Genomic DNA, 144,179 nt, shown 5'->3' on the forward strand with positions numbered 1-144,179 from the left:
CCTCGATTGGTTTGAAGAAGTACTGTCTTCTCTATGCCATAATACGTCATTTAGCGCTTCTCAGGACATATCTAGCCCGGTGCACTCGAGGTGCTGCTAGCCTGAGTGGTCGTATGGGAAAGCAAGGGATTTTCTCATGTTACACAACTAAAGGCATGGTCACACTGGCCGAGCGTTGTTTTAGCGGTCGTGGAGCGGTAGGGAAAGAGGGTCGAATTTCGCTCACAAAATTGGGGAAAAAATCGAAAACAAAAATCGAAAAAAAAAACAATCGAAATGAAAAATGGCGAACGGTAGCGAGCGGTGATGATTTTTTTCTCTCCGCTCCACGACCGCTCCAACAACGCTCGGCCGGTGTGACCAGGCTTTAGGTTGCAGGATTCGCGAAATAGGTATTGATTTGTAATTCATTGAAAGTTTCTGTTGACGCTCCATTAGACTACTGTCAAGAAAATAACAAAATGAGACAAAATATTTACGAATCGATCTTTATTGCAATGTACCATCGGAATTATGATATGTTCAAATTGTGACACATAAGATGAAAAAATATTAATGTAGACCCCTTTTCAATTTGAGACGATTAAGGAATTTCTTTGTGGCCCACATCTTTATGGGGGGGGGGGGGGGGGGGGTATCAATACTCGCGAATAAAAAAGTTTCAAAGTAATTGAGGTCGTTTGCAGTATGGACAAAATTAATATTTTTTTGGATCGAGTGCTTCCGTCTCTCATAAGATCCAATTTCAAGTTTATTCAGAGAGTGATCACTCTTTTTCAATAACATTAACATCGATAAGATGCATCATTTATTAATGCATTAAAGAGTCTGGTTAGCCCCATATTTTTTTACACAAAATATTCCTTGTATTCATTCTTAAGCGTAAAGTGAATGTTTTCCTTTCATACTTGTATGTACCTACATAAGATCATGACTTGACTTTGGACAGCAGGTTAAATGCCAAAATATAGCCATGACAGACTTATTCCGCTGGATAGCAATAAATAAATATTTAGATATCCAAAAAGGTATAATTATTTTCTAATTTGACAATGTTTTTTTTTTAATACCAAAAATCCTTGTTTTCCTCGATTACTTCGCTTGTTTATATAATAATATCAGACCTGATATACAAAATCCAAATGATTCTAAGATCCATTGAGAGTTTTGGTGACAGATTATTATTTCGACCCTCAAGAGTTAATTTTCTCCTTTGCTATATAGGTGCGCTCATTATATGGAGGGTAAAAAAAAAAATGATGGTAAAACAAGTTGGTGTCGGAAAGCAAACAAAATTTGATGACCGGTTGTATATACATGAAACATGTATTTTTCAATATCAACCACAAAACTGAGTAGTTATTTTATATTTACGTTTCACTCTACTAAGAATGAGAAATGCATTTTCATTAATGACAAGATTTTACTTTTTTAGAGTGCAGCTGAATGAAAGATGCATTTCATACACACACAAATACTTTATGCCATTTTTTCAGAAACAAATACATTACGATTAAAGGTGAAATTATTAAAATTGAGCATGACCGATGTACGGTCTAAATCGAAGTCGGAACATAATATAAAGCAGAAAAGGTGATCCGGTGACCGGGGGGGGGGGTCATGTCCTTTGGATTTTGAAGATTAATTAGCAAATATTTTCATGTAGGTGTGAGGTTATTTTCTTGTTCGGCCGCTACCCTATCTTGCATCCAAGTCACCCTTATTTTTGGGGATAACGTCATACATGTATATCCTCCTCCGGTCAGGGTGACCAGACGTCCCGTATTTCCCGGGATCGTCCCGTATTTTGTTCCTTTGTCCCGGCAAACCTTCCCGGGACGCCTATTTGTCCCGTATTTCAGAATATTGAACAAAATTAAGATAATACATTTAAAAGTGACGAATTTTTATCAAAAAACCAACAGATGACGAAGCAAAGACTTTTGCAAGTTCTTCGGTGATTTTCTTGCTAACCTAATACATTGCAAACGAACTGGCCTCTTGCCTGTGTGTGGCAGGCTACTAGCTAGGCATGTATAGGATCGGAGCAGATTCCCAATCGTGCAAACAAGTCATGCATCATTAACAGTTTTCTACCAAAATAATAACAAAATCGGTGGGAAATTTGTATAATTATGTTATGGATTCTCAGGTTTCTAATTTGGAGATGCAATCGGAGGAACAAGTTATTGAGTTTCCATAACTAGATCTAATTGTTTCAGCTTTGATGTGATTTTATTTATTTCTGCATTCACATCAATATGAGAATTACAGCTTTCGTTTTGAGACTTCTTGTATATGACGTCGAGATGTTACATTTATTTTTTACTTTCTAAAACATTTTGGTTTTAAAATTTTTAAGGAATATAATTTGAAAATACCAAATATCATTATGATTATTGTTAGATGATTGGATTGTTTAATTGTTTGCTTGAAGTTTGAACTTTTTCCCTATTTCTTTCTTTTCTATCCTTCTTTCTTCATCCTTTTATCCTTTCTGCTTGCCCTTTTTTTGTTCCATCTATCTTTATTTCCTATTATATCCTGATCCTTTCTTTTCTTTCTCTTACCTGCCTTCTTTATTAAATTTCCTTTTTTATCCTTCATTCTTTCTTTCCTTAAACTTTTCTTTGCTTCCATCTCCCTTCCTCTACTTTTTCTTTTCGTTCTTTCTCTCCTTCCATTATTTTCTCTTTTTTTTAAAAATCTCTTATCCCTTCATTCTTTCCTCCCTCTCTTTACTCCATTCTTTATTTTATTTTTCCTTCTAATTCTTTTCCTCCCTTCCTTCGTTCCTTCCCCCTTCCTGTTTTTCTTCTTTCTTTGTTTGTTTCTGTCTTTCAAAGAATAAAGGAAACATTTTTCTTTCCTTCATTCTTTCTTTCCTCCTCCTTTTTTTTTTTTTTTTTTCTTTCTCTCCCAGTTTATTTTGTCTTTCACACTTTTATTCAATTTCCCTTCATTTCTCTTTATTTCTTTCTATATTCAATTCAAAGAATGACGGAATCATTTTTCTCTCTTTTATTCTTTCTTTTATCCTTCTTTTATTCTTAACTTTCTTTATTCCTTTTTTATTGTTTTCCTTCATTTTCCCCTTCACTTTTTCTTTCTTTCTCCTCAATTCATCTTTTTCTTTTTTCTTTCCTTTCGTCTTTTCCTTTTCTCCTTCATTCTTTCGTTCACCCTCCTTTCTGCCAATTCTTTAGATTTTTTTTTCTCCACAAGTAGCCTTCGTTGTTGATATTTTTATCGATTGTCCCGTATTTCATTTTGTGATATCTGGTCACCCTGCCTCCGGTCGTAGTGAGAAATCAGCCCCCACCGTAAAGCCATGATTTGATATATCAAACGCCATCAAACAGTCAAATACAAAATATCAGACATTGATTTGTAAACTTTTGACGAAGATCGATGAATAATAACTTTCAATATACCGTTTTAAACGTTTGTTAAATAGCATCAGTGTGATTAAAATGTATCTACATTATTGCATCGAAATGGAATGGATTATCTGGACGGAAATATACATCAAAATTATAGAATATAGAAATACATTTCAACTGCAACACTTCACGAAAGGCAATGCGGGGTGAAATAAAATTTGGCAAGGTTTAAAGTCCGATTGTCCAAAACTGGATCTACCATTAATAAGCGAAATCATGTCTACGATCCATATTTCAGGTTTGTCGTGTTACTACGACCTGCAGATTGCATTCGTTTCCTTGCTGATCGTTTAACGCTCACTCTCGTGGCCTTCAAAGCCGGATCAAAGAATTCTTTCCCTTCTCTTAACCTGACCAGTTCCTCCCATTCCTTGTTGAGTCTCCACTTGGTGAAGGCACTCTCTGCGGCGATCTGTTTTTCGGTCATTCTTTTCTGTTTTTCTTTCTTTTCCTTCACTTCGCTAAGCTTTTTCTTCCTCTCCATTTCACTCTTGCGGGCGATCCAAGCCTTTATGAGAAGTTCATTCTCAGCATCAGTGGATGCTTGGAGTCTGCGCGCCTCTTCCTTTTGTCGTTGCTTCTCCAATGCCGCCTTCCGCTTGTTCCGTACCTCTTCATCTTTCTGTTTCTTCCAGTCCTCATACGATTGGCCCGTTATCTTGGGTCGCTTCTCTTCCTGTCTTTTAATCTCCTCGTCAGCTCTACCAAATGCTTCATCCAACATCTTCTGGACATTGTTCAACAGCTTCCTATCCTTGGCACCTTGTACTTTCCCTTCCAACCAATCAACGAAGGCTTCGTCATTCTCTTCTGGCGTAGCTTTTCTGCGACCGTTTGACAAAAATGGTTGATCGGTAGTCTCACGGAGACCGACGCTTACCTCCAAGGATGCCTGGATGTCTTTAACCTTTCTAATGTCCAATATTTCGTCCCGACCGTAACGGTCATCAGGGTATCGGGGGTTGTAACGTGGGCTTCGGAGTCTAGCAGATGATGCTCGTTGTTTGTTGCGAGGAGGGACGATAGGTTTATTGCACTGAATTCCATTGCTAAGGTTAGATAGATGCTGATGGTCTCCGCTGCTGTTGACGCGTGATGGGGAATCCGGTCCAGTGTCAGGGCTGCCAAAAATATGAGAATTTTGGAACCTAACATCAAATAGAAGAAATGCTAATGACTTACTTAAGCTATACAACATTGAAAAGTAAGACGTTACATTTCAAAGATCTAAACATTTTCTTATTTAAAATAATGTTTATCTGATGAAAAAAAGTATGTGAACTTCGAATGACACATGTTGATAACATATTGTGAAAACAACAAAAGTCATGGCTAATCTAATAAAAAACATTACAAAATCTATAAGCACATCGTTTCTCATTCACTTATATAGCAGTAGTTTATTTTTAGTTTATCTTGTTGTAATGCGTCTAGGTAGAATGATTAATTTATACTTTAATATGAATGCAACTATATCATGGCCTACATATTTACATGATCACTTTGAATTGTTTTATCAGCATGACCCTTTCATTTAGTTTGATATTACCTTTGATGTGTTGTATCTGATCCCAATACCACAGACGACATATTGACTGATCTCCTGGCTGGAGCAGAACGTGCCCTTGGCCGTTCATTTTGGATAACACTGGCGTCTTTTGTTGAGTCATTGAAGCGGACTTTCCGCGTTTCCTGTTGCCAGGCTGTAGTCCTCGATGGAAGAAGATGTGGTGGTCGTATGGCGGGCGGCATCGCTGGTGGTCGTGGCGAAGGCGACTGCAAGGTGACTGTAGAAGATGTGTCATCCGGACTGGATATTGGTATGGTATCTATTGTCTTTAAATAAACCACAGTTGAAAAACAATTCAAAGTATATTTGCCCTGTCGTAACTTGGAACTACAGGTAAGATATCAAAAGGAACTTTTAAAAATTCTTCACGCTTTATCGAGATTGTTCAAGTGAAAATGCATTGGCCACAAAATATTTGCACATGTAACATCGATCTAAAACATTTGTTTTATATATATATATCTTGAGAAAAAATAAATCCCATCGGTGAAGGCTCATACTATTAGGGGAGTTGTTAGAACAGATTGGTAACTAACAGTTCTACCTTGTTTTCATGAAACTAAAAATGAAGTAAATGTATGAAATATATGTCAATGACGTGACGAATTCCTGTCATTACCAAGAACACACAAGCATGGGGTAGCGTCGCAATATTGTATTCTTCTAGATGTGGATACCTTCCGACATTACAAAAGAAAGATAATAGACATACAGATCGATTTCTAAATGCAATATCGAATTGGGGAGAGTTTCAGTAACATTTATCATCCGACATGTCAGATCTTACAAATTTTCCTAGGTTATAACTGGCTGCGAGGCACAAGTGTCTGGTTGTTACTGTGGTAACTGTCGGATGAAACAGATTTTGTGAGATGAACTATCGTAAGACTCTCCCCTGATCTTATTGCAGATGGTCAAGATTGGTCTATTTTTTGGGGAAGCTTACCACATTAACCTCGTTCTCTTCCCCATCATTTCCAGACTCTTGATCATCGAAGGTGGGAAGATCTTCTTCTTTGGCAGGTTCCGAATCGACGCTACCCTCACTGCTCTGGCTCATCCCGTCAAGGTCGGCTTGAGTTAGCCTCCGAACAGAAAACCTGTTCAGTGCTTTCTTCGTCTTCACCGCTCCACTCAAGGACTTGACCATCAGCTCCGGACCTGTGTGTAGCATAAAATATGTCGATGAGGACCTCAGTAGAGGATTAAGATTCTGAAGTAGGTTTAGCTCCTTTTCCATTTTCTCTTTATCTGTATCCCCCTCCCCCCCCTCTCTCTCTCCACCAGTCTCCTTAGCTCTCTCTCTCCGTTTATGCTATCGATTGCCCCTGACAAGTCCGATTTGAACATGAGGACGGCAAAAGGTGGTTCTAAGATGATCATTGTAATGATGCATCTTTGAAGTATGTTAATTCAATTTTTATCAAAATGAGAAAGCTTTATTCACATATCAATTATTTTCATAAATGATATCGTGATTGCTTGTTTTTCTGTTTATCTTGTATTTGTAGGTGCGTCAATTTCATTACACCAAAACACAATGCATGCCTCACGAATTTCTGGGGACAAAAACCCAAAACAAAATAAAGGCCAGTGACAATAATAATAGACGCTTTTACCAGGTGCCGGGGAAAGAGATAACTCCTGCAAAGCCAGTGTTGGAGTGACGCTTCTCGCGAGACGTGAGACTGGAAACCTTGGTGACCGAGACCACGATGATGAAGAGGAGGTCGAAGCGGTTGATGGCGGCGGACTGCTCTTTGGTAAGGTAAGCAGCCAATCATCGTGTTTACTGAGCCGTCTGGTTTGACGGGATCGAGCCCTCTCATACAAGACCATCCGACGTTCGGCCTCCTGCTGCCCGCAACTGAAGGCAAGCTGAGCTGGAGTCTTGTTGTTCGCATCCTGAAAAGTTTTATGCAATGAGAAATAATAAACGAGGTGGTCGTAAACGCTCTTTAGTCACCATGAATGGTATTTGTTGTTTTCTAACCTTGAATTATGACCTTCACGCTTTGAAAACATCATCATAACAAAATGATATCCAAACATTTTGGGGGGGCATTTGGCATTTCTTGTTCGGGTCCCAGTTCGGGTGTGCCACTTGTCATTTTTAATACAAATTGCTCGAAAGACAGGGGAAGTAGGGAAGAAGAATAATAGAAAGGGGGAGAATTAAATAAGAGTATTGAAAAATTTGTAATGGGTCGTGTAACCACGTGCAACCCCTTTTATTAGTATGAAAACAAAGTCACCATATCAGGTCGTCTCAGTACCCCCTTAAAATTCCGAGCGTCGCACCTGCCAACAATATGACATACCTTCAGTGTAGTGTTAGCTCCGTGTTGCAGGAGGGTATCTATACATCCACCGTTCCCCATGGCACAGGCGATGTGAAGAGGTGTTCGACCAGCAGGTGTTATTGAGTCCGGATGAGCTCCATCATCTAACATCCTGTAAATCAAAATCGTAATGAAATTACAAAGACAATGTGACACAGCAATACAATTGTGTCACTGTACGTGGTATTATATCTTGTTATATTTTCGACCTAATTCATGTTTATCATAATTATGTATAACTGTGAAAGAAAATCAATAAATCAAAGAAATCAATTCAATGTATCTGTCAATAGGAAAATATTATAGCTGTCTTTGATAAGCAAATGTTATTGTCCTATTTGTCGATGATTACTGCGTCTCTCTTCATTGTGTAGACTTTTAGTTCATTTTGCATACACTGAAAAACTCCTGTTACTTTCTTAAAATTAACTAGCAAAGTTTGGATGAAACCTAAAAAAATATAAAACGAAATATTTGTTTATTCCCCCTCCCTCAATTACTTAGGTACATATTCCTAAGGCTCTCGCAATTGTGATCTTCAAACTTTTCGGAAACCTTAGGTTGAGCATATCCTATATCACATTACTTGAGAATTTTTCGGCAAATTTTTGCCTTTCTTTGAAATTTGTTTTTGCAAATTTGACAGCTCCATAGTCAAAATGTCTATTTCATCGAAATTATCATTCTGGTGGAGTCAGGTGAAAACTACACGAGCGTGTTTATCAGCGTAATTGCATACAAAGGAGTTACTGGAGTACATACTTATCAATAAGATAATGAAATCCGCGATGTGCTGCGATGAACATGACGACCATGCGCCTTCTGTCGACATCGTCCTCGTTCCAGTGCCTCTTGATATCGTTGATGATTAACTGAGTGTTGCCAGAAACAGCCCCAGACACAAGCTCTTCGAATCCATATTCGAGAATGACATTGACGCGATCCCCTGTAAATAATCAGTAACATAACATGAACAGTAAAATTTGGAATAAGGGTTACACAGACTCAAGTGTTTTCCTCGGGTGACGAAAATGGTTATAATAGTGATTAGGTTTTTGTTATAACGATACTCCTACTATCCTTACCACATTTCCGTCAACTTCACATCACTACTAATACAACATAAACGACACCATCAACTACTAGTGCTGCTGCTACTAATGCTGATACTAAATCTACACCTACTTGTGGCACCAATCTTCAAACAATATGCCACCAATACCAACTACAAAACAACAAGAAAACAACAAAATGCAAAGCAAATCGCATTAACCATTTTGAGATTTAACGTGATATCTAATTCTTAAACGCACAAAAAAAGAACCACATACTGCACTCTCGTATACCTGGTATCAATCTCATCTCCCGAAGAGTTAGATTGTCGACAAGGGAGGCGTGGCGCTTGTAGCCCAGTGTCAGTAGATCAGACGGAAGCCCGACCAAAAACTCGATGGCGGATTTCAGCTGGTGGATGGTCATGTCGTGGTGGACGACGACGGTGGTGAGAGCTCCCCATGGCAATTGCAGCATCAGGTCGAACGTGTCAACGAACCTACCGCTGCCATCCCGAACGCCAACCTTGTGCGTTGTGGGTACCATGTGAGGCATGTTGTGGACACTCTGCAAGATCCAAAGAATAAAATAAGTCAATTGGCCTGGTGGTACATGTATATATCTCGAACTGCAAACCAATATAACATTTTTTGAGTAGGTCTATATATATAAATCTGTAATGTTCTCAGTCCTCGATAGACTTAGTTAACAGACGAATAGCCTGTGCATAAAGCGAGACAATCATTATTCTAAAGAGTTTCACAGTTGTTGCTGAATCGTACTTTCACCGTCAAGACTCTTAACGTCTTCATTAGTGTAGGCCTTTATGATTGCTGGTAAAATACAGAACAGGTCACAGTGTATTCAGAGTGATAATCAAGTAAAATTATGGATGAAAGATGCTGCTTAGAAATAGCTCTTTCTATTCCAAAAACAAAATTAATTTTGGACAGTATCTGTATATTTATCTTTGAATCAAATAGAGAATGATACTTTGAATGAACAGGATTATAACTCCCGGTATAATTCCACGACCATGACAACAGACTCGCGAGCACAAGACTTCACAGCATCAAATAGACCTACAGGATCGGAGACGTGGCCAGCTGATCTCTTCTCCCAACACATGCGGTTGCTGGAGATGACAGTGACCTATTTCACAAGATGATATAGGCGCTGGCAGAAGAAACCACATTTCATGTACATCTTTTGATTGTCACTTGAGTCCAATTATAGATACCATTGATGAAGGCAAGGTCAGCAATATAGACACCAAACCCAGTAAACCTCAAACATTGAAACAAGGCCGATTGATATTGATTGGATCTTGTCAGGTGGTATTCACTTTTTAAATCGTGCTTTTATTCAAAGAAGAAATGGAATGGGGATATTGATTTATTTCCCCCCATCTGAATGATGTCAATATGAAACTAACGAATTCGTGATTATGTTGATCATCCTAATTAAAAAAAGATAAAAACATGTCAATCATTTACAGAATTCGTGCAAATAGAGACATATCAAATACGTTGTATAGTTGTAGTTTATGTTGGCAACTTTCATTTAAAATAAACGAGAGCGCTACTGATTTAAAAAAATATTTTATAGACAATCAAGTTTGGTTTCTTCTCAGTAGAATTTTGATATTTAATCAAAATATCAAATCACAATCACGATAACAGAAAAACCAATTGGAAGGTAACCAATTATATTATGTTTTTATATTGATCATTATCTCATTAAATTTGAATGATGTTTCTAAGCTCTTTTGGCCTACACCGGTCATTGGATTGGCATGCATTATACACAAATCAACTTTGAATGTGCTCCTAGGTCGACAAACTACGGTATTACTAAGATCTTGTCTCATGACAATTTCAAACGCATTCCCATTCACATTCCATCAATCGTGTTTAAACCGACCTGTATCAAATCATGGACCTATCATCCATGGTCCAATATAGGCAAAATTTCCAGGATGGGGTTTTATCAGTGAAATCCTTGGTTTTGAATGGCTGAAAAGCTCTGACCTCTCGTTGTTACTATAATTACTGTCGGAGAAACTCATCTTGTCAGCGCTGACAAATTGAAACGGTCCTCGGATCATTAAACTTGGATGAGAAACTAACACGGGTTGATTTTTGTGTTACAGTTTTACATATTTAGATATAAATAAATCTGATAATAGTATATATTTCACAATACATATATACAAATATTTCTAAATAAGTCACAGTGTCATGGATGCTGCCATTGGGTATTATTTCGTGATACAAGCGAGCGCATACATTCGTAATTCCGAAGCTTCGTTATTACGAAGGTTCGCATATTCCGAAGGTTCGTTATTCCGAAGGTTCTTATTTCCGAAGGTTCGTAATTCCGAAGGTTCGTTAGTCCGAAAACGAAATAAGGTTCGTTAATCATTACGTTTTCGGACTAACGAACCTTCGGAACAACGAACCTTTTTTCGTATTCGGATTAACGAATCTTCGGAACAACGAACCTTATTTCGTTTCCGGACTAACGAACCTTCGGAATAACGCCACAAATTTTCGGATTAACGAACCCTATTACGTTTTCAAATTAACGAACATCGAGGTATACGCAATTTACGTGTTTCGGAATTAAAAACATTCGGAACGAAGAACCTTCGGAATGAAGAACCTTCGGAATTACGAAGTGTAATCCAAGCGAGTGTGCTAGTCCCCATTTGTAAATTCTGGGAGAAGATTTCATTTGATTGATGTAAGTTTACTCTGGTACGTTAGGTAAAAAAAAACAATGACTCCTTGAACTATTATATCATTAGCAATCAACAAACCATATAATTACCACACAAAGTACATCAAACTGACCGTGTTTTATGGAACGGTACAAGATACCAAATGATTAATTTTGTTTATTTATTGCGATAGCGAGTTGAAGAATTCTTCTAAGATTATAGATTTTAAACGATGTCAGCGGTACAAAAAAGCTTGCCAATAGTTGGGACAATTTGTAGTATGTTAGTTAATTGAGGTAAAGTTAATAAGGCAAATGACGAACAAATGGAAGAAAAAAGGTACATCAGAAAAAAAAATCAATCTAGATCCCATGTAGTCAGCTTGTACAAGATTCTAAAACTGTTATGATTTAATTCCTGGGAAAGCCAAATCATCCATGTTTCGGATGGAAAGAGGAACGGGGGGGGGGGGGGGGGGGGGGGGGGTGACAAAGGTACACACATTATGGAGAGAGAACTTTGAGTGCGAAGCATGCCGAAAAATTGACAATTTTGTTATGGTTAATAGTATTTTATGCCAATAAGTTTAATATTTTTGAAAGTGCCTTCCAATGTTTTTAATGCATTTTGACTGCATTTTATTCCAGGTTGTCAAAATTTCTGAGGGTGGCAAAGCAATATATCCCCCCCATATATTCATTGTAGGGGGAGGGGCGATTGCACAAGCCTATCTGATTTTATCATAGTATATTTCACTCTCCACCAGGGTAAGTAGTCTTCGTAGAGTGGTCGGTTGATTTTTTCTTAGTTGGTATAGTGTGCGGAGTGTGCTTTGAATCGAAACTCGTCATTTGATATTCTCCCCGGAATATTATCTCATCGGTATTTGTCATATTATTTAAACCATGCATACGAAGAGAATTGTCATACTTTATTGACATCATCAACAGTGGATAAAACAATGGCTGTTCAATTATCATGTTTCTTTCCCTCTCCTTTGTCATCATTTCTACGATCTTCGGGGAAGGGGGGAAGGGGGAGGGGAGGGTGATCCCTACACAGCAAAAACTGTGGTGTTAACCGGTGTACATAGAGGACCACACCAGTTAGTTTACACCGGTGTTAAATTGGTGGTGTTAGTTTTACATCTATAGGTGTTATTACAACACCTTTTGTTGTTACATTTACACTCTTTAGTGTTATGTTAATCTCTAGGGTGTAATTTTAACACCTCAGGGTGTGGTCCTCTATTAACGCCAATTGGTGTCAGTTTTAACACCGCAGTTTTTACAGTGTAGGCCTGCATGCCTCACCCTGGTGACGACTTGTTCACAATTATAGTTCAAGCATCACATACGCGTTGTTAGGATTTGATGTTGATTTAGATATTGATTGTCTAAATTAATCCATGGGTTCAATAAATTGAAATCAAAGTTCAATGAGCTGGGAAGATATTATCATGAAATGGAAGAGTAGAAATAATAAGACGATGGGTGGCGTGATCGATAAACTAGCCGGAGTTTTACTGTTCTTATCAAGTTGGATCACAGATCGTGAAAGAATAGTGCATGATAACAAATTGAGTATGTAGAATGCACTGGAGCCTTTATACATTGATTTGTTGTTGTTAATTAAATGTTTGTAAAGTAATAATTCGAACCTAGTTTTATTCTACAAACACTGTATTTGAAACGGTTAATACAAAAGTAAACATTTGTATCAAATATTCACGTGTAACGTGCAGATTCGTGAAAATAATACTGAGCAACAAAAATTCATTGACCAAAACGAAGAGTAGGTAAAAAGGGGTTAGAGATATTATTCCAGGCAGAGCTGCATATGCAGAGGTCAATATCAACAAACACCATAGTACATAATATCATCATGACAAATTAACATACAAAAATAATGATGAAAATAATGAATAAACAGAGAACATTATAATTAGGTAAAAAGAGTCGACCAATGAAAAAGCACAACACTAAAATGATACAAGAATGATTATATAGACGGAGGGCATGTATAGAAAGAGAAAGGGAAGCACACGTATTGACACAGATACTAAATTTAAGAGAGTGTGAAGAGAGAATAACAAAGAAAGAAATATTGAAGAAAAAGTAAAAAGAGAAAATAAGACAAAGAGGAGGAGAAGCCAGGAGGAGAAAGAAGAAGAAAAAGAAAGAAGCAAAATAAAAGAATGACGACCAAGTAGAAGCTTGGGGAGAAGAAGGGCGAGAGTAGATCGGTAGGGAGAGGGGGAAAAGGGTGAGGAGAAAAAAAGAGAGACGTAAAATATGAAAGGACATCTGAAATAGTTTTAATAATTTACATGCATGCTTTTTAGTTTAATTTAGCTCTGTTATTAAAAAAACAAAAATTTTAATCTTGTTTCTTTGTAATGTCTATATATCGGACAACTAATGTTATTAATTGTTTTCCAGTTTAAAGTCTTAACAAAATATATTAATATTCCCTAACACAGTAAACTGCTAAGGGCTAGATATATGAATACTGGCAACGTTTAGTTGAATTTAGGCCTATAGGATTAGTATAACTGAGTTATAATCCGATACTGACCTGTTGGGCGATCCGGTAGACAGGTAGTGCTTGGCAACGTGAAGCGATATGCTGTCACGAACTGTCGGAGACACAAATCTCACATTATTTCATTTCCTTATTGTTACCTTGTATTAAGAATCATGGTACTCAACAAGCCTATAGCTATTCACCTCGTTACGAACATTAAAACAAGTTCAACGCGTTAGGTTCCCATAACGATGGTCTACTGCAAATAGGAAATATTTATTGTACAGCTCGGTGAATGGGCCCACACACTTCAGACAACCAAAATACAGGCGCGTATTATAAGAGTTCAACAATGGGTGAGCTGACATTACACAGACTGCGAGCGAGCAAATATAAAATCGGTTCTTCAAACTATAACCCCGACAATTCCCCCGCGGAGCTCGAGTAGAAGGAAAATACAATAGCACGTTGCTAAACAGTTAGACAGTGAATCAATAGAACACGGGGAGGATCTAAGTGGGTGTAGTATTATGTTTGGAGTAGATCGTGCAGTATCGATTTGTAAAAAGAAGAATAAAAGATATATTTTCGTTCTGTTAAGTGATATGATGACGTACGACTTCTTCTGTTTATTTGGCACTGAGGGCTTTCTACTGGGACATCCAGGAACGGGATCTTGAGCCATCCGTTATCTTTAATTAGAAAGCTGCCTGTGCCTTATTGTTTATATGAAAAAGAAAAAAAAACATTATACAGGAAGGAAAACAGTGAAACTTTCGGGTATGACCGAAAGAAAAAAAAAACATCAGGGGGCTATATAATATTATTTTTTTTTTAGCTGGTGATGATAATTGTAACAAATGGACTGAAATTGGGATGGTTTTATGTTTCATTTTAAAACTTTTTATTGATTTTCAGGTGTATTTTCATCAGGGTTTCATTTATTCCGCAGACACAGGTATAACAGTTGGAGATGAAACCATCGAATTCCTCTAATTGAAGACAAAGTTCGCCCAAAAGAGACTATAAGTGACCATACAGAAACATGCTCAAAGTAATAGGATTCTATATACTAGAACCATTAGTCTTTCGACTTAATTTTTTCAGGATCTCTTTAAAACGACTAGAATTTATACTGTATTTTTTTTTACATAAATAATGGTTCAAATGGAAAGTGGACCCTTTGATAACTGCAAAACAGTAAAAATAAAATCAAATATTCAAGACGATGTACAATATTGCTATTGTTATTAAAATAAATTAATCATTGTTTTTGCGCGGATGATATGTTAAACATCTCAGCCAATAGCTTTTGAGGATTTCTAGATCCTAACCGAGAATCTAATGTACTAGTTAGGGTCAGAGTTTCTCTTATCCCTATGTAGTTGGAATGGTAGTACATTCGTAAATTTCACTGATGAAACATCTTCCCCTGATATTAAGTTTGTACATTTAGTATATGTAATTTATTTCAAAATGCAGGAAATATCGATTAATTGAACTTGTTCTACACTTTTAATTCTTTATAGGTATAAGCCCAAATTTTTCTGAATTACTGTTTTTTTAAATAAATGAACATCCTGCTTCGACTATCAGACTTGACTGGGTTCTCGGGAGCTGTGCACGATTTAGAAAAAAGGGGGGGGGGGAGGGTGGCGAAGGTGAGGGCTGACCATGCAAACAAAAAAATATCACAATCAGACGGTGATTTTAAAGTTTTTGTACAGGCTTTGGAAAAAATGTGTGCATACCGTGTGTGTCCCGAGGCCCCTGCTTTAAATCTTATAATTGTACATATTTATGATTTAAATTTAACCTGTCACTTCAAACTTGACTCTTTTTTTTGGGGGGGGGGGTTCTTCTAAACCTTAAAAATAATTCGATAAAGTAATCATGAAATACTTTCTTCATCAAGTTGTTTACATGCAAAAGGTTTTTCAGTTTACATGCAGCGTTCCACAAGGAAGCATATTGGGTCCCGTAATTTTCATAATTATGTTGGATCAATGATATATGTATTAATTTTGTATACTGGAGATAGAGTTAACGATTGTAGAATAAACCCTTTAAAAACACCTGTACTTGGGAAGATGAACCATACGGACAGCTGACTTGGGACAAATCGTTACCGTAACCCCCTCGCACCATCGTCGTCACCACCACCACCACCACCATTACTACCGCGTCATCATCATGATCATATCGTCGTCATCATCATCATCACCACCACCACCATCACTACCGCGTCATCATCATCATGATCATATCGTCGTCATCATCATCATCACCACCACCACCATTACTACCGCGTCATCATCATGATCATATCGTCGTCATCATCATCATCACCACCACCACCATCACTACCGCGTCATCATCATGATCATATGGTCGTCATCATCATCATCACCATCATCATCATCACCACCACCACCGCCATCATAATCATCATTCCGTTATCATCGCCATCATCATCATCATCACCATCATCATCATCGTCGTCGTCATAATAATTACAATCACAATTATAATCACTGCGTTGTAATTATCTCCATCATCATTATGATGATGATGATCATCATCATTATTGTCAAGTATATAATATAAATATGAAACAAAGTACTAAAAATGAGATAGGGACAATTCTATTTGACTTTTACATGAAATGGTACGGTTTTATTACTTGATGTGCTTGGTATAATGTTTACGATTATTAGAAAGGCAAATATGTACGGCCAACTCAACTGTACATGTTATTTTTCTTACATTCTCTGTTTTTCTTCGTCGCCATCATCACAGCTCGAGAACTCCTTGGTTTGGAAATGACCCTATAGCAAAAAAAAAGAAATTCTAATGACAATCCTAACCTTGATTTTATTTTGGGACACCTTAAAATGTCGCCCTCTCTACTCGATTTAAAGATTCACGAACCATCTGAAAATTTATTTATTCATTTCGTAATAAGAATTAGCAGAGTCAAACGATACAATAAAATAATAATGTATGCTCATTGCATTGCTACACGCAAGAGACAACCCGGCCTCTTCCGAATTTTGCAAAACTTTTTTTCATTATTCAATTGATTTACATTTCCATTTTCATTTAAAACAAACTTATATCAGATGCCTCGTTTTCTAATTGAAAAATGCAAAGCGCCATCATGATTAGGCTGGTTGCTCCGCTCCCTTCACTGTTAATAAACCCCCTGATTTTACAGAAAACAAAAATATTTGCAGAAAGCAACAACATAATCATTATGTAAATTTATAAAACAGGAATTTTTCTGCAATTTAACAGAACAGGTCTGTTTAAAAAAAGGAAAAAAGGGTGGTTTTTTTATATATTTTTTTTTTTTTATTTACCCAGGGTAGCCACTTCAGTTAGGAAACTGCTCTACCAGCGGGCCCTGCATAACATAACATGTCATTATTACCCTTCTCCTATCTAAATGCTGAGCGCCTAGCAAGAAGGCAGAAGGTCCCATTTTTATAAGTCTTTGGTATGACTTGGCCGAGGATCGAACCCACGACCTCCCGTTCATGAGGCGGACGCTCTACCGCTGAGCCACCATGCCCGGTGTTCTCTTTAGGGAAATTTGTATGGTTCCATACTCCAATTTCCTGTAAGATTATGCAATCTGGTAAGATTACAGGTGTTCTCAAGACTCTGCCGCAAAAACTTCTTTTATTTCAAGGATAAATTTTCCAACAGTGTTGCTTACAGAGATTTTTGGTCCACCCCCATTGTCTCTCCTATATAGAAACATTTAAGACCAGTGTGCATCCTGATTGCATGATCTTTCTGATGTACGAAGCTAAGCTTTCCGTTATTGATGGACTCATTTATTCATATACTTATTACCTTTATATAATTTTATTCACATATTAACAACTGGGTTTCTTAATCAAGTCTCGTCTTCTATAAAAACAAATTTCTGATTTGCTTTGCAATTGTTTGTGGCAAGAGTCTGAAACCAGTTCGGCAGTTTGAAGGTGGGCTTTTGTCAGACGACTCCACGACAAGCCCCTTGCGACACCCTGAACAGCTGCACATCATCTCAGGAAGACAAGGCGGGTGAAAAGTCATGGATGACTTGTGCAATTTCAGCCGCGTGATCAGACAATGGTCCAAAGCTGGTCCAAATTCAAGACCCTGACGTCGTGTGGCCATTCGACGTGCCAGCCTGTGTCTCGAGCTGACAATCAGCTTGAACGGTCAGATATGGGACAGTTTGGGCCGTGTCGGGAACCAATTTGATTTGACAGCAGGATTTATAAATCTGAGGAGAAAAATCATCACACCACCTGCACCATTATCCCTGTCGTCTTCTTCACCACCGCCGCTGCCTTTAACGCCATCACGGTCACCATCGACAAAATACCTTTACTTAATGCATCTACATTATTCCCCTCTTCCAATATACCATTATTTTGTCATCAGATTCTTGAATAAATCTATGACATTTAAAGGACCACTGTATTACAAGCACTACACACCTACCGCACCTTTTCAAATTCATACTCTTGAAAAAAAAATGTAACTTTATTTTTTATATTTTTGCTCCCCTTTTACATCTTTGGGAGAATGTTGCGAGCAGTATACGACATGAGAATAGATGACAATGTTGAATGCACTAATGATCATTTGGTAATACATCCATCCGAGAGAAAGTTAGTGTCTTGAGGCCGATATTTCAGAATAGAGTGTTTATTTGTTTATTCAAGCTTACACGATTCTTGAAATATTTTTTTCATTTACAATACGTTTAAAAACACTGTTGAAATCAGACAAAGAAAATTTATAGATCTATTCTTAGTACATGGGTAGGAATTCGGTAGCGGTAGGAGTAGTAGAAGTATATAGTAGTAGTAGTATTAGTAGTAGTAGTAGTGGTGGTCATGGTGGTGGTGGTCGTAGTAGTAGCATACCTGAATGCCTTTCCAAAGTGTATTTAAACATAAATCTTTTGGAGATTGAACATTTTCAGGGAAGTGCAAGGACTGGGGAAAAATGACATAAATATAGAGTCAAAATGTGCAATTTATTCAGGCAAACATAACTTTATTTGATTGCAGCTCCATAGCTATCGCAGCATTAAATGACGTTCAAACATATCATATATACTGCAATTTATTAGTTTTATGATATACATAAAACATTTCCTGCTCTGGCCTTTACTTAGAAAATTGCACATGTAAGATAAGTTGGATCATCAGGGATATTATCCATGATTATGAACAAGGTACGGAACCCGGGAAGGGACATGTGAAAAAATATTTGTCATTTAAATGAGGTAATTATGTCATTAAAACGAGATATGATACCATTTTGTCGAGATATGTCTTTGAAATTAGTTATTTTGTTATTCTAATGAAGTCATAAACACGAGCTATTCTAGGAGAAAACATGTCATTGAAATATTATGTTAATCTAATGAGATATTTAATTAGGCGTATGCCATTAAAACGAGGTATTGAGTCTTGTCAAAATATAGTATGTCATTAAAATGAGATATTCGATCGTTTTATTGAAACAATTAAGTCTTTAAAATTTTGATATCATTAAGTCATTTTGATGAGACAAAAAATATTTTTCACATGTCTATTGCCGGGCTCCGTAACAAGGGGATTTACTTTTGTATATATTGACCCCAAACAGAAACATTTGAAGGAATATTTTTAAAAGGAATTCATGAAGAGCATAATAAATCTCACCACAGTCATTTACTGCGAGCGCCAAGCGCTGATTTGGTTAGAATTAGAACACCTAAACACATGAAACACTTTATTTGTAGTCATTGTAGTCCTGAATACGATGCATATCTCACTAATCAAATACTGCAAGCGCGAAGCGCGAGCTGATTTTTTTTAATCAGACCTGAAGGCATTTAAGGTTTGTTTGTAAGAATACAATAAGCCCATGTGTTACTCACTTACCAAATGATGAGAGAGCCTATAACGCGAGCTGATTTTTAAAAATATATTCAGATCAGAAATAAGGGACGTTTAAAGAAATTGTAAGGAATTCATGAAGTGCAGACATATCTCATCAATCCATTAATGCGAACGTAGCACGGAATGGAATCTTTCATATTCAGACCGTAAAAGGGGGCAATCACTTTAAGTGTCATGGAAAAAAGCATATGTCACTACAATGATAACTCGAAGTGCGAGGAAATATATTTTGTATATATTTACTTGAAAACGGGATGTTTTAGTACATGATTATATATCTCATGAAACAGACAATGCGGACACCAGGAATGATAAATACATAGACCCTAAGCAAATTATGTTTCATAAAGTAATGAAAAAAAAATCATATCTAAAATAATGTAATATACATAATATAACATAACATAATATAATATAGATAGACAATAATTTCGTGTTTCCCAGCACGTTTCTTTTTTCTATCTCCCTCTTTTCCCCTGTTTTTTTTTTTGGGGGGGGCCAGTCGATAGGGGTAGGGGGGGGGGGCACGTTCCCCCGTAGGTACGCCACTGCTTCTATGAATTTAAAGGGGTGTATCGTTGTTTTATGTTCATGTAGATGATGATGACAAAGCCTGTAAAAACGTGAAAGCTGCCCATTAGAAGAAATCCAACATCGAAAGTGCCATATATCATGTACAGTCTTCCTGTGTTTAAATTATAGATATGAAAAAAAATCATAAATATATTGCTACATCACGTTGTTATCACTAGTAATCATCATGCACTAATATTTGTATAATGTTCTCTGTATAGGAATATCATTATATCCAAAATGTATTGTCTACATAATATCAATTGTTCTACTTGATTGATTGGTCGCATTTTTGTTCTTTTTCATTCTAAAATTAAAAAAAGGTTGCAATGTAAGGCAAATATATATATATATTATACAGAAATGAAAAAAAAGGAACCAACTGTAAAGCTAGCCTTGTAAATGCGGGTTCCATGCAATAAATAGTTGACTAAAGTATAACTTTCTTCAATGAAATTCAAATCGTGATAAAGAAAACTTAAGGGGTCAAGCTTTGTATGCCTATCTATATATGTGACAATAATAATAAAAATCATATCATACCCCTGGTGTATAAACATAGGCGGCGGAAGCGGGGGGGGGGGACGTGTCCCCCCTAAATTTGTTGTTGATGACCTTTTTTTTTTTTTTTTTGCTTGTCAATTTATTTTCCTACGTCCCCCCTAAAATTTTTGGGTTGAGAACCTTTTTTTTTTTTTTGCCTGTCAAAAAATTTTTGGTTGTCCCCTCCTAAAATTTTTGGCTTCCGCCGCAAATGTGTATAAAACAAACCTGAGTTATCTAGTCTGTAAGGATTTCAATGAATAAACTTTGAATATAATTAAGTACATACTACAAGTGTGTGAAGCATCTTATAACCATGTTTTTACTAATGACGTTTATTCACTTCTAATTATACGTGAGGGCTACAAAAAACCCGTCTCTGCTTTTTAATTGTAAAAGTATTTGTGATCAAATCCAAAAATTATGCGTACCTACCTATTGTATAACCGCCAAGCAAACGGGCAAGACTATGATGCCATACGACAGACTAAGAAGAGGAGCGAAAGACATCTCTGTCTGTAGATTGCTTCAAGAGAACCGTGCCAAGAGGCAGGACGATCCCATTCCCCACACCGAACAGAGCCGCGGCCGCCATATTTTGAGCGTGCAAGTCAAGGATTGGGCACAACATCAAGGAGAGGGCCAAAGCCCATGTCGCCATCAGATAGAGTTTCTCAGAAGTCAGAATCCCGAAATCGATGATCAAACCATGAGTTGCCCGAGCTATTGTCGAGAAGATACCAGATACAGATGCAATGGAAGCTGCAACAAGAGGTGTCATCCCTTTACTTTGAAGATAAGGGATGAAGAACAATAACCATCCCACTATTGTGAAACGGGCAAAGAATTGTAAAATAAGGACCAGGTAAAGCAGTGGATTTCTGAATAACTTAAATGGAAAATGATGTCCGCAAGTGTTCCAACATCTAGATCTGATTGGTTCATCGTCATCTTCTGCTGGAGTTCGTTGCAATGGAGACAATGATATCGCTGATCCATTGGGGTTTAAGTCGTGTGTATTTAAAAGTGGAATTCTATCCTCGTGCAAATTACATGTCTTATTTTTCTTTAGGGTTTTCAAATGTGTGATGCTTCTATCCTTTTGTTCAGAAAGAGAAACTTTCTCCGTTTTCTTCGGCTTGGCTTCATCCTCATTACAATGGCTGTTCGGAATAGGTCTTAAAACGGTTCCGTGTACCACCACATGGAGACATAGAGCACCAAGAACCATGAAGGTGCCCCGCCATCCGTAAGTGTCTAGGAGAACTTGACCAAGAGGTGCAAAGACCACAACGCCTATACCAGTCCCTGAATATATCAGTCCATTGGCTATCGCAAATCGTTTGGTGAAAGACAACCTTATCAGCTCGAGTGACGGTACTAATGGAAAACCAAAGCCGAAACCTAGGAGAAATGAAATTATAAGAAAGGCTTTCGCCTTAACCCAGCGCATTTATAATTTTGTTTCAGCAAGCTGACAACACAATTTTCATTCTGACTCTAGTACTCATGTACAGTGCATATCATTTTGCTTCCTTCGAATGCAAGATTTTGACGGTTTTAGAATCTGAATACCATCTTAGCGGTAAAGGATGTATAGTCACACAACTTAAACAACGGTATTGATAATTTGATGACAAAGTATCGTTTATTTTATTAAAAGTTGTTTTATTGGGGGATGTTTTTACAGGCCATCCCACCTCTTCAAATATCAAGAAATTATATCCCATGCAATGCTCGGCTTTACAAGCAACGCTTGGGAACTTGTCCAACTAATTTACCTGCTACTGCTAAACAGACAGCCAGCTGAGATGATGATGTAACGAATGATGCTAGTATTATTCCACTACTACAGAGGATACCACCGACGACTGCAACGGATCTTGCGCCAAACACCTTGCAAAGGGGAGCACTGGTAAAACCTTTGGTAAAAAGAAAAGTAAAAGTTTAAATAAAAGAAATATCTTCAATCGATGGTTAAAGAAAAGGGCAACGTACGACTCTGAGAGATGACGCTTTAGTTGTTAAACTGCATACTTTGCCAGTCGAGATGAAATTGAGTTCAAAGTACGATCTTGAAGTACTAACTGAAAAAAAATATCCGCCGTTGATTTGAGCAAATCTGATCCACCAAAATGGCTGAAATATGATTGTAAAACAAAACAAAAAACAACATTTTTTGTCATTTGAAGTCAAAGCATGAGCTTAGGGTTGGGGGAGGGGCCTTCTGGCACTGAGAGCGGGGGTGCTATGTGTGTTAATCACCATGGATAGCACTCCCTGGAAATCTGGTATGTACTGCTGATTAGCAGTAATTTAACCAAAATCACCTTCATTTGGGAGTGATTTTTTTTGCTTGCATGTCAATTTTCTATGTTAAAGGACAAGTCCACCTCAACAAAAAGTTGTTGCGAATAACAAGAGAAAATCCAGCATATAGCACTGAAAATTTCCATCAAAATCGGACATGGAATAAGAAAGTTATGACATTTTAAAGTCAATTTCACAAAACAGTAACGCACACCCTGCCCTGATCGGTATGCAAATAAGGGGACCAATGACGTCACCCACTCACTATTTCTTTTACATTTTATTATCATTATCATCATCATCACCACTATCAATTCTTTTAAAAATGAATTTTTGAAATATATATGTGCTAAATGAAATTAAATCACTGATTTGTACCGGGGGAGGGGGGGGGGTAGGTGTAGCTTATATGGTTTTTCTTTGTTTTTAATGATTTCTCTTCTATGTCTGATGGTCAACTTCCTTTACTTTATGGCAATCATAGCCCTTTTGCATGTAAACTGGTTCCATGGAAGACCAGCAGCATTGCATTAGTGCAGCTGAATATGGACTACCAGTCGTATAATTTACTTTATTACCTACCTTCTATCATTATATCTTAACATATACCGCATCATCTCATGTTATATGTATTTTTTTATGTACTTTGTATCTGTTTTTTGTATATACGGAAATAAAACAAACAATCATCATCATCATCATCTCACATCACCATCATCATCATCATCATTATCATTATTATTGTTAGTCCTCTGACCAAGATTGTTTGCGTACTTTTTCCTTCACTATTGGATTAGAGCTTTACCTTGTCTCGTATTTGAAACCTGTTTAGGTTTATCAGAGAAGTAGAAAATGTTCTAAACATTCTTTTAGAACAATTATCTTTTTCTATTTTGTTTTACAAGCAATTAACCTTTGAAGGTTACAGTCATGTATACACAACCTATCGGGTTCTTGATTATTTTAAATTTCTAGGTTGTGTATAGAGAACCAAAATAAAAATTGGTGATAATTATAACCCCATAGACTGTATTCAAAAGGTTCCTTGTACAACCAAAAACTGGGCGTTGGTTTGGGGTAGACACTTCACATATTGTGAATGTATATTGAAGCAGTTATGGGATTATATCTGTCATATTTTCCTGACCAGACCTGTCTCCATAGAACCCTGTAATACATAAGCCTACCTGTGAAATCAGAAAATGTTCCGAAAAGAGCCAAAATGAGACCAAGTTCAGAGATGGAGGTTCCTCCAAAATGACTCACGAGATTCGGCATTAGAACTCCAAAGGCTTTTACAGTTCCACTGAAGAGTAGTTTTGTGAAGAACGCCCAAAAGACGATGACCCAACCCCAGCCTCCTTCACGAATCTCCTTGTCGGTTAGGATGGTTTCTTCCTTCAGTCTCTTTTCATCTGTCCCAGCAGGATCGTCCTCCTTGAGATCATGATCGAGCTTTTCGTCTTCAATGTTTAATGATGCCATTTTCAAAAAGATCAATGGAAATCAAGATTGGCTGCTCATTAATTGAAACTCAATTGCATTTGGATTATAAAGTCGTCCACTTATAAAGGGTATCCACACGTCGGTGACAAGACAAATCTAATGGTGGGACAATATCTTATTGTGGTGTTCAACAGGAGACTGCTGCTGGCATAGAGTGGCAATAAAGTGGTAATTTATCTTGCTATAAATACGCTCTCTCTCTCTCGTCTCGTGTAATGGTGACATCTAACTTCCCCTTTCATTGTACGCTGTTACATGGCCGTACGCAGAGGCGGGGGGGGGGGATGCAGGAGGGGCGGTTGCCCCCCCCAAAAAAATTTTTTTTATCGAAACTGTTCACAGAATGTACACAATACTGTATACAAGAAATATTTTAATTTCACTTTCGAAAATGAAGAAGTGCCCCCATGACAATCTCGGCTGCTTTGCTCCCTCGCTTTTGAGTTTCCTCAGAATTTCACGCTTAATTCTTGCCCTCCCACAGTAAACATTTCTGCCAACGGCCATGTGTTCCAATTAACTGTATTTTGGTTTAAAATGCAGTTTCACAGTTGAAACTTGAAAGTGGTAGCTAAGTTCCATAATCGGTCCCTATGCAGCGGCGGCGGCGCTGGGTTGAAGAGCCCGTGCAAATATACACCGAAATTTAACGCTCTTCATCAAACTATTATCAAAATGATATACGAAGCGCATCAATAATCATCTTTACTTGGTGATCAATAAGGAAGATAAAAAACATCCCCATAAATATAGGTCTATGCCTATATGTATAGAAACCATTTTTTCTCTTCAAATTTCTCGGAACCATTTGTATAGGAAAACCTGATTTTTTCTATTCTCAAATTTACATCATCACCCAGGGGCTGCGGAACGGTTTTCAAAGTGGGGGGGGGGGGGGGGTTAAGCCCCCAGCCCCCGCCCCTGTCACCCCTCTTAAAAATCGTTTCCAGGGCCCTGAAAATAGGATATGCGTGCATAATAAGGAGCGTTCTCACGCACGAATTACGTGTCAGGGAATTTCGCTGAATCAATGTCAAGTTGTCCGGGCATATATCAGATGCAAAGATGTCATTAGCTGATGTTGTCATTGGATATTGTCAGTGGAAATTGTTATTTCTTTCATGAATGGTGATGTTTTGTGGTTGTTTAGTTTTTTACATAGTACACGTTTACCGAAAAATGAGATCGATGTAGCTCAAGAGCCCCCGATTCCGCAGCCCCTAGACTGCATTCCTAATTATAGAAAAAAATCAAAATTAACTCCCGCTTTACTCTATCATATTATCATCTTCAGTAAAATATGTTTCCTCGTGCATTTCTGTAATAGGCCTTCTAAAAATATGTCCTTTTCCTGTTCAGCATAGTCATTGCAAAATTTCAGTTTGCGCTTTGCACCCGCATTACATGCATAATTTGATATTCATAAATTTTTACAAAATTAATATACACCAACCCTTGAAATAACACTTTTTAGGTTCAGTATATACAGTTAAGGACAGAAGTTTACATACATCCAGTTACACTTGCCAAACGTCATTTACTGTATCTTATGTGCTATCATGACGAATTTGATATCAAACAAACTTATGTCATGCCCCTTCATCACATCGCTTTGTCATCTAGGAGCTGAAAAATATTTAGGTGTCCTTTTCGCCCAAAAGTCTTCATATTTTAGACAAATTGAATAAAAAAAAAACTTGACTATAACATTTCATATTTGTTCGAGTTACTTCTCAACATAAACATTTCAGATTACACTTTTTGTTCAGTGGTGGCATATCATGATAGAAAATGTAATATAAAGAAAGATTTGACATTTATTTCTTTCTGGAACGATGTTCGAAAGTATAATTACAAACAATAGAATACATTTGGCATGAATATTAATTTTTTCTTTAAGGAAAATCCAACCTGAAATATTTAATCCCAATGGCATACCAATCATGTGAAAGAGTTTAATACTCCCGGTTAATACTCTCATTTGATCCCATATCAAATTCGATCCTGATACAGTAATTTTTTTTTCATGCACGCACGGCGCCCTCAACAATTTATATGTGCCATACGGAACATTACGGCGTTGCTAAGAACGCCAGTTGGCCCTAACTATATTTACGAACTGAATTAGTGAACGATTTGTCAATGTTCTTGTCGAGGACACATTGATAATTTTGCAAGATAATGGCTCTTATTCCTAAGGGGAAAGGTGATGCAGATTGGAGTAAGAGAGATAGGCAAAAGACCCGTCATAATGGTACGTTTTTCCACAGTATGGATGTAGAATAATGTTCACCGGTCCCATGTGTTGAAAAGCGTGTAGGCCTAGGCCTAATATCCGTGGTGCGTGTCATCATTTTAATAATCATTCTTTTTTTTTCCACCAAAATTTCAGTTGATAATGTTCCCTATAGGTAGGTAGGTCACATCCTCTGATGACAAAAGAGATGGCATGGCGAGGTGATCATTGGCAAGGGTTCCCCATCTTCTCTAGATTTTTTCTTGCATTTTTATTAATGAAATTTTTGTTTGAAATTCAATTGACTTGGAATCGATATCGTGTGTCAGAAAGGAAGTTGTATCCCAATTCCCGTCTAGGCCTACATGATTTAGATTTAGGGCTAAATTTTTTAGAAGGAAAGCTGCAATCTCGGGGCGAATATTTCATTTTTTTTCGCGGTCTGGGCTGTCTTGCACATGAATGGGACACAATCCCTGGCTCCACTCATTCAATGAACAAGGTTATAATGATGGAGAGTAGCCATGCATTTATAGTGAATGATTTTATTCTTTACTTACTATGGTAGGGGGTCCTAAAGCTATGCACCACTCATCGCGCATGAAGTTTTTAATGGCAAATGCACACTCTGATTGAGGAACTGTGACTGCAGTGTGACGAACGATTCCTATTCAATTTTTCTACATAGGATGCAGTAAATCTCTAGATGCAGAGAAAACCCACAACTCTTTGGAATTTGGAGTTATATTCAATTTAATTTCATATCATCCTATAATAATATGAGCATATTTTAAATATTGAAGCACAGGATATACTATTTTTTAGCATGATAAATCGAGTGCGTAGTTTTGGGACCCCTTCTAAATCGGGCGGCGAGATCAAGAGGTGTTCGGAAAGCACAGCAGGATTTTTGTATTAGTGAGTTTTGTGATATTTTTTTTTGTTTAAGAATCTTTAGAATATTTACCACAAATAAGTAAAAGCTGATTTGTTCAAATATTAAAATTGTCATATTTTTTTATCTTTTGTAAACTAAGTGCGTAGCTTTAGGTCCCCCCATCATACATGTACCAGAAGCTTGTGCGCCGCGATCAATTTCGGCGATTTAAATCGCACTCTAGACCCCAAAATAATTTCTTAATTGTTGATAAAATAACTTACTTTAGCTGCGCAAATGCCTATTTTAATCACTATCAATAATTTTGATACAGAAATTGGTAAATAATGAATATTTACTTACAAAACAGACCTCTTTTGGCTATAAACAGACCTCTAATATTAAATAAAAACTTTTTACCAGGTACCAAACCTTTATAGCCTATCAATTGTCTCTTTTCCCCTCTCAAAACAGTTCCTGAAGAAATAGGAGAACAGCCTGCCATAAACTATGACAAACTCAAGTGGTTATGTAAACTTGATGGTCTTCATTCGAGGTAAGATTAGTTCTACATCATGGTAAATCCTTGTAGCTACATGTTACTGTGAGCTTGTAAAAATGGGCTCACAGTCTTTTGCTACTAAGAACTTTTTGTCTTGGTAATTTTCTTGAAACTTTATAAACAAATCAGAGCTTCCATGACAATACATGTAGTTATATTTGTATTTTCTTTGTAATATGTTTTATTTTGGTGCACAGGTCATTTACAATTTCGAATGTGTAACCCCAAAAAAATTGCATCCTGATTTGGTTGTGAAGAAACATTTGATGCTGTTTTTAATTTCTACGGTAGTTGAAAGACATGGCAGGCAAAACTAAGCTAAGTGATTTTCTTATTTTCTTCCCCTTAAGATTAATAATATTAAAGCAAATGGCCTGCAGTCTAATAATACTTGATGTACTTGCATAACAAAAGAAATACATTTATTGCCTAGCACAAAATGAGAATACCAATCACTGTAGGAAAAGTCGTAACTTTAATATCAGTTCAAAGTAAAGGTGACAGGGGTTGAAATGGCAGAAATAAAATGACGGAGGTTAGAATGACCGAACTAAAAATGGCAGAGGTAAAAATGGCATCAGGTACAGTGTATATGGTCTGTCTGAATCACAACCTATTCCTTATTTTGTTGTGGGTTTCTTTTCAATTTCCTGAACAGCATTGAAGGGGAACCAAGCTCAGATGAAGCACACAGAATCTTTATGGAGAACTACAGAAGCATGTTTGTGAATGGCAAACCCAAAGGTGGGACATTACCGATACTCGGAAAAGACGCATCTGTCTCAAAAAGCCTTGAAGCAACAAACAATTCATCGGGTGAGTTTGACAGAAAAACAACAAAACACAGTACGAGTGATATCATAACGTAACCCAAGGCTTAGTCCAGACTGCTAGAATTTACATGGTCATCTCCATCATTCTTATTTTATGACAAAAACAACACTGGACATAAAACTCAATATAAAACACTAACCCCAAACAAACATACTACAAACCTATTATAAAAACATTTGAAAAACAAAATAATCAAATGATTCATTTCATACTGATATTTGTTATCACTGCAGGATTACACTTGGCTTGAGAAAGAATCCAGTAATGAGGGCTTTTACTTTCAATTGAATACAGAATGAATGAATCTGCTGATATAAATTAATGAGCCCATTCTTTTTTTATGAATTTACCAAAGCAGTGAACTCTTTATTCCTGTAACCTTACTAAGAAGTGTGAATTTACCATCCTGTTAAATGATTAACATGATAATCATTATGCAAAAAAGTCTGAATTAATACAATTTATGTATGAAGTCTGCATAAACCATGTTTTCTGACCCCCCCAAAACAAAACCACTTTAGTAAATTTGGGACTAGATATATGTGTCTTTGTTCTCTTTCTTCCACACAGGGAGTCAGACGGTAGCAAAGAGCAAGAAGAAGATTACCAAGGAAGAGAAGCAGGAACTCCATGAGGACCATATCAGTCATGACATCAGGGAGCACATGGCCAAGCTCCACAAGGAGCGCAAGATTGTGGATCCCATCATTATCCAGAGGAACAGAATCAAGGATCTTAGGAACATCCTCAAGAAAATGTGAGTATCCGAGGGTTATTCTTAGTAATTATTGATGTGAATGTGGGGATGCAGAAGAGATTTAGAGTTTGCTATGCACTTCTTCCTGGAAAAAAGACCCAAAACTGTTGGATGGTAGTATATTTTGCATAGCGAAGATGATCCGGGAATGGAAATTGACACCCTTTTCTCACTTTGTATTCTTGGAATAATATTTTATTAGAAAAGGTGAAGTCCCTAGCAAGACTGTAAATCCAATGAAATGTGATAATTGGAGCAGGAGCAGCATAGATGCAATGAGGAGTCGTGGCAATGAAGAGTACATGTGGATGAGATGAGAGACTTGGCGTTCTAAGCAGCTTGACTGCTTGTTATCAGGAGTGATGATGACTGATGAAGGGCAGTCATGCTGCTTAGATCATTGAGACTCCACACCTCATCCACTCTTCTCCTGCCCTCATCCCCACTTGAGAGTGTAAAGCAAACTACATGTCCTACGTGTAGCTACCACATCAGCTGTTAATATGGAGTTATGATACAATAGGTTTATGTATGGCTCAACATCAATTGTCAGTTTTATCAACATGGTTCTGTAATGCCTGCAATGATATTGCAATTACATGTATGACCATACACTTTTGCATTTTAAGGTGTGTAATGCTCGTCAGCTAAAAACAGCAATACGCAGCAAACACTAGCTACCCAGCGCAATATTCAGTTGCAATCAACCATTTGCTACGAGTTCTGACTACAGAGTTGCATGCATTACAGCAAGTGTAATGTGAAGGTAAATCAAGTACTAACACTTTGTCAATGCCTGCCTGAGTACCTCGCTGTTCCTCATTCTCAAGCGTCCTTGCTCACACTTGCTCGTTGCCTCTCATCTTTGCTTGTGTGGAGTTGGTTGAGTTCAGTTGTGGATGTTTGATAAAATATCAAACTTCATGCCCTTAAATGCAATGCCTCTGCATTGATCAGTGTATTAACCTCATATTAATTTGTTTCATTGAGTTATGTTGCCTTTGGATGTGATTGTCTGCATTTGGGCAATACACAGGTGAACGCAAGCCCCAAATACTAAGGTGTGAAACAGATTTGAAGCACAATTCTTATTGGTTCCAGATTAGTTTATCAAACACAAATGTGTATGCAACAATGGTCTTGATTGGCTGATGCCAATTTACATGTGATTGCAAACCATTGTGCAAGAGAAAACAGATTCATTCATGCCTGGTGCTGTGGAATTGTAAAATTCCAACACAGGTTGTCCACACTTTACTTAACACCATCATTTTGCTCCAAGCTGCCTTCATAGGTTACCATGCATCTACTCCTTGGTGTAGAGTTGCAGTGTAGATTACATCTGAAGAAAAGATTGAACCCTTCCCCCATTATTCTTACAGTTTTCAATGCTATTTTAATCATTTTAGGCCATATGAACGAAATGCAGAGGAAAATGACCTTGTGTACTCACACCTCAAAGCCTTTACTGACCTATCCAAGCAACTTACCAACAAAGAACTAAAGGAACTAAGTACCCTGGTAACATTAGATGTCTGGAGGGATGAAGGATATACAGGTTAGCTAGTTCATCTTATTTTATTTTGTTTTACCTGGGGAGCGTTTCATGAAAGGACTTGACAGACGTTTTATCCGACAAGTCCTGTTTTATCTGACAGTTACTATAGTAACAGTGCTTCTCAACCAATCAGAATCCAGGAAAAATATTGATGAAAGGCCCCCCTGGTCTAATTCCCATATTGTTGTTGGCATTGATGTTTGTTTGAAATAGTTGAAAAGTTAAATAGGCTGATCCATTGATAGTCCATTTGGTTTAGAATTTTTGTGCATTCTAATTCTTATTTTTCTTAATATAATGTCATTTAATTTTATATTCCTGGAAAGCTTTGTTTGTGAACAAGAAATATAAATGCGAAGGAAATAAATATTAAAAAGTAATAAATTACTCCCTTTGACACACATGATAGTATATCAAAAACACATTTTGTGCACGTCATCTGTACATTATTATATTCATCAAAAGTTAAGTTTCTTATAGATTTTGATCATTGATGTTATAAAGGCATGTTTATTAATGTGTAAAGCTGTGACAAGACAAGTTTCAGTAATAAATACAAGTAAGTCTGCATTAGTTGAACTTCTTGGCCAAAAAATAATCCAAAGTAAAGGATTTTTACAGACCAGAATATGCAAAGCATGTATCATTTACATCTTCCAAGTCAAATGGAGTCTTAATCAAGCAGAGAGAGATGTCACCTCAATTTACTGGTAATCAATATTCTTTGTTTTGTTTTGGCAGTTTTTGCAAACAGTGGATTCTTCATAGTATTGAAAGGGAGTGTTATCCCTCAGAGCAGACCATGGATTCAGTACAGGGGTGCAGCTGGCAAAGTACCTTTGGTGGTCACAGAATCCTCACATAGTGAGGAGAGATACCCTGAGGTAAAATACCCACCCCTCCTCTTTATTTCCTTTCATCTACATGTATCTCTCTCTCTTTTTTGAATGCTGTCCATCAAACACATTTTCACTCGATTATATATTATCTTGTCCCTTTCCTTGATCATCCTTTTCTATTCCTTTCTCCATCTCATCTTGTTCCATCTCTTTTCTTCCCTCTTCCATCCATTTTTATTTACCAACACTTTTCCACTATCACTTCTGAAAAGTTCTGTTTGTCTCTCATTCTATTTCTACCAGCTTAATTTCTACATATTTATATCCAATCACTGATCCTTCCCCATCTTCTGTCTATTGTTTTTAGTTTTTCCCTAGAATCATTTCTGTGCTTTACTGATATACATACACATGAGCTATTTGTATGAATGTAATGTAAAGAGAATATGACATTTGTTCTCATTTTGAAAGGTTGGGAAGTGTGTGTGTGGGGGGGGGGGGGGGGTGGGGGATAGGTTCGCTTGTGATACTGTCAGATGGCATATTCATATAGTTGCCCCAGTGTGTTTTATGATTTAAAATTTTCAAATTTTTCCTTCTGCTCTGTATTTTTCATTCTCATGCTCTGTATTTTTATCATTTAAATTTTTTTTTTCATGTTTGCATTCTCACAAATATTTGATAGCTTAAGGTGTGTGACTGCTTTGGAACATTGGAGAAAGTGGAAGGCCCAGAGGCAAATAGCAAGTAAGTACTTGGCAAAAAAAGATGTATTTCTTAGGATTTACAAAAGGAAATATATGAATATTTTAAAAAACCTGTACTTAAGTAGTGCTAGCATTTGGACTTTAAATTCCATTGCTCTGATTCATTGCTTTGCTACTTATTTCTGTTGTATCTTTTACATGGCAGAGATTATTTTTTTGAAATACATTATTTACTGATAGGAAAACCAGGGCAAAACTAAGCCAACAGTATCGCTAGATAGTATTATTGAAGCACTTGAGACTAGTACTCTCTTCTTAATCTTATTTTGTTTTTAATTAGACTTCTAACTGTTACTGTCAACTCGGTACCGGCAGAGTTCCTGAAGATATCCAGCAATGACTTCAAACGCATCACTGAGGTAGGAAATAAATGTCAGAAAATAGCAGGCACCTATAATTCAGGGGAGTGTTTCATCAACATTTTTGTCCAACAAGTTGTCAGATCTGACAATTTTCCTTGATTCTGATTGGTGGGGAGGCACTGTTACTATGGTAACTGGGAAAACAGGACTTGTCGGAAAATTCTTTCATGAAACCTGATCTAAAACGGAAATTCTGTTTTGACATAGAAATGTACACGGCAAAAACACAATTTGTTTTGCAAAGGTAAAGTAAAAAAAATCCTCTTGAAAAATAAAGAACCCTAACATATTTTCCATTTTGATTTACTAGTAAACAGAAAATCACTGTCCATTCTTTAGGAATGACTGGAACATGCTAAAGCAGATTCTTTTTTCAATCTAATTCCTACTATCTAGACTTGAAGTACATGTATGACCATTGTTGATTAAAGTTATTTGTCAATTAGCATTTCAATGTGTAGTTTGAAAAGTTTTCAATAGGAAATTCAGCATGAATTGAAACAAAGTTTGTAGTTCTTATTTAGCATAAGAACATATTCCAGTTAAAAAAGGTGATGCCTCACTATGAAAAATGAAACAGCTCCAGATTGACTGCCCTAGTTAAGCACTTCAGTATTGTCTCTTCACTACTCTTGATGTCTCTCATTTGCTCTTTTATCCTGCTGTTTCTCTCAATTTTGCTCTGATTGCTCTCTCTGTTTCTCCCTATTTCCCTTGTTTTTCTCAACCTCATTCCAACATTCTTAATCAGTTATAACCACATGGGGGATCATAAAGCCCTTCTTCGTACATACCAGCATTCCCCATACAAAGCATTTAGGTAGTCTTATTTTATAGTGATCTTTTATTTTTCAATTCTCATAGCAAATACAATCTCAAGAAAACACAGAGAAGATAAATCTGATCAATTCTTGCAAGGCGTATCTGATGTGGCCAAGACAGTCATTGCTAAAGCTTGCCGAACTCCTGGAATGGACAACCTTTCAAGAGAATACAGGTAGGATAGAGGAACACAGCTTTCAAAGGTTCTTCATTTGCTCATCTTGACAACAATCACTAACTATAGTAGAGCAGATAAGCTCCAAAAATCACAACGGTTGTGCAAATTTTGACCAAAGCATGGAACTTTCACAAGTATTAGTATATGCCGTAAGGCAACGGCCGAAAATGGCATTTTTAGATTTACCTCCCATCTTTAAAATAAATCTTACGGCATATACTAATACTTGTAAAAGTTTCATGCTTTAGTCATAATTTGCACAATTGTTTGGCTAATCCGCTCTACTACTACCAACAACTCCCAGGGGAGCATTTCATGAAAGAACTTGTCAGATGTTTAATCTGACAAAATACCCTCTAGTAGACAGTCAATGAGAATAATGGTAATGTCTTATTGAACAGTTCCTTTGGATGTACATAAAGACAGCAGAGTAATGATGCTCCTCTGCCTATCAAAATCAGTGAAAGTTTTTCAGATTGTTGGATGAAAAATGATAGATGAAATTCCCCACAGGTGTCTGATTATCACTATGGTAACTGTCGGATAAAACAGACTTTGTTGGATGAAAAGAAATGCTTGCTAGGGTGAATAGAGGTAGCTTTGTGATATGGAATGTAGCCATTATGATGTACATGGAAATCTTCAAGTAATGTGTTTGCAAAAATGTTGCTAATGACTGTTGTTATGTTTACCATGATCTATTATGATAATAATTATAATAAAACTTTATTTCATTTTCAGTACTAGTGAGTGAAGGTTTCATGTGTCCTTTCATCGGTTTCGTCAAATCTGGAGAATGTCACGTATTGAGACAAGTGGAAGTCAAAGAAGTTTTACCCAATGGGAAAGAGGTACAGAAATCATGAAATATCTCTCTTTTTCTCATTTTTTGATGGAGTAAGAAAAGAATTAAAATGCCCATGTTCTGAACTCAGGTTTAATGTAAACTCCGGTCCAAGTACGCCACAAATTTGATATTTTCACCTTCCCATATTTTAGCAGAGTTAGGCCTTCATGGTCTAAACCAGATTTTAGTTAAACTAGAATGCAGAATACGGGCCTTTGACAAGGAGGTTGATTTCTTGGGAGCCCCACATCATGCTAATATAAATTTTGTGTCATGTTTTTTTTTTCTAATTATTTTTTTTGCGAGGTATGCAATGAAACCTGAGATGGGAGAATTTAGTTTTCAGAAGTTCTCTCAGAAAGTGGTCATTGAGAAATCTTGTCTCTGGTTGTTTGCTGAATTTTAACCGTGAAGATAGATGGGGTTATTCTCTCAGACAAATGGTTGGAATATATTGTCTTAAAATAGTCTACTAATTTCTCTTCTCATTGTGTCCCTCCACACTCCGCTCCAGCCTTCTTGTCCTTTCATTGACATGTATGATATCATATTTTTATACACAATAATGCGTTATAATACTTTATATATATATATATATATATATATATATGTATAATGTTCACTTACGTGTATATACACTCATCAGTATTAGTCCTGAATTAAGCATTTGTAACATGAAATGATCGTTTTTTTTTGTCTTTGTAAATCATGGGTGAGCTCTTCCCAAGCTCTGCTTCTCATTGGCCCATAATCCATAATTTCATTTTTCGATGTATACTGATTATTTTGTCTCTATGTTATCAGTGCTTACATACCATTGTGATTATACTGTTAACATGGTAAGTACATGTAAATACTGAAAATGAGAATGAAATGAATAAATCTTGAAATCCCTTAATCTCTTTGACGCAGGAGAGAAGATGCAAGCAGGTAGTCATGGGTCAGCTGTTACATTCCGAGTCTTTTGGTGAGATCAGTGTTCTGAGAGGAGAAGAAAGCAATTCCTCCATCGTGACATCGTCCAGTGTGGAGCTAGGGGTCATCTCGGTGGACAGAATAAACGGTAAGATCAAGGCCTCATCTGTGTTATGAGTTACTGGAATGATGCAGTTCAATTGGTTGAGAGGATGTTTAGTGTAAACATGGCCTGAATTCCACCCATATTTGTTAATTTCTTTTTACGAATTGCAGCTCATTACACTGATTTTAAGGCCTTGTGATGCATATCTTTATTTTTACTGTGTGATGTATAATCAATATATTAATATTCAAAATCTCAGATCTTTTTCTACACACTTGCTCCTCTCTCCTTTACCTTGTACTTTTACTTGCTATGGTCTACCTACTACGCGCTTTCGCAGTCAGTGCTTTCACTCTCTGGAATAATATTTCCTTTCATATTTGTAAGTTCACCTCTCTTGAATCCTTATCTCTCCTGAAAACACATCTATTCCTATCCTAATTTATCAAGTATTAATTGTAATTGTTCCGGATGTGTCTTATTACTTTTTCTTGATCTATTTTTTTATATGAAATGTACATGTTTGCTAATTGGTGTTATGATTTTGTGTTAATTTCATTGTAAAGCGTTTTGAAACCATTGGTAAGAGCACTACATAAATACAATTTATTATTATTATTCAGGATGTATAACCCCCATTTTCCATCACTCTTCACTTCGCAATCTGCTTATTAAAGCCATAATAATTTGAGAGCATACAACCTTTCATATGAACTAGAAAAAAGCCACAAATTACTTCAGGGAGGTCCCACAAATACAGGGTTGGATGTACATATATCATGGAATTGCCCTACAATGTTTTGATAATGTACTATGCAAGAATGGGACTAAAGTTTTCTTATTTCTGTTAAGTCGTGTACACTTTGATAATCATTTATAATTTTAATTCATAATAATTTTCACAGAGCTAGATGAGACAACTAGATCACTTCTTCTGCAGTCAAATGAAACACTTTATGAATCTCTGTCAGAGGTGAGTATTATATGTTTTAATATATATTTATTGCTCTTGGATTGATCTACAGTCCTCTAGTTTGCCAGAAAAAAAATGAAATTCCCCAGAGATCAAAACAGATCATGATGCGTGGGATAACTTTGCTTACCAAATGTGATTAGCATTTTTGGTCATAAGAGAAAAGCTCTCAATAATGTTTTGTACAATCCTATGTAAATATATGCAACAGATAGACTTTCTGTGTAGCATTCTTTGAATCAAATTGCGATGCGATACAAAAAAAATTATTCCTGCGACACCAAGAGTAAGATAGTATTTAAAACTATTTTACCTCTAATTACTAGATCCCCCAACATATGTAATCACTTGGATGTGACTATTAGCGAGTTATCTCTACTGGGGCAAATCTAGTGATGTGACAGTGTTGACAGTTTCTAAATCCTCAGAGCTAAGTGCTGAGTTTAAGGATGTTCCACAATTATGTGTGTGCACATATTTTACGCTATGTGCATTGACGTCACTATGGGCAAAGAGGTGATAAATCAGCTGATTTTTCCCCATGATCTGAATTTTACCTACAGATGTTATATTGTAAAGCTACTTAATTGAAATTAACCCATCCTTAAAAACCTATAGTTTTAGAGTACTTCACTCTGCTTGAGATGGAATAGAATCTGAAACACTGTCATGAAATCTCGACTTGTATCTTGTAGCTCATTAGGTTTCCATTTACATGTAGTCAATTTTACTTTTTGCTTTTGATTAGATTTTCAAAGACATCGAGTAGCCACTCAATCAATGAACAAGCCCCTCTTGTCATTCGTGTGATTTTATTCTGAGTGTATGTTGAAAAACTTCAGTATGTCCAATTGCAATGGCATTTTCAAGTTTGCAGTACCAATCATTTATTTAATATCCCCTCTTTCCTTTCTTCTCTTCCCCCCTTTTTTCCAAGACCGAGATCCACAGTGAGTATATCGACCAGGAACAGAAGCGTGAATGGAACCAATTTAAACACAATGTTCTTGTTGATGTCATCAATGCAAGGGGCATTAGACCAGGCTATGGAAAATGGGCTAAATGAGGACACCAGACTACAAGTCTTTAGATTAGATTTGACGCATAATTAATCATATATACATATGTATATCACTTTTATTTATTTATTCATGACCTTCACGCTATGAATGTCATTGATACATGAGGAAAATCTAATTAGGTATAGGGATATATCTCTATACATTGTATCCTTAAAGAACTATTTTGTTAAGGATACAGGGGAAAAAGACAGAAAGTCCTCACCTTTTGATAAATGAACAAATCTTTCTCTGCATATTTTACATTAGGATTGGATGAGCATTACATGAAATATCACATCCTCTAATGTTTAGGTTACTACCATCGCAGGGCGGAGTTTCATAAAGGTGCTTGTAAATTACAAAGGAACAAAAGGAAATCCAATAGTTTTTTTTAACCATTGTTTTCCGATGAAGGATCAAATGGCTATTATAATTGGTACCAATGTTCACTATAGACTTATCAATAATTTTGTATCAAGACCAATGCAATTAAGTGCAAGGGTATTTTAGTACATTTAGACTCTGCATCAGTCGACCTTCCATTATTTGAATAATCGCCTAATTGAAGCAATATTGAATAATTGAAGAATAGGCAAATCATGTTTTAATAATTCGAACAAATTTATTTGGTCCCAAGAGATTTGACTTAGGCAGAGTCACCTGTTCAGCCAATCAGAACAAAGTAGGACAATATGCTATATGTGATACACATGACAACCTGTAATCTCAATTTCGAATTTCACTTTCAAATAGACCAAATGCCTATGCAGTGATTTATGATGTATGGGTGGTGTATGTAAAAGCAGGAAAAAATTAGAGTAACATTTCAATAAGAGTTTGATGAAACTCGATTGAAAGGTACATTGAAGAGAGTTATAACACTTCTTAGATCTACATTTCTTTATTGTCACATGTGAGCTGTTATTCCAAATGTGTTCTATGATTTCTGTGAATTATCATTCATTCAAATTGTCTTTGGGTCCTTTTCCTTTAAGTATGTATATGGATACTGTACCAAGTATATTTTAAATGTAAGTGCAAGTCCACCCCCGCAAAAGTTCATTTGAATAAAAAGAGATAATCAAACAAGCTCAACAGCGAAAATTTCATCAAAAATCTCTTTATTTAAAAAAACAGTCGCATGCATTTTCTGTTCGTATGCAAGAGGAATTTTTACCTAAATAAGATAGTAAGGCACTGAAAAAAAAGAAGTGTTGAGATGTTATACATTCATTGTAATTTATGACAACGTGCATAGAATTATTTCCCCACAATAATGCAATACTTGATTTCAGAACTTTAGAAAAGTTTATATAAAGTTTCTTGTATTGAGCTTTTATTTTGCCATTCCAATTTTAGTAAGTTTAGTAAGTGGCCATTATTCTTGATTGATTCTGTATGAAAATTTGAATTTTGGGGGTAATCAGAGAAAGTATCTTGACCCATCAATGTAATTCAACTTCACACTGGCCCCTTGAACTCTAACCAAGTCTCAGCTTTATGAATTTAGCAATTGCAAATGAGAAAACTACAAAAATCTATTCTGTAACTTTCATCACATTAACAGATACTTGAGAAGTAGTAATACATAAGGTCTAATCAGATATTTGGACTTCTGATATTTAAATTTAATCCTGAATATAACAAGGTATTGTTTCATTTTAGCTGACAATAAATTCATCCTTTGACAATTAGCAGTTTTGATATTTTTCAAAACTTGATCGAATCGAGACTGACAGTTTACAGGCACATTTTCATTTGTAGTGAACAAAGTATAAAAAAGTGACAGCAATGAAAATGAAATATCTTTCAGTTTGACTTTATATTAATACAGGACTAGATATGAATAACAAAATGCGTGATAATGTAATTCATATGATGATATTTATTCTCATTTAATGAGCAATAAAGAGCACAAAATTATTTTCATCACAATTTCTGTCTTTAGATTGGGTATTCCAAATCATATTCAAAGACAGTTTGTAAATACCTGTACATTCTGAACATATATGATGCATTGTATAGATATATTGTGCAATTATGTACATTGTGTTAATTTCATTATGTGAACCACTTTTTATTTTGTAAAATATGCAAGTTATATTTCTGATTTCAAATAAATATCAGTTTATAAGAATTTTCATTTGAGGGTTGTATATTTACTTCAGTACTCTTTAAATAGTTTGCATTTGGCGGTGTACATATGATTAAATCACTAATTTGTGGAATGGAAACAAAAAAGGCTATATTCTGACGACCTCACCATGATAAAGTCTGAGAAAGTAGACGATGCATTATAGGTGGAAGCATTTTTTTTCAGACCAGTATGTAAAATTGTTCTTCACATTGCATCAAACAGGGGAGCGTTTCATGAAAGGACTTGCCGGATGTTTTTCCGACAAGTCCTGTTTTATCCGACATTTACTATAGTAACAGTGCTTCTCAACCAATCAGAACCCAGGAAAGTTGTTGGATCTGACAACTTGTCGGACGAAAATATTGATGAAACGCCCCCCAGATTTTGCTTGGGCTGATTCACCTGTAATTAAGTTTTGTTTAAAAAATCTTTGAAGGGCCAACTGCAGTTAGACCAAAGATTTAAAAATCTCCTTTGCAAGACTGCAATGTGTATTCACCAGAAAAGAATTACATTTCATAGGTACGTGAGGCTAAATTCATGCTGGTTCATGTATGGCACAACGAGCATATTTCTTGGACACACCATTGCTATGAGCTAAGTTGAGGAGAATGGGATGTCATCTTTTAAAAGTAAAATGCTGCATCATCTTGCAACCATGTCAATTAAAAAAACGATTGTCACATCCCTCCCTTCAATGTTCAAGTTAAATTAAAGAACTTCATCTAACAGAATTGAAGTCGTCTGTTTCCTCCTCTTGCAAGCTCTGCTTCAGCTCACGAAGAGCCCATTTCTTGTTGTCGATGGCAGCTGTTAACTCCTGGTATTCATTCACTATCTCTTCAAACCCCATCCCAATGGCTTCATAGTTTTTGAGTGCTTGGCTGTGCCGCATCAGATCGGTCTTGCGCTCCTGGACAGCACCTTCCAGATGTTGCCTGTGGAGGAGATTGAATTTAAGGAAAAAGTTCATTAGTCCGGCCATACCATAATCACAGTGGTACTATCAATTAACATCCATAGTAAGAATAGTATAGCTAGATTTATATACATATAGCACCTTTTCTACAGGATACAAAGCGTAACATGCAGTGCTCAGTGCATCCTAGGTAACCATTCTCCTAATAGCTGGGTCAAATGCAGTGCAATGTGGGTAAATTATGTGCTGAAGGTAGTTAGTGCCATGGCACGCATTCAACCCCATGACCCTCTAAGTGAAAGGCTAGAGTCAGAACCACCAGACAACAGCAAGTCCCACTTTTTCTCAAAAGGTACAAATTTGATTATGCAATAAAGTGATAGTAAGTCAATGAAAAAGTTTTTGAGAAATTTGGGGTCTGACATCAGGCATGATATTCCCCTCTGAAAAAAATAATCTGAAAATAGCCAAGGGTTGCTAAGTCACCGCCGAAGTCCAAGGCCCCCCGGTCAGGATTACAACCTCTTGCATAGTAAAGAAATTGAAAGTGATTTTTCGCGGTGAGTCTGCACGATAGTTTTATCACTTGACTTTAAAAGCAGTAAAAAAAAAAAACAGCATGAGAATGTTCTTGGGCAAAGGATTTCATGTAGAACCCCCCCAAAAAAAATCCGAAAAAAAATTGGAATTCCGATTTTAGTCAGGAGAATATCATGCCTGTGACATGCACTTACAAAACGTAGTTTAACTTCTAAATTGTGTATCCGGACACAAAAATAATGCAGGATGTGAAAGGAAGTGTCATTCAGTCATAAAACGTTTGGGGCAAGCTTTTTATAAATCTATTGCATGAAGCGTCAATGAAGGAGGGGGGGGGGGCATAATGGCCCTCCCCTGAGACAATTGAGGTTAAAACCATAAGTCTTTCCTTAAAAGGTAATATGTTGCCTTCCCATTACCGTGTATTCATTGAATTGTAAAATATTTTAATATTGTCTTGGTTTCATGCAGCTGAGTTAGTACTTATCTCTAAATCTATGTTTCAATTCTTGCTGCAAAATAACAGTTCGTGGAAAGGGTGACATTTTGGATATGTTACCTTGTAGCTTTCATAGCTTGAAGCACTTCAAGTGTGTACGTACTGCACAACAGCTTAGCCTCAAAGACTCTGAAAAGAAATAAAATGTGCCAAACAGTATTATAACTTCTAGTTCCAATACTTTACTGTTCATCACACCAAGCTAATTTCCACTATACCCCGAGTCAAAATGGCTCTAAACCCTATGGCCCACGTCCACAAAGGCAGTTTAGAATCAGTGGTCTGAACTCTTGATTTAATGTGTATATTCAGGATGGTTCCAATAATGAATGTGCTCTACTAAACAAGACAAAAATTCCTCCTTGTAGACATGGTTCAGGCATTAATAAATATTTGAGCACTGTTCATGATCAATGGATAAGTGGCAATGCCCAGTCAAGTCCACTGCTGCATGCACTATTTGTTTGAAACACTGACAAAGGTTCACCAAACAGAACATAATGTTTGGTGGCCAACACAGCCTTAATTTAATACTCCTTTACAATTTTTAGAATGAGGTAAAAAAATGTGTAATCATTGCATATAAACTTATATGTGAACCGGGATTTATCAACTAACCAACAGCTTCATGATAATAAACATTCATTTCATTTTTTTTTAAAGATAACAAGAATAATAGTATGATAAATTCTACCAAATTAGGTGCTTAAGGCACACCTATATTACCTGGCTACGCTAGTCTACCCATTCCGTTGATCACAGCTTTTGAGGAAATACTTCATGCTGGTACGCATTTACATTACCTGGGTTAAGTGCAGCACATTGTTAATTGGTTTCTTGCTAAAGAAAATTACAACATAAATCACTTATCTCCACTGAGCCAGAACCCTCCCCAAACCACTGATAGCTAACCCCATCTGACTGAAAGAAGATGGATTTGATAATTATTCTATATTCTAAAATATTTTTGATTGCAGTTTCTTAATGTTTTAAAAATACAAATGCTAACCTGATTTTGAGACTCATAGCATGACATCGAGCACTGAGCCAGTCTGTTGTGATGCTGTCACTGTCAGCTTGCAACCGTAACATGTGATTGGTTATCAGTTTCTCCAAGGTTTGCAGTGCCTCTCTCAAGCTCTGCAAAGATACAGTCATATACCAGTATTCTTTGACCATGACAGTATGAATTTCTACAGACATTATTGCCCACATCACATATTCATCGTGAACCCTACTATAGATGAACTAAGAATGAAACTAAGTATTTCTTTGAGGATGCTGTGCGTACAGCCACCTTATTACATGCATGTTGATGAGAACATTCATTTACCATTTCATTGTCCATTTTGCAATCACAAATCTAAAGGCTGCAGGACTAAAGCCATGGTAAGACAGTTGTAAAAATGATAATTCTGGCTGCTTTCGAACAAAAGTACATCTGCCCTCGCAGCCTAGAGAAGTCTTAAATGCAAAATCTTCTTTCTGTAAAGCAAACGAAAGAGGACTGAGAAATTGGTCTACTGTCACTAATTTACAAGACATCATCATCCAGAGATACCAGGAACTTCATTGGGCTGTTGGAATTAATAACTCTTCTTTGTGCAGGTCACTGACAAACCTCAGAGTAGATCCTTTACCTGGTTGTACTGCCAGAATTGTTTGTTCCTGAGAAGTTTGGCTAATTTCAGCTGCTTCTTCTCTTCCTCCAATTTCATTTTCTCCCGTCTCAAGACGTCTGGTAGCTGAGTGGCCTTGGCAAAGGTCATCTCATCTAGAAGATATGTGATGGGAAAAGGAGAAAGGTGTTATTGGAGCAGGAGGAAAGTGGAGAGACACAGGCAAAAACAAGATGCATTTTATAGAATTCTTCTACATTCTGATTCACAAAAAGCAAGTGTCTACAATTCAGTCTGTTAACACCACCCCAAATGTCTATTCATCTGTTGACTTATTCCTAAAGGTCCACATTTTAATTAGAAAACGGTGATGATTCTGATCAAAGTGAGAAATGAAATACATAATTTCTCTTATATGAGTGTGTAGAAAGGTTGTCAAGAAAAAAAAGAAGGAAATATTGAATTAAAGAATTCGGAATCAAATGGTCAAAATTCAGTTCATTCATTCCAAAAAACAGAATGTTAGTATTAATATAATTAGGGAAATGAAAGGTACAAAACAAATGGACCAGAAAAAGGGCCAATTATGGTTATTATTACAAGTAACTGCCCAAGTCGAATATTTTGGGACCTATTGGGACCCTAGAAATCTGTTAACTTTTTTTACTTTGAAGAGGTAAATAAAATAACACAAGATTTTAATTATCCGGTCTAAGACATTGCTCAAGTATTTGAATGATGGAAGGTCAACTCAGGTAGAGTTGCCTGTATTTGCATTGACAGAAACCATACAATATAAGAATTAGGAGGTCTGCTTAGGGGTCCTTTATTTTGTGGGGGAAGGGGGAGCAAGGTCATAAATCAAAATGCTGACAAAGATGTAATTGTCATCAAAATAAGATAAGTTTGAGTAGTTAAAGCATTTTCTGTATAATTCATTGCTGGCTCAAGGTAGTCCGTGTACAAGGTGATAGAATTGAGTAGGACAATTCCATGACAAGTATATCCATCCATTATAACCTTCCTGAAATTATTTGCCTAGAGCTGGTTTCTGGTTAATTATCAAGGCTTTGGCAATTCATGAAGTGAAGCAGGAATGGAGAAAAAGGAAAACTTGAGACAAAGAATCATAATGCAACTGCCAATTAGTAGATGGGGTAAGGCTTGCTCACCTGCAGTCGAGCTGGAATCAGTTTCATGGAAAGTTTGAAGCTCTTCACATTTCTTCCTCAGTCTTTCTTCTATCAAGGGGATTAATTGGGGTTGGATCATGGATGCTACCTTGAAAGTGAGAGAAAATTGAAGGGATGAGGTAGTAGCATTAGCATCATTTGGTCAAATTGGCACCTTAACAAATGTCTGAGCAGCATTCTTTAGACCAAATCTTGCTCCATGGCCTTAACTGGCAAATCCTATTCTAGCATAGACAAAACACAGAAGAATGCTGAAATGTCGATATGAAAAATCCACCAAGTGGGATTCCTGCTAAAAGACGGAGCATAGAAGTTTGTTTAATAGCCGTATGGAATGCTGGATATTTCTAGAAATGCAGAGAGAGCAGATTAAATAGTGCATTATAAAGGCAAAGCAGTATCAAATGTTCATGCAAGACCCCTGCCATAATAAGGCAAAACAACCTACATCTTTAATGATACCTCCGAGATATTCTTGATTTGAGATTTTACAGCTAGAGTTGCTCATATTTCTTTTTTTAAACATTGAGTTGTACCTTTTTCTGATGATTTCCCTCAAGGAGTTTGCCTTTCTCTAATCCAAGCAGGGTAGCACCGTCACCATGTTCACCACCGATATTCCTTTCTGATAGATAGTCACATGCTTCAGCAGTAGCTAAACACTGATCCAGGGCTTCAAAGAACTGTCATAATAAAAGATATTTGGCACTTGGCATTCCATAGATCTTAGAGGTAAACTAAATGGCTTGATCTTACAAAGACTTCTTATCTAATTCCCATGTTGATTTCACAATTTGGCTAATATTACACAAATGTCAATGGTCTAGTCATATTCCTATGGGCACAGGGTCGAAGGTCAAATGTCATAAATGCCAAGCAATTATTACACAAACATCTCATTTAAAGTGATGGTAGTACCCACCTCCTACACTATGAATATACAATGGTTTGTTTTCTCAACATCTTGACCCATTGACATTGTACAAGGACTACCTGGTTACAGTGGGCAATGGATTCAAAGATCAAATAACCAAATCATATTAAACTTGATCCATATGCAGATGGAAGTGATGGTCTGATTGAATAATGAAATTTCAATTTGTAATACATTACATAATATAACAGATCTGGTAACCACGTAGGCATAAATTTTGACACTTAAACTGCAGTCAAGAATCTATCTAGTCTTGGGAGGCCTCTCCACTGGAAGTGCTTTTTCATCCTTAGTGGAGGAAAGTTTGGCCAATCAAGCTATTGTGCATCAACAATGATTTGACAATCCAAAGCTTTATCTGCTCAGAATGTTCCCATGCCACTGCATGCTGTCTTTAGTTCTTGAACAAACCCCCAATTTCTCTTTATGATTAAAGGTTTTGGCACACTTTGTGCACAGACATGGAGGCTTTCCCTTCATACATACTGGTAAATACCTGTGCAGTCTTGGAGTCTGGAGCCATTTCTTGAGATGCTATGCGGTGTTCCATTATGAGTTCATGCAGTTCATGATGTAGGATGTGCTGTTTAAGGTACCCTATCCTCACCCTTTCCATTCCATCTTTTGCCTGTATCAAGGATAATTTTTTACTTGAGTGACTTTCTGTCTGCCTTTCACAAATGTTCTTTGCCAGATTTGTTATACTACTAATAGTAGTATTAATATAATGAAATAATAATGGTGATAATAATAAAGATAATAATAATAACTATTATCATTCATTCATAATCACAACCAACATATATGGCAAAACCAACAAATCAACAAACATCACAAAGAATTAATACAAGCAATAAAATCATTTTATTTAACATCATTATCCATCATCCTTAATTTCCCCATCATATTGTATTGTTTTTATGTTTTTAATGTGTAATGCCACAATATGCATACACGGTTCTCAAATAATTAACATTTCATTGTTAGTCAAACCAACCCTATCTTTCAAGTGTTGGCCTTATGTATGCATTGATTACATCCTAAAATACAATGATTTCTACAAGAATTAAACAGATTTTGTATATTTATCTTGCAATTAAAGTTTTAATATAGACAAACAAAAATTGATCAAACCTCAAATTTAGCTTTAAATTCATGACATTCCCATTGTTGATTAAGTATGATGTACAGTACATGTGCTTTAAATCATATTTCTTTCCATATTTTAGTTCAGTTTTATGGAAATACTAGATTACAAGAACTGTAATGTATAAAGATTGGAATACTAGTAGCTGATGCAAATCAAAATGAAAACAAATATACACACACGTATGGTTTCCATCAAAGATCAGGTCATTTATTGTGTGTAACTTTGTTTGCAAACTACATACAGCTTCATGAAACTCAATCTAGGCCTCATATGAAAGAAGTATATTACAAGTAGGAGGATCCTTACCCTTTTGTGAGCCTCTTCAATGTGCTTAGATGTTCCGTTTTCGGTCACATGTTGTGGGATTGCTTTGAGAAGATTCATGCATCCTGGATTCTGTGCTGCATCACTCTCTGATATGTGAACAGGAAGGCTCATGTTCACTAAATATGTGCAAAAAATGACAGATTGAAGGCAAGTGTTATTCTTAATGAAGACATGTATAAAAACAACAACAAATAAACAGCGCTCTTCATGAGGGGAAAGCAAATTTTAAAACATTTTGAAAAATCAAAATGACTTTGCTTGGGGAAAGTTTTTTTTTCTCATTCTCAACATAAATGATACAGAACATAGGCCTATTTTTAGTGTTGGTCTGGGCCTCACTAAAAAGTGTGCTAGCCTCCAAAATTTTGAAAAATGAAACTATAGTGACTGACGTAACATGACAATTCACTGACTGGAGTGTCCCGTTTTTCCCCTCATAGCGTCTCTTTGTGGCACAAATGATCAAAGACACAGCGAATTTGCATTCATCAGTGTACACAAATTTGCCAGTATCTAGTAGTCATTCTTCCCTAGCTGACCTAACGTTAGGCCTTGCCCTTGTACTATTAAGCGTAACTGGGCGCCGGGCTTTGGTTATAATCATGCGCGTCCCAAATAAAAAGCCATATATTTTGAATTAAGAAAAAAATATTTTAAAGAATTAAATTTACATAAGTGCCAAGTTATATGATGAATAGCTGTTATGAAAACTGACAGTGTAAGAAAATCGAGCATTTGTCCCATATAAAAAGAGAAATTAAGCCAAAAATTACCACCATTATATTGCCACACATGGGGATGTAACTGAGAACAAGGTTATATGGAATATATCATAACCTTGTTGAACTTGTTCATTGAATGAGTGGGCTACGCTATATTTCAAATCTATTTTAATAAAAAAAAATCATTAAAGAATTCAGTTTAATTAAGAGCAAAGTTAAAATAAATGATGAATACTTCACATATCTAACATCAATTTAATGGAAACTGACAGTATCAAAAAAAAAATTGTCCCAAAAGATTGCCAACCTGTCCTTTTTTGTTTGAATACCCCCCCCCCCGTATCATAGGATACAATGCAGTGCACAGCCACAGCACACAGGGAGTAGTAAACAGAGAACAAGGCATGAAAGTTATCATAACATTGTTCATTGAATGAGTGGACCAAGTCCAAGACGGGTAGAGTACGAGTAAAGATAAATGCCAATGCCAAACGGTAGACCCAGGAGGTGGGACCGGGCGCTGGGCCGTGTGCTCGCCGCGCCTCCGCTCCGCCTTGCAGATGTAACTGTTAGTCGTGTAATACTAATAGTAGCAGACATAAAAGTAAACATTCGGGACTGTAGTCTGTAGTGTTATCGAAATCAGATACCGGTACCGACTTCATGGGAACGAAGATGTGGTGCTCGCTGATTCAAACGTGATTGCCACCGGGTACTCAACCAAGGCAGGCTGGTTAATCAAGAGAGAGTCTAAAAAGGCGTAAACCCTACCTTTTATGACAGTATTGTTATTCAAATCCATGACGATCCTTGGAATTGTACGGATTTGTCGAACCGTATTTAGTTTTCGCGCTGGATGTGACGTCACTTTGAGCCCAATCGCATATCGACTATGGAACGCCAGGTTCCGTACATCATTATAAAAAGTTAGCCCTCACTCAAACACACTGATCAGAGCACCCGCCCCTAAAAATGTTCCATTGTAAAATGAAGTAACATATATATTGCAGCATGTAAAAACGTTAATTTCACTTTTATAGTTCTTGATTAAAATAAAAACACATAAAGAAATCCATCCTGACCACAATTCATTTTCAAAACAGCAGACAAGAATAAAAAAAAATTGGTGAAAGTTTGAGGAAAATCCATCAAAGACTGAATTCAAAAAGTAACTACAAATTTATTTTTCATTCGTGACGTCATATGCGAGCAGGTTCCCGTATATCGTGTAGTATTACAAAATAATACAAAAATCAAATAGGATGTCATTCATCGAGCAATGAACGCTGGAAATTTGATTGAAATCTGATTAAAACTTAAAAAAAAATATAAAATTTGGCCACATTCTGTGAAAATAGTTATGCACACTTTCATTAGGTGGGCTAATTATGCCATGTCCTAGATTTCCCTTGCTTTTAACAAAAACGAGATTCCAGCTGTATAAGAATGCATTTTGGAACCATTCATGTATTTTTAGGGCCTGCATTTTTTTCCACAATAAGGAGTCTGTTGGGGACGCGCGTTTCCGTTTTACACCCTGGAGAAGGCATTTTCCGGAAAAGTAGCCAAAAAGCGACTAGTGAAGAGTCTACACACGTCGCTGGTTGCATGCAGCGTGCGACACCACCACCGCATGCAATTTGCACAGTTACTGATCAGAGCACAGAGTTCCTCGGCACTTCATGTACAGAGAGAGCGGCAGTCAGGAATGAAATCCGAACATGCTTTTGCAGTCGCGTTGTTTTTTCTAAAAATAAATTATTAACTAAATGAATAGAATGACAGACAAAATCAAAATAAACAGATACTTATAATGGAAAGAAGTTTGATGGATTGTTACACTTAGAAGCTGCCGAAAGATAGATATAGAAGACTGATAAATAGATAGAGACAAGATAGACAGATAGACAGATAGATAGATAGAAATAGAGAGAGAGAGAGGGGTGTATAGATAGATAGATAGATAGATAGATAGAAAGAGAGAGAAAGAGGGAGAGATGGATGGATAGATAGAGAGAGGGGGAGAGACAGAGAGGTCGATATATAGAGGGAGAGAGAGAAAGAGAGAGAGAGATGTTATAGATTTAAATATGACAAAGAGAAAGAGAGAAAAAAGACAGACAGATGCTAGAGAGGGAGAGAGATAGAGAATTTGAGAGACAGATAGATAGATGTTAGATAGATAGAAAGATAAAGAATGAGAGAGACAGAGAAGATAGACAAATTAACAGATAGATAGATACATAGATAGATATATAGAGAGAAATAGAGAAAGACAGACAGATCGAGATAGATAGATGAGAGATAGATAGAGGTTAGATAGATAAAGAGGGAGAGAGACAAAGAATATTAACAAATTAACAGATAGATAGATACTCTAGTTAAAAAATTGATAAATAGATAGAGAGAAATAGAGAAAGACAGACAGATGGATAGAGAGATAGATAGAGAATTTGAGAGATAGATAGATGTCAGATAGATCAAGAATGAGAGAGAATTAGAGCGACAAATTAACAGATAGATACTGTAGTTACATAGGTAGGTAGAGAGAGAGAAATAGAGAAAGACAGATGGATGGATAGATAGAGCTATAGAGAATTTGAGTTAGATAGATGTTAGATAAAGAATGAGAGAGACAGAGAAGATTATTAGATACTGCAATTACATAGATAGATAGAGATAGAATTTGAGAGATAGATATATAGGCAGATAGAGAGAAAGACAGACATCAGCAAATCGGCAAGGCAAATGATCAAGGCAAACATTCGTATTGAACCTGGAAAGTATAAGCTCAGTTGCATATGTTCTGCGGATAACTTCGGTGCAGACTTTGGATCGCGCGCCCAGCTGATAATGTAAACAAACGTAGACGTAGACTCTTCATTAGTCGCTTTTTGGCTACTTTTCCGGAAAATGCCTTCGCCAGGGTGTAAAACGGAAACGCGCTTTCGGGACACCAGACGGTCAATTAGGGGGTCCTGTTTGCAATATCCTTTGAAAGCTTTTCGATTTGTTTCAAGCTTTCAGCTTACGATAGCTGGCCTCTGCATTTAAATTTATTTGTTATTGTTTGCATGAATTATGTCTATATCTATACAATTGCCACCTTTGTAATTTTGTTTGATGTTATATAATTGTTACAAATTTGTAATAATGATTTATTATTATTAATAAATGCAGAAATACCTGCTAAAATTTAATTTAAGTACACGTCTTCAGGAGACGGACAGTTAATCTGCCCGAAACGTCAAGTGTTCTCTCCCGCTAGTCACGGTACGTGCTACAACTCAATTCGCCGACTCAAGCCAGCCAGCCCTCTTCATCAACTCAACCCACTCTCACCTGTCCAACTCAACCAGCCTTCTACTCAAGCCCCTTTTGATTGATAACCTGATTGTTTCTGTGTAGGAGGTAAATAACCACCATTAAGCTAATGACCGATAGGCCTAATATAATGCTACAAAGAGTTATCATTTCACCCGAGAAAGTTATAGAGATGCTTGAAACACTCACGGACGATTTCTTTACACAAATGACAGTGACTGCTAAAACGAAGGACATGATTATTTAAAAATAAGTCCCCAGAGGCACTAAAAGCTAAGAAACATTTCATATGTTATTCGAAACAGATCATGTAACTCATAACATGCCAATCATTGAGGAAATCGATACGGAGGGGTTCGTTTGGATGGAATCTGCACATCAATACTGCCTGAACCAGAATCTCTCACCTGCCCTAAGCCACCTTCTAAAGTATACAAGCGCAGACTAAAAATCGTCACTTTGACCAATAATCATACCTTCCGCCTTGTCTAAAGTGAAGACTAAACTCAAAACTGTCCCGGGGATACTTTCAGTGTGGTAGAGTCAGCCACAGTATATTTTCATTACTAAACACCCTGCATTATGCTGTACGCGAATTGCGAAAAGCACAGGTCTGTGCCTGCAAAGCAGTTCCTCCTACCTTGGTTGTACACATCATGTATGTGTGCGTGTGTGAGTGTGTGTGTGGGTGTGTGTGTGGGGTACTACATTTTCAAGAAATTCTACCAAGAGTGAGCACCAGATTTTTACATTTCAATTTGGAAAAAATATATATATTCATAGAAAAATCGCTTGCAATAAACACATCGCGTCGCTCTCTCTATATAGGTTCTACTGTAGGCCTATATAATTTTTATTTAAAAAACCCAAACAAACATAAAAGAATATCAAAATTTATTACCCCCGTAGGAAAACTCCTGCCTAAAGTCGTTTCTCTTTCCGCTTCCATCTTTCACAGAATCAGCCCCAACCCCTACCTTGGTTGTTCACAGCATGTGTGTGTGTGTGTGGGGGGGGGGGGATCATTTTCAACAAATTCTACGAAAGTGTGCTCCAGACTTTTATATTTCAATTTTGAAAAAAAAAAACACATCATGTCGTTTTCTAGGCTCTATGTAATTTTATTTAAAAAAACAAACATAAAAAAAATCAAGATTTCTTGTGCCTCCGTAGGAAAACTGCCTACAGCCGTTTCTCATCCCGCCTCCATGGCTTTCACAGAATCAGCCCCGACCCCTAGATTCTCCACTTAAAAAAAAAATCTTCTCTTACCGTCTCTCATTTCTCTCTATCCCCTTTGCTGTTTGTGTTGAAGCACTTCAAGACGAAATCAATACCAATCGTCTAAGGACGTTTGATTTTGATCAAGGAGTTAATATTTCAATCTCAAATGCGCCTTGGAGATAAAGCTGTTTTCTTTGTGATCCAATACTGACAGGGAGATGCTTTCCTTAGGTTATTCACCGTCCACCATCTTGAAAACGACAACATCCGACAACAATTTTTAATCCTCCTTTCGTTTGGCAGAGTAACATCAGTTCATGTCAGATCCAAAAGCATTTTAACAAACTTTTAAAGTAAACTGCACATACACCATAAGCTATCAAAATCGCAGTTGGATGATAGGTGATAGGAGACTTTATGTGGATTCGACTTCCGGCTTCCGGGCACGGGGGGGGGGGGGGGGTGAGGCATAACTTTGTTTGAAGAAACCTGAAAGAAATTGCTCATTTTATGCATACAGAATCAACCAAAAGCCTAAAAAAATGCTACGTTATATGCATATGAACCGACAGCATCTTACTTATGGCTTGATCACAAATACCATTAAGAAATGTTACGAACGCCGTAAGAACGATTTTTAGACCATTTCATATTTTCCCAGATCTTCTCAAGAAAGCCGTAAAAAACCAGCGATCGCAGACCGCTTGTAAGTTAACAGCTTAGTCGCTGGTCTTGTTAAAGATTTTTAAAACGTCGTTCGAAACGCTATATTGGTTAGTCACTGTATGAACTTCGTTAGAACATCGTAAGAGTTGCACGTGCGAACATCATGCGACAACAGAAATCGTAAGATGGCCGTGAGTCTGAAAGAAAGAATAACTGGATGCATTCCTTCGAAAAATGTAAGAATTCTAGGGCAATTAACTGTATAACCGAAAATCATTTCAATTCTTAAGTTGTTCTTAAGAAGGTCGTAAGATTATATATGCCTAATCTAAGAATCTCTACGAACGTTAGAACTTCTGACCAGACGTCCCGTATTTCCCGGGATCGTCCCATATTTTGCTCCTTTGTCTCGGCGTCCCGACAAACCCTTCCCGGGACGCCTATTTGTCCCGTATTTCAGAATATTGAACAAAATGTAGTTAAAACATTTGAAAGGGACGAATTTTCATCAAATAACCAAAGATGACGAAGCAGTGACAACAATGAAATCTACAACTGTCATTAGTAAACTTGTGCAAGTTCTTCTATGATTTTCTTGCTAACCCAAGACATTGCAAACGAATTGGCCTCCTGCCTGTGTGTGGCAGGCTACTAGCTGGACAATCTCACATGTAAAACTGTTTTCCACCCCAAAATCACAAAATCGGCGGTAATTTTTTTATGATTATATTATGGATTCTCAAATTACTGATTTGAAGATGTAATTGGAGGAACAAGTTATTAGATGTAGTTGTTTCAGCTTTCATTTTGAGTCTTGTTGTGCATGATGCCTCAACGTTTCATCTAAATTTTAAGTTTGACGATGTTTCACTTTGAAATTTTATTCATTCTAAACATTTTAGTTTTTTTAAGATTTCAAAAATATATCTAAAAAGACACCAAATATCATGATTTTTGTTAGACGATCGGATTTTTTGTCTGCTTCAATTTTGAAGTTTTTCCTTTTTTTCTTTTCGTCTTCTTTCTTTGTCCTTCTATCCTTCCTTCTCGCACTTTTTTGTTCCATCTCTCTTTATTTCTTTTTTTCCTGACCCTTTCTCTCCCTCTCTCTATTCATTTGTCTTTTTTCCTTCTTTCTCTTACTTTCCATCTTGATTAATTTTTTTTATTTCCTTACTTTTCTTTGCTTCCTTCTCTCCCTTCCTCTCCCTTTTCTTTTCGTTTTTTCTCACCTTTTCCATTCTTAATTTTATTTGTCCTTCTAATTCTTTTCCCTTATTATTCCTTCCTTTCTTTCTTTCTTTCTTTCTTTCCTTCTCCCTCCCTTCCTGCTTTTCTTATTTCTTTACTTTTCTTTCTTTCAAAGAATGAAAGAAGCATTTTTTCCTCCTTTTTTCTTACTTTATTTTTGTTCTCTCTCTCCCCTATATTATCTTTTACACATATATTCATCTTCACTCCCTTTCTTTTTTCTTTCTTTCTATATTCATTTCAAAGAATGACGGAAGCCTTTTTTCTCTCTTCTATTCTTTCTTTCATCCTTCTTTTAATCTAACGTTCTTTTATTTTTTGTCTTTTTCCCTTCATTTTCCCCTTCATCTGTATTTTTTTCTTTTCAATTCATCTCTTTTCTTTAGTCTTTTCTTTCTCTTTTCGTTCTTTCGGTCACCCTCCCTTCCAGTTCTTATTTTTTTTCTCACGAGTCTAACACTGTGTAGCCTTCTTCATGTTCTTTGTTGACCTTTTTTGTCGACTGTCCCGTATTTCATTTTGTGAAATCTGGTCACCAACTCAGAAGTCATACGAAAAGTGAGATTTGTACGAACGCATGGTTCGTACAAACCTTTGTGACCGAAGCTTTACCAAAACCTAGAAAAATGACATTCGTAACTGACGTTTTTAATATAAATTAATTGAGTCTCGAGTGGTGTAGGAGTTACAATTAGGGTATTAATAAGACTCTAGGGAACTGTTTTTTTTTCATATTCTGGTAAATTTTGAATCTGATATTTGCTAATATAAAATAAAGAAATGATAGTTTTGATGGTGCATAAAAACACGATTTGACATCAGCTTTAATATTGATGGGAAATATTCATTAGAGAGAAGAAAATAGGAGAATAGAGGAATAAAGAGAAGAAAAAAGAGTTGGAGTGAGAGAGAAAGGGAGAAATACAAAAAAGAGGAGGAAGTGTGTAACAATTAAAAAAGATATAACTGAGGAATCTTCATTTTTTGAATTTTTTTTACTTTCCTTCCCAATCATTTTGAAGTAGAACTGAAATACGTTACGAATTATTCACGAAACACTCACACGAGAGGTCACATATTTTTTTTTATAATTTCTTTGATTTATTACGAATGATAACATTATTCACATTTTGTACAATATAATACACAAATTCACACTCATATGCTTCTCTGTAATATTAAACACTAGTTGCGGAAGTACAGAAATTCTCTTTAACTTGTAATAAAACGGGTAGATGCACATGATACATTAAGAGCCTCTTAAAAATGAAAGAAACTATACATTTGTTCATATAAGGTAAATTACTAATCGTAATTGTAGTAAAAGTCTTGATGTTACTTTCTTAACTTTCTATTTGCTTAAATAAAATATAATAGATTTGAATATTCAAACGGATACTATTCACATTTGCATAAATCTTTAAACGTACATTCTTGCAAATCTTATGAACTCATTATTTCAGATATTCAGGAAAATGAATGTAAGCATTTTCAAAAACAAAAGGGACAACTGCCTCGTATAAAATATTTTAAAAGAAGTTTACGATGAAATAAGGAACATGATAGAACATTCATTTTTTGTGCATACTCTGGGCTATGCCTAAGTAAATATATATAATCTTATAACCTTGCTTTCGAATAATACTATATTCAGATTTAGAAATGAACAAACACAATCATAAGCGCAAAAAATAATTAATTTATTCCCTTCTGAACAAAAAATTAATAACAATTCAAAGCACGTTTTATGTTCATTCATGAAATGTGAGGTGCTTATAAAAACAAGAATTTGTTGATTTTCTTTTCTATTGTTACCAAGACAACAATCGACAACCGGCAAAAGTCAACTTCTGAAAGAGATGACACAGTTCTTTAAATTATTCTTTTCCAGCGTACGTGTTAAGACATCAAGTAGGGATCAATACCTCTAAATGCCGTACATTGAATTCCTAAAAGACCATTATGACCACTATGCCAGTCCCGTGTCTTTACACGGACTATGGGACTTACAATTTTGTAAGAATTACATGAAGCAGAAGACTGTATTACAAAAAAGTCACATTCTCATTTCAATTTTAGTTTAAACCCATTAAAAATAGCGATCACAAATAGATGCATACGGAAAATAATAGTTGAAACCATGATATTTAGGAAAATCATGAAAGCCTTGGACCCATAAATGATATATTGGAAATATTCTAAAAATTTTTAAGGAAAAGTAAACTATGCTCTACACTCTGGAAGGTAAAATGTCACTCACATTTGATACATTTATTAACTGAATTGGATAAGTGTGCGTCTTTAATTGTTTTTAACAGAAATATGGCGCAATTTATGATGTGGACCATTTCATCTTTTTCTAAACCCAAAGTTTTGTTTACCAATTTCAAGAGAACAAAAAATGTCCAAAAATTAATTATTTTGACTTTTGGCATTACTATGTAGCATAAATGAGGTCATGTGCGCCTCTTTGTGGAGTGGGGGTTGAAAACGTGTGATGCTTTGATTCACGATTCACATAATAGATAAGAAAAGAATTGCATTCATCTGTTGATTGTCTGGCAGGGCGTTTCTCACCATGTTCGCGCTTAGAAACTATTGTAATAAGCGCTATATTACCACGTTACTCAAAATTTAAACAAAATTTATCTTTATTTTTAGTCAAACAAACGAAATCCAAACTGACTAATGATATGCTATTGGAATTATTATTTGGTAGGTCTAGAGTCGTATACAATTTGAATGTGTGTTGTGTGAGGGCGTGAAAAGATGAAAAGGGAAGATAGAAAATTTGGTGTTGACGTATTTTTTTAAACTTGAATATTGGATCTTTGAATCATGCACATTTATCTACGTTTTTGTTATACAAAATCAAGAATGTAGTTTGCATTCACAAAATATGACAATAAGCTAGCAAATTCAAGCCAACGTTATTATATTAAAAATGAATAATATGAGTACATTGGATATGTCATATTGAAAATGAATCGTTTTGGTTATATTTGAGCCAAACCTAATCATAAAAGACGCTATAATGATTGCACATTTCAATTGATGAGGCAGGTATTCTAAAAAATGTTTTAAAATTTGGAATTGAAATGGGAATCTATTTTTGAGTGTTAACCTCTACCCCAAATAAAATGACCCAAACTTTGAACTGTTATCCAGTAAAGCTGTATCCCAATTACTTTAGTACCACTCTAGGAAAAACAACCGTCCTCTTATGACTTTTTCAGGTGGTTAAAAAAATAAAACAAAGGGAAAGAAATAGAAAAAAATGAAGCAAGAGAGCTTGGAAAAGAGATTTTTAAAGTTTTATTCCACTGATAAAAAAGCCACCTTTACTTTAATCTGTCTCTCTCCCATTAAAAACACCCCGGCACCGTTCCTGATCGGAATGATCATTTTTTTTCACAAGTAGGCAGGATCCCATTTACTTAATATTTTGAAGTTAACACGAAATATAGCCTCGAGCATTTTCCAACCTTTTCCATAAGGAGAATTATAAAGTTCACTTGGTGTCGAATAAATCTGCAAAATTTCAAAATCATTCAACTGTGAGGCGGAGTTAAATTTCCAAAGGCTTTCTAAAAGGCAGTTGCGATCATTTTTTTTTACATGAACCTGAAATATGATTGTATTCAAACGTATTATTTCTTTCTTTTCTATAAAAATAAACATATGAGGTTTAAAGAACAATCACAGTTATATTGTATATAAGCAATAGAGGTATAAAATCATTTTACATCTGGACAATGCGCCATAAATATAGATATTCATTAACGAATGTTAAACATTTAATTATTATCAGAATGTATGCAACCATTTAATTCCTAGGTTATCCGATATTTATGAAAGTCAGGAGTTACATGGATTTATCACCTTGAAATTGAATTTTAAGTGTTGTCCCTTTAATGAATGGTTGTAGCTTTAATAAATAAAAACTCTTTCAAGCACAATCAATAATAAATAGTTTCAAAGTATTGCTTGAAACAGACAAGAAATTGATTGAAAATGGAGACTTTAACATCACCATCGCTGCTCACTAAGGAATTATTACCTATGATTTTAATTAGGTTGACGAAAGGTGTGAATGTAAGAGAATATACAAGAAATATAAGTAATTCATTTATTCGACTAGCTTTAGTGTTTTTTCTTTAAAAATATAATGTATATATAAATCTTGTTCGAATATCTCTCGCAATTTTCCACATCAAAATGTTCACATTTATCTACAATTTTAGTTAACATGTTAATCTTATTGCCATACACATCAATGGATAATGATGCATTATAAATCGGAGTGTATATAATCGAAAAAGCTAACTCATGGTTTTACTATAGACCAATTTCACAACGTGAGAGGGCAGCAGACTGGTCGCCATGCTGCGGTGGGCGAATCAACTTTTATAGTACACAAGTCAATAGGGTATTTGGTACATTCGTTCGATTTTTTTTTATTTTGGACCAATTGAGCAGATTTCTTGTAAGATTCACAATGAGCATTAATCGGAGAAGTTCAGGTCGCAGCTGTGCTGTGTTCAATTGCCACAACAATTGGAGAAAGCTTCAGGATTGGAAGCAAAGTGAATGTGAAATTCACTCGCCTTGGACTCATGAAGCCTGTTTGTGTGTGAAGCCGTACTCCCTGCATAGGTTTCCAGGCCGTGATGAAATGCGTCGCCAGTGGATAAAAAATATCAACAGAAAGGACTTTCTTCCTTCCTCTCTGTTTTATTCTCTTTCCTTGCCCCCTCCTTTTGGATACTTATAGGCCTGCATAAAATGTGGTGGTGGTGGTTTTTTTTGTGGGGGGAGGGGGGATTTATTTGATCATGCTTAGATGGAAATATCAGTCCCCCCCTCTCTCTCTCTATCTCACACTATCCCTCATCCTCTCTCTCTCCCTCCCACTCTATGTCTCGTTTACTCTCCCGCTACTCTAACACAATTTACTAGCAACAAGAAGTGAGCTCCCTGATGAAAACCAACAGCGATTCTTGGTCATCATCAACTCACTTTTACTGGCAAAACTAAGGGGAAAAAGTAGCCAAAGTGCAAAAATTCATCACACCTTCATCGGTCAGATATGGCCATTGTATTACATCGTCTACCCAGGTGTCCATGCTTTATTTTATTGATTTATGATGAAGTTAATGACACAATATCAGAGCTTATCTGTAATCTTTCATTGAATTTGTACACAGAGCCAATCGCGGTCAGCGCACTTGCCCACCGCAGCAATGGCGTCGCCGATAGAGGGCCAAATACATAAACGGCCGTGAAATTGGTCTATACATGTATAATGAACAGAAATTCGTTATATTCTTGGAGTAATCAGGCGACAATACCGCCTTGAATAATGATTTACGATACCATGTACACTGTTCAGAAAGAACAGTATCAAAACGACCGTTATGATCATGATTGCATAAGGGACGACTGAATACTTAGTAATTAACTACAAGTTTCTTTTAAAAATGAACATAACAAGAGTGGTGAAGATGCAAATATTAAATAGGCGACGACGGAACTCAGAACATACTTCGCCCCTCTCTCCCCCACATCCACACACCTACACAGATCATTTCTGTGTCGTCGACAATTTGAAGACTATCCATTTCATTCACTTTTCGTATTTATACCTCTTACTTTTCTAATTTTTGCAATTCTGCTATCTCCTGCATGCTCATTCATTCACAAATACTCTCCTCCACTACACACACATCCACACGTCTACAACATCATTCTCTCTTGCTCAAAACTGTTGATCCACATAATTCAGTCTAATACTCTTATACCTCTCATATTTGTCTCAGTTTTCTACCTCCTGCATGCCTACCCTCTCCCAATCACCCCTCTCTCCTACGAACATTCACACAAATACTAAGTTACAAACATCATCACTCTCTTGCTCATAACTAGGGAGCTTTCGCAACAATTACACAGACTCTTTATAGAACGTAGATAATCTGTTGTCAATTGCCCTTCATGACAAATGAAGTCTTTATGGAGGGTCGGTAAATCGAAACACCAGTGTCGTCCGTGACTCTGGACAAACGACATAATTATTTGCGATTTTTAGTCAGCTCTGAAGCGTCGGACGAAACTGCTGTTCCACTGCAAAGACCCTCGACAAAAATTTCATGATAACGGGACTTGTTTTTCAATGCATTTGCTGCTTGGAAGGATTTATTCCGTGAAGCTGAGCAAAAACTCAGTATTGTTTAATCTAATTGAACAGAATAAAACTTCTGCCACACCACGCTTTTCCCATTCTTCCAAGCACCGGTCTGTCCCTTCTCGTCGGCTCGCTCCAGTATGGAGGTATATAGAACACATCTGATCCAAAACAAGCTCTCGTTCATTCGCCAACACACACACACACGCGCGCGCACACACACACCCACACACATCCTTCAACCCACCCAAACAGGCTCACACACACCCATTGGCGGCGGAAGCCAATAAATTTAGGGGGTGTCCAACTGAAATTTTGGGATGGACACATGTAAAAAATAGGACAAGCGCCCCAAAAATTTTTGAGAAGCAAAAAAAAAAAAAAAAAAAAAAAAAAAAAAAGGTCATCAACCTAAATTTTAGGGGGGGACAACACACGTGTCAAGGGGGTCCACGTGAATTTAGGGGGGGACGCAGGAAAAAATTGACAAGCAAAAAAAAAAAAAAAAAAAAAAAAAAAAAAAAAAAAAGTTATCAAAACAAAATTTAGGGGGGGAACGTCCCCCCCACCTAAAATTTAGGGGGGGACACGTCCCCCCCGTCCCCCCGCTTCCGCCGCCTATGCACACCCCTCAAACACCTTATGCCCCACATCGACACTTCTGCACACACCACCCATTCTTGCTAAAGATTTTTTTGTTTTCACAAAATTAAATGTCCACTGCCATACCTTTCGCGCTTTGCTTGTTTATCATACTTTATGTTTGCACCCTTTTAAAGGTCAAGTTCACCCCAGACAAATGTTGATTTGGATAAGTAGAGAAAAATCAAACTAGCATAATTGAAAATTTCATCAAAATCGGATTCTAAAGTTTCGCTTATTTTTTCCCAAAACAGTTATAGTCACAACTCAGTGACATGCAAATGAGACAGTCGATGATAATAAGGGCCAACTTGACTGAATCATGAAAAAGCATTGAAATAATGCTAATTCCACATGTTCGTCATCAGTCTCCTCGTTTGCATACCGACCAGGATGTGCATATGAAATTTTAAAATGTCATAACTTTCTCAATTTACATCCGATTTTGATGAATTTTTAATGTTATGCTTGTTGGATTTTTTCTCTTCCTATTCAAAGAAATCTTTTTTTGGGTTAGACTTGTCCTTTAATTTTTTTCTCTTTCGCTCCCATATACAACCACACACCTTCACACATCACTTTTCGTCTCCCTCTACACACCTCTCTTTGTGACCACCCATCACATCAGTACCCACGCTCATACTTTTACAAATAAAGGCACGCACACACATCAGCACACCCACAACACGCACCCTGAAAGAACACACAGCTATAAATGTACTTAAACAATCACACCCTCTCTCGTCCTCTTTGATTCTTTCTTGACGTAAATGTACCCATGCACGCACATTCTCAGCATCACCCTCTTTGTTACACACCCACACCCTCACCGACAAGGCAGTATGCACCCGTACTAACACATAACGGTATCAAATTAAGACCCCCACCCATGCACACCCATAGCTTCACCTTTCACCCTCTCTTTCACACTAACACACACACACACGCGCACGCGCGCACCCCTGCATTACCCCCTCATTCTTTCTGGCACAATGATAGTGAGAGTCTTGTGACAAGACTCACTATCATCACCATTCACCACTCCTTTCCCATCTTTCAGACGAGCTTTCCCCCTCTATATTTCTGCTGTTATTCGGTTGCTTATATCCAGTAGAAAAAACACATTCAAGCTACGAGCCGTAGCAATAATCTAATAATCATTGAAGCATGAAACTAAAAACAATGAATCAAGCACTATAGCTGCCTTGCGTTTCACTGGACGGGACTCGCAACACAATCAATGTACATTCTACTTTAACAACAGCTGCATACAATATTTCATTACTAGAAATTTTCCATTCCTATATCATCAATATCATTTCCTAAGAGGGCAATCAATTTTTATGAGTCAGTCATGTGACGAGAATGTTTTTAAATCTGTGCAAATACGGGATGCATAGCGGTGACACAGGATGTTATTGGGTGGCTGACTATTAAGCTTTACCACCCCATGATTTTGAAACTTGTAACTTCAGGCCAACCCCACTATTTCAGGTCCCTTTTATTTGTGAGGTCAGCAATATGTAATGTTAGATGTTCTTTATGAAAAATTAAAATGTTAGTACAAAACATTGTCTCCTTTTCGCTCATGATGCATAATGAAACTCACTCTGACACGATAGAGCGAGTTCGCTTGTAAACTAGAGTAATGTCAGATATTACATTACGAACACACATCGCATCGGAGACTGTTATATCAACAGAAGTAATCTCGCGTATCAGAATGATCTTTACCATGTAACTCGTTTTAAATACTTCCAGTTACAGATATGATTCTTCTCTGCCAATCACAAATTCTGCTCCAAATGCCATGATCACCTCTACCAACATGCTGAGCACATGCAGAGAATGATACAAATGTGTGTAGTTGTGACGTCAAACACAGACCCTCGGTCATGTCGGTCCGTTGAGTTTTATCCGTCTTGGAAAGCTTGCAACAACGGAACTGTGAAGTATATTGCAATCGCAGCGATACAATGTTCCACGAGATTGCTACAGCAGATGTACTTATCCCCTTGTCGCATTACATCCCGATGTTGTTTTTTACTTAACGTCTGGACTAGTGGTTCTGAGCTGAGACCCATTTAACGGTTGACTCTTAACGATTTCTCAATGATGACATAACTCTTTCTTTACTTACAAATTAAGATGCCCCAAACTCTGCTTTTCATTCATTTTCAAAATGTCTCGATACTTCCTCTAGGAACACATAATTGTAGTGTACATAGTCCATAACCGCAGTCACAAACACACGGAATTGGGAGTTTTGAATTTTTCCACAAAGGAGAAGGTAAAAGTCATTTCTCTTTCACCAAATTGTCTTCAAATCCAATCTCCTTTAGTCGAAGCGCTATTAGTCCTGCCGTTGTTGACTGTATAAGTCACCTCGGCCACTCCGTTGGAAGCACAACTGAGCTCGTGCTCGTTCGAGTCTATCAGCATTTGTTCTGTGGCTCGGGCCGCTTCGGCCATAGCGGTGAGCTTGCGGGTCAGGTGAGGGTTGCCAACTACCATGTTCCTTGTTTTCAGGAGTTCCAGCTGCGTATATAGTCTCTTGAGTTCTTCCTACAAGTCAGGTGTGTTGATAGAATGGAGTTGGAGAGAGGAAGAAGGAAAAGGGAAAGTAAAAGAAACATTTAAATGCGTAATGAGATAACAACCCCCCCTCAAAAAAATACTTAAGATTATGTAAGAGCGTAGATACTCAAGATTGTAAATCCATGCTTCATAATTTACTCCAATCTATCAACGCTTGTTGGAGAATGAAAATGAAAATCCATATTTATTGTTTAAAATAAACATAAAATGAAATACTCCGAAATTTGCTTTGCCCGCAGCAGCCGCTGTGCAATGCCAGATCGACGAGGCTCTATCCCTTTAATAGTTAAACTTGATAATAAAAATGATAATACTAATAATGATGATAATAATGATAATAATAAAAAAAAATCATCATAAAGCACACAATAAACAGGTATACTCTATATGCGCTTTACAATAGAGAACAATACATATCATAAAAAGGAATGTATGCCTACATATACAGTTTTACTATTACACACATATTGATATATACACAGATATGAAATCTGTATAATTCAAATATATATATGCTCCTTATTAATAACCGAATCTTTTAGGGCTTGCAATCGGAATTGAGTCAATTGTATGTTCGGACTAAATTAAAAGGGTATATACCCCTGCAATCGTACGATAGATATTGCATTTTTAAAAATTTATTTGCCTTCCATTTTGTTCTGCAGTTGACCGCTAGAATAATCGTAAATTTGGTCAGCATAGATCAAATCTGATATGTTTATGTTATATGTTTCGATAATATTGTTTTGATCAAGCAACGATTTGTTATAGTGACCATGATTCAAAGAAGAACGCAATGTAACCTGAAAGTATTCCTAGAGATCAAGTCTGATAACTTTATTTTACCCATTAATCTTGATTTAATTAAATGGCGAATTCATATCGCATTTAGTCACTACTACATGTATATACGAAGATGTGACCTTTTTGAAGCACACTTCTAGAGTTCCTGAAATATCGTTGAAAAAACTTGATTAAGGAGGAGAAAAAGCGAATCCATGATTGGATTGCTTTAGAAAAAGCTCTTTTGAAATAAGTGTTTATTCTCATCAGTTCCCTTACGGGCTTTCTTCAAAATAGAAAAGAAATAAACTCGTTTATAAACGGATATCAAAGAATAAAATGTCTTAGAATGTACCCAAGAGCACGAGATTAGAATAAGGTAAATCCCGGTGGCGAATGACTTGTTATCGTTGGAGATGACTGTCCCAGTTTTTACGTATCGAATACCTGGCTGATAGAATTACCCATGTTTGCCAAAGTCGGTGGGATGTGGGCCAAAAGTCCCTTGCGAATCGTTGCAAAGTACAAAGGTTTTCTTTTCCTCGTTTTATGTCAAAGCCCTTCTCAGAAGCCCATTAAAGAGTAAATTGAAGATGGAGGCAGGAAATAGCGACGGTGTGGATACCTATTTTCTTTTGGATACATTGTCATTCAATCTCAATCAGAATGTGGATCAACAACTAGGTAAAAGATTTAAAATATCCAGAGCTTTTCGTGATAACATTCATCCGTCATCCATATTCGAAATGTTATTATTGTTGGAAAATAGATGAATGCAATGGATTTGAATATTTTTCAAAATAGTCTGTCTTTGTGGAAAATATAAATAACAGATGCAAATCTTTTTCTTCCTTTTTGTGAAATAGTGACACAGTGCTTGCTAATCAAAACCAAGTATCGAAATATTGGTGATCATGATATAAATGATAACCTACGTTAGCTGCATGAAGTAGATATTTTGCATATTTTAAAAAATAAATGTGCTTTTTATGTATCTATATTGTTTAGTACAGAATCAAAGCACATTAACACTTAATGACTTAAGTCTAACTTAATTCTGTAAAAATGTAATCTTCAGTATTGATACTCACTTGAATATCTACTTGGTTGAGCGGTTTTTCTTCATGCTTCACCATGAGGCCTTGTGACGAGAGTGAGTTAGTTGCATCCCACGTCCTCTGTCTAAGACCAGTAGTGCCAGTTTTCATACGGCTATCCGTCTTATCCCCTTTGCCGTGTAATACAAGATAGCACTAGACAAATAAGAAGACAAAATGTATGAATATACAATAGAACATAACAATAAACCCATATAGTTTCGTTGAGCAAAATGTGAAAAACTCTGAAATACAAACAAGATACAGTGAACCTTATTTCAAACAAAATCCGATCCAGAACACAGAGTTTAGTGATATGCTAAATGAAATGGCCAATCAAAAACCATTGTGTGATACACTAGTGTGTGTCTCATTCCCCCTGCATTGATTTCAATCACCTTGGAGACAAGTTAATGAGTCATTTGACCTTGAAATGTTTTCTGTCTTTGGTCTAGTAAAACATGCCAATGTGATGTATTTTCGTAATTCTTATTCATGAGAGGTATGCGTAGGAATCTTTTCCAAGAATATTATTGGGCACTACTAGAAAATGCAAAAAAAAGGAATCAAAAAGTACACATCTACATGTACATACCTCTTTATAAAAAAATAAAAAGTTCCTTAACACTAAACAGGTTGAGATAGATTTGATTCTTTTTCTTGATCAGCAGAACACCTCCTTGGAGAAATAATATACATGCGTCATTCGTACGTGAGGTTCTCTCAGTAAAGAGACTGTGATCACATTCGAGATGTGAATTTGACATCATGCACTATATCACTGGAGAAGGGCTCGCATTTATTCATTATTTCCTGTTTTGAATTAATTTTCATCATACTCCACGCATACACCATAGGGGCGATTAGAGTTCTCAATACCTCCCAGCTTATAGTCAAAGGGGGATGATAATTATTATTTCCAGGTATTCATTATCTTTAAAATTCATATCATTTCAATAGTGGAATAGTCCTCAAGGGTGGCCAAAGCATTAATGTTGATGTCATAACATATTGACAATAGACACTTCTTTCCGCACCGGATACAGAAAGGCATCTTATATTATTATTTAAATATTACAAAGGTTAGGTTCTAATGGTATATTGACATAAAACATTATTATCAACATATTCAATAAGATAATATAAGAAGTTCCATTTTCTTTGAAAAAAATATTAGTCGAAGCTCCAGGGCTTCCCGTGGAGGAGGGGGTGGGAAATATCCACAAGGCCAGTACTATTGTTTTTCCTTGTAATATCTTCGTTCTTTCTTAAATTGAAAGGTTAAAGTTTACTCCCCACATACAATAATGTACTGCATTTATCATAATGTATAAATAATTAGGTTGTTTGGGGATATGTGCAAGGTTAATTGTGATAGATATACTTTGAATAATAACGGGGGGGGGGGGTAATGGCGAAGCAGCAAACAAATGGACTGACACTATCAACTGTAAATCAAATGCTCTGGATTTTACAGACACATAGACAAACATATCCTCCAAACACTCTCTCAATCTCTCTCTCTCCCTCCCTCACACACACACATACACACACAAACACAATCTGAGCCCCCAGCGCACATCATGTACACCTGATGTACACTTAACCAAGTAAACTTATATCACATTTAAGCTTTACTGAAATAACCACCACAAAAAACGGCGGGACAACCAATAATTGGACCTCAAGGATGGTCAACGTATTCTTGACCATTAATCAGGAAAGGTTCAAAGGTGATATGCTTAACCTGTTTATCTATAAGAAGCATCCACTTCATTCCAGACGCGAATCATATCCGCAAGCTATCATGACCGCGATTAAATTCTCCTTCAGGGGAATCTCCAAAGAACCTATTATGATTTGTCAGAAGTCCGATTCTGATAGTATTTACCTCTATTGAGCCTCCTCTGGGGACACCCAAGTTCCAAACGATGACAAATATGATGATTGAGGAGATGGATGATGGTGAGTGATATTATGAAAAGGGTCAAGAAGGAAGAACAAGATGGGATTGACCCATTTGGACACCCGATACCGGGTAATATTTCAAAAAAAACAGCCTGGAGGGGGTATTTCTCGCATGACAATCACCTGACAATTGTGAATATCTGGTCTGACCACTTAAGAGGGTGTCAATTTTCCCGCCATAACGCGATGGTTCCTATTTGCTTCGCGTCAAGTATTGTCATCGTCTGCCGGAAGGGATTGGGTTATAACTTCATTGGATGGTGTCAAATTCGTCATTTATAAACATACTTCAGTATAAAGTTGGATGAATTACGATGAACACTATATCTTCTCTCTTTGCAAGATCGGCATACAATAGTGTCCGCTCTCAAAAGTGCAATATACCTGTGATACCTTGCAATCGCGACGGGGACTGATCCTATATACAACACAGAAAATCTATTGAACATGCCCGTCATAAATCACAGTGAACAGCTGAGAGTTCTTTGTCGAAAATTTTTGAACCGGCGCAGCTGATCGTCGTAAGACTCTGAACTTACAAAAAAGAAAAAGAAAATAAGCTCTTTGTCCTGGGTCCACGACGAAACTGTTGCTTTGCTTCAACGATTTTTGTTTACTAAGACCGCTTAATCATGAATGGCTTTAGACAAAAGATTTTGTAGGATCTGCCACGCTTGCAGAAACTGCCTATTTCACAGGAACGAAACAGTCAGAAGATGTAGTCTTTTATTACATTGGTCGAGCTGGAAGAAAAGCGATCTAATGCACAATATATGAAAAACTGCTATCTACGTGAGATATGAACATTGCAGAATGCGTCGTGTCCTCCACATATATTATCGTCTTATGGCTTTGTATCAAGAAGATCACACAAAAATATTACCGTCCAGACTTCAAACGATATTGGGCTTTCAACCACTCCACAAAAATGCGTAGACCACCACATCTTCCATGTCTTTTCTCTACTGCTAAAGACCTTCTATAGTGAATTATAATAATATTGTTGCATTTATAGAGCGCTTTAAATTAGTTAGAAGAATCATTGAATTATAATCGTTAATTTCATTCGAGTACGTATGGGCAATGAGAAGAAAGTTATTCTTCTGCATGATGTAGAATTACAAAATAATTGAAATTATCTCCAGCATGAAGCATCTACTGTTCTCTGAAAACACTAAAAAGAAGACATGGAAATTCCAAATTGGGTGCGGCACAGACTTTTCAATTAAACCATAAGATTGATTAAGTAAGGAATACTATATCTTTAAGGTCTATTACGTACTGTGTCTTCAGAACAAAATTCTACGGTCTAAATAATAAATATTTAGAACATTTATGACGCATGTATTCACAAAGGTTTACTTACATGTACATGGGTCAATATATTAAACAAGGGGCAACCCATAGACAGATAAGACAGATGTCGAATTCATACGCAGCTTAGAAAATCAAACTAATAAAAATGTCTATGAAAAACTGATATATATTTTACATGGATATTTACAATTAGAATTAAAATTAGAATCTGGACATTATTGACAGTGCTGGGAACATGTTAGTTGAATATGACGATTTAAGTTATTGCTTTCATATTTGTTTCAAGCTTTTGTATAGGCAATTTTAAACCTTGCATAACTTGATCTTATACAGACATTAAATGCCTGCATCTTCTGAAATACTCAACGATTTTTTTGCGATAGTAGATTAGTCCTGCTTTTGAAATAACTCTTCGATTTACGAGGTTTCTTAATAAAACCACTACGATTCTGGGCAACAATACTCTGAAAGTTCAATGTTGTTTCTTATTCCTTCTTGAAGATTATATTTATGATTTACATTTGGAAAGCCCTGTAATAAACATCAATTGAAATTAAAAAGAGAATCCATCAGTTACAACTCTCCTGAGATAATTCATAAAACAATTCACAGGTCTACACACGACCCAAGTACACCGACATTCATCCTATTCTCTAGGTTTGTCTTTCCCAGAACAACATTTGAGGTTCAATTCAACAGTTCGATTCAACGACAAAGGTTGTTTCACGAAATGGGAATGGGTTTTTATTTTTCAATTACCATCCGCCTTAAGCTATTTAAAAGAAAGAAAAATAGATTAGAAACGGAAATCTCATGAGATTATCTTTTGATAATTAAAAATTAGTTTTACAAGATTCGTGTGCTGTTTGTTCTCTTTGTTTTTATCCTCCTCGAATAAATGCAAACAATTGTTTTTCAAAGTTTTTCTTTGTCAATACCATGGAGTAATGAATACACGAGCTGCTGTCACTGGTTCTTTTTTCCACATTAAAAAAGCATACCTTAAATAGAAGAAATCACGGACCCCTTTGAGTAATCAAAAGACAGAGAAAGAGCAAATCTATTCTCCCTTCAATCGGTTGACTGCAGGGCATCGGTATTTACTTATCAGTAATTCCAAAGAAACTCCTTGATCAATTCGCACAAGAGCTGCAGCATCCTCGTCTTCCCTCAGGCAAACCATCATTACATGACAACCTTAAAATATTTACATAATCTACCCTGGGAAAAAGAATGGTAATAATTTTACACGACTTTTGTCGTGTAAAATTTGTTGCTATTTCCGAATGTTGACATCGCCCTTGTTTGCAGCAGGGGATTGGTTGCACGGCTTCCCTCCTAGCTTTTATAAAATATAGGGTACGCATTGATCAATAGTTAAATAATACTGCATTACTAAGAATTACCGTAAACTTTCGTCTCATAGAGGGTAGGAGGAGGAGGGGGAGGGGGGGGGGGGAGTACCATACGCCCTAGAAACAGTTTACTTTCATCGTTTAACAAAATGACGGCGGGGGCGTCATCGGATTTCGTTTTGTGTTTGTTATGGGGAAGATTTTACCTTATAATCCACACTAGATACTGTTGCTGCTTGTTTATTTGCCAAAGGAAACAGAATCAGCCACATCGCGACGTCGTCAAATTAAGAAACGGAGCCAAAGTCATCGTGACGTGAAAAATACATGAAGGTCATCCCAGGAGGGGGCCATAGGTGTTTATTCAACGTTTGAGATGTTATGATTAGTCAATGAGATTGTCTCTGTATCTCTTGTTATCATCTTGCTCGTCGACATCACGGTCATGGGGATGATCATAAGTGTAAACAGCGACGGAGCATCCAAATTAACGAACCGCTTTTCTTGACTTTGTGGGTGATATCTGATGATCGTAAACCTCGCCATTAGCTAATCTCTGTGATGAGAGAGATGTTTCGAATTACGTCCCACTTGGTTTTGATGTTTACTGGGTGAAACCTGAAGGGAATCAATGTCATGTAATGAATATCTCAAGAGATCACTTTGAAAGTGTGTAAGGAAGATTGGCCGTTCTTCCCTAATCAGCGATGACCATCGATATTGTATTAATCGGTGAGATCACTATGAGAGGTGACGACTAACCTTTGGAGATAGGATTTGATGAATTCGGACATCGAACAGTGGGAATACAACTTATTTTCTATGTTGTGTTTGCCTTTCACAGTACCACAAGGGACATAACAACTCATGCTAAAATTCATTTTCACAATACAAGGGGAAAGACCCATGTTTCTAGAAATATCAGGATATCCCCCCCCACCCCCCCAAAAAAAAAAAATCGAAATTTGACGATATCGAACATGGGCGTCAGCGCAGAGGATATTTCTTTAGGAGACATCTATTGTTGCGTCCCCCAGTACGACGCCCATGATGTCGATAGATTGATGACATTTGGGATGATACAACAATGATTTGATTAGTTTGAATATTTCGAGAAATCCCAAACATATTTGAAAAATGTTTTTTTTTATTCGGACAGATTGGCCGGAAGGGGAATATTGTAAAGTCATTGTAGTACAAAATATTTAACGAAATATGATTACAGAAGTACTCAAATTATATACGCAAAGTGAATTTAATTTGTAAGTAAAACATCCACAAAACATGATAAACCACAGCACCATTGAGATACCAATGGGTGCGGAAAAATATATTTCAAACATTACATTTTATTATGCTTTGTTCAATGATGGGACAAGAGTATTACACTTCAGCGCCCTCAATTGAATCAGCTGATATTATACTTTTAGTCTTTTTTAAAAATAGATTTTTCCTTATTTTCTTGCTGCTTCATTGAGTGATTTTTTTACATTTTTTTTTATAACAAGACTATCATTATTTATCCCCTTATTTGTTAATTCATTTGGGGTCTGCTAGACTATTCATACATTTATACCTCAGTCACATTTCAGTGCAATAAGGTTTGTGATGTACTTTTGATGTGTTTTGGGGCCGTTTTGGACCGGTTACCGGCAGGGTAATCGAACCAAGATACGTGGGAGTTCAATTTTCGAGAAGACTCTACCCATCCTTGACACATCGTTTAAATGTCGTCGATGTCCCGTCGTGAATCGACTGTTGTCCCCACAGCATTGGAGGTCAAGTCCTTCACAGCAGATATCGGCCGATTAACGACCGATATCTGTCCGGACATTAGTTACTAACCGATCGATGTCCGACAGGTATGCATCGATGTATGATGTATTGGCCGGACATCGGTCGGTGATTACAGATGCATCAGGGGCTCTTTATAAACAGCGTCATTTCGCATTTACAACTTTCAGCGCGTTTGTACAAAATAGCAGAAGATGCAAAAGGGAAAGTACACCGACCGACAAACGCCCAGACATCGTACGATGTCCGGAGGATACATGTACCTTACTAATAATCGTATGCTGTCCGGTTCATTATTCGGCTATCGCAAGAGCACCGTAGGATTAATCTGGTATGAGTATCAGATGTCCAGTCGATGTCCAGCCGATAATTACTGCCTCCTTGGCTTCCCAAAGTTTCGGGTGAATGGACGGCCTCCGAACGATGGCTTTTGTATCTGCGACGAGTTACGGATTATTTGGCCGACACGGACGCTGTAAAAAAAAAAAAATCGCTTACCGCAACGGCTATCCCCTATTACCCTGATGTTTTGCCATGCACCGGCCGGGCGAATGTGACTTAGCAATAATTCATTCATTTTTTGTTTATCTTTTGTTACTTTTTAAAAACTATTTTTAGTTTTATTCTTATAATTAATTGTCATTAATTCACTTTTTTGGGGCGCAGAGAAACGCAAAAATAATGTGGACAACCCATATTTACTATTTACCTACCCGTATGAAATGCATTCCAATGGAAAAAAATCCTTGCCAAGACTATATAAATATACTTTCAATCTGATACAGGAAATTGTATAAGATCACAGAATCGTCATTATCCCAAAGAACATTACACTTTCCTTTCATCATCGGATATTATTTGTTATAAATTCAAAAGAAGGTGGAAAATATTGATTTTTGAGAGTTTCCTCACCGCGTTTACCAACCAAGATTCAAATCTCCAGTTCTCCTTTCTCTAATCCTTCTAACTCTTGAACTATTTTATGTACTATTAATATATTAACGATTCTATTTACACCCTCTCTCTATTAACCTCCTCTTTCTCTTTCCTTCTCTTTTCATTTAAAGTCAAACGATGGAGACGCCAAGCGGCGACTGTGTCAGCTCAGGGTGTCTTGTCCATTGCTCGGAGGGCGTTTAAACGAGTTCCCAGAGCGCCTGCAAACTCCTCTGACACCAACTTCCTTGAATGCGCCTCCCCAAGCCCACGGGCCTGTCAAACCCACTCACTACTCCTCGTACCACCAACCCCATTTAGAATGTTTATTTGCCTTAAAGGAAGTTATCGCAGAGGATAACACTGTTGTCACTATCAATTTGACATCGTTTCGGAATTAGGTTTCAATACTCTGTAGGCTTGGTAAATGGTGCGTAATCGTTTTAATGCAAGTCGTTACCATTTCATCAAAGTACACGTGACTCCAGGCAGTTCGGTCTGTTTTCATAATTTCAATATCATAACTGTGTAGGCATTCATCATAACCTTGCTCAAGATGGATCAGCCGGGGACAGAAGTCTTGACCTGCATGAGCATCGTGATATGCAAGGGAATAGTTGAATGTACAGTAGTCATGGTATTTGTTACGTGTACACCTAAAGTTAGATATAACTGGACATTCTTGAGGGGAAAACTGAATCTCGGAGGGTTAATATATTAATAATTATATGATTTTAACTAGTCACAAGTTATGACGAATGTTTATTGAAATAAATATCCTTCGACGTTATGCTTCACATAGAATTGGTTTTCGCATGGCATTAAATATCATGAACCCATATTGGTTCTTTAATATCCTCCTACGATTTCAACAGCATGACACGTACGTGATGTAGGTATATTTGTTCGTTGTTATTTGCATAATGAAGTAGGAATGTCACAACCTTCAACTGAGGAGCTTTGCCTATTCTTCCAATCGTTCTTCACCCATTCCGTTTTACATTAACTTTCGTCCTTTTTTTTCTGATGGTGATTATCTCTAGCACATCTAATTGAGAGCAATTTCCTTAAGCTTTCTGTTTATTGCGCTCTGTTAAGTTACCTAATTTCTTCCATTTCACCGTCAATGGGATTGGAAATGCTGCTCCCTCGCTATCTATTATCTCTTCGTAACAAGCTCCTCTTTCTATACTTTTTGGCCTCCATCTTCATTTAGATTAGAATTCGTCTAATCCTCTCTACCTATGGCTCACCCTTCTTCCAGGTCTTCACCCCCTCCTCGACCTCGTTTCGTGTTTCCCCCACCTCCTTCGGGAAAGAGGGGGAGGGGATTGTGGCGATGGGTCTAATACTGACAGACGTTTGGAAATCGACTGACGATCCAGCATTGAGTGGCGGGAGGAAAAGTGGGACTAAAGCTTCCAGAGGTAATTAATTCAGGTCAAAAACCCCGAGAGCGATTTGAGATGCATTAAACACTGCCCTCCTTCTTCGCAAGCAACAACCACGCCCCTGCGGCAATTGATTACTACTTTGGCGTGAGGAGGGAATTGAAAAATATCAAGGGAACATCAAATGGATGTGAGATTCTCTGTGTCGAAACTCTCATGGAATCCGGCAGAAGAAAGTTACAAGAAAGTGCTGACGCCAGAGAAACTTTAACATGACATCTCCATCGCCATTCATGTACTTAACATTCGGTGGTAATATGTGCATGCTCATTAGCTTAGAAACGCATTTGAAAGATTCTTTGATGCGATCAAATCCTTTCTTAATAAGGACAAACCTTTTGGCCTAATCATGTCTCAATTGGTAAAATTCGTTAGCAGTCTTAAATGGAGGATTTTCTTAAACTCAACGGAAAAAAAGGAAATGTCAAATTATTACTTTTGACTTTCCGTCATTTCTCGGAAAGCATTTTCTTGTAATGTTGATTCAATTCACAGGTCGCATAATATGAATATGATCATAAGAACATATCCAGCGTTGCATACAGCGGCTGATGGGGAGAGATCTGCTAGAATGACTCAAACCACAACAGCAGAGACAGGAGTGATGGATCAATTGAGAGGCACACCAGAATCCTATTTTTGCATTATCCAAACATGACCGGTCTTAAAACAACACCATACTGTCGCCAATACGACTCGTCAAGAACGGATTCACCTACTTTCTCGGGGAATTCCACCGAATTTTACTTGATTTCGAAGCGTTTGGCGGCAGAAAATTAGCCACACAGTTCAACGGCATTCAAACTAGCATTACACATGCGAAAAACAGTCTGCTGTCTGCTCTTCATGTGGTTTTTCTACAAATGTCGCAAATGAACATGTGGAAGATCTGTAAACCCGTGACACATTGTTTTAACAGAACGACCATGGTGTTCAGGAATATTACTAAATGTTCGAATTAGAAACACAGAGTCTGTGTATAGTGTAAAAGGTCCTTTGGGTTCTTAAAGAACATTGAGATGAATTGATTGAGTATGGGCAACACGATGCACTGTTATGTATAATTTTCAGACGCTTTTGAGACAGTAAATCACGATTTGGAAAATAATTGCTTTATATTCGAGTATTTGTATGATTGATGATAATCGTAATTTAAAACTCCAAAAATAATTTGAAAGGATTTTCATTCGGCTTATGTTATTTTTGTAATATCACAGACTCATTTTCATACCTTTTCCTCATACTCCTATTTAATTTGCTCGGATGTAAGTTTTCTACTTTTCTTCTATTGCTTTTTAAAAAGGCTTTAGAAATTTATTCATAGCTCTGAAGGAATCGTGAATTATCAATATCACTGTTACAATTATTTGAAAATTACCATTATCGTTATTATTCCCCATGATATGCTCATGTGATTCAGAATCGGGAAACTTTGAATCAAAGCTGATTCCAATTCTACTGTTATCAAATAAACAAAACTTGAAAAGAAAAGTTTTAAACTTTTATCCTACTTCAAACTTATCAACAAGACTTCTAAGAGGCAATAACTTATCCACTACAAGAAGCTAAAAGGGATTTCTTGCATGACATCTCATCCTATAAGAAATTCAGATGTATTATGAGACATGTTTTTTTTCGATCGATTCGAAAGACCGGAAGCCAAGAATATTTCGAAAGAGAAATGCGATCCTGCTTCCTGTATATCATTTCTTTGTATAACTATGGCGAAGACGCCTTGTTATTGCAGCAATTAAGACAGAACGAGGCAACAGTGCTTGAAATGGTATCAGAGGTGAGAAAAACTCCCTAAGCGGGTGAACGCAACAAAGGAATACATTGAATACATCTTACAATAGGGCAAATTCTGGGTTATACATAGACATACAAAATAACAAAGCAACAAGGCTTTAGAACCATGATGTGTGATGTCAGAGGGGATTTCCCCCCGAGACTACATAAGATAAAATTCACCATGATCCGCCATCATGAACGCAAGCGCTAGTTATGAATATGCATCTTTCCCTCACGGCATTGCTCTGCTTGAAACAGTACAAGGAAAGTCGCGATATATTAGCCAATAATCTCCAGGATCAATTATCAACACGATCTCTTGCCGAAAGGTGAAAAGTCGTCTGTGGTGTAAATTCATCAATGCCAGAGATTTGTGGTTGACGATTTTGACATGATCATCGTCTTTGGTTACTTTTGTCACTTTAAATGCAGTTATTCCGGATCAACAGGACGTGGCTAATGAAATTTTCCTTAAAAACTAGAGACTCTTTACATCCAATAAACAAATATTTAACCAAGATAAGTTTAACAATAACCATAATAGGAGGAGAACGATTTCAGCTCTGGTCAAAGTTCTCAGATGTAGAAAGAATTAGCGAGCATTGGTAAGACTGGCTTCTGATTCTGCTTTTCCTATATATGCCACGACTTGCAAGAGATATTTGAAAGATTGTACTAAAACTATATCGTGCGTCCCACAAAAAAGGAAACCCATTTTCACAGATAACTTAAACAATAATCATTAAACATGTTGTTACTATGAATTTGATACTTATGGTTAAAGTGGAATCTCATCTTTAAATTGAGACCAACAGCTTTGCAAATCATTCACGCATGGCAGTTTACAAACAACAAATATGGAGGCATATCAGAAACAATTTGCGCAGGAACTCACGTCAGAATCTGAATCGACCCTGCTCTCAGGGATCAATGAGAGAAACTTAAAGAATACAAAGAAAATGCTGAGTCAATAGTCAAATAAGCACGGTTGTATCCCGAACCAATTCTGATTTTGACATTAAAATTTCAAACTTGTCTTGCTCACTAATGCGTGAAGTGCTTATCACATATGTACCAAAATGCAGAGGAATATTCAATGACATGATAACGTAGATGGAATATCATAATTGATTTTCCTTTGAAGAAATAAGATGTGGCAAATCCGGTTTCCTTTTTCTTGGACGCACTGTACATGTCACTTTTGCATTTTATTGTGTAAAAAAGATCAACCTTGTTTTGTTTACAGATATGATGACTGTCATTTCCTCTTAAACACTGTTTAACTCCATTTACTTGTGTCCATTCCAATAATGCTTTATATCTTATATAGTAACAGGTAAATAGAGAAAAAAACAGACCCTGAGTCGCAAGAAGTTCAAGATCGGTTCAGAATGACCCAAAGTAAAGATATGTCATATCAATCTTGAATGAGATCTACCACAGGATCTATGTGTGGACATTATTACGACTAGATAATCCCTCAGAAACTGAAAAGGTAGCACGATTATTGTCTCTCCTCACGACATAAGATCATCAAAATGCCACAACTCACATTCTAAGTCGATTACCTTGACCATGATGGTCACAATGCTTAAAGCTCTTGGAACTATTGATGTAGGAATTGGGGTCTGAGGTTTGTTTTGTTGAGGATTCATTGTACAAGAATGTGACAATCTGACAAGAACGACCGTTTGCAATCATAAAGATGAACACCACTCATTTTCTCAGCCATCCAATGCCACCATAACCATACCAGGTTCTAAACGTATAAAGCGCACATCGGAACCTAGATCGATGGCATATCGTCGAATACATTTCTTTCTTGGATATGAGCGAATGGTATGATTTTGTGTGGTAAATTATGCCTGACACACTTACTAAAAAGACGGAAATGAGAAACTAACATCATATTTTCGATATCAGACACTGCTTCGATGTGATATAAAAAAAATCACTTCCATATGATATCAGAACCATACGTGGCAGAAGAGTTTGTATCAGTAGGTTCTTATACATCATATGACATCAGAAAACCACCCTTATATGGCGTTAGAAAATCAACCTTATAAGATGAAGTCGACCTTGTGACTTACCTTACTACCAAAAAGAAGAACTATGACTACAGTAGTTGTAAGCTGACTATAGAAGAACCAAATAAGATATAAGACATCTGGATTGGCCAAATCTTGTAGGAAGAATCTGAAAAATTAGGTAAAATGAAACCAGTTGATTATGAACTGCTTACTGATTAGCCTCCATTCAAATATGGAGTACTCTAAATTATTTATTTATATCATCTTCCCTAAAAGTAAGTCAATATATAAATTACAACAAAAGTGATCTGATATTCAATGTCACATTAAAGCTGATATATCTGAAATGCTTCTCTTACTCTCCACACCATATTATTATTCATTTTAATAGTCTTCCCACATTCATTCAGTTGCTTTTACTTCATCACATGGGAATGAAATTTGGAAGTCAGATATATTCAGCGATTGGATAAAGTTTCATCTCCACATGGGAAATTATGTTTCATTCGGGAGGATATCATCCGCGAAAGAAAAGAGGTGCAATTAATGTAGCTTTATCTGTCATTAATGATCCCTTGTAAAAGACTTAAAAACTGATCGGGAACCCGTTGTAGAAATAAAAAATCTGTTATGAATCCAAATGTAAAAATCAAATGCAAGTCATTAATGCACGCTTGTGATTTATCAATAATCAAATTTCGCTTGATTTGAAATTTGAGGTTACTTTATTACTTATTTTTATTTCATTCTTTTGTCTAAGTGCATGACTAGCTACCAAGAATAAGTATAGCATTTAAAATTTATTTGGATTGGAATGCAGGATGAGAGAGCATTGTCGATTAAATGCCTTGTTTACGGGCATAGTATCGAACCACGGACTTTCCATGATGCGTCTTAGTTCAATCGGCCACGGCAAACCACAACCACTTTCCGACCAGTGTCAGAATATCGATTTGTAAAAGCTATGTTTTTTTAATGTTAGGCAACTACATCATGAAAACCTGCGCGGCGCTCCCTGCTCTATACTACGATCTTTTGCTTGAACTTCGGTTCAAAATGTCCAACTTTTTGAATTGGGCTACGATATCTGATGCCTTATAGGATAAATTATGAAATCGCTTACAATAATTATTATATCGGTCATCGACTTGCCCGCATACAACGTATGAAAATTATACATTCCATGCATGAGGAGAATTGGGTGGTCTCTCCTATTGAAATCCTGCCAATAATGCTTGTGTCGCAGTTGGATTCGAACACACAACCCTCTGATAAGAACACAAGAATCAAGACCACTGCATCGCGACAAAGGAGTTAAGACCTATTTTGCATATTCCCAATTACGTTTTTGGTGTCCCATTTGTTGACGAATAAGGATGCCCTAGTCTAACAATTTAGACCCACATCTGCAGTGGGTACCACAGCTGTTCAAGGAGTCTGCATAGCAGACTAGGTCTATTGTGGCTGCAGGTGTGGCATAAGAACGCAAGAATCAAGACCGCTGCTTCGCGACAAAAGAGCGAAGACCCATTTTGCATATCCCAATGCTTCGCTCGCCCTTTTTTTACGCTGGTTTGCTTTGCTATTAAACCAGCAGCAGCGCGCTTTGCGCTCTGAGATCCCACATCACGAGCCATTCGGAGTCTGCATAGCAGACTAAGGATGCCCTACCGTTACATGTTCAACGTATTGAATTCAAAAGCTTGCGATTTTGTTTTTGTTTCTTTCAAAACTCAAACATAGATGAGACAAGGTAATAAAATTTTAAATTGATAAAGCGCAGGTTACTTTTACAATGAAGTATTTAAAAAAAGTTTATAAACATGTTCATAAACGAAATTAATGAATTACTTCTGTATACTTGGATTTTCATTGTCATTCGGATGAAAGTACGAATAAATCGTTTGGATTGGGACATTCTAAGGACGAAATTACTAGAGGTTCCCTTCAATTTACAACCTTAAAAGCAAAACGTTTCCGGTTGAGATGCATACGATTTCTTCGAAACCACCTTCTTTCCAAACATCTTCGTATTTTTGCGAAAATATTTGAAGACGGTTCAAGCTTGGTCATCTAATTGACGCGTCTCTTTATTCCCTCTTGTCACTCAGCCTGCTCAGGATAAACATCCATCGGGAGATAAAAAGGGAAAGGAATATCCTGAGATAAAAGCGAGTCATTCACCCCGAATCGAAGACAGAGGTATAACCAAAGCTATCATGGGGACGATATAATGTTACGCCAGAGATATCAAAAAGGGGCGAAATTTATCTTTTTCCGATCAAAATCTTTTCTCTTCTGAGGGTGAAAAAGAAGAGATACTTTAACTTAGAGTATACCATTGACAACACTATCGCCGCTTGTCACTTGTCAATATGGTCAATTGTAGTAGTTTGACTGGGGGAAAATGCGACAGCATGCTTTTCCTTAGAGTCTACCATTTTAGGTATCTAAAGGATGTCAATATCGTCGTCCTTTACCTTAATGCTCTATCAATAGAGATATATTCCACTAACCTCTGCTCTACGTTGAAATATGCTTCATAAACAATGACTGGCTATCGATTTAAATGTAAAAGCCAACTATTCCAACTTCATCTCTCATCCATTGTAAAGAAATTAAAATGCGACGGTTCGTATTTATTTATTTCAGTTTTATTTCAACAGGGTGGTCTCATTTCAAGTCCATTTCTGGACCTGCTCTCCCAGAGAGCCCTGCATCCACATAAAAATATTTACATAAAAAACGTAACGAAACATACATACAAAGGTAAAAATGCACATGGCATACACAATAATTCCACTCAAACTGACATCCATATTAAGATTAAGCATATGTAATATCAAAATACACAATTACTGATTACAAGATAACTGATTCTGCATATCATACATGTATGCAAGAAGGATGCTGACAGTTCCCAAAATCGATACAGTCTATAACTTTCTTAAAACCTTAAAAAGTTCACTTGAAAAGCAGCTACCGCTCGGGGAATAATGTTCTGCAATATAGAAATATGATATTCACAGATCCCAAACTATTACAACTATTACAGAAGATTCTAGAATAATTACGAAAGGATTTTTTATCTACATGTGAATTTTTTCTTCTACATTTACAGATTTAAGGAATTTTATTTGCAATAACCCCAAACAAAACCACATACCCTGGATTTTTTTTATTCATTTATTTTTTTTTTTTGGGGGGGTGATGCAGATCATGATTCTTAACTATCAAGATGGAATATTGATTTCTAGGAGTTCCAGAATAAAAGTATTTTAAATCCTTCTCTGAAAGATTCATAAGTATGGGAAAATAAAAATTCTTTCAATGATTGAATCCTGTCAGAAAATGCTTCACATCCGTTCGATAAACTCTTTCATTACAATCAAGTTGGAATTAAGGGGGAGAAAGAAATGTTTACAGAGATAGAGAAAGAGAGAGAGAGAGAGTAAAAAAAAAGAAAGAGAAGTAAAAACAACAAATAGAGTAACAAAATGGAAAGGTGGATTGAAAGGGGTATAAAAGCCGTCGAGTACTTACGTTGCAACACATAGGAAAAGAGAAAGAAGTGTTTCGTTGTAGATCGCCCAACTTATGAATCTACTCTCGTTGAACTCTGATGGTGCTTTTCTTACTACGTAACACAACCTGATACCCCAAAGTAGTAAAACTAGCTCGGCTGTAAAAAAGAAGACATTATAATGAGTTTCATTAAACGTTTTCAATGTATACAAGCATAAGCATTAGAATGAGGGTGAAGGGGGATGACGAGTTTCCGAAAGTAAAGTATATATATAATATATCTACATCTGCGTTTAAGGCGATTTTTTTCTTCAATGTTCGCAATGCGCCTTAACGCCCTCTATCTTAACGTCTTAAAGTCTGTGTATTATGACGGAATAAACCCATTCATAATTCCTTCCGTAGGATGTATGCATATAAATGTATAAAACATGGTATTCGGTCGTGCTATATATATATATATATATATATATATATATATATAAGGATTTCTCAATATGATATAAAATCATCAAATAGCACAAAATTATGAATGTCTGTGCTTTGTAACATTTTCTGACATTATTGTAAAATATGTGAAATGTAACTTGTAAAGTTCTTGAAATCGCTGAGTTGGCATGAGGGCATCTGCATTGTTGGCAACAAAAATTATCTGCCTCTCCCTAAGATAAGAAGCCATAAGGCCAAGTCAATCCCCAAATTGTTTTGAATGAAGAAAACAAATCCCTCAATTTTAACAAGGCTACATCATTTCAGGAAAAAATATATTCTGTCATTTATACATTTTGCAAAATTAAATTTTACGGTTATAAGCAAACAGGGCCCCGTCTTACAAAGAGTTACAATTGATCAAATCAACCTCAACTATATGGTAATCCATCGATGTCATAATTTTTCTTCGGGAAATTTACATACTGCCCTGTGAAAACAAAAAGAAGCACATCGCATTTTCAAGAAAACTATGGATGTATGAATATACATCATATCTAGAAAATTTGTTCAACAAACATGTTTTTTTAGATGTTGACTTTGCTGGCTTTCCAAAGTTGTGGTTGATTGGATTAATCGTAACTCTATGTAAGACGGGGCTCTGGGGCCTGTTTCATAAAGGACTTGTAACTGTTGTAACTTTGTCATTATGGCAGCTACCATGGTAATCTTGATTATGATTGGCTGCTGATCCCTTTTACCGTGGTAATTGCCATTAAGGCAAATTTACAACAGTTGAAAGTCCTTTATGAAACGGGCCCCTCAGGTCTTCGTACTGAGACCAAGTTATTTTCCGAATTTCAGAAGCATCGGTCATAACGTGATGGTAGTTGGATTCGCTACCCCCACTCTAAGATTTTACAACTGTCCATCCATACGCCGATTCCTTTACTCCTTTCATATGTTGGTTCGCATGTGTTGCGTTTCTATCACCATAAACTATAACATGTATAAAGAGAGAAACTAAAACCACCCTCATTATTTCAATCAATATAATGGGAATAGAAAGAAAATAAATCATCTGGCTTTTGCCAACAAAATCGGCAATTAACTTTTTTTTTATTCCACTTTCTGATTTTTTATTTCAATGATTATTATATTGATCAAAAATCTAACATAGGAAGTAATCTAGACAATATACGATGTAAAAGGATATTACTATCCTCTGGGCTGTACCACTTCTTACTCCTTAATCACGGTCAAAGCTTTTACTTCATTGGTATTGTACGCCTTGGAGACGTTTAAGCTGAATCTAGGTTAGAGAGTGCAATTTTGATGCCAGCCAGCGGGGGGAAAGTATGAAGATAGATGGTCTATCAGGGGTGTTCACTATTTTTCGATTCATTTTACTTCATACCTGTAAGCAACTTCTGTAATTGGGTCTTAAGAACTAACCCCCAATCATGATTTGAGTACACGATTTCAATTGCCAGTTGTCAAATTCAAAAGACTAGGATCCTTCTGCATGCATTTCCTAATTTGTTTGAATTGGGGACATCTAAATGAAAAATACGACCGGAACCGCTACGTTAAAGGATTTATTTCCTATATTTTCATTGTATCTTGGGCAAGAGATGGATTTTTTTAACCAAATAACATAGAAAGTTGAACTTGATTACTTGAAAAGTGGGTTGATTAGTAAGTAGCCCACTGACCACACTTCCAATATTGATTGTTTGTGATCCACTTTTCTTTACAAATGTGAATAATAATAAAACACGTTAAACAAGGATCTTCCATCCATGTATCCCCTTTTTATTTTGGGATCTTTTTCATACTCGATTAGATAGTATGTGAACAGTGTAAAATTTCAACACACATAAAATACACACCCACAGTTACGTTAAAGTTACGTTTAATCTGACGTCTACAGCGGACATGTCTCCGAAATATTTAGCACCATTTCCACTGTGAGGATACAATAACGACTTTGATGAAGTACCCATCCCGGACCTTTTAATTCCCCTCAAGATTCATTATACACGTCTTCTACGTATATTTAACACTGTTAGTCCCTCATTTCCGTGTATTAGGCGTAATGGAAGCCAATAGAGGATCACGCTCATGTCCCACCCGTCCTTCCATCACTCAAGCAACTGTCAACACATCTTCACAAAATGGCTCCTATTCGCGATTAAAACAGTCGAGGTAATCGATTTAAGTTGGGCTAATGTCTGGCGAAGACGCATAGACCCGGCGCCTACAAATGGGTGGATATTTTGGCAGGGAGGTAAACGAAAAGAAAGCCAGGTTTTTTTTCTGTTCTTGGTACTAGAAAGAAATATTAATAAACATAATTCATATGATAAAATACAAAAGAACAATTGGGGATGTGACATCATCATTATGCTCATTGCCTATAAAACTGTTTCACAAGGATAATGCCAATCTTTAAAATGCCATAGCTTTGTCATTCCTTGTCCGCTTTTGATCATATTAAGATTTTTGTTTTATTTTTCTTTATCTGATTAATTCATATTAATATAATAAAATTTGTGAGTAGCATTGTAATGTTGGTAGAGCATTCAAATTTAATTTAATGGGAGATAGCGATAATACAATCTTCTTTTCAAGCACATGGCACATAATATTACAAGAAAACAAAACATTGAGGTGAAAAATACAACAGAGGGACGCCTACTTATTACAAATAAAAATCTTGTACTATACAGAAGACAGAATGTGTTTGATATCAACTAAGACCTGTAAACTGGTAAAAGACGTTTAAATGTAAGGATTTTGGGTAACTAAATAAGGTCTTAAGGTATGTGAGTAGTATTGTAATGTCGTAACCTTGTCGTAACGGTATGCGTGTGGGATGAGCACTTGTGGATGTGTGTGTGGGTAGGTAGATGTTTTAAATGTAGTGAAGAGCTCGGTGGTAAAGTGTTTCCTTTTTAAACTTATTTCTAGGAGGGTATATATTTTTCACTCTATTGGAAACGGTCTGAAAATTAATTGTCTTGTCTGCTTTCCATCTTGTGTGAAAGAACAAATGGGTGTCATCTGTGTAGCCAACACGTAAAAGCGAAGATAAATGCCAAATTATGCAATTGTTAAATTATATATATATAATTATATATTTGATTATATTGCAAGTTTGCTATTGATAAATCAAACTAAGGAATTGAGTGAATAGCAGTGTGCATACAAAGTCAATATTCTCCACATCGTCATATTTATCTTTTTCGAAAAGTAAAAATTTTCTTTTTTTAAGGAGATTATAATTCAGGTAAGTAACCCCTATCAGTAAAGCAATATGTAAAAAAGGAATAAAAATAAACCAAAGCAGGATAATAGACCTAATAGCATTTTATAAAAAAAAATCAAGAGGGAGTTGATAAGTAGGTTAATCAAAATAAACAATAATTGAAAATCTAGCTGTATATCAAGTGATATGATAAAAAAGTGTGTATAATGGAAACGTATAGGTATGAAGAAATAGGTGGAATAGGAACAGAATAAAGAAACACATAAATGTTATCAGTTAGAAAAGACACACAAAACAAAACAAGACACCCATGAAAACTTACATAACAGATTGATGTCAAAAGTCGACCTTGAACACCAACGAAAAATACACTGTAAAAAATGAAGTGCTAATTCAGCACTTACAGTGCTTGTATAGTGACTGCACTGTAAGTGCTAAATTAGCACTTCATTTTTTTATATCACACCCAAATTGTGGATGCAAGATCGATGATGAAATAGCAGGTTACGCTGACTTTGTGTGAATTAAAAATATCAAGATCTATAGAGAGACATTTTAGCTTTTTTAAAGTGCCATCTGCTATCTAAAATATATACAGGTTTGCTACGATGGAAATGTGGTATCCCAGCAGGCCTAGCTAGGCGGAGGTGGAGATTGTGATACAATGTTCATCCCTAGGAGAATGATATTCTATCAGCCACGGGCATGTGGCGACAACGGGCAGGAAGGTTATAGGTCTGGCTCCCGGATAATCCTTCCTACAAAATATCCCGAGGCGAGTAAAATCAATCATTCCTTGCTGGTACAGACGTAATGGCTTCGAACACCACACCGGTCTTAATTCGCAGTGAAATTATTAAGACATATTCCCTCTCTAACCCCACAAAAATGATATATTTCATGAATGTAGTTTCCCGTTCTTCCAGTGGTTAAATCAAAGAGTCTTTTACAAATCAATCCTTCTTGTATTTTCTTGATCATGTAAACAATCCCTTTATTTTTCTTTTATTTTCTATTTAAATAAGTGTCTACCCTATGATACAAATAGCTGTGAAAAGTTATTTCTTATTCAATGTCCCTCATCAACCCGTCTGATTTTGGTTTTAGTTATATATTTCATATTTTTGTGACCTTTCCTTAGGCATACATCAGGGGTCTGTTTCATAAAGGGCTTGCAACTGTTGTAACTTTGCCATAATGGCAACTACCATGGCAACAGGGCTCAGCAGCCAATAAGAATCAAGGTTGCCATGGTAGTTGCCATAGTGGCAAAGTAACAACAGTTGCAAATCCTTTATGAAACGGGCCCCAGGCCAATTGATGCTTAACCAGAGAAATAAACAAAATTTACAACCAGCTGATCAGGATTTCAGATTTTTTTTTATTATAACAACAAGTTTTATGAAGCGAGCCCCTGATTGCAGTTTAATCGAGAAAAGCAGAGCATCATCATCTCATCCGTTTGACCAATCAGGGTATTTGTTCGTATATGCTAGAACATTACTCGGACCCAATGGATGAGTTCTGATACCTCTCCGAAGTTGGCACCACAAGGGTCATTGCAACTTTGATAATATCATATCTACATTTTGATCTTTCTTTGAAACAAAGTACACGACTCCCTCTTCGACCTGACGTCCCATAATGCACACAACTAAACAAACACTCACATATGATATTGCCTGAATGTTTTCACGCACTTTTATCGTAATGGAATAAACCATTACGGACATCATGGGGACATCATGTAGGAAAATAAAATGGACTCTTCAAAGTAATTCGTCAAGCCCCGTTTACCGTAGATGCCAGATATTAATACTAGACTTTATTCTAAGATATTAGGTGCCTCAGTTTTACGTCTTGCATGATAGATTTCGAAAAGTGCGTTCATGTAATTACGTCTTTGGTTTTTCAAGAAACTGAAATATTGTTACTGACCCCAAAATAACGTCCATTCATCGTGACAGGATAGAATATTGATTGTAAACCATATGTTTCTTGTTAGGAAGTAAACATGAGGGCTTCTATCAATACATTTAGGGAAATGAGTGAAAGAACATTTATTTCCAACGATTTCCAGTGAGAAGAGAGAGAGATACTGGCATGTGGGAATATTGCTCTTGTCTAAAGCTGTGGTTTAAATTAGCCACCAATGTCACAGATATCCAACAGCAGAGATTCAACTTTTCAGCACATTATTTGATGCCTTATTTATTTATACCTTTTTTGTGAACAATTATTCAAATACATTTCTTCATTATTCAAGGGGGGGGGGGGAACTGACCAACAATGTATTTGGTCCCTTATTGACTGTCCGTTATGAATAGCTAGTCTTCAAATAGCAAATACTGATTTTACAGAGAATAAAGTAATTACTATGATTTTGTTTCTATGGAGAAACTAATTTTTATTACTTATTTAAATACAGGTATGATTCATGTTTTTTAAAGCACTATATCCCTTGTGCAAGTTTGCACCATAGGATTTTTCAGTGCACCTTAAATTGCGATTTTGTTTTGCGGTTTGGGTGTCTTAAAGAGCACTTCAAGTGTTAAAGTGTGTAAAATATCATTTGGATTGGTCTGAAATTATACCAACCGCGTACTTGTACGTGTTATTTAGTGCAATTTTCGCAATCCTTAAACAGTCTCTTACAGGTTGCAGAATCCTTATCAAGATGCTATTTTTATAGTGTATTAATGACGAAACAAGCAGTTTCATCAATTTAAAATCCTTGCCACGACATGCTTAAAGTACAAACTTTAATCCGAACCATCGGCCAAGAGGATGATCTATCTCATTTATTCACTGACTTGACGGTGAAGGATATACCGCGGTATTCGGAAGCGAGAAATAGGGACGATGTGCCGTAGTTTTCTTGACGGGCATAAACGCGGTAATAATTAGCGCACGTCGAGTAATTCAATTAACCGAACACCTCGGCAGAGCGTCGCGGTCCAGCAATGATGATTGATGACTGTTTTATGGAATGCACCAGAAGGTCTTGGACAGGGTTAATTTGTTTAGAAGATAGCCAAAGAGCCTCATGAACCTTGTACGTAAAGTGTAAGGGAATATTTTCATCGGCAGAGTAATCTTAATAAGTCCAAGAAAATGAGGTTCACGTACTCTCGAATATCGGGTGAAATCGTTAATTGAGTGTGATTTCTAATAAGGTCAAAATAACTGGGTCATTTTCCAGCTTTACCAAAACGTTCAGTCTCTGAAAAAAGCACATTTTTAAATATTTTTTTATTATTGTCAAATTCATCTAATGGTGTAAAAATAAGAAACTATTATTTTGCAGGATCCAACCATCCAATGGATCATGCAATCCAAGTCGCATAGTGTAACAAAATCTATCAAATTTTTCGTCGTTTTGTAATAGTATTTATCAAAATAATTCAGTTCAAATCTTTAGTGTACTGTATATTTCGGTAATTCTCCGATAGCACAACCTACACCATGCACATGGAGTCGGCCCACTGACAAAGAGCAAGCTCTAAGCATTGGCATTCAGATTGGGGGTGTTGGGGACCGTGCCTCCCCCCCAAAAAAAGTTTCACGACGAAGAAAAAAAAACTGAAAAGAAAAAAGAGAAAAGGGGAGGAGAAATGAAGAAATATGATATTTTCAGAATAGTATGTCAGAATTTATCACAAAATTGTATTTTTGTATCAAAACGTTATCTTTTGCACCTATATAGAAATTTCGTTCTAGATACTCCATGTCTCATGTCTGTCCCATTCAAAACTTTTGGCTTATTACGCTTCTGGCTATAATAAACATAGCATTAACAAAATAAAAGCCAAAGCACTCCTAAGCCTCTGAGCACATGGCAGAACCAACTTGGTAACGAAGAACTATACGTTGTCCGTGTCTGAAACGCGATAACAAGCAATCCCAATTAACGTTCTGGATATTTCTTGATGAACATGAATGATCCTCACTTCTGGCGCCTCAAAATGCCGCCTGCCTAAAAACGAAAACGGGCGGCAAACATGAAACAAATTTGCGGATACGATCATGATAAGAAGATGTAAATTGGGAAAAATATTTTGATCGAAAGTCAACAATTTGTAGCTTCCCAATACGTGCAAAATGATAACGATTATCGTACGAATGTCTCTTAATCCTAATCTCAATATTCCTGAGGATTCAATTCAATAGCAAGATGTGATAGGATGACTCAGCAGATACCCCTTTGAAATGTGAAGTGCAATATGACACATAATGATTCTTTGTGGCAATTTATCACTAAAAACATGGTATTCGGTCATATATAGATATATATACATATACATAGGGGGGGGGGGTCGCCACATCGGCTTATTTTGTCGCCTGACCTGACATGCTTACTAAAATTATTATTATTACTTCTATTTCTTGTATTCTTTTCTCCCCTTCTTTCTTAGCGCTTTGAAACTTATGCATAAAGCGCTTTATAAATGTTGTATATTATTATTATTATTATTTAAGAACATTGGATTACCAATATGATACTAACTCCGTAGTTTATGTTAAAATAACTTAATAAAATTTACGGCAATATTTGATTTGATTTTATTTCAGCATTTTTCCAACAGAAATTACTAACAAACATAATGAACAACATAAAAAAGTGTGATACATTTATTTTACAAAAATAAATAAAATAATAAATTATTGGCAAAAATGTATATAGATAGTATTAGTTTGCAATATTAGAAAACAAAAGAAAACGAAGTCAGATATAACTCGGGCATTTATATTTGACTTTATTCATATTTACATGAAAATGTACAGATAATATTGAAACGCAATCAATATCAGAATACAGGTGGTTTTAGAATTAAAGCAAACTTGAATATATCATCTTTATCTACGTCATCCTTTAACTTTTTCTTAAAAATTGTTTTATTGCTCCATGCAGAGGATATTTGCAATACTACACACGTAACGCATCAATATCCAGTCATAATGATGGCAAAGGTAAAATGTTTCTTGGTCTTGAATAATTTATAAATGGCTGATTAAACAAACAAAATGTAGTCTTCTTGTCTACGAATTTATGATGTTTGTCATTTGGGAATAGCTCATTTACTTAATTGAGGTTTTCTTTGTAAAAGAAGGCATACAGCAGCCAGTGGGAACTATTTAGGCATTTGAAATCTTTGAATATTAGATTTTTTCCTTTAGGCCAAGAGACACATAAAGATATTTATTAATTTCCAGAAACAAATTGGTCTTTGGGGATGTTTCAAAGCAATTCTGGAAAGTATATTTCGATGAAGACAATTTGTTTTCATAAGTCATTCACATTGAAGGACGTGTACATGTTACAGACTTCTTAAAAAATGAATGATATACCTCTATTTGAAACGACTTGTCAAATATTGCAGAAATATGCCAGGTCTACATAGTTTGCATATTTTGTTTATCTGTGCGATATACTCACGTTTGCAGACTTCATAGCCTATTTAAGCAAATGTCAAAAAATGATTAATGTCGCAAAGAGGCTTGTTTATCTATTAAAGCATGACAGAAATATTGTCTAGATAATTAATAGGGCGATGATATCATCTCTGTTTGTAAAACATTAGCCAAACATTATAACACGTTCTTACGTATAAAGGAGGCTATACTCAACTTCGTGAAAAATGATAAGGATGCAATTTGTTTTTCGATTTATGCCATGACGGGGGTATTCAAAATGGATTGTGAATGAGTGATGAGTTGGATTAGGGCTTTGGAATGGAATGCAAATGCTCAAGTTAGTAGATACTAGTAATCTATCATTTCAAATAAAAACATGTCGTTGTTTGATATACTTGAACAATGTTGTAAGCATTCCCTTTGAAAAAAGTGATGGATTAAACAACAGTATTTGCCACTCCTATTATTATATTTATTTTCGCTTTTGTTTGCAAATGTTGATCATGAGCTTTTTCTGTTGTTTGGCAAAATGGACCAACGGGGCTCTCTCGCCCTACCCCCGTGGAAAGAGGACACTACACCGGAGAATAACTGCGAGAAAATGATTTCCTCTGTGAAAATTCACTTGGAGGGCCTCCAAGCTATCTCTAAACCCCTGAGTGTTGACCTCCCTTGGTACTTGTCCTAGAGCCCCAAGATAACTAGCTTATTCATAATAATAAATAATAAATAAATGATAAAATAATTAATCAATAGATGAATTAATAATCTTTCTTCACGTATCGAGAGTCATAGGAAATTTACAATAATAATTAAAAGAAATATTACCGTATAATAGTTCTTAATGTGAGACACTGTCACTTAAGACGTTAAAGCAGATATGAACCAATAGCGCCATCTCGAGTCCTCAACTACTCATACCTGGCCAGTTTCCTGGCCCATAATGCTAGTGTGGTCTAGTAATAAAGACGCACTTGAATAATACCATGCTAATGAACTACTCAATACCTTTATACTGCAATAATTGTGTCACCAAGTAGCAAAACAATTACCTTTCCTCCCAAAACATTTTAGTTTCTCTATACCAATACAGTTATAGGTCACTTTATTCTCTGTAGTATTAGTAAATATCTGAAAACGTATATTTTACGACTACGCATTTATAACACACAGTCAATGAGAGACCACAACTTAGAACATGAACGATAAATTGTATATTTGAGGCCGCATAAAACTACTTAATAGGCTGTACGATTTTACAATCAATTGGAGTGTGTATTGATACTTTATACATACACACACACCCACCCCCAGTACACACATACACACACACACACACATATATATATATATATACATATATTTATATATACATACATATATGATACACATAATTTGTGTATCATTTACCATTTGAAAAAGAAATAAATGAAAATCATTTCGATTTCACAAGAGTGAAACTTAAATTTAGTCTCATGAAATGGGCTAGGATGATTGACATAAGTCTTAAGAGTTATTATTGCCCTCTTGGAGGACATTTATCACAACGCGATTTTGAAAGCCTCAAAATGATGCCGCTAAAACAACAACTCGTTGCTCGGTTTTCACGTAATATCCGTAGACGGTATAATTTTCTTAATAAACTCTACATGCATTAAATTTCTGAAAAGACATCTGGCACTTTTCTGGCAAATCACACCGATTTGGACATAATCTTAATGCTCACATTAGTTCAAACATGGACTTACATGGATCAAATAGCAATTCAAATGAATGTCTTAAAGTACAGAGTACAGGGAAAAACCTAGGAGACAGAAAGGAGAGAAAGAATTCCCTGAAATCATAGCAAAAATAGATTTATAGCAAGGAATTATAGCATAAATATGCGTCAGATGTCTCGGAGATTCTGTTGGGCTGTCCCCCGAGGCATAATAAAGACGGAGATGAAATTCTTCGAATATATTGCGAGAAATATTTTTTTTTAAATTTTCTTCTTCCGGTTCAGTAAAGGAGGGCATATCTTAAAGGGGATTAGGACAGACATGAAAGTCTTTTGATGCATTCATAAATAATACAAAATCATTCACGTTTGTAAAATATTTTGGCGGACTGTAAAAGGAATCTTTTCGGACGGAGTCGTCAACGGATTTAGGATTACAATTCGAATTATGTTGCTGTGATAGGTATGCATATAACACCAAAAAGGGTATGGTAGAATGTTAAGGCAAATCTCGATCAGAAAATCAAAATACTTCAGTAATCGAGTGTTTGCGATCTAACGCAAGACGGCCATAGCAGGAAAATTATGATAAAAGAACAGTAGTATACTTAAAAAAGAGAGAGGTCATAAAATTTTAAAGAGAGTTGAAAATCTAAATATTTATCATTCAGTGTGCCTTTTGAAGTCTTTGAAGTGTTAGTAATAGTCTAAAAGCATGTACCAGGTTTGGGTTTACCTAAATGTCATCAATTTCAAAAGTTCAAATTATATTATTGAGCAAATGTTATGTAAGGAACGCCTATTATTTTAAGATGAAATTTCAATCCATGTAATCTTAACATGTTATTTCTTCGACAAAAGAAAATGCGTTTTGTCCTTTGGATAAAATCCTTTCTCAAGCAGCGAAAACTCTTGTGATACGATATGTCTTATGTTTAAAAAAGGGGCATTAATTCTGTATTAAGTGAAGTGGGACTATGCTAACTTTAAAAAAAAAAATCTAAAGAGTTGATGTACAACGATCATGTTTTGCCTCTTTGTGATATTCTTAGAAGTAAAACAGCTAGGTTAACTTATTCCCCAATGAACCTACAATGCAATATAGTTTAGTTCTCATCATGCATACGAGACAGACATTGCCAGTGAAGTCTGACACCAGGAGCTATATGATACGAACACAATTAGAATCAGCCAGCTCAGACTGTCTACTATTATGAAATATGATATATTACTTGAATTATTCATTTGATATATACGGTTCATATCTCATGTAATACATTCTCATAAGGACTATGGGGATTTGAGGGGTGAGTTCGAGTCATGTATATACTCGAGACGAAGTGTTAGAATAATGTGTGAGCTATTGAATTAAACAATACAATTCGATCCCTTTGATAGAAATAATGTATGCTTTGATTGATAACTTTGATAGCTAACTAGAGTGTTATTAAACAGAATAGACGATAATTTCATATTGTACATTTTAAAATTAAGTTTGGGAATTATGAACCTTTGCCTTTATTTTGATCTATGCTTGAAATGGCGACCTTCAGTTCTTTTTCAATAGAATGTTTTATTCCCTCAATTTACTGCTCCAGTATTTTATTGCACTATTGTTACCTTTATATTTTAAAGGTATGAAACGTAAGCCTATACTTGATGATTAGATACTATAATGAAGTTTCAACATTTTTTTTTAATCGCTGTAATTCCATTTTTTTGTGAAAGAAACCGAACCCCTGAGAGATAGATGTAAATGACATTGATTTACAAATATAAGGTCTTAATTGTAATTAATCTCTCAAAGATCCACATCCGTATCATTCTTTATGATTTGTGCGTACTGATTCGAGTATGATAGGAGCGAGTCTCCACCATGTAAACACTTTATGAGTGACACGAGTGCCTTGTCTATTTTCTCCCGGACTCGATAATCCAAGACAAATAAGACACAGGCTTTAAGATGTAGACTTGCCATGGTCAAATACAGCAAAAGTCCACTTTTCTTGGACATGGTCAACAACGGAGTGGAAACTGAAGGAGACAATAAATACATGACAGGAGAATTGTTCGGTCATATGAAGTGCAGTGTTGAATAACAAAAGTTTCCCACGAACGACGTCTTCGATTTAGAAGCCACGATCCTTACCGTTACAGTGCAGTTTAACAGTTGATGCCACTTTTTTAAATAATCGTATTAGGATCGTCAGTTATTGAAACCCTTATTCAGCGCCCGGGGGCGGACCTGAAAATATAAATGTTTGTTTATTTGTTTATTGCATTGATTTCAATGAACCCGGATAGATGTTTGTTTGATTGAAATTGTGATCCTTCGCTGCAATTATATTAATAAACTGTCATGCCTTCAAAAACAAAATATCAATCCAATGTGCACATGCATGAGCGAAAAATGACTTACATGCAATTTAAATGCATCATCAGAGATTTCTTTGATCATTACGGCTTATTTCTGCTTTAATAAGGTCTTATCTGTCACAAAACTAACATTTCCGCCAAGCTAGAAATATAATTGGATTAAGAATGAGGGGCAGTTGAAAACTTAACAAACTTAACCTCTTACAAACTTGTACACGAAATCTTTCGATTTCTCTTTAGAAATGCAAAAGGGCCCCCATATTAAAGATTCGGACCCTTCGCACTATATAGCTTTCAAGTTTCTTAAAACATTTGCATTCGTCTTGCCCCCCCCCCAAAAAAATGATCTGCGTACGGCCATCCAATCAAAAGACCCCAATTGTAGGGGGAATAAAAAGCAGTTTAAAGTGGTGTCATAGACTCCGGCTTGAATCAAAGAATGATAAATCAATGATTTTAGGCTATTCCTCTTTGTAAACATCGCTGAGGCGAAGATCGAAAAATCATCACAAAAAATGATATTAAAAAATCACATCGTGCAAATCTTAATTCAAGGCGACAGATGCGAGGGATAAAATGTGTTTTCACGTCATTTTCTATTTGAGGTCGGCTGGGATCACTAATGAGTTTGACATTATCAGATATGATATTAAAAGCCACCACCCTCCAGGCGCTGAAACAAAGATCTATTTTTGAGTATCTTAAATCAGAAAATTTTTCGTATCAGGAGATGAGGGAATTTATGTCTTATGGACCTATGGAATGCTGATCATCTATAGCTGACATTTGTGAAACATTCTGAATCTCTGCAAAGACGTCCCCAGTTTGAATCCTTGTCGTTCCAAGGTTTTGTCAATTTTAGAAACGTTTTTTTTAGAAAGTATTTCCTACTCTAAAGAATTTCATAAAAGATGCACTTAATAAATATTTCTGCCAATATTTTGGGACTCCAGAGGAGGAAATTATTGTTAAGTTAAGCTGTGTTTCCACATTTGAATTTTACCTCTGGCATAACAAGTGCATGTACATTATGCATAATATTTGTAAATGCCGTCTATTGAAAACTAAATTCTTTGATTTCTTGAATCTGATTCAGAATCATTTTGACAGGTTCCTTAATTTTGAGATTCGCAAATGATGACTTCCGTTCCTGCTGTTATACTGTAGGTTTAAGTGTGACATCTCCAAAGGCAAGATTTAAAATCTGTGGATCAGGACCATGGCTTGCCGAACAGCGTGTAAGCCAAAGCGCAAGTATCTTTCTCCTGATGTGAAATAGAACAGAATAATCCCAAACCGACCAAAGCAACGGTTGGTGAGGTTTTTATACCCGCGGACGACCTGCTGGATCAATATCCACTGAGCTTGCTTTAACAGAGGTTTGTTCCCCTTAAAGTGGGGGTAAAAAACACACTACTGAGATTTCTCTGAAAACAGATTCAAGAATCACCCGCCAATCGCACCTTACCTTGTCTTGTAGTGTGAATATAGGCTAATTACAAGCCTTGGTATTATCCTTGCTTACATAGTCAGTGATTTTTCACTGAGCCCGTCCTTGTTTTTCCACATTTTTATCGCATCACCTACCGTATTTTTCACTCACCGTTGGCCTGTTTGTTCTGTTTTGATATGAGGGGGCGAACGGCGATAGTTGGAAACTTCATTATATTTTTCTCTTCCGATCTCTATTTTTCTCTTTCTTCCCTTTATCTCTCCCCTTGTAGCTCAAGTTTGGAGTCCTCCCACAATTATTGCATTCCATTCTTATCTGAATTCGGGGGGGGGGGGGGAGATCAATCATTCAAAAAGAGTGGGAAAGGGAGCAAGTAAATTCTACCCGTCCCCCTTTTTTCTATATTCCTGCCCCCTCCCTTTGACTAAAGGGGATTTTTTTTCTAGAACTATAATTAGCATACATTCATTAGAATTTATCTTTTTTAAAATAACTAGTGGTATGTGATGTCCAACCCTTCCTCTCTTCATAGTTCAAGATACTTTTTTCTCATAATAATCACATAGTTAATTGTATATTCATAATTAACTTTGAATTACGAATATATAGAGAAAAAGAGAGTGACGGAGAAAAAAGATAAGAGAAAGGGAGAAGGGGCTAGGCCAAAGGGTAATGAATAAAATTAGGGGGACACATGAGATGGATACGGCAGGGGTGGATACAATTTCTCTTTTAGCTCTCATATGTAGACTTAGCCATCTATTCTTCGAATAAATTCAGTGAGATATCAACATCGAGCTGATTTCAACAACTATCGTTTTCATGTTTTCGACATCTAATCTCGTTATTAAAAGAGTTCGCTAGCTACGTTCACATCTACCCCAGATAATACGAAGGTGGGTGTTTCATAAAGTTGCCCGGAAGTTTTACATGTCAGCAAGCACGGCTGGAACACGTTCTATGGTGCCACTCAGCTACATAGGGATATATCATTTAGCACAAGAAAGGGTCACCAGTCATGCGTAAAGGTATGCGTACCTTACGAACGGCTGAATGAAACGGCTCCTAGGTTTCGTAGTCTTTCGAGTTGAGCTTCTCTTGTATTTATCAGCCACGTGATTTTGGTGGTGTTACACGAAGATTTAAGTGTGAATTAGAGTCGTACTTAAATACCCATTTGCGTATGGTAAAGAAGACATCACCACATTGGTCAAATCATGCTCACGGGACGCGCACTACCGCGTATCCGTCAATGAGATTGCCCATTGCGGATCACGCGCGCGTCGGCATTTAAGTGCGACTTAAGTCATACTTAAATCTTTGTGAAACACCCCCTGATCAATCTTTCATGCCGAATATATTTATATTATTGATCCATCATTTCTGTGAGAATGATATATTTTTTTTAGTTTGTTTGATGTCCTTATACTGAGCTGATAGCTTCATATCTACTAAAGATAATTTATTTTCAATCATTTTGTTCTGAGCCAATCAGATGCAAGGATCTCAAGAGCTTTTAACGGTTGGCATTGACTTTCCGTTTCATGAAATATTGCCGTATTCTCATGACAGAACCATTCACCACGTAACACCTTAGTTAGTTTTCTCTTTGCTTCAATATTTGAATAAAAGGGTCTAAATTTCAAACATGTTTAATTGCCCCGTTCTAATTAGTGAGCTTTCGTCATTCAACTAAACAGTTATATCTTTTGATCATCTTACAAATCATACCTTCAATGACAATTTATTTTGTCGTGTCTACATCCACGCCTTTCCCATCCTTCTCCAACTCCCTCCTTCTCTCCCTCTCATTCTCCACTCCTGTTCTGACGCTCACGCCTATACTGAGAGCGGTATCTAAGCCAAAGGAGGCCTGTAGACAATCATAGCAGGCGATAACAGATGCGCACAGTAGCTATATTTTGATAATGTGATAATTGAGGTTAGCATTTTCGCGCGCAACCACGATTGGCATTGACGTGTTTGTCTCATCCCGTTGATGGATGGGGGCTGAAAGGAAGAAAGCCATGGCGCCGACCAGCTTTGCCTTAAACCATCAAAAATGGGAGGAAAAAGACCTTCTTGTATCGGTCAAGAGTAGATAAAGATAATTTCATAACCGTCAAGTGTAATCATAAGTCAAACTCGACGAATATGTATATATATATTAGGAAAACAAAGCGAAAAATTGTCATCATGAATTCGTGGAGGTTGTAATTAGTAAGATTTTATGATGAGGTGCCTGGATAACGCAAGAAAACTATACTTTTCAATTGTGCCACTTGATCCCAAAATGGAAACAATTGTTACAATATAAATCAAAGAGGACAGAAGAATGCGTATGATACAATCAGGGGGGGGGGGGGTGCCAGTATTTCTGACTCATATTCTCTGAAGAGAATTTATATCATGCCCAAATGCTGAGCCTATCATACAGACCTCATAAATAAAAAGTTTACCCTATTTGCAAACTCAAGTTGGTATAGATGATAGCGGACAACGGAATCTTAACCATAGCAGGCACTTTATATGACAGGAAGGTAAAGTTAACGAGAACGCTAAAGCACGGAACCCTCTTACATCGCCTGCACCCGTGTTTTCCTATAACCCCCTCATCTATTAACATTGGAATTGAGAATGTATTTAGCTCGATTACTGTTTACCCTAACTACTAACCGATGAAGGAGAATCTTCCGAGTTATTAAGGTCTCAGGATCCAGATAGAGAACTGACTGAGGCTGATCGTAACGCTTCTCTGTTAAAGACTTTCTATTTATGAGCTAGCTGTCTGACGAATTCATCCGAGGAAGCTGACAAATAAAGAATTTAACGCATTTAATTTCAAAACAGCTGAATCATTTTAGTTTATTATAATGGAGAAATATTTAATCTTAACTTTTCAAAGAAATTAAAAAATTGGATTACAGTAAAGTTGTCGAAATCAATTCGCTTTGAAAATAAAACACGTTTTGCTAAAATGATAAAGTCTATCATATTAATCTTTTACGCCAATTGTGGATTTATTTTAAAGTCGGTTATTGCTTTCTGGAGAAATTCGAATAGTACTTGAAGGTTTCCTTGTATGATAGGGCTTCATGTGCTTTCATTGTTTTTGAGGAAAATATACATTACAAAAAAATCATGAACTCTAAATTTCAACCGCTTCAATAAGACGATCAAATAATATATGATTACTTGTATAAATATTGTCGTTTTGGTGACTTAAATATCGGAGTACTATTTCAAGTACAATTCGTTTTACATCAGGGGTCACAATACATACTTGTAGAGAATAATCTATTCCTAGCGATTTTTTATTGTTTTCCGGAGTATTGAATGTTATTTGGAGTTATATTATGGAAATGATGATAGTATCTGGATATTGAGTTGCATCAAACATTTTACAAATACGCTTTAGGCAACGTACCAAGTGTTAAGATATGTCTCCTCATTCCGGTATCTTGAAAACGGATATTCGAAATTAAATAAACTTAGATTGAACAGTGCTGGATTTCAACGAATTTCATGGGTTACATCAAACTTTATGATCCCCTAACGCTTAGCACAAGTTCTCTGAATTAAATAGTGATTAAATGAGAAAGTCTTTGAACTCGAAGTCATTTTGTCACTATAATATTTGTAGAACTAGAAATATTGACCACTAAACACAACGTACATTGGGTGTCATTTGAATGAAATCCTATAATGATAATAAAACATGTGATAATTAACTTTCTCATCTCTCCACAATCAATAAAAAAACCCTGCGTCATTCTGTATAATGCTTAACGATAACGGCTCGATATCCTCAAAAATATGAGCTACATTACGTTTGTAGATTTTCAAATGCGATTTGCACATTATGTGCACGCGTTCTTTACATTTACCCGAAAAAAGCGAATTACTGAGAGAGATATTGGGACAGATTGGAATGAAAATGTAGTCGATGGGGGAATCAATATGGTATAGTCACGTGATCATTAGAATAAACATCACTGACAGAGTGATATGGAATAGTGTTGTCTTAGGTAGAATAGATCTGGATCCTCAGTTCTTGAAGTAAACATCTTAAGCGATCACGCATCAAACAGTATAATGGCGGGATCAGTCAGTGAGGGTGGCGGGGGGTAGGAACACTAACTAATGCACATAAACTTATACCCACACGCCCACACACACACACACACAAACACCCTTACACATACACGAACAACCACACACACGGACAGCCATGATTTTCGGGGTTTCTACCGGATCGTAGAACATTCTGTCGGTAGGTAGACAACACCAATTCCACAAAAGCCAGTATCTATCACAGCCTATCGACACGTTAAATAAGGCGACCTTAAATACTTCTGCACACTTCACTGTCATTATTACAAGTTGAAGTTGAAGAATCTTTGAAGATTTGTTCTTCTGCTGATATCATTGGCAACCCCTCATTGTTTTGAGCAAATTTCGAAATAGGGGAGGAAAATAGGAGTGATGGATAATTACAAGAATGAATACGTGCTGTATTGTCTTTGTCTCCAGGAATTGCGGCAAGGGCTTCAACAAGCCACAGATTGGGCAGGTACGGATGTTGTGGGAGGGCAATTCTCACGGGATAAAATGCGAGAGGAAACATGGAGTCGGTGGGTGAGAAATGCGACGGAACATTGTACTACCCCAGGTATGTTTGTTGCTTTCGATATTACATGTCTCTCAAAACTTTACAATTCTTGAAAATCTAACATGCGAACTAAGCTCTACATCTTCTCGAGGTATACAAAACGAGCTTATCGATCTGACTTTTAGTCAAGTATATCCATGTTCGTTATGCGTAAGTGTGTGGTGTCCGTAGTGATATGTACATATTTAAACGCTGGTCAGGACACTATTCTGGTGCAGACACTAACCTTGGTGAAGTTTTAATTAATATTAAGGTGCAGTCCACAACCGTTCACTGGATATGCGGAAAGTTTGGTCAGCCACCTTCAAAAAAAATACAGGTAATATTCTTTCCATTGGATCAACCTTCACCATTAAAGTTATGGAATGCGTTTGTAAAACCAACAAACAATGATAATGTCCTGTACCGAATCAGCCGCGAACGAGGCTCGAAACTGAAAGAATTCTTTAGGACCGTGACGTCAAAATTTAGTTTTAAATAATCACATATCCACTCTACGCTAGTCCGTTGAAACCCCATAACATACGCAGCGATCCACGAGTCACGCGCTTCCGCGCACACACATCCACACTACACACAGAGGAGCACACGACTACAAATCAAACCCAACCTTTTTCACTTAAGAAACGTTGGTTCGTCTGTTTAAATCTGCATCGCCATTTTCATTTCAACCCCCTTTGTTTCCCTTTAATCTTGTTGTACATAATAATTTCGAAAGTGACCCACTTTTTGCAAATTACAAAGAGATTGGTTTCCAATGAATATTTTAAATTAAAGATTTTGCAATTATAAAACATTTGTGAATATCGGCATCACCTTTTAAAAAAAAAACGGTTTCAGAATTACAATGGCTTGTCTGAACCGCCAGTGTATATTCCTTCTGGTGTTTTGAGGGAATTATGAAGTTCTAAACATCAATCAGGTTCCAGTAACTAACACAAAGATCTGCAGTTAACCGTGAGGCTGATTTCTTTGTTCAATTGTATTAATCATTACCAATCGATTGTAGAATCCATCGGTAATCTTAGCTTGCTGGCCCTACTCACCTAAATCCTAAGTTCCTTCGGGAAAGCACAATACTTCAAATATCAGGGCACCAAGAGTCTACCTGCAGACGTGCTATGTCCTCTAGAATGGATGCATGTGTCCATTCGCCGACTTAAGGTACTTTATCACATACGCCTACCCTAACTAACGTATACACAATAAGAATCTTGGATAAAGTTTTTGAATTTGCTTTTCTCATTCCATAAAAACATTCGAATAGCATCTCATCTCCAAATTTCACTTTAAAAAATCCTTCATAAAATCGTCTTCGATATGACCTTGTTTATGTTTGTGAAAAGTAGGTCTCGGCATGCTAATTCAATGAGGATCTTCATTTTACAGGCAAGCACATCTGGGCTCGGCAAAATCTGCGCAAATTAGCTGTCGTAGATAATCCATGTTGATCATGCTTTTCATCTATTAGTGTGAAATCGAATTCATCACGTGTAAATAACCCTTAAAATGAAAAATAAAAAAATATCTAAAAATCTGCTTTATCCATTAGTGCCCTTAGGTTGCTCTTGGTCTTTTGCTATTCCTATTACTTTTCCTACTCACTCTTCTGTCGCCTCCATCAATGTTCACTTTGGCCTTCTTCTTCTCTTGAACCTTTCTTCATTTTTCAAATCATATTTCTACTATACTGTGTAACCTTATCCACAACCTACATGAAGTTTACCTAACTGCTTGTCTGATACTGAATTGTTTTGTCACATTCACTCTCCATGCACCTGTATGATCTCCTCTCTCTCTGATTTTATTCCCTTCTCAACCCACAGATTCCCTCGTTCTCTCTATTCCACGTTCATGCCATTATTGACTTTTCCTTCCTCGAATGCCGACACAGGATCTACCAAGATAATATGCCTAATATGATTTTGGTAACAAGCTTACCTTCAAAAGCTCATCCCTGGTCTCCCGCGCTTATTTCTTTATTAATAACGCGCGTGTGGTTTTGGCTCTTTATTAATCATCATGACCATACCACACCAGATCCATCGAGTCGCAACCCACCGGAAATTAGCGCATCACTTTCCCCGACATTTTAATCCGCAATTATTATAAGCCCATGCAGAGGAGTTCCACACAAAAAACCAAAACGTTTAAAGAACTTTCAGACAAACTATGTAAATGAAGAAATTTCAGCCAAACTATGTAAATGAGACTCTTTGGGGTAAGACTCAAAACCTTCAAAACAAGGAAAAAAACTATTCCGTCAGATTTGAAATTTTAATTGCATCAGATTACCGGTTAAGTGATCTTTCTTGCTGCTAGCGCCGAAAAGCGATACGCCATCATTCCGTTCGGTGGTTTCACGGAGGCCTACTGATTCGAATCAGTCATGGGTGTGACAATGTGTACCCTAGTTAGCGGCACCATTTGGCTTAAGTTTCCATCGCTTTGGAGAAGACGAAGATACGTCAGGTCACTCTTCAGGCAGCGACAAAAGAGATTAGAAGGCTAGATTGCTGCTTTAATTCCTCAAGTTCGCTCTCTTCAACCCTTTCCCTGCGCTTGTCACCTGATGCTGATCGAACAGTATTCGGCTTGTGATTGAATAACAGCCAACATTCCCTGTTAGGGTTCCTAGATCCTTTGAGATAAAACAGGAGGAGTTATCGCTGATTAATTTGTCCTCATCTGCAATCTCGTCCTATTTTGAGGAGATTGCTCATCGGGTACGATCAAAAGAACCATGGTAATCATACGCCCATCCATGAAAGGAAAGGAAACCTGAACGTGGAACCGCCGGGAGATATTCTTTTCTGCATCCCCATCGGAAATGATTGGGGAAACGCCGAAAATACACACATTTTGCAGTAGGAAATATTCTGAATGGTTTAAACAATGGAATGATAAAAAGTATTCTATTGAGGTGTAAAATCAAACCAGAGAAAGGCGAAATGTGATTGGTGGAATAGGATGGGGAGGCTGAATGGTGATGTGTTATTATGACAGAAGGGCAAACCATGAAAATAAGACGAAGATCGTGCAGTATTGAGCAGTTACTACTAAGGATTAAAATAAACACGATACAGAGAGATGGGTGTGTGTGCGGGTATGTGTGTGTACGTGCGCGCGCGTAAGTTTTTTTGTATAAGAGAGATAGACAGAGGAGAGAGAAAGAAAGGGGTACACGATGTAAAAATAAAGAAGATGGGTTAACGAAATTATGATATTGGGATGATTTCGAGATTATTGGAAGGCGTCTTGGGCGGCGGTGGAGGAGAGCAAATGAGGGATTATAAGCACGGTATGCAAGTACGGTATACAGTTAATAGTTGTACCCTCTTCAAGTCATAACCCAAAACTACTCAAACCTTACCAAAACTTCGTTTCTTAGAACTGCCAATAGTATAAGACTCATCAACAGTCATGCGCAGAATCCTCTCAATTTAGTATTCATTTGGCAGAAGTGCGAGTATATTTCAGAAAGATGGGATTTAATTTTTTTTGTTAATGACAGAGGGCATACTAAGCCCTACTTTCTGACTTTACCTAACACTACCTATGACTTTTATGAAATGTAATGAACCATGTTTTGTATGAAAGAGATTGGATCGGATTCAGTGATCAAACTTTACAAGGTATGTGCACTGCACAAGCAGGTAGAGATATATCCATACCACGTAAATTACATGACACCCACATTATTGTTCGTAATCGGAATAATGCATATTAGATCGCTCAATTTACAATAATGTGATTCCAATATTTAAAGTTACCACGAACTGATTACCGAGTTTGAATTTGGAATGAGAAGCAATTTAAGAGTTAAATTTTACTACATTTTATAGCTATAATAAAGTGACATATGACTCATATACGAAAGCAAAAAAAATGATTATCTAAATTTGGTATAATAAGTTTGAAAAAAAAAAGTTTTGAAAGTCTTATAGAAATCCCAGTGAATGGTTAGGAAACGTGTAAAAAGAGTATAACATTGATCGTCATATGTTAAGTTGAAATTTGCTTTACCTCGTGTTTTAATAAGATATTTTGTTTAAATTTAATAAGGTTGTACTAATGAATTCACAAAATACTGATTAGTTTGATATCATCTTATAATTGCTTTTGTCTATGGTTTTGGTAATTCTGCTGTTAAATTTCCTTGCAAGATATTTAGAATTATAAAACTGAGTGGAAAAACTAAAAATTAAGTCTATTCATCACAATATTCTGTGCATTAGGTTTACAGTCACTTATAGTCATGATCAACCGTGGAGTAGAGCGTGATTATATTCTACGCAAAACGAATTGCATGTACTATTTTTCTAATTACCAGACGTTATCATTGTTTTTGATACTGAATTATACGGATGCCATTTTTAGCGGATTTTTTTAAGTGACAAAGTAATTGTCGAACACACGCCGAAATATAAACTCAAAAGATCACAAATTGGGTTGATGCAAATAATTTATTCAAGCAAATATAAATGCTTGTATTCAGCTAATCCTATTGAGAATATCGTCTCAGACTCATAGGAAAATGTTTCTAGTAAACGTTGGAACAGATCGACGGAAAATGATTGCAATCATAAATGGCAATTGCACAGACAAAAATGAGCGCTAATAACCAGCCCACAGACTTTGCCAATAACCATTCCACTCTAAATGATAGATGGCTGTATTAGGGATAGGATCTAGGGAGGCAGTCAGCTCCCCTTTTCATCTTCGAATCCACATATATTGACATTCAAAAGAAGAAAGAAAACCTCATTTCGAACTTGCTTTGTAACCTGCAGCAGTCGACATGTGAGATTTGAAAGAGCCTCAAGTTGTTGTTTTTCCAAGATCTTATCACGATTTTTGCACTATCGCATCGTAAAGTCAGAGATTTGACACTGGGTCTTTCTCTGTCTAGTGTTGTCACTATTCATGCTATCCGAGGCAAAGCATCGATTAATCGAGATCAACCCGGATCTCGTGAGTAAGTTTAACTCACTTGTTGCTTTGTGCGTTTTCATAGAGCGAAGCTGTGTTCACACAGAGGGGCATTCAAATTTCATATAAACACTACTTCTAGGAATTTGAAAGTCATTCATACATAAAAAGCGATCTAGACGCAATAGTTTCAACATAAAACAGAAAATATATGCCATTTTAAATAACGAACAACAATAAAATAAGTTTGTAAACAACATAAAATATTTACCAATATTTGCTGCATAATCCCACCAATCATATGAGCATTGGTATGCCTTTAGGCCATGTAACGATTCGCCAATCTCTACCGTGGGGGCAGACACCACAGTTCTGACTATTAGATAAAAGAGTGACACTGCGATGATAAGACCCAACCGCTTTATCAGGTCCATATCGGTTATCCGGACTCTCGCCGCCGAACGAACCCGGAATACAACGGATATCCTGCACGAAAAAAAAGGATAATCAATAAGATGAAATAAACAATATAAAACGTTATCCTAAGATTTGATATTTTGTTTAAATATGATAAGACCTACCATTTCGGAAATAAAGCCCTTAAATAAAATTATGGCCATTATGAACCTAATGCAGTAGCGTCATGAGCCAAAGATCTAAGGGGGCAAAAAATGGCATTTATGGGGCAAGATAAAAAATGTTTTACCCTTTTGAAAAACAAAAATCAAATTTTGTCATAATTTCATAATATAACATTATATTTGACCCTTTTTATTTCCTTTTTCCTCGGTCGTGAAAGTTTTAGGGGTTTCATGGTCTCAAGCATCCCCCTGTTTGTACGCCAGTGACATGTCGCGTAGTAAAAACACACCTTAAAGCGACTATCCATCAGCTGGGAGAAAGCTATAGTTAAGTATGTATTAGTCATTTTCGCCAACATTGTGAATACAAAAATATTATTCTAGACAATGTGTGTAGATCGAAAGAATTAAACCACCATTACAAACGTACAACAACTCAAATAATATTATTCCAATTAATTAATTGTATCATTTCATTCCAGAGGGCGGATACCACACTGTACTACCGAAAAACAGGATTTATAGGAAATTAATTGGACTTGCGACGTGCATCATTTTTGTTGGATCTCTTGGGCAGGCCAGTGGATAAAATATGAAATATCTACGTTAATGAACTCGACTCGGGTCTGTATTACATACTGTTTGGATACTAAACGCCCGTGGGAGTGATGGATGAAAACCCATTTCAGTGTTACATTACACAAACCCATCGTCATAAACTGGCTCCTTGATAGAGAGATTATTTTAAGATCTAACAGTAAGAAATTAAGATAGGATATCACTCAAGAGATGTCTCATAGAATTCTATTTTCTTCTAACTGTATTTTTGTAATATGAATCTTGATATGTACGCCGCAGGACTGTAACAACACCTACTTATTAAAACCAAAGGGATAATCGTATAGATCGATTTCACAAAGAGGGCTATGAGAGGCAGATTTCTTTTTTCCCCTTTTCAATGTGGTTTTTGTCGGTTTATGATACGTCCGTGTTTATTTTTCCAATAGTCTGAAGACAAATTCGTTGATTTCTTTTCACTAAACGAATGAGACATTTTACTTTACAAACTGATTACCAATACATTTTGACAACTATGATGAATATATTTGTTTCATATATTGAAAAAAAAGGGGATGCAAAGAAAACTATAGAAAGAAAAAGAAAAAAGCAGCCCAGGAGCGTTTCCTGCTAACAATGCAACTGCAATGACAGCTGTGATTGATCATGTATTATGCCAAAAAAGAGTGATATCACGAAATCAACAATCGAAACACAAAAACAAATAAGCATCAGATAAGATACACTCGCTGAAGTATTATCAACGTTAGGCGTTTAAGTAGGCATACTGCTTTAGATACATGAATGGAAGAAAATGAATGAAAGTATGACGACAAATAAGGTTCAGTAAATTACCTGTCAATTGAAATGGTCTGAAATATAATTAAGTATGATGATAGATTTTGATCAATAGGATGTAACTCAGTTGTTGTCAACAACAGTCTATTTCAGGCAGAGCGCCCTTCCCTTTCCACAGTGAACTAAACACTCCAATGTTGATTTTGTTTCCCAGTTTGTCTGCCGTTTATATGCAAGTGTTGTTGGCCAATATCTGTCACGCCCTCTACGTTTAACTTACCTCCATGTTTTGAGTAAAAGCGCTCCATATAATGTTGAAAATCCTACTTCTTTGAACCATTGCATTAGAGTACATCTCATCACTGTGGGGACACCATAACCGACCAGCGCCTGAAAATGAAACCAAATATAATACATTCTATAGCATATTTTTAAGCATAAACAGCATTGTAAGACAAGAGCTGAACAAAGGACGAACAAGAAGAATTTGTGATTCATAAAAGACCTAAAACAGTGGCCGATCCAGGGGAAGGGGATACATCCGGCCCGTGCCCCCCCCCTTGAGAGCCATAGTCAATATTTTCAATGTTCTTACACAAATGTGTCCCCCTTTTGAAGGTTAAAGCATATATTTATAATGGGAATATGTCGTTCCTACACATGTGATGACCCTTTATTTTTTTGCTTGTCAAATTTTCCTTGGGAAAATGTGCCTCCCCCTTGGAAAATCCTGGATCCGCCCCTGCCTACAAAATAGAGTTTAAACGATTACAACATCGCAGAAAATGATGCACTTTCATTAATAGAAACAGAAGTGTTAGGGCACCGTTTATATCGCACAGGCAGTTGAATAAAAGAGGTGCAATCATCGCACATGAAAGGAATGAGAAAATAGAGTCTGAAACAAATTAAAAAGCATTCAAACAAACATACGGAGGGACTATTATTACTTATCGTCTTGGGGGAGAAATGTATGCGTGTTAATGTATGGAAGGTTTTGTTTGTACTAGCAGTTTAGTGAGATCTTCTTTGCGACAAAATTTTTTCAACCCGTGTATTTTGGTCAAAATAGATAAAACACATTCTTTTCTACACAACAGAATGATGTTGGAGGGGGAATTAACAAATTACGATATCAAAATAAGCATTTGCATTATGAACAGTAGGCTTATTCGAGTTATTGACCATGTTGACGTACTGATACTTATGTTTTATGTCACTTTTATCTGTCACATTATGTATTTTTTTTCAAATAAAATGAAAGAAAGACTACGATGGAGATGTTAATCGCACACCTTAATGGAATAGATTATACACAAAAAACGGCTAGCGATAAATCAACAAATCTGTGACCTTGAGTGGTAGCTTCAGTAGCTGCTTTTGATCGTAGCATCAGCTCAAGTTGGTAATAAGGACTTCTTCACCTAGCCTTTTAATGATTGTTCTGGAAATTAGTTAGGGAATTAATGCCGGGAGGATGGTGTTATTTACATAGGGTGATACCTAGACACCCCATTTCATTAAGCCGCTGGCAAGCAAAGCGAGAGAAGGTCAGTGATGCTCGACCTGAAGAACCCGTTTCATGAATGCAATGGTTGCTATTGATTCGTCTCAAGGAGTAGGATTCATTTGATAAATTAAACATTTTGCTCCTTAAAATAAAACGTTTCCTTCCCAACATGTCAGGCGAGAAATGTTAAAAACCGAATGAGGATGAGAATCGCACGTAAATAACCTAGAGTTATCAAGCCAACACATCGAAAGGCAAGTATGCCTCCGCCTATAATTGCCCTTCAAATCTACTGACAAACTTCAGGAAAATGTCACTTATAGAAGTATATCTTATAGAAGTATATATTTGTGTTTTTTAAATCTTGTATTCGAGAAAGACTTTTTCACGGGGGAATAAGTCCCTTAGTGATTAGTGATGCTATTCTTGCTATTTTGTTCTCGTCAAAGTTTTGTAGAAAAGTGGCCCCGATGGCAAAGCCGACATTCGCACAGACTGTTTACTCCCCATTCCAAAGGCAAGCCCCACCCTCCTACGTACTGCATACTTGTCCTGCTCGGCCACGTATAGTTCACTCCTCAAGCAACAAACAAGAACCACTTTCGAAACAACTGCCATAATACAAACCAAGATTGAAATGCGCAGACCGATATATGGTCAGTTACTAACACTAATGGCTAACTAAATATTATGGGTCATTTAGACCAGTTTCCGGACAAATGAAGGATCTCCAAAAAGACCTGTCGCCTTTAGATATTTTGTAAATAAAGTTCTGACAATTTAAACTGAATTCTATCCTGACAAGCTGTTCGAAAGCTTTTAGTACTTTCGACTTTTACCAAGAACACTTTTTTTATATTAGAACAATAGTTTCCCAAAGCCCGATTTTGACCTTAAGCGACAGCTTTGATGTACGAGTTATTCGCATGTATTGAATATGCTATGAAACATTCAAATGATGTTTTATTCTGCAATGATTACATAATTTGGCAGGTGTGTAGTAATAATAATAATAATTGGCATTTATATAGCGCCATCTATCTAGAAATATTCTATTCCGAGGCGCGTTGTTATTATTATTAACTTGCTTACCTCACACCCGATTTCATGTTTGATGTTGTTTGAAGGTATGATTTCATGTTGTTTCATAATCTTCTCAATATATTAAATTCGCCGTTTTATTGAAAGGAACTTATCTATACAAGCAAAAATCGACACGACAATTTCTATCCTTTGAATTCGCTAGGAGGTGAAAAGTGAAGTAAAGACATCGACTTGTAAGTCTACTTTTTAAACAAGAACGATTCATAACAGTGGGGGTAAAAGGTGCGAAAATCGCAGAAATAGAAAGTCATTTATCTTGAAGTTAAATAAAATGTGAACGCGGCCAGTCATGACGCAATGAAGAGTGTTGTAGAGCCTGGTTTATTGGATCGAGATTGCCTTCGAGCAACAATGTGTTAAATTGTATATTTGAACAGTGCATTGCGAGGTAATGAAAGTAAAATTGTTTTCTGATTTCACGACGCGTATCCCTTTCGAACAAATATGTAATATTGATATGCAATGAAGCGCGAGAAACCACCGACTACTGCATCATATTGGAGCGGTATGCTCGAGCGCATGTTACAATGATAAACCAATAACTATCCCTCATTATTATATGAGATATTCGTCGTTGATAAAATGTCGAACATGAATATATTCATAAATGAAATTCGATATTTCAGGTGATCTGAGAGGGTGATAAATACAGAATTTTAAGATGGATCCTCATTTTTAATGATGAATAATACCAATTTTGTCAAATACAATGTTTTAGGAAGAGGGTCACTGATAAGCATAGACGATTCGCGTATTCAGATAATTATCAGAAAAAAGATATAAGGATTATTATACATTTTACATTGCACCCCCTCGTATAAACAACAAGTTCGGTGTTTTCTTTCGCGCGTTTGTCTTAAGATGCTTTTAGGTGCAACCCGTTGTTCATCAAAGAGGGAAAATACTATAAGTCTATGAGAGCATCGTAATTTTGACCCTTACGGAACTAGGCTATTTCGCTCCATGAGAATACTGGAATAGGAGATAAACAGTTGTAAATAAAATCGCAAAAACTTGTTTTTAACTTGTTATAATTTATGCAAATGATATTCATAGATCTTGTTTTCTTTACTTCGTAAAAGCTTCTTTTTTAAATTATTATTTTCTGTTTTAAAGGTAAGTAAAAGAAGAAATGTTAACATTGAAGCATAGAAAAAATATCTGAAATCAGCATTTATTGTTATTCATTTTATTGTTTTATGAATTCCCAATGTATCCTTTGTTTTTAATGTTCATGTATTTTATTATTTTTGTTAACTTTTGTTTGAGTACTTTATTTCGATCAATATTATGTCAAAATAAATGAAAAACAAAGCCAGAAATTCCAAATATCTAACTGATTTAAAACTCAAAACGAAATTATCGAAGCGTATCGAAGACTTTAAAAAATGAGTCGAAAGATCGAGAGGCGCGAGGTGAAGTGGTCTAGCAATCGCGGTGAAATTTATAATTGCGGGGAAGGGGACTCCGTGCAGATAGGAATTAAAGTAATATGCTCTGCTTCTCATTCATTCAGGAGTAGAATACAAAAAATAAAAATATTTAAAAGGGTGTGTTTTGTCGATAGACATCTGTCGACACTGAAACTACAAGTTCACGGAAAACAAATGGGAAACATCAGGTGCTTTGTATGAAGATCACGTGTAGGAGAATATGATTGATTACAGAAGATACAAGCACTAAAATGATACACGAGCTCTCAGCAAAGATACTGAGATTATCGATTTTATGCCGGAAATTCATCGACGTAATTCGACGCTTTCAAGTATTTCAGCACCACCTCCAAAACCACATGCTATAAAAGGAGGGACCTTTTATATACCCCCACTCCACAATACCACGCTCCAGCGTAATTTACCCGGACAGGTACCCCTATGCCCCCCTCCAATCACTCTCGGACGGCAGAGAGAAGGTTTTAACATGCAAACAGGAATGAAGTACTTGCGGGAATAAAAAAAGAGAAAGAAATAAAACGGAAATTGACCTCTTCCTATAGATACTCGAGTAAGTTTACAACGTGTGGGCAAGTAGCAGGTACTTTGATCTAATTTAACGAATCTCATCCATTTTGGGTTTGATATAGTCAGTGTTTAACGTCAGTACACAGTAAGAAATGAAGAAGACATGGATTGGGAATTGAATTTTGTTCTAAAGAGGAGACGGGGCTTATTGACATATAGACACTGGTTACGACCATGTCCACGTTATCTACTTCAATTGACATGTCCTGTGACATCTCCATCCAGTCACCTAATAAAGTTGGCCACTATACTGCCTGTCTTATCATTCTCACTGTGACCATTACTCCCACCAAACAATGCTAAACACAAAACTCATCTAAAATTAATACAGGCGAGTGTTTGCGGGGGGGGGGGGGGTAGAAGGCCGTAACGCTTAATGTCAACGTGTCAAACTTTTACTAATCGACAGGACATTTTGGGCACGTTTCATAAAGAATTACAACTACTGAGTATTGGAAATCTGACATTATAAAAACGGCCATGTAATGATGATGTTCATTTACTCAGCAGCCAATAAAGGCAATCCAAATCAAGGTTTCCATGTTCGTCAAAATTGTTCGTCAAAATTTTTCAGGGGGGGGGGGCATGGCTCCAAGCCCCACTCCCATCTATGACACACGAGCCACTGCTTCAACTGCAAAGGATATACTGCAATGTTTATACTTAAAAAAATATGTGCAGGTTCTAATAAATTGTGCGAGGTTCATTTCGTCAATGATATATACATATTTCAAAACAAATACCCAAAGCTAGCCAAAGACACGCAAATACATAATCATCACTGCCACCACCAACATCACCATTAACATCATCAAGATCATCATCCTAAAGACAATACCTAATACCTTATGATAAAATACCCACTAGAATCGTTTAGACCAGTGCTTCTCAACCTTTTTTTACTCGAGGACCACTTTGACACTCACTTTGTTTGACTCACGGAGGCCGATCAAACATTCCATTTACTGACATTACATAGACCATATTAAATATACCATAATTTTCCCCTTTTTTTCTTCTCTTGAGCCTCTCGGGGCCCACCTGAGAAAGCTTCGCGGCCCACCTGTTGAGAAGCGCTGGTTAAGCCAATGCATGTTTTGACTCACTGGGAAAAATACCAACCCAAGTCTCTTATACGCACGCATTACTTTTAATTCAAGTTGTTTGATTTTAGAAGTTGCGTTTGATCGCCCCTCTTTGTGCAACACCTCCTAGGGGTTGTTAATTTTATTTATGGTAGATATGAAACATTTAGAGCTGTGACATGGGGCTCGTAACACAAAGCGTTGTCATCAATCAAAAAATTGCTATAATCAAAGGAATCCCACCTCTATGTTTGTGATTAAAATATATCCACATTCAACCAACATGACCATATTTGAATAATTTGGAATTCAATACACACCTTTGTTACGGATTGTACAGGGTGCGTTATACATTCACTATAAAATGAAACTATGCAATAGGTGAAAATCATAATACCAAACCTCTGTCGAGGTATTATACAGGTAAAAGAATGGTTGAAATTTATTCCTTTGATAGTTGTGTTCAATCGCAACTCTTTGTTCAACGGGCCCGTATGTACTTGATTGCTATCTACGGTAGATATGAGATCATTAGTGTTTTGACATGAGGCTCGCAAAACAAATCATTGCAATCAATTTCAAAATTTGTGGTTTTTGGAATAAAAAATAAGTAGTGTATGCCTATCTTTATCAACTTATATCTCTATTCAACTAATCATAACCAATTTTTCTTCATGATTTGTAATCCCGTACAAAAGGGCATGATTAGGATCTAACAAAGAATGAGGGTAATCAATTGGCAACGCCATAGAAATAACAAAATCATACTTTGACAGGTGCGGATCCAGGAGGGGACCGAGCCGGCCCGGCCCCCCTATTTTTTGACAACCTGCAGAAAAAAGTGTACTCTTTACCTTGATAGAAACTACGAAAAACAGAAAGAAAAGTAAGAAAGAGGTATTTTACCCATGATGTGTAATTTACAACCTCGTAACGACCAGCCCGACCCCGAAAGAAAACAAAAAATGGTGAGGGGAAGAATTGAAAATAGACTTTATATAAAAGTTTTCGCTAGCGCTTCGCGCTCGCATTGTTTGATTTGTGAGAAGCCTATGCTCTTTTGGAAATTATTACAAAAATTTGTCAAAATGCTCCTTTATCATGTCAGTATATCAAGAATTTAAGCTCATGCTTCGTGCTCGCATTTAATTGTTTGAGACACACAGCTAGTTTATTTAAATGAAAACGCGCTTAGACTGTTCATTTTTTTCAGGTCGGAATATCAGAAATTTTGAACTCGCGCTTCGCACTCTCATTATTTAATTGGTGATACTTGTATCCTCTTCATTAATCCCTAAAAACAGTCCTAATTGAGTCACTTTTCACGTTACTATATTATGAAATTTCGGCTCGCGCTCGCATTGTTTAGTTGGGTACTTATCTTTGTTCATAATTATAAAAACTGCTCTGAATCTCTATTTCTAAGGACATAAAATATCAAAGATTTTTAGCTCGCGATATTAAGACCAAATGAGATACTTTATATTGTTTATAGCAATAAAAACTAACATATACTTAAAACTTCAGTCTTTAGTTATGACTACCCCCTGAAAAACCAACAATAAAAAATGCCAGATTGTAGCGGCCAATCGAGAAAAATGTTGATCAAAATATTTTTCGGCCCCCCTATTGGCGAAAGCTGGATCCGCCCCTGTTTGAATAGGCGAATTCGTAATGATTATTCAATCGTTTTAAGTTTCTTAATTCTGCTATCATTACTTTTTTTTCATAGACTGTAAATGAGTAGAAAATTATTTAGCAGTGTTTAGTATTTTTTAAAATTAAGTTTCACTCAAAGACTTTCTGTTCGACGAAATGCTTTTAATCATAACTGTTAATACTCACCAGGCAATAGAGAAAAACTGCTCCGATAAGAATTTTCTCAGTAAAACTGGACTAGCTGCTTTCACGACCTGAAAGATAAACAAATGATGCAAAAACAATTAACAGGGATATCTGATATAAGAAATGAATAAAGCACCAATCTTTCCAAAAAAAGTTGAAGATAGATTAAAAAAAACCCTTGTAATGTCAAGTCTCATATTTTAGAGAAAAATAGTCAATTTAAAGCACAGATGTTGGACCTTCCAACAACCAACTAAGACATATAATTCATTTGCACTATGGCAGATAATTTTTTTTAGACATGTTTAGTTTCGGTGGCACAGTCCTTTGTCAATTTTTACATAATTATAACAGATGAAACGAATCTCTTATTGATTTATATAAAGGTCACATGGCCTTTATACTAAGAAATCAAATGTCATATAATTTGCATAACGTGAAGTGATAAACTTCATTTCAATAGAATGAAATATTTTTTTGGAGTAGATAGGAATATAATGATAAAAGGAAATAAAACGTTGCATTTGATAATACTGTATATGCAAATTTTACATGTATATCAAATGTTTTGCTTTTTGGCAAATACACTTTAGCTCGTGCATTATGAACCAAAAATAGAAGGTAAGGAATAACTACAGATCGAGAAAACATTCAAAACTAGTTCATGCTGTGTAATGAATGAAAAATCAGGTTGAGAGTCGGTTTGCTGTCACCTATATTAGAACATTATGATAGCTCACTTGCCGTTAAAATGAACTTCTACAGAAATAAACCCTTTCATGCCATCAACGTATGACTACCAACGTGACTAGATACGAGACGGAAGTTCGCTGATTACGTCACAGATCGATGGAACACCCCTCTCATCCATGCATGACCTTGTGTGCAAGGATTGAAAGGGACCCTGTCGATCGACGGAGCAGCGAAATACATAATTATGTAGGGATCATTTTCTGCAAAAATGTACGAATCGATCGCGAGGATCATACGAACGGCGTCGAGCCAAGGCCGTGGTCGTGACGGAGTATCTTGGGAATACAGAGTGGAAATTTACGATGAGTGAACGGATGGTGAAAGAAGCATCACCTGAGCGCCATGGAAGTATGTATTGGATTGACGTGTAAAGTTTTACTTAGAGATTGTGAGGGAGGGGTGCGCGGAATAAGTGGATGGAAATATCATGTAACGAAGGCAGGGGGGGGGGAGGGGTGAGCGGAGATGGAGACGGATAGGGGTGAGGGGATGAATGAGAAATACGAGGAAGAGACAGGCAAAGGAGACTAGCTGGAGTCACAATGTGTAAATATTCATATCTGAATGGCGCACGCCTCAAAACATAAATAAACAAGAGCGTGTGCGCGTGAGGTTGTGCGTGCGTGTGCGTATGTGTGTGAGGAGTGAAATACAAAAATATTATTATGGAGAAGGTATATCAAGACTAACGAACAGGAGTGAATGATCTGTTATTGTTTTTTGTCCATGATTCATTTTCCCAACTCATTTATTGGAGGTTTTAGCTGAGCATTCATATAAAATTCCATTACCATCTCGGGAGCGATATCCAAACAGTAAAAAAAAATGTTCCGGCTTGTCTTTTGAAGAACACGATACACAGGTTATAGAGGAATGTAAATGCTTGCCAAGAGAAACAATGGCAAATTCGATTATTGATGCATTTGTTTCAACACTAATGAGATAACCAATCATTGACCATTTTAAAGCTATTGCACAAGACATATAATGCAGAAATATAAACGTTTCATTGCTTTGACAAAATGAGGGGGGGGGGGAGATACATGTAAACACTGTTTTCATGAAAGATGCACCATTCCTGGATTCTGGAGGCAACAGACCATACATAAAACGTACTGTAAAATAACAGTTCATGCTCTTGTTTTGGAAGGTGAACGTTAATCTGTCAAGCAAGAAAAATACAGAAAAGAGACGGAAAATCAGTAGGTCTAATTGAGCGAGACAGATACAAGAGAATAGACCCCATTATTGAGGGAAATATTAGCCCCAAAGTTTGAAAACAAGATCAGTGGCCGGACATGAATAAATATGAGGTTGAACAGGCGCTAGATAATGGTAGGCCTAGCAGTCGTCGGAGACGTTTTTCTCGTCGCTTCTATTAAATATCTACATCCTTATATTGCATTTGTAGGGCCCTTTAAAGGGCAAGAGGCAAAAACCTCTGTCACAGAAATGAGGAGATAAGAGACCTCCACAACCCTGAATGTTATATTCTCATATTGCATAGCCTTATTCATCTTGAATGTGGGTTATAAATTAAAGTTGTAATATTTTGAGATGGTTGATACATGATATCACTCCGAAGTCCCAGACGGAAAATAGCTACTGAATGGCATGAATAAACAACTGAACACGAAATGAAAAATAAACCACGGAAATGAATAAAAGGATGAGGAGGAGTAAAAAAAAAATAAAAAGTAAAAAAATGTAAAAAATTACGATTATGATGTTGATGATTATACCTATTGTAATAATAGTACAATATGCGATGATAATAGTAATAGTTATAACAATATTAATAGTAGTAATAATGTTAATAATTTGCACCCCACATTAGGTGGTAATATTTTGTCTACTTCCATCCTTCAAAAATCCCCTTAACGTGGATTTGTTTCCCCGTGACATCCCTGCTCTATTGATGATACAATGAACCTATTGTTCTCCCGAGGGTTTCATTTTAGTAAATTCCCATATGGTAGCTAGGCAGATAACAATAATGATTATGATAATGATTCAACAAAAACAACCGTTAAAACAGTACCGACGATAGCATAAAGATAATAAAAAAAAAACGTCGAAGAAAAGAAACAAGTGGAATGCCTCTGGCCGTCTACCTGCATCACGCGGTTCAATATAGCAGCAGTGCTGACTTTGAATACTACTCTAACTCGCACAAGATGTTCAGTGATACATGGTTACTCTTATGTCCACTTTTTATGAACTAGACCAATAAACTTACAGAGATATGATGGTTATTCAACAAAAACCCCAACATGGCCAAAGTCATTGACCTTTGACCTTTGACCTTGATCATGTGACCTGAAACTTGCACAGGATGTTCAGTGATACTTGATTACTCTATGTACAGTTTCATGAATCAGATCCATAAACTTTCAAAGTTTTGATGGTAATTCAACTGATACACCCAATTCGGCCAAAGTTCATTGACCTTTGACCTTGGTCATGTGACCTGAAACGCGCACAGGATGTTCAGTGATATTTGATTACTCATATGTCCAAGTTTAATGAAGTAGACTAATAAACTTTCAAAGTTATGATGGTAATCAACAGAAACCCCGATTCGGCCAAAGTCATTGACCTAAATGACCTTTGACCTTAATCATGAGACCTGAAACTTGCACAAAATATTCAGTGTGCTTGATTAATATTATGTCCAAGTTTCATGAATCAGATCCATAAACTTTCAAAGTTATGATGGGAATTCAACAGATATCCCCAATTCGGCCAAAGTTCATTGACCCTAAATGACCTTTGACCTTGGTCATGTGACGTGAAACTCATGCAGGATGTTCAGTGATACTTGATTAACCTTATGTCCAAGTTTCATGAACTAGGTTCATATATTTTCTAAGTTATGATGACATTTCAAAAACTTAACCTCAGTTAAGATTTCGATGTTGATTCTCCAATGGCTAAGTTCATTGACCCTAAATGACCTTTGACCTTGGTCATGTGACATGAAACATTGATAGGATGTTCAGTAATACTTGATTAACCTTATGGCCAAGTTTCATGAACTAGGTCCATATACTTTCTAAGTTATGATGTCATTTCAAAAACTTAACCTCAGGTTAAGATTTGATGTTGACGCCGCCGCCGTCGGAAAAGCGGCGCCTATAGTCTCACTCTGCTTCGCAGGTGAGACAAAAATCAGGGAGAAAAAAGAGTATTTTTTGTGTTAAGCGATGTGAGCACTCCATATTTCTTATAAAAAGTCAAATGATATTCCGTAATCAAAAATAACACAAAAGCAACAATCTAATCACTTAAAAAACTACAGTGGCTATTACACTGAAAATATTTCGTCGGAAAGAGATGGGTTGTGTATGATTAAGGGCATTTGTTCAAAGTGTAATAATTGTGGTCTTATAGTTGTGACCATATTGATATAGCAGTGAAAGTTCTGTTCATTTAGCATCGTTGTACAGTGCGAACAAATATCACACACATCGGCGCAATGTCACGTTTTGATAATATCGAGAATTTGAAAAAAAATAGCTCTCAAGCATAATCCTGAACCGAAATGAGGAGAATCGAAAGGATATACAATATCGTTAAGTATGACCCCGATAATATTTTCTGTGTCATCGTATTATAAGACTGAATGTTATCCCTAAGTAAATGAGGTCTTGTTTCTCAGGGAAAACAACTTTGCATCCTATCAGGGCAACGCGAAATAGGATGCTGTATTGATTACGTTGTGGTGTAATTCCGATGAAGACAATTTCAGAAACATTTAATGCATAAAGCGGGGCATAAAGTGACCATGGAAAATAAACCCTGTATACATTAACTTAATGATGCACCGTCGAAGGGAAAGAACAGTAACAGACCAAATTCATGGTAAGATATACTAAACGGGTCTCCCTGCTAAAATTTTGCAATGGGAGAATAAGACGCCATGGTGAATGGTTGAGCGGCAGAAATAGAACGCGTATCGTCCTAATCTTTCACCTGTTTTGGAGTAGTCGTTTGACCGATGACTGATTGGCCCTTTCGGTCGTAATATGTGACTCTGTATAGCGACTGTAAATCCAATGATTATTCAACTTGGTGATCCCTTGTGCCCAGAGGGAAGTGATAGACTTTCAGCCACCATTCTACCAGTTTGAACTTGAGTGGATTGAGTGACAATGTAAGGAGTCTAAACTGTGTAGGATCGTGTGTCAAGATAGTGTCTAAAATTCCAAAATGGTCAGTGAAAAGGCATATTGGACGTCATTCGAATATACAGTGACCTACTTGAAAATAAAAAGTTGAAGAATGAGAAGGGTGGATAGGCGATGAAGAGAGAGAGAGAGACTGAGACTAAAAAGCAGTGAGGAAATCGAGAAAGTGTGTATGTGCGTGGGGGAGGGGGTGACGGCGCATAGGCGTAAGTGTGCGTCTATGGGAGATAAAATAGAGAGGAGAGATGAATGCAATATATGAGTTGAGAAAGAATAAAATGGCTAAAAAAGGAGGAGATCCTGAAAGAGCCAGAGGAAGTCAGCCAAAGTCACTTCTATATCTATGCTATCTTCACCATCTTCGTCGTAAGATTAACTTCTACATCGAATGACCTCAATATTACTTTCGTTACCTCTTCTTTTTCACTCATCATTGCAACTTCCTTACCCGAGATCGACGTCACACTAACAAGTATTAAATCCTAAACGAAAAATAGTAAAGCCAGAATTTACATAAATTTTTACAGCGTAATCACATAAACATTGCTGTCCTTTGAGATGTTTGAATCTTTTTCCTGCCTTTGACGTTTATAACAAGAATTCTTTGGGGCATTAGTTTAAAATGCCTCCGTTTTATGGCAGGAATCTTGAGTTAGGCAGTAAAACTCATGCCACAACAAGATATTTCTCAGTTCATAGATTGAATGTAGTACCAGCTTTTCTTACGCTGTTACTTGACCGGTTATGGTCTTACTTGGCTCAACAGGTTGTTAATGATCCCACTGAGCTAAATGCTCATTATATTATGTCCTGGAAAACTCTACAAAGAGGACTCAATCTTTTTAGAACTATTCACAATCTCTTTGAAGAAAAATATGTTGGACGGATAATTACCTGGGACAAAAGAGGTTCTCCAGAATTTATATCTTATTACAAAACAAAAAAAATCCGCGTCCTAAACATTTTACCGACGTCAACTAGAAAATGAATATGATATTTAGGACGAAGAAAACCTAATTAAAACCGACTTTGGAAGGGACGGGTGATAGTTTAAAAATATAGCGGTAGATTTACCCTATGGCTATTACACTAAGATGTTATTGAACGTCGTTCAATAATATATATATATTTTCCATCTCAATACCTTGAAATGAGAAAGAAGGTATATTGTGGTCAAAGTAAGAAGGCTAATTCTACTTAAATATATTGTGTTCTAAAGTTAAGGAAATATAGCGTATAAGCCGACAGTGCATGGGCTGAGCGAACCTACACGAAAATGTCCTTCTGGACAAGACACACACCGTTCGCCTGGGACTGCATATATTATGAGACGATTCTTCAGCTACCCTATCAAGAAACAGTTCCAAAGTGCCTGGAGGATATCTTAAAGTAAGTCATAGGACAGGAGGGATTTCAGGCGAGCTCTGATGACCATATTGTCAAATTTATTGACTTTGAGTGACTGAATTAATGAGAAAGAGGAAAGTAAACCCATGTGACCCGAGGGGGTGAAGAGAGAGGACTCGTTGAAAGCAAATACAAATAAACACATGCAGTTTCTGTTACGACAATGGTAAACAAAGGACAACTACTCTACAAAAAAGGTTTGTGAATGCAAATAACATTTTAGGTTAAAAGCAAAGAAGCCTGCCAAGGAGGGTGACTGCAAACCACACGATTTTTTAAAGAAAAATTCTGATTGACAGAAGGTATTCCCTAAAGAACGATGTCAGTTAGTTTGGAAGACCTTTGATGGATAATAATTTAAGGGTAGTGATTTTTTAATGTAAGTTGTTTGGTGCCTCACCCTGGGTTTATATCATACCTCGACTGATAAAAAAAATCTACATAGGCGTGTGAGTTTCCTTGACCCAATAGGCATTTAAACTGTTTTTTAATATCGGTACGTGATCATCAGCATAAATACTGATCTTGGGCATTTCACATGAGGATGTTCGATTACTAGTACATAAATTGGCGTCACAAATAATTACAAATGACTCCTCCTTTATATCATGTATATGTACATGCTATTGAGGAACTCAATCGTATCTAATTTATCTACTGGTATATACAGGGAGGAGGAAGGGTTAGGCATGCAACAATGACTTGACAAGTAAGGGCGGACAATCCCATAACGTATGATGAAAGGCACACTCCTATTCATTATGCATCTCGTTTTGTGTGATTACAGTTCGTGAGAAGCAAGCTTCTTTGATCATGACCGTTGGCGTCTTTGGTGAGATGATCTGACTGGGATATATAAACACTTCTCTATTTGATAGGTTTTTCCCCAAAACAAACGTATACTTCCTTATTAAGTAGCACTAAAGGTCACCTTTTTCCACGTCATAGTTTCATGGGCCACTCAAAGTGAGGTTTAACTTGCATGCTGAATCTCGTATGTATTGACAATTTAAAAAGAAAGGCGAATCCGATGCGTAATTTTCTACAAGGAAAAAAAATCCTATTGAACTGCTACAATTGCCCTAAAGAGCCTGTCAGGTAGTCTTTTTTGGCATAAGTTAGGTCAGCATGGAAGATATGATTACTTATTAGATGGTTTCGAGTTTGTGCTGTTTACATGTTATATTGATGATATTCCTATAGCAAATTGATCGTTTGCCCTAAGAAATATCCTGGAAAATAAAAACGTATTCCTTAAACTATAAATAAAGCTATCCTTCGGTTTTGAACCATTTCACGTAAGTAACCTAGCTTCCCATATGTTTAGATCAGCCATTCTCAATTACTTTTTTGAAGCGCCACATTTCTTGTTGAGAATCTGTAATGCTCCACTATCCATTACGCAAACCAGCAATGTATCAGCGGAGGGTTCCAGAGGCCCTTGTGGGGGTCGAGGGGGCAGAGCCCCCAGAAGTTTTGGAATATGAGGCCTTTTAAATTGCCCAGAGGGGCTCTACTATAATATCAACAGAAGAAATACAAATGCCAACAAACTACACAATATTAATATTAAAAGAAAAATTACCAGTGACTTTTTCACAACATACCAATGATAGTTCAGATGATTTGCACCAGATCTATTGGCTGAAGCAAGTGGCGTTTGAGAAAAAAATAAAACGAGGGGGCTAGATATGGCAGCTAAAGCAAACTTTTCAATACAAAAATCTATAGCTATGTATCAGCGGAGGATTCCAGAGGCCCTTGATGGGAGTCGAAGGGGCAGAGCCCCCAGAAGTTTTGGAATATGAGGCCTCTTAAATTGCCCAGAGGAGCTCTACTTAATATCAACAGAAGAAATACAAATGCCAACAAACTACACAATATTAATATTAAAAGAAAAATTACCAGTGACTTTTTCACAACATACCAATGATACCACTAGTTCAGATGGTTTTGCACCAGATCTATTGGCTGCAGCAAGTGGCGTAATGAGTAAAAAAAAAAAACGAGGGGGCTAGATATGGCAGCTAAAGCAAACTTTTCAATTCAAAAATCTATATTTTGACATTATATTAAGAAAATAGTGTTCCACTCTTTCCCTTTCCTTTTCTCCTTTTTTTCTTGGCCGTGAAACACTTGGGGCCCCCAATCCCCACCCCACCTGTACGCCAGTGACTGAAGTTACGTTCCCCGATTTTGCAAGGGCTGATAATTAGGCGTTACACTGTACTAACGCCCGAAACTGCCCCCTCTCTCTCTACAACTCAAGTGCGGTACCATACACTCAGTTCGTGTTTAGCAAGAGTGCATGCAGGCAATACATCTGAGCATACATGTATTTCACTTTTACAACTTCGGATTTTAATCGGCTCCGGAAACAAAGTAACCAAAACGTATATTCTGGAAATGCAAAATTTCTCGCCGTTGAAAGAGAAATCCTACAAACAGAGTTTTCAAATCACTCGTGTGGCACATAAAATTGATAAAGCATATAACAAATAAAAAGGAGAACACCATCGATCATCCATAATAGGGCTTATCAAATGCTAAATTGGACAAAATTTGAGGAAATCAATTAGCAATTAAGTGTCAAGTAAAGAGATTTTGTTTTCTTTTTGTATTAAAGTGATCACCAAATCTTTCCAGGTTACTGGTAGATCAATTTTCTCTCACCAATTTTTCCTCATTTTTACTTTGTTTTAATACCTGCTCCCAAGCGCCACTCCGCAAGGCTCGGTGCGCCACAAGTGGCGCGCGCGCCACCATTTGAGAATCCCTGGTTTAGATTTTTGAATATTTGAATATTTTGCAATTAAGTGCCGAATGAGGGCGCCACTTAGAAATTCAGACGCTATTCGACTAACCCTAACCCAACTTCTTCGACAAAATTCCTTACAGATAACGTCAATTTTTCACCTTTAAATTTTGATCAATAATGGGATTGAAAATAATCACATCGGAATTCAAATTATAAATCTTCAATAAGTGTCGTCATTCAAACATCCCAACTCTCGGCAAGAAAATGTGTAGCATGAACAGAAACACTATGCAATATGATATTTTCATATAACAATTCTCTGAATTCTAAGGTTTAAGACTCACACTCTAAAAACAAATCAGTCAAAAATGACTGGTTAATAGGGTCAGCTGGGAGCAACTGTTATTCTAGTCATATTTTACTATTTCTAGTCATATCTTACTAGAAAAGAGTTATTTCTGACTAGAATATATGTCAGAAATGTGAATATCAGTGATTGCCATATCAGTTGCTCCCAGCTGACTACTGGTCTAGTCAATTTGACTGATTTGTTTTAAGACTCACTTCTGTATATGTTTTGACTAATTCAATTTTTAGTACTATTGCATTATTTTAGCTTTATCTTACGATACATGGTACAAAAATATATTAATTTCCATGTAAAGACAATATAAGTTTAGACAGAGTAGACATCATTTTATTTACCGGTGACCGCTAAGTGTTTATTAAAAATATCTACTAGGATTGCATTATTTTTTTTATATGTTACCTCTGCTTGAGTCCTTTGACTGCCGCTCATGATTTTTGGAATGTCAATACCAATCCTAAGTTTTAAACGAGTCCCTACTTTTCTTTCTAGTCTTACTACACAGATTGCAGGAAGGTTATATTTTAAAGGACAAGACCACACTCTGGCGTACTGGTGACTTGGAAGATGGGATATATTGAGCCCTTAAACGATAATTGTCTATTGTAATGTTATAATGTTAGTAACTTTTTTATATACTTCAGATATTCAACAGGATCCGCCGAGAGAGCAGTTTTCGGAACTAAAGTTGCTACCCTGAGTAAATTTACCGTTATTATTATTATATATGATAATATGTTACTATGTCAATTGTATAATAATTGTAAATATGAAATTGAAAGTGAAAAATAAAACAATAGTAATTAATTGAATTTAATTTCTTAAAGGAGATATTATAAGTTGAATAATTTCATATCATCATTGAATATTGATCCTCCTTAAGTAGTTATATACATAGTACTGTAACAGAGATAGATGAATAGAAACACTGGGGATTAACCTAACGACAGTATAAAGTATTTATGGCATTCATTATAATTAAAATGTCGGTTTGCCACCCGTTCTTTCAGTTCTATTGATCTACAAGCTGGGTTTTACTTCTTAGATGGTCTAACATCACATCACTTAGTCTATTATTAATCTGAACAAATTACCTTTTTGTCTATATTACCTTTGGTCTAATATCCACTTTGTCTAATTCTCAGTAAGTCTCACGCCCAGATTGTCTAATTTCCCCTTGTTTACTAACTTAGTTGCACGTTGACAAAGTGGTGCTAGGCCAAGTGGATATTAGACGAAATGGAAAAAGGCTAACCCGTAATTATACAGAATGGTGAATGGGCTATAAGGCAATTAGACCAAATGGTTAGTAGACAAACTGGTTGTGGGTGATGTAGGATTATGCATGTACGATGAGAACCAAGGGAAAATGGACGAAGAGGGTGTAGACCAAGTGGCAATTTACTGACCCACATTTGCCGACCCACAGACGTCTTGAATTAACAAGTCGAGCCACCTGTTCTTGATAATCTATAGTTAATAACTATCGATAACCTGTCCTCTTCATTTAGCCGTTAAGTCAAGCTCCATGTAATTGAAGCTCGGAGGCAAGACTTAATACATTATTCATTCATATTATCCAGACAATGGAGAATGAAGGAAATGTATTTTTTTATCAGGATTTAGAATGCAAGTGGCTGAGATTTAATAGAGCCCAAGGGAGTATTTTGCTGATTTATGTTTGATATTATGGTTACGTCGGCTTCGTATCTTTCTTTTTGTTGTTAGACATTTTCTCCTACGTCATGATAGCAAAACTATGGCTAAGCCTCTATCCATGGAGCTATGACAATGTTTAGAATACACAGGAATAATTTGGTAGACTGGCCTATTCGTTCGGATTTGGTACAGGTTGGTAGAATTAAATAATATGTATTTTTTATTCTGATATTGGATATATTTTAATAGAGAAAACTATTTCTACTTCTTCATTCGCCTAACTTTTACAGCATCGGTACAACAAAGTTATCGCAATGCATTATTAATTGAGCGATGACTTCGCATTGCATTTGACAATAACCCCCCCCCCCATCAGAGGCAGCCTGCATCAGCCTCTGCTCTGTCTGCCCCTGGTTTGATGTCAGGGATATATTGTCACCTCATCTTTGCCCTGACGAGACCAGTTTAATTGGCACTCAGACGATTCGAATACAAGAAGCGTTCCAGATCGGAAAGACCAATCGAGTGTCTCGGATCGTCTGATTCGGTTTCAGGAAGCGAGAGATATTCCAAAATTGCTCAAGTACTTGCAAGGATGAGCCGCCACTTAAAGCTGAACTCTCGAGGAGACCGTCTTGCTTCGATGTGATCGCCTACGAGGATGATGAAGATACGCAAAATGATGAAGAGATATAATGATGGAGATGGCCGCAACGACCAAGATCACAATAAAGGTTTTGATGATGATGATGATATTGTTGACGTGGATGATAATGTAGATTGGGACGACGATGATGATGATGGTGATGATTACTTTGATGATGATATTGTTGTTGATGATGATGATATTGTTGTTGATGATAATGATGTTGTTATTGATAGTAATGATGATGTTGTGGATTGTGATGATAGTAATGCAGATGATGAATAAAAGGATGATGAAAACAATTATCACGACTAAAAAAAAACAGGTATGAGACTCGATGATTTTCGGAAAATATCTGTTTAAATGGTAACATTACGGAAAAGTTTTTAAGCTCCTCACACAGGAATGTGGGAAAGGTAATGATGAAGATAAATGCCGATATGCTAAAAAAAATCCGTAATTTTTTTGGGTAACTTTCGTTGAACAATAGCCTGTTAAATAATTGATTACTAATAGGGGATTGTTAATGCAGATGTTGCATGTCTTGTCATAACAATGCTCTCATGAAAATGGTTGGGGGCAAAACTATATGTGTATTGTATTGTACAGACTCAACAATATCGACAGTGACGAACAGGGTATTCAGTATTGGGAAAGAATCTTATTATGTCACAATGATGAGTACTCGATCGCTAGAGCCACCAATGTCATATTCGAAATAATTCCCCAAGCCAGTGAATGAACAACAGGATCTTACATGGAAGCCGGTGGGAAAGAGGGAGACTTGGGTTAGATTTCTGAATCATCTGATCAAAAAGAACGAAAGGATGTGAGCCCGAGACGAAACGGAAAGAGCCAAAGATGGCCCGGAAATGATAATTGATTGGGAGAAGTTCCCCTTACCTACACCATGAATATTATTCAACCACATTCGTATCTCTAATGAAAAAATAGAGAGCAGAAAGGGTAAGAAACGAGCGCAAATATTTCTTTAGGCACATACCTTCACCTCCTTTTCTCCCTCTGCCCCATTTGACGTCTGAAAAACAAATGCCCGCAATTGTGCGCTTTTAACAATTACTGCAAATGAACTCGCCGGAGGCTTAATGAAATGCCTTCTTTATATTGGACTTCACCTATACTAGTCAATGTACAAACTCAACAAGGAGACAGAAACGAGATATTTTGAGCATGGGGGGGGGGCTTCAGGTTAAGGAGCGCAAACACAAACAAGGAGAACGGACAATTTAGAACATTACAAAAGCCGCAGGCCTTTTGACTTTTCCGTATAGCCTATCCTGATTTCAACAATAATTCTGCACATGTTGAATATCACAAGTTCATACAGTAAGAAACAACTGCGAAGAGAGAAAGAACACAAGAGAATTGAATAGGGAGTGGTGGTTTGTAGGAAAGTTTAACAAGCCTTAAATTTTAACATTTTTAGGGTAAGGCCACTTTTCTATCGGTACCCTACGGTCTGATATTACAGTACAAATAGGAAAATAATTTTCAAAAAGCCTGAAAAATATCAAAGTCAAGTGAGAGGGACTTGAGTCCAATCAATAGGGCACCCACGGTCATGGGCCTTTGATGACCTTGGGTAAATTGTAAGCATCTGTTTAAGAATACGGTCGCATAACTTCTGAAAAGCGTGAAAGGATTCGCCTGTGATTTTCCTGTCTTCTGAAGATGTGAACTTGTTCCTTTTTACTCAATACTCCCACTACATATTAGGGTGTTGACGATTCACGACGGGAGAACTCATGACGGTATGTCAGAGAAAAATGAAACCCCGAAGAGAGCACACTCCCCTGCCAACACCCACAAGTTTTGCCAATCGCACACCCAGAAAATACTTCTTACAGATGACCGACAGCCTCGTAATGTTCACGGAGCCAACGCTATTTTGACTGAATAAGAAAGTAAGGGAGGCGGAATGCGGTATCATTTAAGTAAAATCACTAAGGAATATTCTATTTGTGATTACACTTTTCTTCCTTAAAGTTATCGTTTTCGAAGATACATTTAGAGACCGTAAACTATATATTTTTTTAACAAGCAGGACCATGTGGAAATGTAGGGAAGTTGGTAACTCTTTGGCCAAGGACAATCTAAGGTCAGAGTGCATGTTTCTGACACGGTGGTGATTGGCAATGACCTAACTAATGTTGATATATTTGACAGACACTCTGACATAAATCGAATAAGAAGAAAGGGGAATGCAAACAATTTTAAAACAAATGACATGATTAAGACAAAAATGAAGAAAGTTAGAATTCAATTTTCATTATAGCAGGCTTCTTTATAGAGTTGATAGAATTTCAATATTTGATCAATCTTCTTTCAATTCATATTCGGGATCGATCTCCAGCCATAATCACTCCGGATACATTTAAAAAAAATCTATAACAGGTATGTATATCGGTGAATGCTAAGATGATCATGACTACTTACCTTGACGTCTCTAAACTGAATAGTGAAGATAAAGAGGGGTATCATGGCGACTATAGTCAGACACTGGACAACCAGGAACGTGGTCCGAAGTGGCCAGTTGAAGGTGAATATACAGGACCTGTCATCGGTGCACTCCTCACAGCCTTCACCGCATCGCTTACAAATCAGCTGGTCGTAGATGTTCTCCCGTCCGGCGATCTTCAGGTCATGCTGTTCTTCAAGGATGGTGCCGTTGTAGTAGTTCTCGCCGTCGTTCGGGTGAGGGAAGTAGAAGCCCTTCTTGCAGACGCACTGGTATGAGCCACGACGGAACCCAAGGTTTTCAATGAACACACACTGTATGAAGGAAGAAGAATGAGAAAGTTTTGAAACTTGTTTTACCCTTACGATTACATGGGATAATATATTCCGATCATATGGCAATCCTATATATTCTGTAAAAATGTATTTGCTTCATTAAAAGGAATAAGAGCAGCGGCAAGTTGGCATCTCGCTGCTATATGTTCTGATCATGTATGTCTATTAGTTTCCACCTCAATGTAATGAAAATACACGCAAAAATACAAAAGGGCAAACGAAGCTAGAACAGGTATTATTTGTAAAAATGAAGACGCTAACCAAATCAAACAATTAAATAATTTATAATACTAAAAGGGTTCCCCATAAGTAACTGCACAGTCAACCACTTCAAGACAACAACGAAGAAGTTCACGATATAAAAGAAAGAAAATAAAACTAAAAAAAACAGAAGAAAGGTATTTAAAATACGAAGTCTGAAAACAGATAACAAGAGAGACTGGAGAGCTTAGAGACAAAGACAGGAAGAAGAGTGGAGAAGGGAGATATAATGTAAGGAAATACATACAACCCTTAGAAGACAAAAAGAACATCCCTTAAAGAGAGAGAGAGAGAGAGAAAGAGAGAGAGTAGTAGACCAAGAAAGGAAAATGAAATAAAGAATAAGATACAAAATAGGGCAAATCTTGGACATGGTCTGTTAACTAAGCATTGTTTGGGTGACGTGGCAGAATAATTGACTCATTTTAGAAGTTGTTTTGCATTAAAGTATGTGATTGTTGCAAAGATAAACACGTATTTCTCGCTCTTGCACTTTTAAATGCTCTAGAGCTAAGCTGCGATTTAGATAGCATGACGCATGAGCAATATATGATGTCCCAAGAGATTAGGCTATGTCGGATCATATTTATCAGATAAGAAAAAATGAACCTGTTAGTCGCATCTTAAATTTCAGCTTTCTTGATATTTCTTATGTTTCATCTCGAGCAAGGTTTTCTGCAATTTGTTGTTGCAGAAATTAAAAGTCCCTCGTATCTATTCATTTATCTTTTAAAATATATTCTTGCGGCATCAAGGTAAGTATTTACTAAAGCAGAAAAAGCATTACATGTAGGAATAATAGCAAGTTTTGATGACAGACAAAGTGGATCAAATGCGATATCATATAGAGAAGTAAAGAAGAGGAAGATGTATAAGAAGGACAACAAAGTAAAGTGAGGAAGAATAAGAAAACGAATTTACATGCTAATTAAAAATAATAGCACGACAAAAATGTACATAATGAGGAAAACGGAACTTAACAAGAAAATTAATTAAATGAAAAAGAATAGACCAAAAATACGAATTCATTCAACATAAGTATAAACTGTTTACCATAAAAAAGAAGATGTTGAACTCCTCCAGTTTCTCAAATTATAGCAACAGGTGATTTATGCTTTTAATGATCGTCAGTCCGTTTTGTGAGCAGACAATGTATCTCAATATGTAATGGTGCCATGTAGCGGAGTAAGAGTATTTCTTATGACAGGTGTGTTCATATTTGTTAGACATATTGGCTCGTTTTATGAAGTCCAATTTAACGCAGGTCATGAATATAATCAATTATGGAAAGCCCAAAATGTCAAAATTCTGTTAAAAATTGTTAGGTTCTTATGTTCATTGAGCTCTTTTATCATGCAGTAATGGCGACGAAACTTATTCAGCCATTACTCATGGACTCGTATAAAGGGTCTGAGAAACACATGAGGTGATAAATCGAACCTGTATTGTTTAGGGGTTTTTGTCCCAATAGCCTATCCATGTTATCAGAACTTTACAACAGTTAGAATTAAACAAGTGTTCAGCAAACGCCGGGCACTTGTATGTGTTGATGGTGATAAGCGATCGGCAAATGGTGCTGAATGGGCATCATTTCTTCTGAAAAGATGTCGATGACGCCAAGTGCTGGAAACACTCTTTAGTTTGATGTATGGGTAATTGTAGGCCTAAAACAGATATAGTCAATGGTCTCTGCATTTCCTTATTGGTCGACATTAAAGAGGTACCATGGAATATCAAGGTAGCATGCCGCAGGTACTGAAATTATTATATTTGAAAGAATGAGGCAAACAGTGGTTGTATTGATTAACCTATCCCCTCTCTCTTATTTTGCTTATTAAGAAAGAATAAAAGTTTCAGAGGGGCGAGTTCCTTCTTCCATCCCATTCCTTACAGCCCCAGACACTATTTGACGTTCACATTAACTTGATGTCCTGTATATAAATATGTTGAGAACGTCACAGTCGAGGCACAAGATGGAGTATCATTAATGTTCACTTACCCCATATAAGGGGTCGAGAATGAGGCCACGTATCTTGGTGTTCTAGATATCAATAGGTCTCGAGGGAACCCAATATTTCACTTCCCAATCGTATTGCTTCATATTGTAAACAAATATGATCAGAAAGCAGTATCGTATGACGTCCGGGTGAACAAGGCTCCCTATGTGCTGTTGGTTTTGTATGACAGAAATACACCATGTCATATTTACATAAAATTTTGGTATGATCGTTTTGACTTTGTGCTGAGTGTGAGAGAAACGAGAGGGGTGGCTACAATCACGTCGCACGGTTTCCTTACGATCAGATAGAGATGGTTCCGGGACCTGTTCCATGAACACCTACAACTGTAGTATATCTGCTATTTTAGAAATAACCATAGTAACAAACTTAGCAGCCAATCCCAATCAAGGATTTCATGGAAGTAACAATAATGGCAAAGTTGAACTAATTGTATAACTCTTCATGAAGCGGGACTCTGGTATTACATGTTCCTCATGTTGACATTTTGCCAGCCAAAACATGTGATATATCTACTCCACTTAAAACTCACCAAGCGAGAATATGTTTTAAGATACTAAATGTAATTTGCTAATGACACTACTTCAAGTGAGCAGCAGTCACGGTGTCCACAACACATACACCAGATAATTGGATATTAAAGTGTTATTAGAAAAGACATTAAGCATGTTAAATTAATATTTTGTCATAGTAATAAAGCGGAGAGAAAGGGAAAGGGAACATCGAGATAAATGAATGACAGCAAAAGAGGGAGAGAGAAAGAGAGGGAAAGAGAGAGAGAGAAAGAAAGAAGAAGGGGTGGGGGAGGGCAAGGAGGTAATAGTAAAGTTTTCTTTTCTAAAAAAATATACTCTGTCAATCACCTAGCTCTTCTTTCCAAAAACACAATTAAGAAACTCCCGATGGTCACATGCACAAAGTCAGTGTACAGAAGTCGATTTTGTGGATTTGCTCGAGGACATGACACTAAAAAAATACTTCATATGGATAAAAGGGAGCAGAAGCAACGACTGATAGTTTGTTCGAGTTAAATTCTAGAACAGAGGAAAAATAATTACTCTTTCAGTAGTACGGTCACTATTTTGTCGCGGTACGGTCACTATTTTGTCGCGGTTACGTAAGATTTTACTTCATATATTTCAAGACGATCATACAATTAGTCTCGTTAATCGCGATAGTGATCATACTGTCTAACTACTTAATTGGACTTTAAACCTTACCAATGTATGTATCCTGTAACATTTGCATTTGAGTTCAAAGGCCCTTACATGCCCATTTTTCAATTGTGACTCAATGGTATGACAAGAACTTCTAGTCACTATCATGGTTGAACAGCACCCAATGCTATTGTCATTATGTCAGAAACCCCAATGGGACAGATGGAGGTCGTGGCAGCCTGTCATGTGACCAAAAATGTAAAACGGTGGCACGACCAATGCGAAATGGGAAAACTAATTGTTTATCTACTGTTGATGATTTATTAAATTATGTGAATGATGAAGAAACAATGTCATTGAATGTAACCTTTAATCTCCAATCTTGTTTCATGCAATCTCACAACACTTTCCTAGCTATGCCATCCAACTTGCATGAATTGTCGTGCCACTGTTACAAGTTCTCGGCCCTCCCATCTCACCACTGCCACTCTGTCTCCCCTTTTTCTTTCTTTTTACCTATCCCTCACCTTCTCTTTCACTCTCTTCCTTTCTTCATATGTGCATCTCTCTATCCCATGTGCTGTTGGCTTTTCGACAATCCGTGGATCTGATAAAATGTGACAACATGATTGAATAAAATATACCGCATAATTCATGGGTAAAGAAAAAGAGCCCCGTAAAAACCACATTCCTCATTTTGCTCACATCACCATCATGACTATAAGTGCCCAAATGGATCACTATATCCTACCTCCTTACCACCCTTTACTGCAATTCCTTTTCCAAGCTATAAAAAGAAGTCTCACCTATCATTTTAGCCCTAAAAGCAATCATAGTTCAAATATGGCGATTGCAATGACCTAGTATGCTATCTACACGCTGATCTACTTGTAGAACAAGGAGCGGCGCTTTGGCTGCGTAGTGGCGGTCACTATCGTTATATTCAATATTCTAATATGGTACACTCTTAAAATAGTTGGGTAATTTTTTAACAAACCTCGGGCAACATACTGACCACACAACTATTGGTTAAAATCTGTCCAAATTTGGTTAAAGATAATTATTGGGTAATAAATTTATTCAATTAAATGATAATTGCCCAGAATATATGTAAATATTTTTTTACCAACATACATTACACAACACCGTGGACATTTAGGTGTGTATATATATATAACTGTTGCTACCACATAAGGATATACTCTTAATCCAAACGGGATCCCAGCAATGGCATAATTTCCTTCGGCAAGAGATTTATTCACATCGTGCTGCACTCAACCCAGGTGAGTTGAATGCATGGGAACCCGGTAGGGAGAAATTCCTCGAATGCTTGAGCGCCTAGGCAGCCCAGCTAAAGCCGAGGAAATGATAATTGCAGGGCCCGCTGGAAGAACAGTTTTCAGATATGAAGAGGTTTCCTGGGTAAATATACTTATATCATTATTATTATCAATAGTATTATTATTATTATCATCATAATCATTACAATTATTATTATCTACAGACTCTGACTTTCAAAAACATTAAAAAAATGAAGAACTTGAGTATGATTCCTGTTTGGTTCCCCATCTTTTAGAATGAAGTAAATCTATTTCTGTATTCTTCTGTACACTTTTGTATTCTTGGATTGGTTGTAGATTAATGCTAATGACGTGTTAGTCACTCCGCTGAGAAACCTGATGATTGCCCATGATAAAGATCATGTGTTGATCACGTGATATTTATGGTATCTTTGAGCAGTCTACATGTGAATTATCTAGGAGAATGCTTGTTACCAGTCTGAAAACAGATAACAATTCCAATTTGAAATATCTGCTCTTTTGTTGTCATCTTTATTTTATTTCCAAAGCAAGGGATGGACTGAAAATGTCAGGTTATTATCTTTGTATGTAGGTTTCTGACATCTGATGACTGAATTTGTAGAAATACGTTTTCAAAGTGCAATTATTTTTATATGAAAACTTCAACGAGAGAGGGCGGTAATATCTAAGAAGGAGGTATTTGAGAAAAAATCACTGAGTATCGGCAGTAACTACACGCTGGCGTGTTTAGATTGGCACGTTACATGATGCTAATTGTAAGTCATATTTGACCCGTTACAAACAAACGAACATAAGACAGAGAGAGGAAAAAAGAAAAATGATTTAAACTAGGTGACAAAAATCCATTTGACTGCCTGCATAGAGGGAAAGAGGGAGAAAGAGGAGGAGAGGAAGAAGAATAAGAAGTAGGTGGAGGAAGAAATGAACGAGCTCATCATGAAACATTAAAGGGGGCGTGTCTCCTTTAAATCACTTCATTGCGTGGAAATAACCGGGGCAAGTCATGAGCTGCTAACGTTATAGAAATGGCTACAACGTCGCCGTTCCCCCCAAAAGTATAAATCATATCGTAATAAACTAAAGGTGGGTTTCCCCGCTAATGATAAGTCTAAGAAATTTTAAAAAAGGGATACATGGTAAGTTCTTTCCTCTTCGTCCTTGGCTAAGACCATCTTCGTCCTCGGCTGGAACTATCTCGTAATCCGTTTACAGATAAACGTAAACGACGAAAACTAATTCTTGGAAGGAAATCAATATAGAACGAAGTTTCCTTGCAACAACATGGAAGCACTGAAACAAAAATCTTCGATAGGCATCATCATGTGATCATGTAAATGGGAAAATCCCAACCATCTAAGAATAGAAAAATAATCTGCTACTCCGCCGGGAAAGCACGAGCAGCTTAATTTAGTGGTTGTTCATTAAAGTTGTTTTCCCCTCCATTTTTTTCAGTGGCTGTGTAACTGAAAATGGGGGGAATGCTCATGGTTTTTAGTATGCGTGGAGGTAATCGTTTTCTGTTGTCTTCTCGCCAAATCCTTGTTCTGATATTAGAAAGAGTAGAAATATAGGATTATTTCATGGAACAATATAGGGGTTTAAAGAGGTGCATCATCAAGAGATGAGAGGGAGGGATGAGGACCAGGAAGAAAAGATAGTAAGACAAACATAGAGAATGATATAGAATTTTGTGTGAGAGGGAGTGTCTGGGGATGTACTTATGTTTGAGGATATACACTGACCAAAACGAGCAACCTAGGCCGTCCTCGGGTCATCGACCGTTGTAATCGGTCCTAAATCATATTCCTTTGCATACATGAATAAAGTCCATTATTTGTATTGTTATAACGTGTCCTCGGTTTTGTAGCATTTTCTTTAAATGACCCACGTTTGACTAGATTCCCACTTACACAGAAGTCCACTGTTATGTAGTGAAATAATTTTCAGACCAGACCAGAGAGAGAGAGAGAGGGGGGGGGGGGGGAGATGGGACAAATGAAGATGGACCGACAGGGGGCGAAATATGGAGACAGAGAATGAGACAAAATGGGATTCAATTAAATAAAACACGCGATATGATATTTACATAAGTAAAGTTAGATGACCATCACAACAGAAGAACAAAGTATTACGAAGTTCACGGCCAAGAAAGATTGACGAGGGCAAACGTGGCGAAATGAATATGGCGACAGACAGAGGGACAATCTCAGACATTAGAAACCCGAGAGGGGAAATATTTTAATGTAAAGGTTATATGAGCTACAAGGGACGAATATATTCTCTTTTTTTAATAAAACGCTACAGTGTGATATAAAAAGCTTAGAGCAATCATGGGCATCGTGTCAATTCGACGCCGGGTAAGCAAACACAATCTATCGCTCCTTTATCTTCATTCAAGTACATTGTCACGTTCAGCACTACCTCATCACCAGGAGACAACAATCGCAACCTCAACTCCAAACAAATTACCACCCAAGGAATCGGATTCGGTGGGGAGAAGAGCTGAAGGGGAAGACTTGAGTTATTTTGTTTGAATTAATCTTTCAAATGTTATATACCTCAGACCTATTGACGTGTGATTACTATTGTGCAAAAGTAAGGCCATATTTAGTTTGGACATTGATAATCTTGGTTAGTGTTAAAACATTAATCATTTGTGCGTTAACGGTTGTGTGAATTTTCATTCGATTTGTTATTTCATGGCATAATATTGATTGAAGTCGTATTTACAGAGCGTCATTTTCCAAGTTTGCAATTCAGGTGTATACCTGGCACATTAAAAAAAATAATAATTTGGGGGTAACGACTCAAATATGAAATCTGCTCTATACCCTGGTCACAATTGAAACCCTTAAAAACTACAGTTGATACCAAAAATACACAAGAAGTTAGCGGTGCATAAAAAAATGAACACATAATGTGTAGATATTCTTTTCTATTTCGTATGATCGATTATCCATTCTCCGTGGCCTATCCATTTTTATGGCAGACGGGTTGTCCCAAGCAATTCAAGCCAAATTTCGAATTTCTTCTCCAAAGGGATTTCGTTTCAGAGTATTATTTACCATGGAAACACATCCTTTCTTGCACGGAGGAAACGCCTGCAACCAATTAATCACAGCTACCGACTTATTTTCTCTTTCCTTGAGGAGGTTTCCCGATGAGACAAGGAGTTTTCATTCATACAAACGTTCTGTAATCTTCAATGGATGTCCATTATCCCATCCTTAACGGAGAAGGATCTGACCACTTTAAATAGCGTCCCAATTCGCAATTGTGAATTGCAAATATCTTTATTCCCATTGAAGGAATAACTACGCACATCGGTTAGCAATGGTCAAACATTTGGCGAAGTATATAACGAAAGAGGGGGCGGAGGGGAAAACAGAATTACGTTTTAAATGTATGCCTGTGTCATTCCAGTATGAAAATATATGTGTAGATAACGGCGTTATGTGTCAATATCCGAAAGACGTTATGCAGAATCCACGTGGTGGGTAACTAAACAGCTGCTCTGGGACCCGTTGCAGAAAGAGTTGCGTTTAAACATAAGTCAAAAAAATCAATCGCAAGTCCCAAATGCGCGCTGTTGATTGGTTGAAAATCAAGTTGCGCATGATTTTTAGAGTTGCGATGGATTGCAACTCTTTCTGCAACAGGCCCCTGGTGCTGGTTTTACCCTAGGGTCATGAGCACCCCCTTTGATGGCCCAACCAATGCTTCGCCTCTGATCGAACCCTTGTTTCATTTTGTTTGATTGATGGGGGAGCAGGCATTTTATAAACAAAATCCCTCATTTCCTGTCCACTCACCAGCAATCATGATCTCCTGTAAATATGAAGTTCGTCCAGCTCCCAGGGAATGTAATTACGGTCACAGCAAGCCCACTGGTCAGTGTCATCCAGGGCGAGTCAAGAGCGAGTTGTCATGGGGTGAGGGTTGAATCCTTGAATTAAACCGAAATTGCTACATTTATCCATCTCATTTTTTAATTTGACCTTTATTAGTGGAACAACTTTTAATTAGGCTACTAAATGTTTATTTCAATGATTAATATAATACAATTTGAAATAATGAAAGGTACATCTATTTTCAGGAATACTCCAGAGATTTAAAGGAACATTACTAACAAGCTCCAAGGTCAAGTAAAGGATAGGTCCGTACCATACCACATGAGTATTATCCCTTGATTTATTTTTCCGATCTGTTTTGTATTAGCAACAGTTTAAAAGTGCAACAGCAACATGTTCAAAACGAGTAGAATATAACAAAATCCTATTGTTCTTCAATTCACAACATTTTTGTTCAAATTTTGACAAAAAGCTGCTCTTATTCTTTTATTTCCTATCTAATTTTTAAAGCCCCTTGAGTAAAAAGAAATCGTTTTAACACGACTGTGACATTATCAAGCTTTGTCTTCCTTACTTTATGTTTAGAGTGTTCACTGGGTTCAGATCCATTTAATGTTGTGTCCGGTGTATCCGGGCTAACACGAACATTAATTACAATCAGTAAGTACATGAATAGTTTGCATTACCCAGCCACAGAAAAAATGTGTAGAGTTCAGTTTTTTGCAAAATCTCGACAATTTAAGGAGCAAAAAAGTATAAACCACATTTTATTCAGCAAATAATATATCTAGTCTTGTTTCCTGCCATTCGTAATATTTACTTTACTTTGAAACTGCTATGGAACAGTGATGAGTGTAATGCAATCCAATCTCTGATAGATTGTTAAGAATATTTCAATGTAAACAATTTTAGCCATTAAGGTTTGAGACACGATCTGCAAATAATGTGATGGACGATCGACATAAGATATTGATATCGAATTTCTTTGCTTCTTCTTATGCTACTCTAGCCAATACATGACTACAGGTTGAGTACCTTGCACCATTATCAATAAACATTTTTTGTTATCAAATCAATTACATCGTGTTTTTATTCCTGTTTTTCTTAACTTCTATGTTACTTTAAGTGTCCGATTAAGTATGCCATCTTAAAATTCAATCTTTATGCCGACCTTCAAATTGTTTTTTCAGCGCTGTAAAGATAACTTCACCATCATCCATCTGCAATTTCAAACACCTACTTGCGTGCACTTAAGTATACACACATGCACATTTCTTCTATGCTCATTCCTGATCCTATCTCATCATTTTAACTCATTCACACATCTCTGCTCTCCCTTTGTCTATATCTCTCCCTCCCTTCCACCTCTCCATCCTGTGGAAGCGCAGTGGTGTAGCGGTTCTGATTCTCGCCTCGTAATCAGAGGGTCGTGTGCTCGAATCCCACCATGGCCTAGCGTCAATCCACAATTTGCCACTCTCCACCCAGGTGTTAGATGGGTACTCGGTAAGATGCGAAAGCCTATGTAGTATGCCTAGCAATTGAGTCTTGGAACTCTTGTTGGAATGCTCCCCAGGGAGTGGAGAAGGTGCATAAATTGTTTGCGGGCATGCAAGGATCCGATGACCGGGGTAATAATATATCTGCAAAGCGCTTAGAGTCGTCGTACCGATGTGTTAAGCGCTATATAAATGCGGATAATTATTATTGTTATCATTATTATTATTATCCTGGATCTTCCCTGCTGGCCTCAATCCCTTCTCCACCCCTCCTTAGTCTTCTCCCCTCATCTCCCTCCTCCATCTGTTCCCATCTCATTCTATCTACCCATCCGCGACCTACAATCGCCAGGTTCAAGTTTTTCGTACTATCGTCTTGTGATTTATTTGGTTTCATATTTCTATGGAGAGGTAGTAAGGAGGGAGAAAATCAGAGATGAACGAGATTGAGTGGAAGCGATGAATGTTTTATAAGGAGACGGAAACCTTCTCGTCCATCACCGATGTCTATGTCCACCCAGGAATACATTTCCCTTTCCCTTTTCTTTCTTGTTTTACTTTAGGCACGCATGCATACAAATTTTGCGATAAAGTTTCGTGTCTGATTGTGTGGGATTTATTTGCAGGAGTATTATATAACATTGTATTAATGCCCCTTGGGGTTGGCCAAAGGCAAGAGAGCGCGTTGTGAAATGGAAAATGGCACCTCTTGAACTGCGGTTTCAAGTTTTATTTCTTTGAAGTGGTCAGTGAAATGAATATGAAGGAGGACTATTTGACAAACTGTAACCCATTTAGAATGATTACTAAAGGCACAAAGAAAGATGTACTCCTTCGATAAAATTTTAATTGTTTTCATGAATAAACGTAAGCAGCGTTTTTTTTTTTAAATAAGCCAGAGTTTTCTTTCATTAATACTTTAATACATTATGTTGTTCCGTTTTTAAAACCCTGCTCCATAAAAAGAATAGTCATTTATGATGTCAAGAACCTTTAAAAGTTATTAAATAAATAAACACAATTTAACAGAAGTGATTGAATCCAGGCTGAGACCTTTGCAGATATTGTTATAAAATATTACTTTTGTTATGAAAATATACTGTGATCGTTGTTGAATTAAGGCATTAAGGCACTAGGGATCGCGGGGAAGAAAAGGTTGGCTAATTATATCCAATCTGAAACAGGTTTATTCCTGCGATATAATATTGTATTACATTCATTGTTAAGTTTAAATATTTTATATAATTATTTAATCATGTGATGTATATTTTGGTTATATTCTATGTATTTTTTTTAGTCGTAAATAAAACCAAACCAACTACTTCTTGAATTAGACAGTTAAAATTCTGAGTGTTTAAAAGCAACACAAGACGATTAGTTGCGCAATTCAAGTACACCCTGCAATTTAACACTTGAGATCTAAGTCCAATTTGAGTAGTTAGATATAGATATCGTGTGCTTCGAATAGGAATAAAAATCAGCATTTGTTTGGGCCCTATCTGAAACTTAACATTTTTTCTTTGATGATACATATATATGTATTTGATACAGACGTACCCATTTCTGTTGATAGACATTTTGACTTGTGTCATACAATATTTTTCAGTTCACATTTTTCGAGGCAATTTCGCACGTAATTAAAAAACGCCTTTTCCAATATTTATAACACTCCTTTCTCTCTCCTCTATCTCTATTCTCCTCCCTCTTCCTCTCTCTCCAACTGATCCAACTCGATCACTTTATCTCAATTTATTGATTTGCATTACGGTCCTGCACGTTCACTTACATATCCCCATCTTTTCTCTCGATTCCCCTTCGATCTCTCCCCTCTCTACAATCATATTCCTTAACCATGTTAAAGTAAAGTACAAACATTACAAATGAAAAGTATCACTGTGACTGAAGATATTTAAATAGCAGTGACTACCCTAATTGTATGGGGATCGGTTCGTGTCTGTCATTAGGGGCTACACGCCATTCATTGGTGCATGGCTCACACACCGCGGGGTTTATACGGACAATCATCGAAGGCAGTTTTCATTTGTTTGACGTAAAAAAAGCGATATATCGTAAAGAGCAAAAGCCTACAGCATTTTCTCTGTAATTATATACATAGAAAATGAATCAATTACAAGTACTGAAACCAAATATGACTTCTCGTATTTCCATGTATTAGTAGGCCTATACTTCAGAGGCCCACACAACATGCCAAATAGCTATCCATGCAGGGAAGGAACCCTTAATCACCTTGAATATCTTGTTTCGTAAGGCAAATGATTATGATAATTAAAAAAGAAATGATTGTTTTTTTAGATCAAATGTGCTTCTTATGCATACGGTATCCCTTATGTGTCATTGATGAAAGCACTATAGCGCAAAATAATATACATGATATAATAGTGATTAGTGAAAAATTTCGGTTCGTATTTCTTAACAAAAGAGAATATCTGTTTCACCTGAGGTATCGATACACAGAATGATTTTTCTAAAATGTATTATTTTCATGCCCCTGTAAGTCTTGGCCTTTCTATTCTATTCTTTATATAATTTTTGAATGATTTCATAGTTAAACTATGCAAATAAATCATTGAAAATTGTTCACAGATATTTCATATTATATCCCATTTGGCCATTTAGGAATGTCTCTCACAATAAGAATATTATCCATAAGTTCCAAAACGTCAGCTTTACAAAGATAAATGATTACTTAAATCTTAAAATAAGCACCAGTGTGTGTAGATATATGTGTGAAGGGGTAAGGCAACATGCTATTCATTTACAAAAGGCGGGAATATTTTTTGTTCCTCGTTTCTAATTCATCGTGCTTTTTTTTTTTAGCTTAATGTTTGGACAGACAAGGTCTTGGAAAATGACGTGCTCCGGGGCAGAACGATGTACACGCGATGGGGATCGATTCAAACCTTGTTAAGGGAGAGATGAGATAATATGAGAGGGGTGAGAAATGGCCTCTGGTCGGGCAGTGGAAAGGTGGTGATGGGGTGGAGAAGAGTGGGAAAAGGAGGGAGAGATATTGGATTGAAACAAGTACCGTATACGTGACGAAGAGGAGACAAAAATAAGAAGGGTGCAAAAGGGATATGGGTGGGAAACAGAATTTATGTATATAAATGTGAAAGCAGGGAGAGAAACAGAAAGAGAAAGGGATGGAATGCGAATAGAGGAGAGACAGATATGCAACAAAAAGTGAGGAAGAGAGAGAGAGAGAGAGGGGAGGGGGCAAGACATGGTGAGGCAATGTCTGGATGGGTGTATGTGTGTGTGTAAGGGACAGAGATCGGAAGTGAGTGAGGAATATTAAATAGAGAGGTAGAGGTAAAGCAAAAAAGTGTGTATAAGAGGGGAAGAGAGAGACGGAGCAATGGATAAATTAATGATTCAATGAAGAAAGGAAGAAGCTAAAAGAACAAGCAGCAAAGGTGAGGAAAGAGAGCGTGAGAGAAAGGGAAGAAGAAAATAATCGTAACGAATGTGAAC

The 144,179-nt window shown here is 36.6% G+C and overlaps 5 protein-coding genes across 9 annotated transcripts; 1 reads left to right on the plus strand and 4 right to left on the minus strand.

Moving 5' to 3' along the window:
• Window positions 1-3,154: 3,154 nt before the first annotated feature.
• On the minus strand, window positions 3,155-13,840 carry LOC121407368 (zinc finger CCCH domain-containing protein 13-like). Its single transcript, XM_041598414.1, has 8 exons — window positions 13,708-13,840; window positions 8,702-8,975; window positions 8,118-8,301; window positions 7,335-7,467; window positions 6,633-6,918; window positions 5,960-6,174; window positions 4,993-5,279; window positions 3,155-4,564 (listed from the first exon to the last, which is right to left on the minus strand). The coding sequence occupies exons 2-8, from the start codon at window positions 8,961-8,963 to the stop codon at window positions 3,664-3,666; spliced, it is 2,268 nt and encodes a 755-aa protein (XP_041454348.1). The 5' UTR covers window positions 8,964-8,975; window positions 13,708-13,840; the 3' UTR covers window positions 3,155-3,663.
• A 7,373-nt stretch (window positions 13,841-21,213) lies between these two features.
• On the minus strand, window positions 21,214-24,521 carry LOC121409584 (monocarboxylate transporter 13-like). Its single transcript, XM_041601497.1, has 4 exons — window positions 24,224-24,521; window positions 22,508-22,648; window positions 21,885-22,130; window positions 21,214-21,449 (listed from the first exon to the last, which is right to left on the minus strand). The coding sequence occupies exons 1-4, from the start codon at window positions 24,519-24,521 to the stop codon at window positions 21,214-21,216; spliced, it is 921 nt and encodes a 306-aa protein (XP_041457431.1).
• A 2,093-nt stretch (window positions 24,522-26,614) lies between these two features.
• LOC121407370 (cyclic nucleotide-binding domain-containing protein 1-like) lies at window positions 26,615-38,811 on the plus strand. The gene is made up of 13 exons (XM_041598415.1): window positions 26,615-26,796; window positions 28,130-28,211; window positions 28,876-29,033; window positions 29,622-29,808; window positions 31,218-31,366; window positions 32,108-32,250; window positions 32,891-32,952; window positions 33,253-33,331; window positions 34,199-34,331; window positions 35,076-35,185; window positions 36,094-36,244; window positions 37,108-37,175; window positions 38,113-38,811. Exons 1-13 carry the CDS (start codon window positions 26,724-26,726, stop codon window positions 38,239-38,241), a joined length of 1,524 nt encoding a protein of 507 aa, XP_041454349.1. The 5' UTR covers window positions 26,615-26,723; the 3' UTR covers window positions 38,242-38,811.
• Window positions 38,812-40,789: 1,978 nt separating this feature from the next.
• On the minus strand, window positions 40,790-49,152 carry LOC121407371 (HAUS augmin-like complex subunit 4). 5 transcript variants are annotated; one of them, XM_041598416.1, is made up of 9 exons: window positions 49,048-49,152; window positions 47,534-47,670; window positions 46,574-46,705; window positions 45,680-45,826; window positions 45,123-45,231; window positions 43,972-44,105; window positions 43,341-43,471; window positions 42,392-42,460; window positions 40,790-41,311 (listed from the first exon to the last, which is right to left on the minus strand). In XM_041598416.1, exons 1-9 carry the CDS (start codon window positions 49,076-49,078, stop codon window positions 41,095-41,097), a joined length of 1,107 nt encoding a protein of 368 aa, XP_041454350.1. In that variant the 5' UTR covers window positions 49,079-49,152; the 3' UTR covers window positions 40,790-41,094. The 5 variants fall into 5 exon arrangements, with proteins under 5 accessions (XP_041454350.1, XP_041454351.1, XP_041454354.1 ...); XM_041598417.1 differs by lacking the exon at window positions 49,048-49,152 and adding an exon at window positions 48,937-49,030; XM_041598420.1 differs by lacking the exon at window positions 49,048-49,152 and adding an exon at window positions 48,933-49,016.
• Window positions 49,153-62,816: 13,664 nt separating this feature from the next.
• LOC121407372 (probable G-protein coupled receptor CG31760) lies at window positions 62,817-116,015 on the minus strand. Its single transcript, XM_041598422.1, has 7 exons — window positions 115,983-116,015; window positions 108,698-108,807; window positions 106,752-106,966; window positions 82,231-82,369; window positions 78,748-78,853; window positions 66,037-66,198; window positions 62,817-64,129 (listed from the first exon to the last, which is right to left on the minus strand). The coding sequence occupies exons 2-7, from the start codon at window positions 108,775-108,777 to the stop codon at window positions 63,887-63,889; spliced, it is 945 nt and encodes a 314-aa protein (XP_041454356.1). The 5' UTR covers window positions 108,778-108,807; window positions 115,983-116,015; the 3' UTR covers window positions 62,817-63,886.
• Window positions 116,016-144,179: the final 28,164 nt, after the last annotated feature.

The sequence above is a fragment of the Lytechinus variegatus genome, chromosome 2 (genome assembly GCF_018143015.1).
Source record: "Lytechinus variegatus isolate NC3 chromosome 2, Lvar_3.0, whole genome shotgun sequence".
Classification (NCBI taxonomy): domain Eukaryota; kingdom Metazoa; phylum Echinodermata; class Echinoidea; order Temnopleuroida; family Toxopneustidae; genus Lytechinus; species Lytechinus variegatus.

Bases quoted from the DNA above. Each gene is read 5' to 3' on its own strand.
- LOC121407368 (XM_041598414.1), bottom strand. From the start codon at position 8,963: ATGCCTCACATGGTACCCACAACGCACAAGGTTGGCGTTCGGGATGGC. The intron at 8,302-8,701 runs GTATACGAGAGT...GATTATTTACAG, and splicing joins GGAGATGAGATTGATACCAG to GGGATCGCGTCAATGTCATT. The intron at 7,468-8,117 runs GTATGTACTCCA...TTTGATTTACAG, and splicing joins TTTCATTATCTTATTGATAA to GATGTTAGATGATGGAGCTC.
- LOC121409584 (XM_041601497.1), bottom strand. From the start codon at position 24,521: ATGGCATCATTAAACATTGAAGACGAAAAGCTCGATCATGATCTCAAG. The intron at 22,649-24,223 runs GTAGGCTTATGT...TTTTTACCAAAG, and splicing joins AACATTTTCTGATTTCACAG to GTTTTACCAGTGCTCCCCTT. The intron at 22,131-22,507 runs GTAAATTAGTTG...CATTTCTCCTAG, and splicing joins TGTCTGTTTAGCAGTAGCAG to GTTTCGGCTTTGGTTTTCCA.
- LOC121407370 (XM_041598415.1), top strand. From the start codon at position 26,724: ATGGCTCTTATTCCTAAGGGGAAAGGTGATGCAGATTGGAGTAAGAGA. The intron at 29,809-31,217 runs GTGAGTATCCGA...TAATCATTTTAG, and splicing joins AGGAACATCCTCAAGAAAAT to GCCATATGAACGAAATGCAG. The intron at 33,332-34,198 runs GTAGGAAATAAA...CAATTCTCATAG, and splicing joins ACTTCAAACGCATCACTGAG to CAAATACAATCTCAAGAAAA.
- LOC121407371 (XM_041598416.1), bottom strand. From the start codon at position 49,078: ATGGATTTGAATAACAATACTGTCATAAAAG. The intron at 47,671-49,047 runs GTAGGGTTTACG...GCACATATTTAG, and splicing joins TAACAATACTGTCATAAAAG to TGAACATGAGCCTTCCTGTT. The intron at 42,461-43,340 runs GTTAGCATTTGT...ATTTCTTTTCAG, and splicing joins GCTATGAGTCTCAAAATCAG to AGTCTTTGAGGCTAAGCTGT.
- LOC121407372 (XM_041598422.1), bottom strand. From the start codon at position 108,777: ATGAGATGTACTCTAATGCAATGGTTCAAAGAAGTAGGATTTTCAACA. The intron at 106,967-108,697 runs GTAAGTTAAACG...TTTTTCGTGCAG, and splicing joins CTTTTACTCAAAACATGGAG to GATATCCGTTGTATTCCGGG. The intron at 66,199-78,747 runs GTAAGTCACAAG...TTATTTGTCTAG, and splicing joins TTCTTCTTTTTGGTAGTAAG to TGCTATCTTGTATTACACGG.